This window comes from Malaclemys terrapin, chromosome 7 (genome assembly GCF_027887155.1).
Source record: "Malaclemys terrapin pileata isolate rMalTer1 chromosome 7, rMalTer1.hap1, whole genome shotgun sequence".
NCBI lineage: Eukaryota > Metazoa > Chordata > Testudines > Emydidae > Malaclemys > Malaclemys terrapin.
This window is the reverse complement of record NC_071511.1, coordinates 110,598,070-110,742,248: the sequence shown is the minus strand read 5'-3', so window position 1 is coordinate 110,742,248 and position 144,179 is coordinate 110,598,070. Positions and strand designations below refer to the sequence as shown.

The following is a 144,179-nucleotide window of genomic DNA, read 5'->3' as shown; positions in this document are numbered from 1 at the left end:
CCGGTTCCCCACTCCATACACTGTGATCTGGCACACAGGATCACAGCACCAGCCAGGTTTGGCAGAGGGGTGGCTGGGCCAAACCTGAGGTGTGCTGCGACTCTGTGTGCCAAGTCACATCATCTGAAGTGAGGAGCCGACAACCACCCCATGAGACAGGAGCTCCGGGAGCCACCACTGCTCGGTGAATTTTTCTTTTTTTGTTTTTTTTAAGTACTTTGTCATTTCATTTCACATTTGTGAAAAACAAAAAACAAAACCAGGGTTCTACCAACACCCAACAGCAGGGTTTTCTAAGCCTGGTAGTTTGCAAGATGTCAAACCTAAAATAGTTGTATGCAGTGTTGTTGTAGCCATGTTAGTTCCAGGATATTAAAGAGACAAGATGGATCAGATAATATCTTTTATTGGACCAGCTTCTGCTGGGGACAGAGACATGCTTTCAAGCTACACAGCGCTTTTCCTCAGGTCTGGAAAATGTACTCCGAGTGTCATAGTTAAATACAAGGTCAAACGGATAGCTTAGCATAAGTAGTTAGCACATATTCTAAGGGATGACCTGTTAACACCCCTGTAGTCATAGGACAAAAAAAGGAGGGTTAGTAAGTTACAGATAGTTGTAATAAGCCATAAATCCAGTATATTTATTAAGACCATGATTTTCAGTGCTTTCAAACAACCCCCCAACCTCTCCAAACTCACCATCAGAAGCAAACTCTGCACAGATTAGGACATACCAACTCAAAGAGGCAGCAGACCTTGCCAGAAAAACAGATGCGAAATCTGCAGCCATATTTCTACTGCTACAATGATCAACAGTCCCCAAAATACAACTTTCAAGATGCATAGGTCCTACACATGCCTATCACAACAGGTGGTGTACCTCATCCCATGCACTAAATGCCCTAATAACAACTATGTGGGTGAACTGACATGGGAAAATGATAAAAGACTAAACCACCACATCACCTGTGGGTGAACACTTTTCTCAAAACAATCATTCTATATCTGACCTATCAATCCTCATCCTCAGAGGACACCTGCACAACACTTTCAAAAGATGAGTCTGGGAGCTTAAATTCATAACTTTGCAAAACACTAAAAATCATGTGACATTCCAAGTCTTGAAGAAGAAGTCTATGTAGCTCAAAAGCTTGTCTCTCTCGCCAACTGAAGTTGATCCAATAAAAGAAATTACTCGACTCACCTTGTCTTCCTAAACTTAAAATATTATTCTGATTACACTCTTTGCATTTACTCCCTTAGGTTCAATTCTAAAGTCTAGCGGCCACAGTCTCCCTTCCTGTAGATCAAGAGCCAATGATGTACATCACCTGAGAACTAATAATCACAGCTTTCAAACATTATAATACATTAATCTCTAAGAATATTGGCTGCTAAAAATCTTTCTGGCATTGTGGATGGGAAAGCAATCACAATGACTTGACTTTAAAGAGTGGATGTCATCTAATTTACTCCATTATGTTGCTTCTGAATTTTAATTACATAAAACTTCACAGTACTTAAAAAATAGAGAGAGAAATTATTAGTAGCTGCACCTTAGCCTATATTCTCTCTTTCAGCAAAGTGTGCTTGTGTTCCATCATAAGAATTTCCTACCTTTTTATCTGACAAAAGCTACAACTGCCCAGTGAAATAAAAATCTAAATCCGGATCATATTCAAACAGTGGGCTTGATTCTCAGCTGGTATAAGCTGGCTCAGCTCCATTGAAATCAATGCCAATTTAAACCAGCTGAAGATCTGACATAGTATCTTCTTATCCACCTTTACCAGTAGCTGTTACTACTTTCAGTATATTTGGGCAAAACTCCTGCTTAAATTCTGGAATATATTTATTTGCCAAATTATTTACTTGCTCATGCAAAAACTGTAGGATTATCAGACAATGGTGTAAATTTGTAGTTCTGCACATTGTAAACAACTGTGGATTAAATTGACTAATGAATTTAACTGATGTGGAATAAAAAGCTGCTTTGCATTGTGAGCTGGAACTATACCAACTCATTTACTTAATAAGCAGCCTTCACTTTGACGAAATGCCACAGGTCGTATGAAATTACCAGTAACACACACATAAAATCAGTTGTGTAATCTGTCCCTTCGTCTGCTGTGTTGTTGCATCCTTTAATACAGGCAAGACAAAAGGCAAATCAAAAGAAAGAAAACATTGAGGTTGGCACACTAATGCTAAAGCAAAAATAAGCACCACAATCTTACAAGGATTTCTAGGCTACACTACAGGGAATAACTAAATTATTAAAATTTTCTGGGTATCTATCAAATATATGTCTGAACACCATCTTTATGTACTATGTAGTCTGTGTCTGTTCAGAGAAGGCAAAGCTTATGGGTAAAACAAAACAGTAAATACTGGAAATCCTTGTTATTAATTCAATCCTAATCTTCAGCAGTTTTGTGCTCTGCCTGATCCTGGCCAGCTGTGTGCCAGTCATGTCCTGTAACTCAAGTCAAAACAGCCTAAGGGTTGCAGCATTGGGGTTACACTGGTTGCTAATGGCCCCAAAGGTTCATAGAGCAACTGGAGGTTGCCAGGGTGTAAAGAGGATCTGGTCACACCCCCTTTTTCCAAACCATACCCCATATGCCTTTTGCAAGGAAGGGCTGGCATAGAAACCATAATGCTGGCCTTCTACCGTCAGGGAATTACATTAAACTGGAGTGGTTCTTCCATTGCTGACTTTGCCAGCGCTAGGAGCAATTTGTTTCAGCAGAACAGGACAGGGGAGAATCTGGGCCTTAGTACACAGGAATTCTTGTTTGTATAACTTATTTTATTTCTAAGGTGTCCCCTTCCCACCACCACCTGACAAACCACTGGGAGTGTCAAACAACATCACAAAGGCAAATTAAAATACAGGAAAACACCCTGTATGAGTCAAACAGTTATAACCAAATAAGAGGGACCAATATGGAAAAATGCTGCAAAAAGTTAGCCACAATAAAAAACATTTTGAATTTTAAAGTCTTCAAGTGTTCTTTAAAGGTGGGGAGAGATGGACAGAGATGGAGTTTTGCGGGCTGAAGGGGAAAGAATTCTTACCACAACAAAGGAAAATCACCTGCCGATTTTCTGAGTATTCAAGTTGCATGAATGCTTGGAAATAGCATAAAAAGTGTGAAAACTGGCCTTCACCACAGTAACTTTTTAAAAGAGCCTTCATAGGGTTCTTTACTATGCATAACATGTTATCAGGTACCCTTAATTAATTTCATGAGAAGCCAGCTGACTCCTTCCATCTTCAGACCCAATCTGACTTCTGAGTCATAAATACTGAGAATTCTGAGTGCTTATTTAACCAGAAGGTGCTGAATGAGACATTCAGGGAAACCATAGTATAAAATACTGTATTTTTACTATTTTAAAAAACTTGATTAAGTCCTAACTAAATAACACCAGAACACCACCACCACTCCTCTTGAAAAAATAACACCCTTGTTCTATTATACTGGCTACATAATATGTTTTTAAAATATTGCATTATTATGATGATGATTCTATAAATTGAGTTAGAATCTAGGAGCCCTAGTTGTGCTAGGTGCTGTACAAATACAAAAGAAAAAGGCAGACTCTGCCCCAGAGAGCTTACAATCTAGTACACATATTCAACCAAAGAATCTATTTCATTATCTGAGATGGCTGAATGTTTACAAAGAACCATCCTGGATGTTTGGCAAATAGTAAACATTCTGTCATCTTGAACACATTTTCTTTAATTCATTGCAAATACATTAAACACCTAAAACCCAGGAAATTCAAAGATTTCAGAGCAGGTTTTAAAAAGTTGCTCCCAATTTTGCAGGCACAAATTTTGCACTCATCATTTGTTTTGGGTGAAATATTACTAGTGAGATGCCTGCCTATTCATAGCTAGCTTGCAGCACTAGCTGAAAGGTATCACACAAAAGCATCATAGAATAAGAATGAGAAAGGTTGTGATGCCAAGCTGGTCCTTTGGAAAGAAAACCTTGCAACTGGAGACTGCTCCTAGCTCTACTAAAATCCATCAGAAGCTCTGGTGTGTCAAATCCTGTGCTCCTGTATTGTGTGATCTCGGGCAAGCCACTTCACTAGAGATGGGCCTGAACTGAAACACTAGATCTATATGCAAGTGGGTAATGGATTATTTTTTAGGACATCACAGCAAAAGCAAGCCACGTAAGTCCTGCATAAAAACACAATAGCCAGTCTCACAAATGTTTCATTATTGCACTGGCCAAACCCATGGCTTGCCATTACTTACTGTGCTTTTTGGTTACACAAAGGAGTTTCATATAACTCATGTTTTCCTTGATATCATCACTGAGTTATCTTGTAACCGGCACTATGCTACATCTGGCCCTGTTGTAATACTACAAAACAATCATGAAGATTTAAAAAGTAGAATTTCCCAAAGCATGGGGTGTGACCCCATAGGGGATGTGAAGGAGTAACAGTGGGAGCATAGACAGACCTCTCAATTGTTTTCCAATCTCATCTTTCATTTTAAAAAGTCACTATCTTGCTGTTCTGATTGCAAAGAAAACCTTAGAAATGTGACCCAAGTGGCCCAAGATGCAGCAATGTCTGCACAGAGCCTGCAACAATACTTCTAATATGTGCACTCACTGTCCCATTCGTGTTGCTCATCAAAACGGTTTAGAAAGGAGAGGATGTACCATGTTATGAAGATGTTCACCAGCATTTGCATTTCCCCAAGTATTGGGGGTGCGAAGGTCTAGTCAGGGGAAGGAAGAAGTTGTATAAATTAAGATGTGCCGGTCTTTAACCACACTGAGCAAGTGTGGTTAAAGATCTGAACAACCAAAGTTCTGGGCTACTCAGAATTCAAGACCCAGATAACTTTTATGAATAGCCACTTGCTTTTACAATATGCCAAAACAACATCCCAGATCCAAACTCTTGGGGGTTCAAATTTTGCAACTTGTGTGTATTCCAAGAGGTAGCCATTCCATTTTATTGTTATCTCATGGTAGTAGCATTATTCATTCATCCTCCTTTAATTCCACCTAGTTTTACATTTCGTATTTAGTGCAACTTTGTTCCCTGGAGGCCAACTGTCATTTTTCAACAAATGACCCGAAGAAGAGCTCTGTGAGCTCAAGAGTTTGCCTCTTTCACTAACAGAAGTTGGTCCAATAAAAGATATTACCTCACCTGCCTTGTCTCTCTCATTTTCAACAAAGTGACTTTGCTAATCGAGGGCCAGATTCTGATACCTTCACACGCTTAACAGCATCTTAATGCACTAATAGCTCCATTGAGGTTATGGTGTAAGGTTCAACCAAGAGTAAGGGTATCAGAATTTGGCCTCAAGTGAGATTTCCTTTCACTACCTTGGAAAATTGGTATAGTTTAACTTGGAATTACAACAAGTACCAAGAAGACAAAATGGTTGCATCTTGAGGGACAATAGATAAAGTACAGAAATGCAACAATGGTGAAGTCGTAGAACAAAGTAAAATCTTTTGTGTACCTAGGAAGCTTGATCAGTGCCAATGGCTCCATCAAGGATGAGGTATAAAAAAGATGTGCATTAGCTACAAAGGCTGCAGAGAAGTTGATGAAATTATGGATTGATAAAAACATTACATTTGGCAGCAAAATGAAAATTTATGAAACCTCCTACTAACACTATTATTCTATGGTCTGGAAACAGCTTCATTAAATGAAACAGACATCAGAAGGCTGGAGGCAGTAGAGATGAGAGTTCTTTGGAAGATGGCAGGTGTAAAGTGGAATAATATTAAAGCAAATGAAAAAGCTAGAAGATGAGTAGGATGTGGGTACAGGATTGGCTTCAACTGAAAAGATTGTGACAGTGTAGACACAACAGAAGACAGATGATAGTATGGCAAAGAAAATAATGTGAACATAACCAAGGTCAATCAGACTTAGAGGCCAGCCACTGATTAAATGTCAGGATGTCATATGCAGGGACATGACCGAGCTGGATTTAATGGAAGAACAAGCCATGAACATAAATGAATGGTAGTACTTGTGGCACCTTAGAGACTAACAAATTTATTAGAGCATAAGCTTTCGTGGACTACAGCCCACTTCTTCGGATGCATATAGAATGGAACATATATTGAGGAGATATATATACACACATACAGAGAGCATAAACAGGTGGGAGTTGTCTTACCAACTCTGAGAGGCCAATTAATTAAGAAGAACAGGAGTACTTGTGGCACCTTAGAGACTAACAAATTTATTAGAGCATAAGCTTTCGTGGACTACAGCCCACTTCTTCGGATGCATATAGAATGGAACATATATTGAGTGATATATTTAAATGAATGGTGACTACCTACTGTATTCCATATCTGTAAAGATGCTTTGTGATGAGAAATGATTCCCCTATTACATACAACCCTATGAATACTTTAATATAGTTCACTGTATATTATTGTTACAAAAGCAGATTTAACACAGGTATTTGGGATCTTAACTGGTTTTATGAGCTGTAAGATCACAACAAAGTATGCAGTACATACTGTACTGGAAAACCTGCTGACCCACAAATAACCAACTGGCTCTTAACATGATATATGCTTGCACTATTTAGCTCTAGCAGTTTTGACTGGAGTGTAACTTAAATGCAACTCTTGTAGCCTGAAAATATGTCCATGTCCATCGGGGCAAATGTGGAAATACAGTTGACCTATTTCAAAGCTTTTATTCCAAAGACAGGTGAGAAATGATGAAGTCCACTAAGAACAATGTTACACTCTGCTGGGCTCTGTAATTAAGGGAACTTATAGAGCTTACTTTGTTGATATAGTGGAATGTAGCACTGTTGTATGTATTAGCAAATTCTGTTTGTGTAGGTAGATGAAGTGAGTAACTATACTTACTGCGGTGTAGTTCTAGGCCACAAGATGGCTCCAGGCACATGCATTCAGGGCCTAATAAATTTTCAGCATGTGCACTTGACATAATTTCATTAAATGAGGAGTAGTGAAATACACTGATACTTTAATGTTCAGAATAACTGTCTAATTAGGCATAATCATGAGACAACTTTAGGCAGTAACTAAAGAGAAATGTTAACAATTTTCTTGTATAGAGGTTTAAATATGATATTCATACAAAATAATTACATGATTACATCAAAATGGCTACGCAGGTGGTGTCGGAGAGAAGGCTTTGGATTCTTCGACCATGGGATGGTGTTCCAAGAAGGAGGAGTGCTAGGCAGAGACGGGCTCCACCTAACGAAGAGAGGGAAGAGCATCTTTGCCAGCAGGCTGGCTAACCTAGTGAGGAGGGCTTTAAACTAGGTTCACCGGGGGAAGGAGACCAAAGCCCTGAGGTAAGTGGGGAAATGGGATCCTGGGAGGAAGCACAAGCAGGAGACCGCAAGAGGGGAGGACTCCTGTCTCATGCTGAGAAAGAGGGACAATCAATGAGTTATCTTAAGTGCCTATGCACAAATGCAAGAAGCCTGGGAAACAAGCATGGAGAACTGGAAGTCCTGGCTCAGTCAGGGAACTATGATGCGATTGGAATAACAGAGACTTGGTGGGATAACTCACATGACTGGAGTACTGTCATGGATGGATATAAACTGTTCAGGAAGGACAGGCAGGGCAGAAAAGGTGGGGGAGTTGCGTTGTATGTAAGAGAGGAGTATGACTGCTCAGAGCGCCAGTATGAAACTGCAGAAAAACCTGAGAGTCTCTGGATAAAGTTGAGAAGTGTGAGCAACAAGGGTGATGTCGTGGTTGGAGTCTGCTATAGACCACCAGACCAGGGGGATGAGGTGGACGAGGCTTTCTTCTGGCAACTAGCAGAAGTTGCTAGATCACAGGCCCTGGTTCTCATGGGAGACTTTAATCACCCTGATATCTGCTGGGAGAGCAATACAGCGGTGCACAGACAATCCAGGAAGTTTTTGGAAAGTGTAGGGGACAATTTCCTGGTGCAAGTGCTGGAGGAACCAACTAGGGGCAGAGCTTTTCTTGACCTGCTGCTCACAAACAGGGAAGAATTAGTAGGGGAAGCAAAAGTGGATGGGAACCTGGGAGGCAGTGACCATGAGATGGTCGAGTTCAGGATCCTGACACAAGGAAGAAAGGAGAGCGTCAGAATATGGACCCTGGACTTCAGAAAAGCAGACTTTGACTCCCTCAGGGAACAGATGGGCAGGATCCCCTGGGAGAATAACATGAAGGGCAAAGGGGTCCAGGAGAGCTGGCTGTATTTTAAAGAATCCTTATTGCGGTTGCAGGAACAAACCATCCCGATGTGTAGAAAGAATAGTAAATATGGCAGGCGACCAGCTTGGCTAAACAGTGAAATCCTTGCTGATCTTAAACACAAAAAAGAAGCTTACAAGAAGTGAAAGATTGGACAAATGACCAGGGAGGAGTATAAAAATATTGCTCAGGCATGCAGGAGTGAAATCAGGAAGGCCAAATCACACTTGGAGTTGCAGTTAGCAAGAGATGTTAAGAGTAACAAGAAGGGTTTCTTCAGGTATGTTAGCAACAAGAAGAAAATCAAGGAAAGTGTGGGCCCCTTACTGAATGAGGGAGGCAACCTAGTGACCAAGGATGTGGAAAAAGCTAATGTACTCAATGATTTCTTTGCCTCTATCTTCACGAACAAAGTCAGCTCCCAGATTGCTGCACTGGGCAGTACAGCATGGGGAGAAGGTGACCAGCCCTCTGTGGAGAAAGAAGTGGTTCAGGACTATTTAGAAAAACTGGACATGCACAAGTCCATGGGGCCGGATGCGCTGCATCCGAGGGTGCTAAAGGAGTTGGCGGGTGAGATTGCAGAGCCATTAGCCATTATTTTTGAAAAATAATGGCGATCAGGGGAGGTCCCAGATGACTGGAAAAAGGCTAATGTAGTGCCCATCTTTAAAAAAGGGAAGAAGGAGGATCCGGGGAACTACAGGCCAGTCAGCCTCACCTCAGTCCCTGGAAAAATCATGGAGCAGGTCCTCAAGGAATCAATTATGAAACACTTAGAGGAAAGGAAAGTGATCAGGAACAGTCAGCATGGATTCACAAAGGGGAAGTCATGCCTGACTAACCTAATTGCCTTCTATGATGAGATAACTGGCTCTGTGGATGAGGGGAAAGCAGTGGATGTGTTATTCCTTGACTTTAGCAAAGCTTTTGATACGGTCTTCCACAGTATTCTTGCCCCCAAGTTAAAGAAGTATGGGCTGGATGAATGGACTGTAAGGTGGATAGAAAGCTGGCTAGATCGTCGGGCTCAACGGGTAGTGATCAATGGCTCCATGTCTAGTTGGCAGCCGGTTTCAAGTGGAGTGCCCCAAGGGTCGGTCCTGGGGCTGGTTTTGTTTAATATCTTTATTAATGATCTGGAGGATGGTGTGGACTGCACTCTCAGCAAGTTTGCAGATGACACTAAACTAGGAGGCATGGTAGATACACTAGAGGGTAGGGATCGGATACAGAGGGACCTAGACGAATTAGAGGATTGGGCCAAAAAAAACCTGATGAGGTTCAACAAGGACAAGTGCAGAGTCCTGCACTTAGGACGGAAGAATCCCATGCACTGCTACAGACTAGGGACCAAAAGGCTAGGTAGCAGTTCTGCAGAAAAGGACCTAGGGGTCACAGTGGACGAGAAGCTGGATATGAGTCAACAGTGTGCTCTTGTTGCCAAGAAGGCTAACGGCATTTTGGGCTGTATAAGTAGGGGCATTGCCAGCAGATCGAGGAACGTGATCGTTCCCCTTTATTCGACATTGGTGAGGCCTCATCTGGAATACTGTGTCCAGTTTTGGGCCCCACACTACAAGAAGGATGTGGAAAAATTGGAAAGAGTCAACCGAGGGCAACAAAAATGATTAGGGGTCTGGAGCACATGACTTATGAGGAGAGGCTGAGGGAACTGGGATTGTTTAGTCTCCAGAAGAGAAGAATGAGGGGGGATTTGATAGCAGCCTTCAACTACCTGAAGGGGGGTTCCAAAGAGGATGGAGCTCGGCTGTTCTCAGTGGTGGCAGATGACAGAACAAGGAGCAATGGTCTCAAGTTGCAGTGGGGGAGGTCCAGGTTGGATATTAGGAAAAACTATTTCACTAGGAGGGTGGTGAAACACTGGAATGCGTTACCTAGGGAGGTGGTGGAGTCTCCTTCCTTGGAGGTTTTTAAGGCCCGGCTTGACAAAGCCCTGGCTGGGATGATTTAGTTGGGAATTGGTCCTGCTTTGAGCAGGGGGTTGGACTAGATGACCTCTTGAGGTCCCTTCCAACCCTGATATTCTATGATTCTATGAAAAGACTGTTTGTAATTCTTTTGAGCTGTATTCTTCAAAGTTTCTTTTGCCCATTAGAGCCCTCTTTAAGGTAAGAAACCATCACCAAATGACAGAATAGTAGTTATTTAGACACCAAACCCTCAATAGTTGCACTCAGCATATCCAGACCAAAAGCCAAATTCCAGCTGCCATGTGCATCAAAACATTTTCTACCTTGATTCTGGTTCCCTGTACAAAAGTCCTTCATGGCCAGAGTAACAGAGGAGATGTTTGAAGGTTATGTGTAAGGTTAAGGGTTATGTAGTATATATACCTGTGCCTGTGCAATGCAATGTATACACTCTATGATCCAGTAGTGGCAATTAAGTGTCTTTACCTGCACAGGATATTCTTATTCCTAGCAGGAAAAAAACTCTGTGTGTGTGGTAGTGGTAGATTTACAGCCAGAATAGAGGTGTTTTTTCAGTGATGTGCCCATTTCGAAACCATTTCCAGAAGGAGACAGCTATCCTGAACTATGCAAAAATGTATATACTGCGAGAACATGCAGCCCAAGAAACAGGTTTTGTTGGCAAAAATTTGCATATTTTATGGAAAATTAATTTGATAGATACATAAATAAACTTGTATGCACAGACAAAATCACCTGGTGTCTTAAAAAGTTCTGTCCTGTGAGAATTCTGTAACTATGTAGAAGTCTTTAGCTAATTCAGTAGGATAAATCCCTCAGTAATGTAAACTGTGAAAGTCTAAGGTACAACTTGTTTGCTGCCACTTCTCCTAGAATAGATCCCTAGGGATCCTTCTGTCCTGATTGCCACATATTCAGATTTCATTCCAAACATTTTGCATGGTTTTGACGGCGAATTGATATTCTTGTTTTCTGAGATATTTTTTGCTCAGAAGTATAAAGGTCACTTACAGGTAGCAGCAGGGCTGGCTCTAACTTTTTTGCAGCCCCAGGCAAAAAAGAAGAGCGCCGCCCCAACCCCCGCGAGTGCCGTGCCGCCGCCCCCCCTCCAGCGCCACCAAAATCCCCACCCCCCGAGCACCACGCTGCCCAAAGCCCCGCCCGCTCCAAGCGCCATGCCAAGGCCCCGCCCTCCCCAGCGCCGTGCCAAACCCCTGCCCCCCCGCCCCACGCCAAGCCCCCGTCTGCCTCTGAACGCTGTGCTGCGCCATGGTGCGCCAGCTCCCGCCCCCCCAGCACCATGCCAAGCCCCCGCCCCCTCCGAGCGCCGTGCCACGCCAGCCCCCGACCCCCCTCCAAGCGCCAAGTCTCCGAGCGCCATGCTGTGCCAGCTCCCACCCCCCCAGTGCTGCGCCAAGCCCCCGCCCCTGCCGAGTGCCGTGCGCGCCAGCCCCCGCCCTCCCTCCAAGCGCCGCGCCAAGCCCCCGCCCCCCCGAGTGCCACCTGAAGCCCCCCTCCGAGCGCCGTGCTGCCCAAAGCCCCGCCCCCTCCAAGCGCCGTGCCGCCCGAAGCCACGCCCCCCTGAGCACTGCGCCGAGGAAACAAAAAAAAGCCCGTCCAGCGCTGCCCCGACGAACCAATAAATAAATAAATAAATAAAAAACCCGAGTGCCGCCCCGCCCCAAGCACGGGCTTGGTCGGCTGGTGCCTGGAGCCGGGCCTGGGAAGCAGCAAATAGGGCTGTATGGAAGGCCTTCTCAACAATGGGCCCAATTTTCCCTTTGTGAAAGTAGTTTCCATTGCCTTTAATAACAGTTGCACCAGTGTAAACAAATGTAGAATAAATGCAGCTCTGTTATACCTATATATAACAAGAGCAATTTAAATAAAGTGACTTTCATTTGGTGGCTTCATTCGAGTGAAGTAATTCAATGGAAAGGCTTAGTGAAATTATGCCACATTTACATAAGTGCAAGATACAGCAGAGTATGTCCCATAGGGAGCAAGATTGTCTCAGGTATTCTAGTTGTATTTGCCAAGTCTCTCAATATCTAGGCTTGGCTTTCCACTCTGGAGGACCTCTTTGATATCCCATATGCTCACAACTAAATTATACTTGCAAATATTGTATTGGTCATTTTTTTCTATTAATTAACAGGTGGTGCTGGCTCTGGCCCACTTCCTATGATGAAAATGTGTAACCATATACTTTTTCTCTTCACAACCATCTGAAACCAAAGCTCAGTAAGTATGCTTTCTCTCTATGACCTTATATAAGCAAAAATACAGGTTAGTTCATTCTGGAGTGAATTTTAGTAACTAAAGAATGACTTATATAGGTCTGAAAGTTCTCCATGAGATATTCGTCCATAAACATAAGAATTTAGCCAGAAATAAATGACGTGAAGAAACGTATTCCACATTTTCCATAATTTTCACTGCTTAATAGTTCTAGTTTTGATAAATAACTTGAAATAACAGATGGTGCATTGTGTTAGGCTGTGAGACTTTTCATCTACAAGGCTACGCACAAAGTTCATTCCCAGGCTACGGTGACAAAATTGTTCTAGGATGCACGTGAAATGAGTTGGTGGCGGCATTCCAGTTCCTAATGCCTGGGTATTCACATCACTTAAAATCACCATCTCAGATCCTGATCTTGCACTGAGAAGGTGTGGGTGGATTCCTGTGGCCATACCTTGACTTCAAGGCTCTGGGTGGACACAGGGGTCTGCCTGCATAGCTCTCACTGCAGGGTCAGGGTCTCAATTTGCATGTATTGGTACCCTTGTTGGCAAGCGCACATTAGAGGCCGAGGGCAGGGTTATGAAATCCCTCTTACCCCTCAAGATGGTCCCTTAACTCAAGGTTCAATCACATTAGTAGGGCAGTGTAAGGAAATTTACACTGCTCCTGCCCAAGCGGTACCTGTTCTGTGTATAAACTGGCCTTGAATTTCTAGTGCTATCAATCCCTTTTACCATCATTAAAATCACTAACTGTATAATGGGAGAGGAAAGGACAGAAAGTAGACTGGAAAAATGCTCAACCTTCAGACTACAGAATTTTTCAACAAAAAGTTTTTGTTAAAAAAATGCGGTTCAATTAAAGCAAAACTTGGAATGGTAAAAGGACAGTTTTTGATGATTTTTTTTCTAAAAATGTTGTTGGAAAATTTTGAAGTTGTTAAAATGTAATGTTTTAACGTTTGCAAAAGTGAAAAGTTCAATTTTCTTGGTTCAAAATGACTTTTTGTTTAAAAAATCTAAGTTAATTTACAGTTAAAAAAATTGTGTTTCAAAATAAAAAAAGGTCAACATAAAAATGAAATACTTCAATTGACCCAAACCTATTTGCGTTTTTTGGATATTTTTAGTTTGAGAAAATTTTTGAGATTTTATATTTTTGTTCCAGTTTGTGATAGGATTTTTTTTTTTTTCAAAATCTTGAACATTTTCCCAGAACAGGAAAATAGTTTCCCATCTAGATCTACTTAGGACTCAATTCCTCAGATGAAAAAGTTTTCACAGTTATAACCTCCCACGTTTATAGCCATGCAGTGTGGACAAGGAGATAGTAATTTCTGTTTAGTGGTGGGATATTAGCAGAAACCACAGGGTCAAATACAGGAACAATGCAATTGAAATCAATGAAATCTCCTTACAGCAGGGCTGAATTTGGTATATGAACTTTAATGACAACTTTGCGTTGTTACCCAAAAATCAATGCTAGTGGAATCTGACTCAACAAAACTTTTGACATTATAATGAACAATATCAAGTGTGTTTAAATCCTCATCACATATAACTGCGATACTGTTAAAGAACTTCTGTGCATGGTGGTTTCAATTTAGAAGAAGTCAATTTACTGAGAAAAAACACCTTGTCAGTTGCAGAGACGTGAAGAGAGAGAGAGAAAATGGAAATCAGAGTATTTGCACAGCCCTCAATTGTAAACAAGAGTATTCTTTTCATTTTATTTTATTTATCTGTTTATTGTTATTGTGATTGATTTGACAGTTATTGATTCTGCTCTAAGGCCTGGTCTACACTAGGAGGTTATGTCGAATTTAGCAGCGTTAACTCGAATTAACCCTGCACCCGTCCACACAACGAAGCTATTTATTTCGACATAGAGGTCTCTTTAAATCAATTTCTGTACTCCTCCCCGAAGAGGGGAGTAGCGCTAAATTCAACATGGCCATGTCAAATTAGGGTAGGTGTGGATGGAATTCGACGCTAATAGCTCCGGGAGCTATCCCACAGTGCACCACTCTGTTGACGCTCTGGACAGCAGTCCGAGCTCGGATGCTTTGACCAGCCACACAGGAAAAGCCCCGGGAAAATTTGAATTCCTTTTCCTGTCTGGCCAGTTTGAATCTCATTTCCTGTTTGGACATTGTGGCGAGCTCAGCAGCACTGGCAACGATGCAGAGCTCTCCAGCAGAGATGGCCATGCAATCTCAGAATAGAAAGAGGGCCCCAGCATGGACTGATCGGGAAGTCTAGGATCTGATCGCTGTGTGGGGCGATGAGTCCATGCTTTCGGAGCTGCGATCGAAAAAACGGAATGCGAAGATCTACAAGAAGATCTCAAAAGCCATGTCGGAGAGAGGATACAGCTGGGATGCAACGCAGTGCCGCGTGAAAATCAAGGAGCTGAGACAAGGGTACCAGAAGACCAAAGCGTCAAACGGACGCTCCGGATCCCAGCCCCAGACATGCCATTTCTACGAGGCACTGCATTCCATCCTAGGTGCGGCCGCCACCACTACCCCACCACTGTCCGTGGACTCTGACGATGGGGTATTGTCGACGGCCGCTTCCTTGGAGATGTTCACGGACGGGGAAGATGAGGAAGGAGATGAGGAGGACGAGGCAGTCGACAGCGCTTTCAACGCTGATTTCCCCGACAGCCAGGATCTCTTCATCACCCTCACGGAGATCCCCTACCAACCCTCCCAAGGCGGTAACCCGGACCGTGAATCAGGGGAAGGATCAGTAGGTAAGGGTTTTAAACATTTATTTTGAACAGAATAGGAATGGTATCTTAACAATGGGTTTTTCATGATTAGTTTGCCCTAGGTGCTTTAGTTTTTAGTCCTTGCCAGTGCAGCTACTGGAAAAGTTTGTCAACATGTCCGGTTTTTCATGATCAGTTTGCCCTAGGCGCTTTAGTTTTTAGTCCTTGCCAGTGCAGCGACTGGAAAATTCTGTCAATATGTCCGGGGATAGAGCAGAAATCCTCCTGGGACATCTCCACGAAGCTCTCCTGGAGGTATTGTGAAAGCCTTTCAATCAGTTTCTGGGGAGAGCGGCCTTATTGCATCCTCCATGGTAGGAAACTTTTCCGCGCCAAGCTAGCAGCAAGTACTCCAGGATCATTGCCTCGCAAAGCATGGCGGCATACAGGTCCTGGTGTTTGCTGGCATTCACGCAGCATGCGGTCTTTCTCTGTCTCTGAAATCCTCATCAGAGTGATATCACTCATGGTGACCTGCTTTGAATTAGGGGAATGTTAGTATTGTGACTAGGCACCCTGGTCAGTCTGGGGGTGGTTTTCATGTTCTGTGGGGGGGGGGCTATGTGAGTTTGTGGTGGGGGAGGGTGGTTACAGATCTTATGCAGCGGTCCTTAGCCTGGATGACAGAGCCACGCAGCAGGGGATCTGTAACCGCCCTCCCCCGCCACAAACTCACATAGCCCCCACACACAGAGTCCCGAAAAGGAGGGGTGGCAGGCTCCGTTGAAACAACCAGTCCACCACTGCGGACCACTCTAAGAGCAGGAGCCTGTCATTCCTCGAGTTTAGAAGCGTCCTTTCCATCACTACACCCGCTCCCCACCACAGTCTGTGGCCCAGTTTCAACCCTTTACCACGAATCCTTAATAAAGAAAACGGTGTTAATGAACAAAGTTTCATTTATTTTATTTTTAAAGGTGTGTTGGAAGCGGGGGAAGGGGGTTGGTAACTGGAGAGGATAGTCAACATTAACTGGGTAAAGAAAGGGGGGCAGGTTCAGCTTCTGTTTAAACAAACTTAATAGTCACAGGTTACCCTGCTCACTCAGGAACCTACCTTTCAAAGCTTCCTGGATGCACAGCACGTCCCGCTGGGCTCTTCTAATCACCCGGCTGTCTGGCTGGGTGTAATCAGCAGCCAGGCGATTTGCCTCAATCTCCCACCCCGCCATAAACGTCTCCCCCCTGCTCTCACAGAGATTGTGGAGCACACAGCAAGCTGCTATAACAATGGGGATATTGGTTTTGCTGAGATCAGAGCGAGTCAGTTATCTTTTCCATCTCCCCTTCAGACGGCCAAAAGCACACTCCACCACCATTCTGCACTTGCTCAGCCGGTAGTTGAAGAGTTCTTTTTCACTGTGCAGGGCGCCTGTATAGGGTTTCATGAGCCAGGGCATTAGCGGGTAGGCTGGGTCCCCGAGGATCACTATAGGCATCTCCACATCCCTAACAGTTATTTTGTGGTCCGGGAAGTAAATACCTTCCTGCAGCCGTCTAAACAGACCAGAGTTCCTGAAAATGCGAGCATCATGAACCTTGCCTGGCCATCCGACGTTGATGTTGGTAAAACGTCCCCTATTGTCCACCAGTGCTTGCAGCACCATTGAAAAGTAGCCCTTTTGGTTAATGTACTGGCTGGCCTGGTGATCCGGTCCCAGGATAGGGATGTGAGTTCCATCTATAGCCCCAGCGCAGTTTGGGAATCCCATCGCAGTGAAGCCATCTATGATCACCTGCACATTTCCCAGGGTCACTACCTTTGAGAGCAGTAGCTCAATGATTGCGTTGGCTACTTGCATCACAGCAACCCCCATGGTAGATTTGCCCACTCCAAAGTGATTCGCGACTGACCGGTAGCTGTCTGGCGTTGCAAACTTCCAGAGGGCTATGGTCACTCGTTTCTGGACAGTCAGGGCTGCTTGCATCCAGGTGTCCTTGCGCTTCAGGGCAGGGGACAGCAACTCACAAAGTTACGGGAAAGTTCCCTTACGCATCCTAAAGTTTCGCAGCCACTGAGATTCATCCCAGACCTGCAGCACTATGTGGTCCCACCAGTCCGTGCTTGTTTCCCGGGCCCAGAATCGCTGTTCCACAGCACCAACATGACCCATTGCCACCATGATGTTCACAGCTTGGGGTCCCATGCTTTGTGAGAGGTCTGTACCCCTCTCAGACTTCATGTCCTCACCGCGCTGCCGTAGCCTCCTCGCCCGATTTCTCAGCATCTGCCTCTGAAAAAGGTGGATCATAAGGTGCGAGGTGTTGACAACGGCCGTAACTGCAGCGATGATCGCAGTGGGCTCCATGCTCGCAGTGCTGTGGCGTCCACGCTGTCCATCACCAGAAAAGTGCGTGAACTGATTGCCCACCGGCGCTTTCACGGAGGGAGGGCGGGAGTGAGGGTTGAATGACGACAGTTACCCAAAACCACCACCGACACATTTTTTTCCCCAGCAGGCATTGGGGGCTCGACCCAGAATTCCAATTGGCAGCGGGGACTGCGGGAACTGTGGGATAGCTGCCCACAGTGCACCGCTTCCAATGTCAACGCTTGCCCCGTTAGTGTGGACTCACACAGTCGAATTACTGTCCTTAGTGTGGATACACACGTTCGACTTTGTAATATCGGTTCCACAAATTCGCTTTAAGTAAAATCGAACTACTCTCGTAGTGTAGACATACCTTAAGACTCGGGAAAATAAGACAAATCCTCCCTGAATGAACCCAAATACTGATACCTCAACTCTCCCTCTCCTGTAAATAGATTTGGTGAAACCACAAAGAACTGCTGGGATCACAGCACTGAGGCAACAATTCTAAAGCTGTTTGATTCTGATTCCCTGTGTCACTTACAGCAGTTAGTGTTCCATTGGGGTTGAACTACTTTATTCTTGCTTTCTGCTTTTTTTTAACATCATTATTATTTACTATTTACATTGCAGTCATGGACGGGGGGAGTTGCGGGGGGCGGGGGGGGGAAACAAGCTGTCAGGGACAGTACTTGGTCCTGCTAGTGAAGGCAGGGGACTGGACTCAATGGCCTTTCAAGGTCCCTTCCAGTTCTATGAGATAGGTATATCTCCATATATTCTATATTTATTATTCTATTCTAGGACTGCACTAAGCTAGGTGCACACAGAATAAAAAAAATGGTTCCTGCCCCAAAGAGCTTCGAATCTAAATATAATCAAAATCCACAGAACTGCTTTAAATTATTCAAGCATGAAGAAACAAGTGACCAGAGAGAAATGTTAAAAATCGGGTCAAGGGGTGGGGGGTAATAGGAGCCTATATAAGAAAAAGACTCAAAAATTGGGACTGTCCCTATAAAATCAGGACATCTGGTCACCCTAGTCACATTTCACAGCATAAGATATTTTCACTTAGTTACCACCCATTCCTTTTCCAACCCCATTCTGAAACTACAACATGTGTAATTCCCATGCATTTTATTAGCCATCCTTTGTTTTCAGTACAATAATCATAATAATGAGTCACACTATGGCATAAGTTTTTAAGCAGAAACCTTTGGGCAGGCACAATGACAAGGAAAATACATTACTCAAGATACCTCTGATAACTTGGATGCCTGTTCATTCTACAGCAATGTGTAAGGTCCTGATCCAGAGCCCAGTCAGTGGAAAGAGTCCCATTGACTTCAATGGGCTTTAATTCAGGCTCTCGGGCTTTTACACTTTTGCAATGATGTGGAGATGAGAGTAGTTTTGAAATAATAAACTTAATTCAGAATTCTGGGTGTTCTTATCTATGATTCACCTTGTTACCCTTCTTGCCTCCATAGACAGAAAGATTTGCTTGTGTTTGACTGGATGTCAGCTCCCTGACATCCCAGTCTGTTAGCCATCTCAACAATCTCCTCAGGGCTCTGCCAGCTTTTACTTTGCCTTGCAGGTTAACAGTAGATGAACTTTAGCCCCGAGTCCTTCTGAAAGCAGCCCCTTGTAGTATCCAGCCCCTGTCAACGGACATTCACAGAAATTACCAGGTTTGCTGTCCCCAAGAGAACAGTATATACATAACTTGGGTGGTACAACTCAGGATCGGGTCCTTTAAAACATCATAGCACTGAGATATAGTTATAGTGAAAACAATCATAAGTTTATTATCAAAGGCTAAGATTTAAGAGATAGTAAATGAAGAATAGAATCAGAAATTGTTACATATAAAACAAAAACATAAAATGCAAACCTGAGTCTACGTTTATTATTAGTTATCTTTCCTATATTATAAAGTAGATTTTCCCCCAAGGATTCAGTCTTTCATGGAGCTAGGTGGTTTTCAGTTAGCCAGGATTCATGAATATCAGTGAATGGATAACAAAATGTTTTTTTGCTTCTCCTTTTTGTCCACAGAATCAGCATGGCCTTCCCTCCCTCCCTACTCCATGGTTCCCTTCCTGGTGTGCTGGCTCCAAGTTGCCTTTCACATTTTCATGTTGAGTCCATATGCAAAACAGGGCTTTGATTGTGTTGGCTTACTATGAACCAAGGCAGACAGGTGATTCTACATTCCTTTGTTGGGCAAAACTGCTTGTCCTCCCTGCCTAGGACACAGATTTTTAAAAAATCTTTTCGGTACATATACACAACTCCTTAAATATCATCTGTACATACATCTCAGCAATTGAATTGGTACCTCACATGATATTATTTATAGATAAATACTCGGAAAGTGGTGTGCTAGGTGCAGTGAGTTTGTCAGGCCTGTTAGGAGTTGCTGACACAGAGGTGAACCCTTTACCAGCTGGCACCAATGGGGCTCGGTCTCATAAATTTCTTTGGGAGTTGGGAATTGCCCAACCGTGAGAATGTAGCTTCCAATTCTTCATGGAAGACAAACTCTGATTTTCATCTTTCAAAGAAATATAAAAACGTTTATATTGATTATCCTGCAGACTGGATACTTCTTCTTGCTTCTCGTTAGTTACTGTACATGGCAGTGGTTTAATTCTCCTCTGGCACAGAAAGTTTCAAAATATGTAGGATGGTGATGGTGTGGTCATTAAATAATCCAGGCATGGTAGGTCTGTGGTTTGCTTGTTGACCTACATAACTACCAATGTGTAATTATCTAACTATTGTGATAGACCCAGGCCAGTTGCGTACAGCAGAATAGCAGAAGGCAGATATACTGGCCATTGGATTAACAGTTTTCTGTTCCCTGACTGACCAGAGCAGGGGCTGCTCCAGGCTAATGAGAACACCTGACTCCAATTAACCTGCACAGAGTCAGGTGAGGCCATTAAGCTAATGTGACCATCTGACTCTAATTAAGGTCCCGCTAATACTATAAAAAGGGCTCACTCCAGTCAGGCAGAGGGGAGCCAGAGGAGAGGAAGTGTGGCTGAAGGACTGGTTAATGAAGACACCCTCAAGTTATTGATAAGGGAGCCCTAAGGTAAGGGTGAAGAAGGGAGAAGCAGGAGAGCTGTGGGGAAGTGGCCCAGGGAAATGTAGCAACTCTGGCAGTGAAAGGTTGGCTGCCAACAGCTGCTACCATTAGGGTCCCTGGGTCGGAACCCGGAGTAGAGGGTGGGCCCGGGTTCCCCCCAACCCACCACTCCAGGAACACCTCCTGGGAGGGGAAGTCAGGCCCCTGTCAGGAGAGGAGGCTAAACTGTTCTAAAACAAGCCCTAGGGACAACAGGGACTGTGGGAATTCTCTCACCAACCTCCTTGCTGGCTTATGATGAAAAGGGCTCAGTAGACTGTAACCCTGGCCCTAGAGAGAGAAGGGCTACGTGGAGGGTCACAGAGAGCCACTGAGGCTAGCATAAACCGCCTGGAAGCGCAGGACCCATGGGGACAAGGTCAGAGCTCTGCCACACTATATAAGAGCAGAAAAGTTAGATTTTCTACAACCTTTTTAAAGGATCTCAAATTTCTCTGGGCTCCATTATAAAAGAGAAAACCCTTCTAGCCATCTGTCCATGAAAGCTCTAAAGGATGCAGAGCTACTGCAGGGCCTAGGAATGAGTCAGACTACATTGTATTACTGAGAAACATTTACTTCTTTAGAAGCCCAGGTATGTTGCACCCACTTGTCATGGTCAGCAAAATGTCTCTGTAAAATTAGGATCTAGCTGGGCCATGTTAAGGGCTGAACTGTGCTGGGCCTTGATGCAGGTGCACAGTTGCGAGAAAAGCACCAGGATCCTTCACCTTTGTGACCCCAAGCAGGAGCCATGTACAATTAGAGACGGTGGCCATTCCTGAGCAAAGGGACCAAGTGGGGTGAGCCCCATTAAAAGCACCGGTAACCTGATAGCCACTCTAAAAGACGAAGAGAGAAGTTGGGATCTTGACCTCATTCCTCCACCATACTAGCTAGCTGAACAGGGCAGCCATTGAGAAAAGCACATGCTGCACTCATTTTTAGGGGTAGGGCAATGGCCAAGCTCTCACAGCAAGCTGAGGAGCTCCAACAGGCATAGTGTCTTTCAGAGGCATCATGACTGTAGGAAAATCCTGCTGGTGCAGGGGGGCTTTGCACCACTCCTAATTCCAGGCTGTGGCTTAATGACTCAATGTCGACTTTATTACATTCCCCATCAATTGTCCGTTTTTCTAATTTGCGTGATTGAAAAGTTGAAAAGTCAGAACAATTTATATCCAAATTCTAGCACTGCAAGTTCAACTTGGTATCAGAAAACCAATCTGAGATATTTAGCCGCAAAGATTTTGGAATCAGACCTTAACGAACAGATAACTGCAGTAGGACCACTTTTATTTCATTTTAAAATGGTTATTTGATGTTCAAATAAAGGTTGACTAACCCCAAATGAAGACATATAGATAATATGCTGGTGAATAAAAAGTCCTGTGCTATACACAGAACTCCCCCAGGCAGCAACGAAGGTAAGGACAGGAAGTAGCTGCAGGTGAATGAGATAAATATGTTCAGTTCCAAATATTACAAAGGGGAAAAAAAAGAAGAAAGGAAAGAAGAGGAAAAATAAACTTTTCTTCTGCCCACAAAGCCTATATACTTCGGGCCAGATCCTCAGCTGGTTTAAATTGGTGTGACGCTCCCCAGAAGTACCCAGGGTTGGGAGACACCTCACCCCCACCAGGCCTTAGGGTGAGGAAGTCATGTGCTTGCTGTGGATCAACTTCCAGGCCTGGTTCTCTCTGTACAAGCCGTGATAAGCACACACCAACCCTTGAATCCTCAGAGCATTCCATGCAGTGTCCAGCCCCTTTTCGACTGAACAGTCACAGAATTACAAGCCTGCTGTTACCAAAGGAAAAGTAGTTTGTAAGATTCAACTCACCATTAGCACTACAGCACTTTGACATATTTACAGTGAAAACAAGACCAAGTGTATTATCAAAAACAGAGATTCAAGGGATAGTGAATAAGAATAGTGGAAACAACTGGTTGCACATAAAACAAAATCATAACATGCTTTTTTAGATGCTAAACTAACAGGAGTTACCTTTGTATCTAAAGAAGCTTATCTCACCAATGTTCTCTCCAGCATTTTTAACCAATCCTGGTTGAGTGCCCTGTTTCATGAAGAAAACGTAATATCTGTTCATTCCTAGGTGAAGAATGACAGGGTATCTTCTTTGTGCCCCAGATGTACTAGAGCAAACCTTTGATATGCATCTCAAGATAGGATTCTCTTACCCCCCCACCCCCACCCCACCCACTGTTTGCTTCTTCCTTACTTTTCTCTCTTTGAAGTTTTTCACAATCCTTCATTAGCGTTCAGTTCAGTTCATATGGGTTGGAAGAGAGAGACCCATTGTGAAATAATACAATACTTAACTGACACGTAAACAACCAGATAGATAAACATGTCTTGTCTGACAGAAGACCTTTTTTTCCACTTCTGCTGGTGACCAGTCCCTAACAGAGACTTTAACAAAGATAATGTTCAATGTATATACACGACTCCTTAACCAACATATACACGAGTTTCGCAATGATATTGATGACCAGAGCAACACCAGTTTTTAGTTGAGACCTCACATGACACTCTTTGGTGAACTAGAATGTACATGACAGACTAAGAGATCCCTGTAACTCCTCTGCACTCCCTGGTCAGTTGACATTAAGAGGTTCTTGCATCACAATTAGCTTAGCTTTGTTGACGTCAATGGAGCTGTCCAATTCCCATCACCACAGTTTGTGTGGAATTGTAGCATAGTCAGGAAGTATTACATTACAATCCTGCAGTCTCTTGCTTATCTGAGTAGTCTCATTGGAGTTGATGAAACTATTCACATAAGTAAGGATTAGTATAGTATGGCCATCCAACATCTTGACAGATGAAAGGAAACACGATGAAACCAGTCAGTCAGTGGTGCTTGACAGTAGTGTGGGAGAAGAGCCCAATGCCCGAGCGGCAGACCTTCCCACAGTGGCTACAGGTCCACTCGCCAGATGGAGGTTGGAGCACACTCTGCTTCCTGGCTTGCCTGTGGGCCTCAGCCTGGGCTCTCTGATGGCTCTCCATGGTGACTGCACCAGTCTTAACCCAGCTTCTCTTTTTGAGACCTTGCTTGACGTTGTCACTGTATCGAAGCTTTAGCCTTCCTCTGCGTCATAGGCAGTTCTTGAGTTGGCCACAGAGAACAGCCTCCAGCAGATGAGCTTGAGACATATGCTCCACATGTCCCCATCAGCGAAGCTTGTGAGCATCCAACATAGTCTACATAGACTGTAGGTCGGTTCTCTCAAGGATCTCATTGTTAGTGATCCATTGATTCCAAGTGACTCCAAGGATTTTTCTGAGACAGCGAAGGTGGAAGCTGTTCAATCTCTGCTCCTACTTGGAGTAATGACCCAGCTTTCACAGCCATAAAGGACGATACTGAGGACACAAGTCTGATAAATAGACACCTTTACGTTCAGGGTTAGCAGCTTGTTGCTCCAGATACATGAGGTAAGTTTGCCAAAGGTGACAGCTTTGCCGATTCTCACATCAAGTTCTCTATCAAGGCTAAGAGCTGGTTAAAGTTGAGCCAAGATAGCAGAAGTGATCCACGTTGTCTAGCACTTCATTATTGACATAGTTTTGAGGTGGGATGTTGGTGCCCTGTGACATGACTTCTGTTTTCTTGATACAGATTACCATGCCGAACTTGATACATGCATCAGAGAACTTATTCATCATGATCTGTAATTCATCAGATGAGTTAAGAGGCAAATGCAGCAGCATCTGTGAAGAGCAGATCCCAAACAGTGAGTTGGGTGACAAACCTTTTGATCTGAAATTGTCTGGTGTTGAACAAGCTGACGTTCGTCCTCGATTCAATTAATGCTCCAGATTGAATGTTTCCAAAAGCATACTTAAGAAGAATAGAGAAAAGAATGCCAAAGCCATTAGGCATGAAGTCACAGTCTTGCTTTATGCCAGTATCACTACTAAACTCATTGCAAACAGTGCTAACCATGTTGAAGGCCTTTTGAAGGTCGACAAATGCTACATAGACAAGTGCCTGTTGTTCACGGCTTTTTGCTTGCAACAACTGCATTGTGAAGGACATGTCAGCCATGGAGTGTCCAGCTCTGAACCCGCACTAGCTCTCAGGATAAACTCTCTCAGCAAGGACTTGAAGTATTTTCAGCAGAACCCTTGCAAGCACCTTGCTGACCACGTTGAGCAAAGATATCCCTCGGTAGATGTTTCCCCTTTATTTTTGTATAATTAATTATAAAGCTCTTTCTCCTTTATTTTTGTATAAAGTAATTGTGTTTGCATGTGGCTTTCTTCCCCGAAGGCAAGGCTTGGTACAGGCACCAGCTCAGCAAGCAGGTGTTTGGGGCGGCCAAGGGGAAGGGGCGGCACGTTGGGTTCTTCGACGGCAATTTGGCGGTGGGTCCCTCGGTCCCTCTTGGAGGGAAGGACCTGCCGCCGAAGTGCCGCCAAAGAAGAAAGCAGGCAGTGGAGCTACCGCCGAATTGCTGCCGATCACTATCGCGGCTTTTTTTTTTTTTTTTTCCGCGGCAAAAACCCTGGAGCCGGCCCTGCCAGAAGGTGCAGAGAAGTGCAAGGATGTCACTCACAAGCTTTCTTCCCCCCTGCCTTTAGGAGTTCCAGAGATATCTGACCAGATATGAGTAAGAATTACTCACATGAATAAGGATTATTCATATGTTCCACCAGCAGTGATGCACATACACAACAGGTAGTATGTTATCTACACCAGTCATCTAGGGGCGAGGTTAGAAAAGGCACAAATGTTTGACAATGGAAGACATATCAGTTGAGACTTTTCAATGGAGAGGGAGATGAGCTTTATTTAAAAGGACAATCAGATAAAGAGGCCTCACTTGGGCTACTCGTATACTTATAATTAAGCACGTTTAAATATCTTCCTGAACTAAGGTCATAATTATTCAAAAATACAGGAAATGTGGAATGCAGGCCACTAGATCCTATTTCTCATCTGTGGCCATGCAGGGGACACGTTCTATTCTTAAGGTAGACCACATGCTTCTGAAACTTATTTTATGGCCCTAGTTGCAGCCTCTCTCAAAGAGCTGCACAGCTCACTTGTTTAGGCACAGGTGAGCATATTATTAGTTTGTGCAAGGACCAAAGATAGAAATGTGAGCATAGTGGAAGTCTAACAACATATCTCCACCCAAAGCAACTCTGATTGTTATTGAAAATCAGTGCAAGCCACAAATAGACAATAATAAAACATGAGGTGGATCTTAGCTAAGTAATAGAAATCTCTTTTCAGTGGCTATGCACAAAAGTGATTTCTCCAAATGTGTCCATGTTCCAAATCAGGACTGCCACATGCACTGTGCTTCAACCACTCTTCTTAGAAGAAGTATAGCTGTTGTGCATTTAATCAAGTACATATCAAGTTACTACCTAGAATATGCTGATGTGGCAATTTATGTCTCTCGTAGGCCTGACTCTCCACAACTATAGATCAGTGGGAGTTTGACTATATAGTAGCTCATACATAGAGCAGTCACCCGAAATGTGGAGGCACTAGGAAAAGGGACATATGTATTATACATGGACTTGCTTGGGTAAAGATCAGATATGAATAATCCAGAGCATACAGTTAGTTATCTAAATATGAATATACTGAAGTGAGCTGGTGCCCGCATATTGCAATGATGTTTGCTTTGTAACTGTGTGCAATAATCATAACCATGTACACTTTCCAAAGAACACATTTTTCAAAGGCCACATGAAAGTAGGTTGGGAGTTTATGTAATTAAATGTGAATTACTCTTTTGCATTAACTGTGGTGATCACGAACATTCAGCACAATAAATATGCTAAAAATAATTCAAGTCCCAAGTGCATTCAGGAGAGGGGAACCTAAGTGAGGTTTGTGTTTGCCAGTCTGCACAGAGACTTTGAGCCAAATACGCATGCATAAATCTAATCTCAGATATTAGTTGGACACTGTCCATGAAGAAATGCAATTCTGGGAACACACCTCATCCCCAAAGCTACAAGAGAAGAATTCAGACAAACTCTCTGCCTTGGGTGTACACAGAGATCCATAGGCAATAGGGAAGTTTCCCTTGGATCAATTTACAAGGAGGATTTTCTCAGTGATTAGGGGTCAAAGGAAAACTGCTGGGTCTAGATTATCACAAACTGAGATGTGGAACATTAATTTCATTGCTCAAAACGCAGAACTACTGGTTTGAAAAATGACCACACATTACTAGCTGCTTTATGGAACTGAAATACACACAATACTCTATTAATATCACTGATGTTACAATGGACATAATGAAATACATAGTGGAAACAGTCTCATGTTGCATCTCTTTGTCTGTTCATTGCCTATATGGAGCCAGATTCTGCCATGCTTGCTCTACAAATCCACTGAAGTCAATGGGGCTACTCACTGAGCAAAGGTGACACAATGTAGCACTTAAATTATAAATACTGAAATTGTCTTTTTACATGTCTGTAAAGCATCTAACACAATTTCCAGTGCTATATACATAATAATAATATAATATACATATGATCAGAGATTAAGATGTTACTTGCACTGACAGCAATAAATGCGGTTTAGAAAAGAGATCAGTGCCTCAGCTTGGTAGAAAATCTACTATACATGCAGAATATGGTGAAGAAAGTATCCAGACACTGTTAGGCAAATATTATCCCATAATGCTGCCAAGCACAGTATCAACATGAGTTGTTTGGCCTGTAACTGCCAGCTGCACAAGTTACCAGCAACGGTATCCTTTGCTTTCTCCCCGTCCTCTTTTTTTTTTTTTTTTGGGGGGGGGCGGGGCGGTGCTCCATTTCATACTGCAAACTCCTTCTTTATGAGCCAATTACAAAAAATGAAATTCAACCTGCTGAATCCTGATCTTAAATACTATTTGTTTAAAATACACAGTATCAGAGGGGTATGTCATGTGAGTCACCCTCCTGAAGCCTGTTCCATGAGTAGATTCCCCAAGGATTAAATGGACAATTGTTAATTTCTTTCTCACTGAGGATGCATATTTAAATTGAGACGTCAGAAGTATTGTACCTTCATTCATGTACTTCAGTGCAGCACGACTATGCAGGAACATTCTCTCCAAGCGTTACCCAAATACTCAATACAACTAGGGGCGTCGTTCCATGATTTTGAGCAACCTTCACTAAGCCAGTCACACTCCTAGCAGGGGCGGGGGATTTGTGCTAGCGGCCTCACCGAATATGTATTCATTTTGATTTAGCCCTAACAGGCCAGTGTGGAATCCCGTGCGAACGGGAAAGTCCCTAGGCCCTCCCTTTGCAGAACTGTCCCAATCAACCGAAATGAGCCGCTGCTCCGAAAATCTTTCCTGACCGCAGCGGAGAGTCCTAAGCACAGCGCCTGGTGCATGCACCCAGGTGGGTCCAAATGAAGGACGCTTTGCAGGTGACTGTCTGGGAGCTGAGATCCCCCTTTTCCAAGAAGCGTGGGAATGTCCAACTTCACAGAACCAGCGGGAGCGTCTGAGCGAGCGAATCTAGCCTGTCGGGAACGGTAAAACCCCCCTTGGGGAGGGCGGCTGTCTGGAGAGGCAGCGGGGCGTGGGCTGTGAAATTCCTGCACGTCGGAGACCAGGGGAAACCACCGGCAAGCCTGGGAGCTGCAGTGGACACGGAGCAAATGAGCGGCGAAGCGCTCCGCTAGCTGGAGGCGGCGGGAGTTCCCTGGGGCTGCGGGGCGGAGTTTGGACAGCCAGAGGCAGGCAACAGATAGTTACCGAGTAGGAGGGCAGGGAAGGGGAGTGGAATTCCCCAGGATTCTCCCCCGCCCCAGCCTGGAAGTTAGTCCCGGGAACCCTCCCCCTCTTGGGCACCGGCGGATCAATAGCAGCAGCAGCAGCCGCCCGGGTGGATGTGTCAGTCTGGCGGCGGGGGCTGGCAGTCAGCACAGCCCAGTGCCAGGTGCCTGCAGCCCGGCCCAGTTGCTCCGCGGGAAGAACATTGTCTGCGTCCAACAGCTGCAAGAAGCGTGCCGGTCCTGCTCGGCCGAGCCCCGCTGCCGACCCTCAGCCCGGGCGGGGAGGGAATGGACAGGGAGGGTCTGGGGCTTGCTCGGGGCGGCAGATTTCCCCAGCACGTTGTTCCCGGCGGAGGTGGGGAAGGAGCGGGCTCCTGGCCGATCGGAAGCAGCTGATTCCCCCACCCCGCGCCTCCTGGTTTTGCGGATGGAATTGAAGGCGGGGTGCTGAAGTTGTCGAAGCCTGCCTGGATCCTCCCCTCCGCCCCTCTGACAAACCATGCGGGATCTAGCGATCGAGATCGGGATACGAGTTCTGCTCTTCGGTGTCTTCGTGTAAGTACCCGGCCGAGGGAGAGCTCGTTCCTGGCCCTCCCAGCTGGTGCTTCCGACCGCCCGAACTTTTCTCTGCCCCCCCCTTTGAGTTACCTGGCTCTTGACTTTCTTTGGTATGGCCTCCATTGCTTTGATACATCCCCCCCCCATCCTTTTCTCACTCTCTCTCACACACACATACATCATTTCTAGATATGAAACCAAGTCACTCTCAGTGCCGATGGCAGGTTAATGGCTTAACATGTCTGGGCTGGCGTGTTTCCTGCTAAATTCCCTCTCTGCCCTCGCGCCCGATTTGATTTTTAAAGCACTGACTGTTTAGATCAACTGCGGCAGCTGGGATTGGAATGGCACTAAGGAAACTAGGACTTGAGGAGCGGGGACTGCAGGAGTTGGACTGGGCTTGTACATGCATGCCAAGCGTCTGTCAGTTCCCCGGTCCGTCTGTCCTTCCTCTTATCTTTGTCCACCTTCTTTCTTCATTCTGGCTTTAGCTGAATGTCGAAGGTGGGAGCGAGGGAGGGGGAGAACTGCAAAAAGAAGAGTTAATCACCCCTGTCAAAATTGATGCATGCTCCTAACAACTGTTTCCTCACAGTCTTATTAGCTTGTGACTGAGATCTGTAGTTTTGTGCTTGTAATGGGGAAGCATTCCGTCTATCTGTGCACAATCGTTTCCAGCAATGTTTTCTGTTTCAGTGGCACACACCGTAGCTTTAAGCAAATTGATAACTGTTGCTATTCGCCGAGCTAAGAAAATAGGAACGCAGGATAGTAGGGACCGATGGTTCGTACCCCTTTCTTGTCACAGACGTTTTTGAAGGCACCAAAGCTACTGCAGTGAATTTCATTTTGTTCCGAGGATAATCTTTTATAAAGAACATGAATAATGCCCAATCTATGCTGGGACAACAATGATGTGTCAAGGACCTTAAGACGATTGCTGTAAAAAAATTCCGTGTGTGTGTGTGTGTGTGTGTAATTCCAGCAGGTATAATCTTCTTTTGGAGCAGTGTTATTTTTAATTGCATAACTAATGTATCACAGCCTTGAAACAACTAGCTGGGTGTTAGAATGTAATGTTTCTTTCAGAATCTTCAGTGTGTGCTCAACATTCCAAGGAGAGGCATTCATGAGTAAACAGCAATATAATGTCATGATTCCTAAGAAAGACATGAATATCAAAATACTGTAGTTTAGATTGTGAATCATGTGTGTGTGTATATGTGTGTATATATATATATAAAGAAAGCTAAGGAGTTGGAAAACTGACTTCTAAAGATTCTGAAAGAAGTACAAGTATTTCTATACCTACACTATTTCTTTAATTCTTACTCCTTGTCAAATAGTGCTACTCTAGTAGAAACAGTCATACAGTAATTTTCTCTGTTTACGTAAATATCAACTCAATAAAATTTAATCCTTTTTTTCCTTTATGGTAGAATCCTTCAATCTTTAGACATTTGAACAATGAAAAACTTCAGTATTTTAAATGAGTTCGTTTTAGCTGCTAAATGTTTACAGATTTTTATTCTCAAACTTTGTGATCTCTCTATGCTGCATTAGAAACTGCAGCAGTTTCTTTGATCAAATAAAGGTTACAGCCACAGGATGGAATTTTTAAAAGTCCTGTTTACTTCTTACCTCCTTAACTATGGATCTAGTTTGACACAAACACATACAGAAATAGTACAGGGTATCCATTAAGCCATGACACTGCCTTACAGCTAGTAATATTTGAATCCTTTGATTTTATTTCTATCTGGGCCTGTCATTGCTAATGAGTCATTTGCCTAATATACTTTTCGCTGACATATTCTTCAAAGCTCTTCTTTTTTATTTTTTAAATATTACGGCAGATCTTTTATTAGAAATGCAGCGTGTTTGATAAATGTGACATCTTCATTTTGATCTAAATTCTGATACTTTTCATAGACTCATAGAAGTGTAGGGCTGGAAGGCACCTTGAAAGGTCATCAAGTCCAGACCCCTGCACTGAGGCAGGGCCAAGTAGACCTAGACCATCCCAGGGCAAATGTTTGTCCAACCTATTATTACCAACCTTCAGTGATGGAGATTCCACAACCACCTTTGGAATCCTAGTGCAGAGCTTAAACTACCTTTATAGTTAGAAAGTTTTTCCTGCTATGTAACCTATCTCCCTTGTTGCAGATTAAGACCATTACTTCTTGTCCTACTTTCAGCTGACATGGAGAGCAATTGATCACCGTCCTCTTTATAACAGTCCTTAACATATTTGAAGACTATCAGCCACCCTCCCCATGAGTCTTCTTTTCTCAAGACTAAAAATTGCCTGTTTTTTTTTTTTTTTAAATCTTTCCCCATAGGTCAAGTTGTCTAAACCTTTGATCATTTTTGTTTGTTCTCCTCTGGACTCTCTCTAATATTTTCATATCTTTTCTAAAGTGTGGTGCCCAGAATTGGACAGAGTACCCCAGATAAGGCCTCCCCATGCTGAATATGGTGTGACAATTACCTCCTGTGTCTTATATATGACCTGTTAATACACCCCAGAATATTAGCTTTTTTCATAACTGCATTACATTGTTGACCCATATTTCATTTGTGATCCATTATAACCCTGAGATCCTCTTCAGCAGTACTATCACCTAGCCAGTTACTCCCCCTTCATAGTTGTGATTTTGATTTTTCCTTCCTAAGTGAAGTACTTTTCACTTGTCTACTGAATTTCATCTTGTTGACTTCAGACCAATTCTCTAATTGATCAAGGTCATTTTGAATTCTAATCTTGTCCTCTAACATGCTTGTAACACCTCCCAGCTTGCTATCATTTGCAAATGTTATAAGCATACTTTCCACTCCATTATCCATGACATTAATGAAAATACTGAATAGTACTGGACCCAGGACTGACACCTGTTGAACTCATTGGATATGTCCTCTCAGTTTAACATCAAATCATTAATAACTACTCTGAGTACAGTCTTTCAATCAGTTGTATATCCACCTTGTCGTAATTTTATCTAGACCACATTTCCCTAGTTTGCTGATGAGAATATCATGTGGGACTGTCAAAGCCTTACTAAGATCAAGATATATCACATATACTGCTTCCCCCCATCCACTAGGCCAGTAACCCTGTTAAAGATATAAATGATTTGTTTTTGACAAATCCATGCTGGCTATTCCTTAAAATCCGCTATTAGCCTCTAGGTGCTTACAAATGTATTGTTTATTAATTTATTTGTCTCTTTTGGGTTATTGAAGATACGCTAACTGTTCTATAATTCCCCAGGTCCTCTTTTTAAAGATAGGCATTGTGTTTGCCCTTCTCCAGTCCTCTGGGACCTCACCCATCCTCGGTGAGTTCTGAAAGATAATTGCAAACGGTTCCGAGACTGCATCAGCTAGTTCCTATTATGAATTTCATCTGGCTCTGCCAACTTGGATACATCTAATTTAGCGAAATAGTCTTTAACTTGTACTTTCCCTAGTTTGGCTTGCGTTCCTTTTCTCTTGTTATTAATTGTGTTGAGAGTCTGGTCACCATTTACTTTTCTAGTGAAGACTGAAGCAAAATTGGAGTTAAACACCTCAGTCTTCTTGATGTCATCAGTTCTTGGCTCTCCTTTCTTGCTAAATAGACAACCTACACTCTCCTTCCTCTTTCTCTTGCTCCTAATATATTTAAAGCCTTATAGCCTTTTATGTTCTGTGCATTTTGTGCTTTAGCCTTTAAGATTTTATCTTTACATGCTTATGTTACACTTTTATACTCCTCCTTAGCAATTCATCCATGTTTCCACTTTTTGGAGGATTTCTGTTTGATTTTCAGATCTTTAAAGAAGTCCTGATGGAGCCATATTGGCCTCTTCTTATTCTTCCTATCTTTCTGTCACAACTGAATAGTTGGCAGTTGTACACTTTTTACTATCTGCTTGAAAATCTGCCAGCGGTCCTGAACTCATCCCTTAACATTTTCTTCCCACAGAACACGGCACCTTACCTACCTATTCTGAGTTTGTTAAAGTCTGCTTTTTCAAAGCCCATTCTCCTTACTCGGCTGCTCTCACTTCTTCGTTTCCTTAGAATCATGACATTTATCATTTCATGATCACTACCAGCCAAATTGCCTTCCATCACCTTAAGATTTGCTATCCTGTTGGTCAGAATCACATCTAAAATGGCTGTCCCGTGGTTCCTTCCTCCACTTTCTGAAATGAAAAGTGTCCTCAGTACATTCCAAGAACATGCTGGACATTTTTTGTTTTGTTTTTTGCCATATTACTTTTCCAGCTGATGTCTGGGTAGTTAAAGTCCCCCATTGCTACCAGGTCTTGTGTCTGGATATTTCTGTTATTTGTTCTAGAAATGCCTCTTCCACTCTCCTCTTTCTGGTTTGGAGGTCTATAATAGACTCCTACCATGACATCACCCCATTCCTCCCACTTTTATCTTTTACCCAGTGACTTTCAACTAGTCTGCCTCTCACTTGCTTCTGGACCTCAGAACAAGTATATATATTCTTGATGTATAATGCAATACCTCCTCCCTTTTTCCTTGCCTGTCCTTTCTGAACAAGCTGTACCCCTCTATACCATTATTCCAGTCATGAGATTTATCCAACCAAGTCTCTGTAATGTCAGTTAAGTAACAATTTAGCTTATGTGTTAATGTTAATACTTACAGTTCTTCCTGTTTATTCCCCATTGTCCTTGCATTTGGGTATAGACATCTAAGATCTTGAGCAGATTTTCCTCTGATTTCTTCTTCCAGCTCCTATGACTCTATTGTAATTTTCCATGTCCCTCCTCTGCCCCCCAACATTTTGCTTTCTGTCAAGGTCCCTTTTTTAATGCTTATCTGTGACTTTCATCACCTGCCCCCTTTGATGAGTCATTGCATGAAGGTGTCCTTCCCCTTCTTGGTTCGGTGGACCTCATCTCTTCCCAGCAGATCTCCTTCCCACAACAGCATCCCATGAACTTCTTGATTCAATAGCTCACAGCTTTCAAGAAAGAAATGCTTTATGTAAAGTCACCAAAACTCCAAATGCATAATAACTTATCAAACGAGGCTAGCCCTTTCATACAGCTAGTCTTCCACTCTTGCCTTCTGGAAGTTCTGGAGATATATACATTATGAAAGTTTAGTAGGTAATTTTCAGCATCCGTTTGGCAAAGAAGAGATCATGACTTCTAAAAGTACTGAAGATTTATTTGCGATTCACATCTGGGTAGATATTTTGTTTTATGAAAGCTCGTACTTTAGATCGTAATAGTTATAAGGATACAATCCCTGGGTAGAATGAGAATATACTGACTTTGTATTCTGGTAATCGAAGCCTCAAGCAGCTCTTTGCTGCTATGATGATATACAGTATTTTCCAATCTCTGTTTTTCCTTTCTAAGTTTTATTTTTTTGCAGCGAGAGGAGAAGGGGGAATTCGGCTTTTGAAACTTCTTTGGTTCATATAGCTTTATTTTTTTTTTATGTTACACCTTGTTTTGTAACACAATCAATGGAATTATTGTGGGGAGGAGAGACATTTCATATATATATATATATATATATATATATATTTTAAAACAATAATTATTATTCTGTCAGTGTTAGTGAAAACGGGCAAAATGACCGTCCCTGGAATCTGAAGCCCTCTGTCTATCAGACAGCAGCAATACAAATGATCCTGTGCTGTACCACAATCCTGGCATGGAATAACCATCTGGGATTGAGAACCTCTAGGATTGAGAGGGCTGTGTGGTCTCCATCCTTCATTAGGGCAAGACTCCCATATGCAGTCCATTTACGAAGATGCTGTTGATTTTGGGTCACTACCAATTTGCACAGAATTAGAATGTTGACATTAGGAGAATGGTACCAAGCTATGGAACCAATCTTCTGAGAGCTGTTTGTTCCCCCCAGGTGGCTTTTTAGCTTCAACCTTCTGACTGACTCAAAATAATATACTGGAGCATTTTTCACTATGAGACACAAAAGAGAAAGATGCACTTTCTGTACCATAACATTGGCTGGTGATGAATGTCACATTTCATAAAGTGCTGAAATATGTATAAGTGGAATATTTAATACAGTTCAGGTAACTTGCTGACAGTTTTTGAAATCCACTATATTTCCAGTTTGAAAATACACTGCAACAACTGTCTCTCCTGTATTTAAAAGACTCTGGGCAACTTTTTCTTTTTGCAGCGGTGGTAATCACCATCTTAGACGCTTCTGATGATGGCAAAAAGTTGTACTCTTGAAGGTTGTGAAAGCTCTTTTTGATCAAATGAATACCATAAACTACCATAATTTATGCACCTTGTTGAAAGTTATGTATTAGCATGGAATAGGAATAATTCTCAAGTCCAGACTAAAAAAATAATAATGATGAGGCAGTCTGAGAAATCATTTAAGTTGGTATCTTTATCTATGCTTGATAAATAATTAAGGAACATCTTAGGTATAAAAATCCGAGTAACAAACTCCTGTGCCTTTATAAGGACCATGCGCTGACGGTTCTTTTACTCCTCAGGGTTCATTGCTACTGAAGGAGAGATGAGTTCAATAATATTTATTTGAAGATCTCTGCCTGCCTACAGTTCTGAACGACAACTTGCTAAATTGTTTAAAAGGAAAAATGTAGGATGATGCACGCTTTCCTGGAAGCAAGGAAAGATTTTCTTTGAGTTCATTCAGTGAAACAGTCCTTGAGCCATAACTGCAAACAGAAGTGTAGTGTTGTTTTGTATTCCATATAGTTTTTCCTGGTTCTCATCTGATTAACTAAATCGCTTTCCTTTTAGAAAAATATTCAGCATCATAAAATGGGCTGTCTGAACCCATCCTTCTGTGAATGAACGTGATGACTTGTAGGCAAAGAAATGCTTTTAACTGTAGGAGTTCATCAGCTTTATAACTTAAGTGTAGGCAAATTTTATATATGGTTCTACAAAATCAAATACCTTTTTAAAATCAGTTCAACCCATTTAATAATTAATTTGAACTTCATGATGCTTTTTTAAGTTACTCTGCATTAAAAATAAATACCATAGTGTGTTTACTAGGCAAGATTTTTAGGGTAGTGGTAGGACCATTGTTTGATAACAACCGTAAGAGTTTAATCTCTTATTCTTTCAAGAATTAAAAAAATAGTTTGGACAGATCCATGATCTGAACATATTTTTGTGCCTCTTGCATTTTGTAGTTATTCCTATGACTCAGAGTATTTTTGATAGTGCCTGATTGATGCTAAAGCATGTTAAATTTAACCTTTCAACCACTACACAGTGACTGTGACTTTTGCCAGTCATTAGAGATTTGATCAGGCAGACCTGACTGACTTGACAATTAGAGGAAACTACAGAAACATCTCAGGGCATATTTGGTCTTTTACATAAAAAAGGAAGTGGTACTGGCAATGAAATATGCATGGAGTGTGGCTATTATACTCTAAGAATGATTGCAGATAGGAGTTGCCTAGTAAGCTAGTTGACAAGATCAATCTTCAGACTAAGCTATATCTTGAAAGGGGGTCCTTTTCAACCATTTCTTGGACATATCAGAACATCACAACATTGGCTTAGAGTGAGGATATGAGTACCGGTCTCCATTGTTGAAGGTTTAGCATGGTGACTTTTAATATCAACAACATATCTCCAATGATTCTAGAGCTGCTTCTAACTGATTAAAAAGAAAGTTTTCAAGACTGCTTCATCAAACCTTGAACTCTTCAATGAATGTGATGTAATTACAATATAAATGCCGCTCAGGATAATTGGATATCTTTCCAACAGCACAGTCTTGTTAATAACATCCCTTGAAGATAAATGTTTACACAAATGCTTCACAAACTATTGGTTGTGATCCACTTATGAGTCATAAAGGTTTACAGTGGAAAGTGTCAGTGTATTCTACATAATGTTAGAGCAACTGCTTCAAAAATTATCTGAATGCCATTGTCTTCACTGGAGCAGACAAAGTGACCAAGTCTTTTGTGGCACTTGTAATGTATTTTCAATAGGTTTTCAGGATTTTTATATTCATGTTTTGGGTTTTTGTGCACTCTAAATAGCATATCAGTAACAAAAGCACTAGGTATGCAGCCTTCTTTTTTTGACTCATTCCTGTGCAGGAGATTTTACAGATGATCTGGACAATATTTCTAATGTCTCTAAATAAATAGGATGTTTTCTGGTTGTGAATCAGACTGTAACATTTATTATGTATATTGTATTTTACTGTCTGTGATGGGTTGGACCCTCCTGTCCGGGATGCCACCTGATGTGCTGGGGTCCCACTGGTTCTGCCCGTTCTACTACCCTGGGTTTCCTCACCCTATCTTAGCTGTGCCAGGTCCTCGAGCCTTCTCCGGCACACACACAAGTAGGGACACACCCAGCTGCAAATGGACAGAGGGATCAGCTCTGTGATTCACCCAGCACACACTTGCACACCTCATTTGGGGTATAAATCCAAAATAATATTGCCTTGCATTGTAGAGAAATCTATACAATGTAAGCTCATAAATTCACCCCCTCCCTCAGTGTGGAGAGAGATATGCATAACTTCTTCCCCCTCCTCCCCCCCCAGTTATACATTGCACAAACTGGGTTTTATAATAAACAATAACAAGTTTATTAACTACAAAAGGCAGATTTTAAGTGATTATAAGGGATAGCAAACAGAACATAGCAGATTACTAAGCAAATAAAACAAAACTCACATACTAAGCTTAAGACCTTAAAGAGACTGGTTACAAGAAGTAATTTCTCACCCTAAATGTTGCAGAAATTCTTGAAGGTTAGGTACCCTGCTTGCAGCTTAAGTCTTCAGACACCATATTCACAGACCAGATCCCCTTTCCAGACTGGGCTTAACTCTTCCCCAACTGGGTCTTTGTTTCTCAGATCTTTCCAGCTGTCATCCTGGGTGGGGATTCAGTGAAGAGTGAACCTAGACCAACATACTCCCTAGCCTTAAATATAATTTACATAAGATGGGAACCTTTTGTTTCCCAGTCTTGACCTCCCCCTCCTTTTAGTGGAAAATCACTAGAAATCCAAGATGACATGACCACCTGACCTTGTAGTGTCAAAGCAACATCCCAGGATGCTTCTCAGGAAGGAGAGAGATTAATATCTTCAAAGTCTTATTGTTTCTTCCTAATGGCCCATCAAGGCTGATGGCCAGCTGTCAGGTGGGTGTTTCCCAAGTACACACACAGTTGTAATTATTATATAGTCAATATTCCTAACTATAGATACAGCAATGATACATGCATACACATTGGATAATCACATTCAGTAAATAATAACCTTTCCAATAAAAAGCAACAGAGGGTCCTGTGGCATAGCAGAGAGGCATTGCTGGCACATGATGGCATATATAACATTGGTGGACGTGCAGGTGAATGAGCTGGTGATGTTGCAGCTGATCTGGTTAGGTCCTGTGATGGTGTTGCTAGTGTAGATATGTGGGCAGAGTTGGCATCGAGGTTTGTTGCATGGGTTGGTTCCTGAGGTAGAGTTGTTATGGTGTGGTGCGTGGTTGCTGGTGAGAATATGCTTAAGGTTGGCAGGTTGTCTGTGGGCGAGGACTGGCCTGCCTCCCAAGGTCTGTGAAAGTGAGGGATCATTGTCCAGGATGGGTTGTAGATCACTGATGATGCGTTGGAGAGATTTAAGCTGAGGACTGTAGGTGATGGCCAGTGGAGTTCTGTTGGTTTCTTTTTTGGGTCTGTCTTGTAGCAGGTGGCTTCTGGGTACACGTCTGGCTCTGTTGATTTGTTTCTTTATTTCCTTGTGTGGGTATCATAGTTTTGAGAATGCTTGGTGAAAATCTTGTAGGTGTCGGTCTCTGTCTGAGGGGTTGGAGCAGATGCGGTTGTACCTCAGCGCTTGGCTGTAGACGATGGATCGTGTGGTGTGTCCGGGGTGGAAGCTGGAGGCATGAAGGTAGGCGTAGCGGTCGGTGGGTTTTCGGTATAGGGTGGTGTTAACGTGGCCGTCACTTATTTGTACTGTGGTGTCTAGGAAGTGGACCTCCCGTGTAGATTGGTCCAGGCTGTACTGTGGAGTCCACCATGATTTCAACAGCTTCCACCCCACCATCAACCTCAGCCTGGTTGTACATTGGCCAAACCAGACAGTCACTACGCAAGAGGATAAATGGACACAAGTCAGATATCAGGAATGGCAATATACAAAAACCGGTAGGAGAACACTTCAACCTCCCTGGCCACACAATAGCAGATGTAAAGGTAGCCATCTTACAGCAAAAAAACTTCAGGACCAGACTCCAAAGCAAAACTGCTGAGCTCCAGTTCATTTGCAAATTTGACACCATCAGATCAGGATTAAACAAAGACTGTGAATGGCTATCCAACTACAGAAGCAGTTTCTCCTCCCTTGGTGTTCACACCTCAACTGCTAGCAGAGCACCTTACCCTCCCTGATTGAACTAACCTCGTTATCTCCATACTGATTTATACCTGCCTCTGGAAATTTCCATTACTTGCATCTGAAGAAGTGAGGTTCTTACCCACAAAAGCTTATGCTCCCAATACTTCTGTTAGTCTTAAAGGTGCCACAGGACCCTCTTTGCTTTTTACAGATTCAGACTAACACGGCTACCCCTCTGATACTCAACCTTTCCAGTGATATCTTGCATGACCCATCTTGCCCAAAACATATTTTAGCTATGCCATATTCATATCCTAACAATATTTCTATAAGGAATATGGAGTGTAAGGTCACACTGTCCATTTTCGTTGCATAACTGTAAGCTTCAACTGCCCAGGTGGTTAAATATTTATGTTTGTTAAAATATTATTTGTTCATTGACTTTTGATTATAATGAAATGGGAGACAAAGAAATCAGAGTAACTGAATTGCATATGCTAGGGGTTAGGGCAGGGGTAGGCAGCCTATGGCATGCGTGCCAAAGGCAGCATGCGAGCTGATTTTCAGTGGCACTCACATTGCTCGGGTCCTGGTCACCGATCTGGGGGGCTCTGCATTTTAATTTAAATTTTAAATTAAGCTTCTTAAACATTTTAAAAACCTTATTTACTTATATAACTAAACTATTGTTGTTTGTAATTATAGACTTATAGAAAGAGACCTTCTAAAAACATTAAAATGTATTAATGGCATGCAAAATCTTAAATCAGAGTGAATAAATGAAGACTCGGCACACCACTTCTGAAAGGTTGCCAACCCCTGGGTTAGGGTAACAGTATTTACAAGCTGTGTTGTTGCTTACATTAAGATTGCTCATGCAGTGAAATGAATCAAGTGGTAATACAGCTATGAATCAGAAGTGCACCCCTAATAATAAATCCTCAGCTAGGGTAAATCAACTTCAGTGGAGCTACTGTGATTTACCCTAGCTGAGAACTGACACAATATGTATAATCCTTCAAAAAACCTAAAATTAACTAACAGCAACTTCTTGTAAAAGAAATGTTATTCACATAGATGGGTAGTGGAAGGCAAGGGCAGTAGTAATACACACCCTCCTTGAGTGGATGCTGAGCAGGTTCAGGAATGGAGCATGAACTCACAAGCGAGCCTGTATAGATATGAGAAAATCACTGCAGTCAGAGATCATCATTTAAATATCCTGTATCTGGAAGTTAGTGTGGGACTTGGCTAAACCTCTATCTTATCCTTTAACCTTGCAGTCGAATACTTTAACAATATTTTGAATGAACAAGAGTTTTGCTGTTGTCCTTGAAATTTATAGCAAAGCGGTAGCTGTCAGCTAAACAATATTTCTTCTTTGGATTTGAGAATGCTTATGGGATTCTGCTAGGTGTGTTTGGGATAGGACATTTTCTCTAGAAACGATGGGCTAGATCCTCACTCGGAGTAAGTTGGCATATCCCCATTGACTTCCAGTTTATCTGGCTTAATATCTTCATAGCCCATATTGGGAATTATTATTAATACACCTCTACCCTGATATAACGCTGTCCTCGGGAGCCAAAAAATCTTACCGCGTTATAGGTGAAACTGCGTTATATCAAACTTGCTTTGATCCGCCGGAGTGTGCAGCTCCACCCCCCCGGAGCACTGCTTTACTGCGTTGTATCCGAATTCGTGTTATATCGGGTCGCGTTATATCGGGGTAGAGGTGTAATACATTTTATTCCTGTAGTACCCAAAGCACTTTGTCAGGGTGGGTAAGTACTGCTAGTAGAGATCGTTGAATAGCGCAGAAACTGAATTCTGAAAGACAGAGCCATCTTGCCCACGTTCAGACTCCTTTTCATTCACTATTAACGAGCCTCTTTGTTCACACTGATGTCTGCAGAATGGCTAGTCTTGGTATACCTGGATTTGCCTGTGAACAAGTCTTTTGTTAGTGAACAAGTCTATTTGTTCTTCATTAGTTTACTCTTTCTATTGTCCTATGAGGGAGCAGAAATAATACCATGTGATTAAGGTGACTGATTACACATCATGAATAATGAGGCATGAACACTCCAAAATGAAAATGTCATGAGTGACTCCTAGGTTGAAAATTGTTGGCCAGGTCTAGGAAACAGATGGACATAGCTACTTTTATGTTAATTTCTCCTTAGCTGAGCTTGAAGTCCTTATCATGTGGGACTTTGAAGAGGGGAAGCAAAGGGGGCAAATGATGGAATGTCGTCCCCAGTATGTAGAAAATGTAATTGTTAAAGCAGATGATGCCCCAGGACAAGCTGTCAGAACTACACAGCTCCTTCTAGCTTGTTAGGATTGGGTGAATGGAAGCCTATTGCTTGAGTAGGCAGAGTTCTGCTAACACAGGAATGACTCTTGAGGAGTTCCCTTTTTTGCTGAAAGGTTGTAATTGATTCTATCTAACCTATCTATCCATCCATACCCTGCAATCTGTTTTCATGCATTCAGAGGATTCCCTAAACTTTATCAGTATCTTATTTGTTAAAGTTCACATGATGTTTCTTACAAGGCTCGTTCTGCTGGGCTTAGTATGACACAATTGTTCATTGCTCCTTGACATGGCATGGAGTCTACCTGCCTCTTCCTATTAAACAGAAAAGCACACTTCTGATCTCCATCTTTTGTGTAGCAGAAGAGTGGAAGCTGAAGATGTAATGACATAACTAAGCCTTTTCATTCACCCTCATAGTTATGGCTGGGTTTCAGTGAAAGCTACAAAAAGAAAATGTTTTGATAGACCAAAAAAAGAAAAACATAAAATAACACACTCAAAAGGCTTAACGTGCATCAACAAACTGTACAAAGCTCAGCTGTTTCCCTGCACAGGGACCTATGTAAAAATGCAGATCCATCCTTCAGTTTTGATATCTGCATGTTGACCCCACCTGAGTTTTGAAACTCACTCAACATTTTGTCCTTTCACTTCACATCAAAACAAAAGGAAACCATAAGCCATAAACTGAAAAGCCCCAAGCCTCAACCAATGGCTCAAACGTGGCATGCAACAGAAACAGATCAGCAATGGGACCCAACACACTTGCTGCTACAGCATCAGTGCCCAGCTACTGGGTTTTAAAGAACTGACACAAGAAGGGGGGCGGTGTATATCAGCTTAAAGATTAGCATGGAGATGACAGTGAAATACAAAGGGACCTTTAGCAGGGAGGTATTGAGAGAATGAAAGGAAGGGAGAAGGAAAAGTTATGGTCACCAACAGAAACCAAATATCGTTGTTTATCTCCCCCCTATTGTTTCAGTTTCTCATTTTATAGCCAACAAGATGACAATATACAAGTAAAGTTGGAGTGTGCGCTGTTTTATCAAACGATTTGTGAACATTAAGCAAATGTTCTAGGGAATTCTGAGAGTAATTTGGTTGAAAACAAGGACCTCTTTGAGGTATAAGAAAAAACAAACATTAAGAAGTCGCAACAATAAAACTTTTTGGCTGTTTGCAATATATTTTGATTATTAGTGTACTTGTGTGATTAAGTCTTTAATATGAATTATGTTTTTCAGATAGTTCTGAAGAATAGAAAACTGCCTGCTATGAATTAATCCACTGGTAGAACAATGTCTTATGAAATCTTCTACTGCTATGTCAGCATTTTAACTGCTTAGGGTTGTGTTTATTCTTCACAGAGATTAAAGGGACACTGTTAAGCAGCTTAGCCCCAAATTAAGTTTTGTCCATAAAAAGAGTGCGTGGGCAACAGTACTTAACATAAATCAAGAATTGATGCATAGAATGAAAAATAATTCAATACAAATATTAGCTGGTAGGATGAGGAATAAGGTTTCATTTTCTTGGTATCTGTGCCTACCATTATTATTAGTTATTTCTGTTACACCAGTGCAGAGATGATACATTGGGCTAGGTGCTGTACATACACATGGTAAGAGAGAGTGCCTGCCTCAAAGGGCTTGCAATTAAACAAGACAGAGGGGCAGAGGAGGAAGTATGATCCTCATGTTGACTGAACTAAAGCACAGAGAGATTAAGTTATTGCATAGAGTCAGTCAGGAAGTCCATGGCACAGCTAAGAATTGACCCAATATCTCCCTGAGTTCCATGGCAGTGCCTTACCCACAAGGCCATTCTTCCTCTCTATTAGCATGTCAGTCATGCACAGAATCTTGTAGGAAGAAAACAGTAAACAAGACCTAAATTAAAAAAGAAAAGAAAAGCCTTTGAGGTCTTCTTTCTATATCATAAAAACAAGCAAACAAATAAACAAGAAGGCACAAACCCATTCTCCCTCACCCACTTTCCAGGTCATGTGCACAACTATGGCCTTGGCTACACTCAGGACTTCCCAGCGCTGCCGTGGGAGCGCTGTGAAGCACAAGTGTAGTCGCGCCGCTCTCTTGCAGCGCTGTAAGTACTCCATCTCTCCGAGGGGAGTAGCTGGCAGCGCTGCGAGCGAGTGTGCAGCGCTGCAGGCTCTGATTACACTCGCGCTTTACAGCGCTGTACTCGCTGTGCCCGGGGAGGGGGCGTTTTCACACCCCTGAGCGCAGCAAGTTGCAGTGCTGTACAGCACCAGTGTAGCCAAGGCCTATATCTTGATGAAGGCCCAGAATTAGGGATACATGAGTTAGTTTGGGTAAAATAAGAAATAACCAGAACTTTTACCCTAAATTTTACCATTTGCTTGTTTTAATCTTTGCCCCCACCCCCATTTGTTTTCACTTTTTTTTGCACCTCTGCTTTCCCAGGCTCTCACCAGGTCTGGAAGCAGAAATGTCAGGAGTAGTCTTAGAAGATTTCCAGCCTGATCTTGTTGACTTCAGATGTGATGAGAATCGAGATATGCATCTGAACTTCCAGATGCTATACCAAACCAAACCTCTGAACTCTTCCCTCATCGGGAGCTCACACCCCTCTCAAGGCATACATGCTGCTTATGGCTTATTGGCAATTCAGTGGGTACAGATATATATCCCTATTCAGTAGAGAGCTTTAATGTTCCAGACTCAGAAGTACTTGAAGGATGAGGTTTATTTTGTTACTTGCAGTGCAGTACATATTTGCTGGAGGAAGAGCTAAAACCCCTTTATGAGATTTCAGCCCATTATCCTGTTCCTTCCAAGTTTTAGACTATAGCCCAACATAGACCGCCTGTTACAGAAAGGAAATGAGATAGCTGTGGGCTATTTATTTATTGCTGTCGATTTTTCTCAGTGGATCAGTCTATCGTGATTAATCTCAGATAATTCTGACACTTGGAAAACATCAGATGTTTGACAGACTTTAGAGATACACTGTCCCCTGTCATGTGTTTTGATGTTAGGACTCTGGGTTGTAAAACACAACAGTCGATGATTTACTAAGCATTTACCTCATATCATCCCCATAATGTCTGTGCTATTAAGCCCATTATTAGGCAGCCACAAGCACATGAAATTATATTATGTATCACCTGATCAAAATTAATTGTAATTATAATTATTATTATAAAAGGGGAGCGATGACTGTTCAGAGTCCATAATACATTAACTCATCCCAAGTACAATTCAGTTAACAATTTTTGCAGACATTTAAGGTCTGTAGTGGCTCTCAACCTTCCCAGACTACTGTTCCCCTTTCAGGAGTCTGATTAGTCTTGTGAACCCCCAAGTTTCACCTCACTGAAAAACTACCTGCTTACAAAATCAGATATAAAAATACAAAAGTGTCAGAGCGCACTATCACTGAAAAATTTCTTACTTTCTCATTTTTACAATATAATTATAAATCAGTTGGAATACAAATACTGCACTTACATTTCAGTGTATGGAGCAGTATAAACAAGTCATTGTCTGTATGAAATTTTAGTTTGTACTGACTTCGCTAGTACTTTTTATGGAGCCTGTTGTAAAACTAGGCAAATATCTAGATGAGTTGATGTATCCCTGGAGGAGCTGAATGCCAACATGGGGATGTTTTTATTTTAAAATGATTCTTACATATTGAGATGAACAGGAAGCAAATGATGCAAAGACAGAATTAAATAGGTTAAAAGAAATGACATTATAATAAAAGAAGCAAAGAGAACCAAAAATATGAGAATTGGACCCGTTCTGCAGTATTTTTTCCTATTTCTTCATAATCACCCTGTCATCTGCTACCTTGTTCAGTGTAGCATTATCCAAGTTGCCCCTGCTTCTTCCTTGTCACTTTGATCATTATCCGCTATAAGGGTGAAACAGTTATGAAAAGGTCCGAGTAAAAGTTCTCTAACTCCCACCCAGAAATCTCTTTTGCTTTTCATTGAATAGAGGTTTTCTTGGTCCAGTTGTTTCCCTTTGTACACACTGGGAATAATGATACTTAAAAAGATACAGTGCTATTCTTGTTCCATATGCTTACGAAACATTAGCTAATTAATAGGAAGAGCTTCTAGGCTTTAGGAATTCTTTTGGCACATGTTAAGAAATGTTAGATCCATGTCAGTGAAATTATCCTGCTGTGTTTATCAAGTGTACTTGTGTGGTTAATGCATGTTCATTTAACCATTGCCTTTTCCTAACATAAGAATATTCCTCTTAGGCATGATAGGACTGTATGAGTGCAATCATGTAGTCAGATTGGAATCATATTGTAGGGCTTGAGAAAGCAGTGGACTTGTAACTTGGTGTTGAGAAACCTCACACTGAATTATTAAACTTCCGTCTGACATTCTTTCATAAAGATTTCGGACAGAAATAAAACTCAGCCATTGAGTTTTAGAACTTTAGAACCTTATTTGAACTGAACTTTGTCAAAAAACAACAACATAGAATGCCCCTTGAAACTTTCCAACTCCCATTCCTTCTGTGTTTGTGTAGGCGTGGCAGGGTGTGTGTGTGGGGGGGTGTCTGTACTGTACTTCTATCAATGTACTGCTTGTGTCACTTGTGTTCTCATATGGAGCTCTACTTCTCCCTGCTGCAAGTTCCCGCCCAATGGAGCTATCCTGCAGGACCTAGGTTCCCCAGGGCGGGGTTCTTCCAGCCCCAGAATCAGAGTAACATGCAGGCATGCGCACACACACACACACACGTGTGTCTGGGAGGATTGATTTAATCAGCACTCCCAAGCTGACCCCTTATATGTCCCTGGACTCAGTAAACTGGGTTGAGCAGCGCTTTCAAGCTGTCACCCTATAGGCCCTTAGACTCAGCAGGCTGGATCGAACAGCACCTCCAAGCTGCCATCCTTATATGTCCCTGGTGCAGCACGTCTCTATCCCCACTTTCATGTTACAATTGTTTTGGTAGTAATGCACTTGATGAGCAAACCCCACAGGATTTTTGGGCTCTGCAGGGATCTTGTAGCTTAGGTACGAGGAGTGTTGCTGCAGAGCGAATGAGGAAACCAAAAAACACCCACGGGGAAGGGGGGAGAGAGAGAAGCAACCAGCTTAATCATGAAAGTTATTTATTGCCAGGTAATAACCATAGGGGAGCCAAACAAACAAAACAGTTATAATATTAAATCTAACTTAAATTTGATTATAAAAGTCAGGTTTAGAAAATTATAACTGATCACACAAGTTAGGGTCAGAAGGCTATACCTAGAGAGAAAGACAGAAAAGAGAGAGAGAGAAAGAGGGAGCTGGGTTCTCACCACTCCATGAAGCTTGAATCGATTGGGAGTCCCAGGTAGTGGTGGTAGCTGAGGGTCCGGAGTACTGGAGACAGGCAGAGCCCCCAGCATGATCAGTCAGGAGAAGATGAAGTCCCAGGGGAACTGATGCAGATTTTGGATCCAGGCATCAGAACACTTACTTGAGCATGGGTAGGAGTTTTTGTAGAGAAACAACAATGGTTCAAGGGAGAACACTAGATTTGTTTATATGTAAACAAGGGAGTATACCAAAGTTGTTTTGTTCAGGCTAGACCATGGAAGCTGATTATTCCTGGCTTTCTGCGGTGTTCCTTGGAGGGAGCTCACAATGCAATTAGGGAGCTTCACTATTTTGGATACCAATAAAGGATTTATTACTAGAATTGGTCTGAAAACTACTGAGTTGGGAGTGTGCAGGAGTGGGTTCATTGATATCTGGAGCAGAGATCATGCAGTGCTTTCCTGCTTTTCTGGTCCCAGAGTTCCATGCAGTTCTTGCCTTGGAATCTCTGTTCTCCATTCTGTATGCTAATGGTGATGCCTCCTTGTCCCATCTTTGATGCAAATGAGGCTAGGGGAGTTTCCTTAATTCTGTCATCCTTATCCCAAGAGTTTAGGTGTGTCTCCCACTGCCTTTTCATTGCTTTTTGTAAGCCTTTCTTCTGATGCAGATTTGGTTCAAGCAGAGGCTGGGTTGTGTGTGTGTGGGGTGTCTTTCGTGAGTCAGACAGGCTGGGTACTGGGCCCTGCTTCCCCAAGAACACATAGCTGCTAGGTAACATCCCTTTTTAATGGCTGTGTGGTTTAAAACTCATGTTACAACTAATTTTAAATAGAATTTTAATCAAAATGAGGTTCCATAAATGTCAAGGTCTAGTGGTGTACTGGTGTATGCACTGATTAAATTTAGCACGACCGCCTCTGATTTAAAGCATTGAAAAGTCTTTGGCATCAACTGCAACCTATTTATCCTAGCCAGATCTATGCCTTGAAAACCAGCATTCTGATTTTCAGTGGCATTAAATAAAAATATTCCTAGCAACTCTCTTACCTTTCCATTTCTTGATTAGCATAGGAACAAATTGCTTGTATAATCCTTCACCCCCAGTCCCCAATTCACTTCTCTTTTTGTTCATAATTATTTGATGCTTTCCCTATTGATTTCCTTCAAACATCTCCTGGGCAAAAACATGCTGAATTTTTGATGTTTTAAATGGAGCAAAGTTTGGTGCTACAGAGGAAACATTGTTAAATTTTGTATAAACACTGTAAGGTCACTGCAGCTTATTTATTCAGGATCCCCAGGAGAGTGTGAGGATTGCAAATTATTGGGAGGCTGAGTAAACACAATTTCTCAGTAATAAAAGATCATCTGATCACTAGTCCAGGGCCACATCTTAGAAAAGTTTACTGGCCTTGAAAACATCTGTACCAGTCTGTTAGCTATATTCCTGTCACAAGGCGTCAGTGAGCAGTGCAGCCTAGCCTGTTGTCGTGGTCTCTCCAATTAAGCCTAAATCCTTCTCTGTGCTGCAGCAACGTCAGTGGTGCAGTGCCTGTGCAATTTTCTTTCCCACGCGGTTTTAGCAGCTAATTGTTATTATTTATTATAGAGGTTGTAAGCTTTTGCGCTTACACAGAGCTCTTCTTCAGGTCTTGGAAACTTACTCTGACTCTCCGACCGCACAACCCTAGTTGTCACCTACTGCCCCTCATTGGAACCCATACAGGGTATCGTCAAACAATTACAACCTATACTCATTGGGGACCCCATCCTGAAAGAAATTTTCCCAAACCCCTCTTCTGGCCTTCAAACAACCTCTCCAAGCTCATCATCAGAAGCAAGCTCCCCACATACTAGGACACAACAACTTAAAGTGGCACCAGACCCTGCCAGAACAACAGATGCAAAACCTGCAGACACATCTCCACTGCTACAATGATCAATACCCCTCAAAACATATCTTTGAAGATCCATAGATCCTACACATGTCCATCACAATGTGTAGTGTACCTCATCCAGTGCACTAAATGCCCCAATAACAACTATATGTATGAAATCAGACAATCACTATGCTCTCAACTGAACTCCCAAAGGAAAATTATAAAAGACAAAAACATCGTATCACCTGTGGGTGAACACTTTTCACAAAGCAATCACTCTATATCTGACCGATCAATCCTCAAAGTGCACAACACTTTCAGAAGATGAGCCTGGGAGCCTAAAGTCATAACTTTGTTTGACACTAAAATTCATTGACTGAATAGAGACACTGGACTTATGGCTTATTACAACAATCTATAACCCATTAACAATCCCTCCTAGCTCCTCCCCACCTCCACTTTCCTCCTTATGTCTGGAGGGTTGTTAACTCACCATTTTATCTTGACTGGTCCCTTGAAACATGTGTTAACTACTTATGCTAAACAATCTGTTCCATCTTGTGTTTAGCTGTGACGCTCTGAGTAAGTTTCCCAGACCTGAAGAAGAGCTCTCTGTAAGCTCAAAAGCGTGTCTCTCTTGCCAATGGAAGTTGGTGCAATAATAGATCTAAAATTTTTATTAAAGCTGATGTTAAAAAAATTATATAATACATAGGCTGAGAAAAGGGTGTCTGCCTATCTGGGTATAGTGCTTAGATTATCCACATATTACCTCACCCACCCATTCAGTGGTAGACAATTGAGATAAACGACTAGATGACCTAGCCAAGTGATTCCTTGTTGGTATCACAAAAAGAGTGAATGCTTGGGAATGCTTTAAAGGGCTCAATCCTGCAAGATACATTCTGGCCCTGATACATCAAAGCACTTAAGCATGTGCTTAACTTTAAGCTTGCACATCATTTTGTTGGACTCAATGAAACTACTCACATGCTTAAGTGCTTTGCTGAATCGGAGCCAGAATTCTCAACATGTTTAGGGGTCAAGCCCTAAATAGGGAAAAGGACTTTGTGGACCAGCTCAGGAAAGGCATTATGGTTTTGATACAACTCCCATTGACTTCAATGAAAGTTGGATCAGGCCCTATATCAGTGTTTCTCAACTGGTGGGTCACAATCCCTTGGCAGGTCACAAAAGGCAATGAGGGTAGCCACAAGGCATTGCACATGTTGTTCTAATCCGAAGCAAAGAAAATCATACTGCCCCACTCTACACACAACCTTACCCTTCAAGATCAAATATTCTCTGTCAACCTCTTGAAACACATACAGAAATAAGTGAAGTAAGGGGTTGCCAACCTGAACAGGTTGGGAAACACTGCCCTGCAGGTATAGGTAGAAGCATGGAATTGTGGGAGAATCAGAACCGCTAAAGTTAAAGATAAAAGGAAATGGCATAAAGCAAGCATTTTGAGCTCTGTCTGCTCACAAGATATAGGACCTTAAAAATACAATCTGCCCACACTGATTCTTCAGTCTCATGCTGCCCGATTGGCCATTGATCCAAGATTGGTTATAAGAAGTCCTGTACTTTGCAGCAGTGTGATTTCCGGTCTCTGCTTTTCTGTTGCTATCCCTATCAGTCATAATAAATACCAGCCCATAATCACAGGGTCACCATGAATAAAGTGAGGTACCAGGCTTTTCATTTCTGGAACAATACAAACAATTTCTGAATCATCTTCATACAGTGTTTCTGATTAATATTAAATAGCCATGTCCCTCAGGACAAGCAAAGCCAGTAAAGTTTCACATCAGGATTATAGACTGATAATCAAAAGTGAGAGTAAACATTGCATATCACTGTGTTTGGAAGTATATAATGCAGCATTTTAGCTATTAAAATGAAGGAGACAAAACTCCCTTTGAATCAATATAGCTGTTTCTTTATCTCCTTTCAGTGCAAGTGGAAATTTTGATATTTATTTAACCTATTTGTTTCAATGCAGCTAGAATGTGTTATAACAACAACCTTCTATCAAATAATCAAACAATACTTTACAAACATTAATAACTGAATCCTCAGAACATCCTTGTTAAGGGTTAGATATAATAATGCCCCATTTTATAGATAAAGGAACGGAGACACTGAGAAGTTAAGGCCAACATTTTCATACTGTGATACCAGTCAGTTGTGGATACTCCACAGCTGTGAAAATTAGACCCCTAAGGTGTGAAAAAACACCCCCCTGAGCGCTGCAAGTTTCAGCACTGTAAAGTGGCAGTATAGACAGTGCACCATCGCTGGGAGCCAGGCTCTCTCCTAGCGCGGGTGCCATGACTACACAGCCAGTCTTCATGCTAGTGAAGACATACCTTCATTGAGGTGCCCAAATACAGACTTAGGTGCTTAGCTTTATGCACCAAACTTTTGGCCTAAGGGACTTGAGCAAGGTCTCATTGCAAGTCAGTGGCACAAAGGGAAAGGATCTCCTGATGCCCAGTCCTGTGCTTTAATCACTAGACCAAGCACCCTTTTTCAAACTAAATAAAAGTTTAATTGATTTAAGATTTATCAATGGTGTCAGGTTTCTTTTAATGAGATTACAGATCATCAATAATAATAAGACCTTAGTCTTTTCATTGTACTTCTAACACATAGTTCTCTTTTCATTTGCTTCTAGCTAAGGAATTCTTAGTATCCCAAATGACTGCATAAAAATCTAATTAGAGTCAGAGCTTCCTCCTGAGACTAACCTTTATGCTAATATAAAGTCAGGTTATCTCCCCAACGGTGACAACTGTTCAGCAGCATTTTAGTAGCTTTGATAGAATTCTTCCAGCTTCCAGGTGGCAAGCAGAATAGCAGTGATAAACTACAGTCATCACTTCTTATCTTGCCCTGCCACTGCCCCAACTATCTACTTCTGCTCTGTTAACTCCCCTTTACATCACAGCCACAGTCCATCTCAGGCTTTTAATATTTGCTCTTTATTTGCAGAAGTCCACAAAGTGACCAACCCTCCTTCCAAATAAATCCCCAAATCCCTGTTTCCTTGAGTAATATTAAATGCACAGAATGCAGTGGAGGGGATGATTTAGTAATCCAAGCCTCACATTCAAATCCTGGCAACTCATTCCGTACAATGGAAAATAGAGTTCATTACAATTTAACAGCATTGGCCTGCTAAACCCAGGGTTGTGAGTTCAATCCTTGAGGGGGCCACTTAGGGAGCTGGGGCAAAAATCTGTCTGGGGATTGGTCCTGCCTTGAGCAGGGGGTTGGACTAGATGACCTCCTGAGGTCCCTTCCAACCCTGATACTCTATGATTATATAAGGTTCCATCTGCTCTGCAGATATTAAAGATCCCAAGGCATTTTTTCTAAGAGTAAACATTTGCCCAGTGGTCTTTGGCCAGCATTTTCCTCTCTCCCCACCTGTTGCCCATTGTGCATGTGTAAAAACACACATGTATCCTGTAATCAAATAAACCCATACAAAACCTCCTTGACTTCAGGGGGTTCCCCCCACATGGATCCAATTGCAGGATAAGGGTCACAGTTTGCAAAACAGTTTGAGATTAAAGATGTGCTCTAGATGCTTTTATTATTACATTCAACTACTGAAATGCACAGTGGTTGTGAAAATATTCAGGCAGAGAGGTGTCCATATAATTCCTAATTCACTGAAAAGGTAATGAGTCCAATACATTGCTAGTCTTTGCCAGTAAGGTAAATATTGATATGTTAACTCATCCTGAGAGTTATGAAGAATATTAGATAGCCAACTCATTTTCAAAGAGTGAATATTTATCTTTATTTTAACTGACATTACTAATTTCCATTCTTTTATTTTAAACAGCCTTCTTATGTTTTATGTGAGAGATTCATTGACCTTTGTAATTTTGCTGTTACCTCTCTGGAATTTAGAAGGGCATATAGGGAACTATATTCAAAGCAGTTGCAGGCTTAGATCCACTTGCCTACAGGTATTGCTTAGAAGAAAGGAGATCTAGTCTCTTGGTATTTGAGGATAAAAGATTAATCAGCAACAAAGACCTACCACAAACCCCCCCCCCCCCCACACACACACACAAAGGGAATTTCTTTCCTATTTTATTTTTACATTACTCTATTTCTAATGTTCTTTCTTCCTTTCTCACATATTTAGTATCTGGCTGGACTTCCTTTTGTTTCTCAGCTATTGTAACAGGTGGGGAGAGACAGGGAGAAAGAGGGGGCACCAGCTTGCACCAGGGGAGGGAAAACAGGAATATGAACACTCCATTTCAGTCACAAAATAAAGGCTTCAAAGTAGAGACAAAAAGTCTTGTGCTGCCTGTGGCTCACAGTCAGTAAAGGGGAAGCTTCCCAGGCCTTGAAGTACATGAGTGGCATCTATGAGTAGTAGACCCATACAGCCTCCTCAAATTCTCAGGAGCAAGCCCTTCAGTCTCCTTCCTGCTGGGTTTATATCCTCTGGGAACAGCGCTACCTATTGACAATTACCCTTTATAACTCCATCAGGAACTTAGCAACCTAATTGGTGGGAGCTGTGGGAGCAGGGCCGGCTCTAAGCACCAGTAAAGCAAGCAGGTGCTTGGGGCGGCAAATTTGCAGGGGCGCAAGAATCCAGCATGAGAGCTGAGAACCAACAGGGAGCCCTGGGAGCTGTAGTTCCTTGGTTAGCTCCCTGCCTATAGAGCCAGCCCTGGAGCAGGGAAAGTACTACATTTCCCAGCATTCCCTCAGCCGCAGTTAACAGGAAAGGGAGGGGAAAGGAGTGTAGAACTGAAATCTCATGCTACAGCTTGCTGTAAATGAGTGAGTGTCTGGAGAGCTAGGTTCAATTCCTGACTTTGCCACAGGCTTCCTGTGTGCTGTTGAGTGACTCAGATAGGGCTTGATCCTTCACAAAGTCAAGCGCCTCAGTTCCCATAGAAATTCATTACCTTTTGAGTTCTGATCTAAATTCACAAACATTTAGGGGATGGAGGTTTCATTTCCAAGAATGTTTGTAAAAAAGTTTAAATCATGCAAATAGTAGCAGGAGGAAATATATGCAAATGTTCTCAGACTGGAAGAGTTACCTCTGGCCAGCTTGCATAGTTCTTTTTATTCCCACAAAGATTTGGACAAGTACTTTTGATTTACTAATTTTGTGGTTCATTAGCTTTGGGTCTGTGGGTAAGGCAGCACAGCTAATGTTTCTAGGGTGTGTATTTTACTGGAGCACGGGCATTTTAAAAATTGGATGTATGTATTGATTATAATAAATAAATACAGAAATAAATATGAATAGTGGACAAATTCCTCAAACTCCTGACAAGTTTACAGGTAATTTTCAAATGGCAATGGTTGCCTCTTGTTTATAAAGTTTAGGTTATTGAGTCAAGGAACAGAAAAAATAACATGGAGAAACTTTAAAAAGCATTTAAGTGACTTAGGAACCTGACTTTCAATGAGGCTTAGACTGCTAAACCATTTATAAACTTTTGAAAAATTTTACCTCATGTGACTCATCATGTGGCAGGAAATGCAAATATCAAGTACAGTTACTAATTTATGAATAAGCCATAGTGCATGTGAGTAGACCATGTGGTGTCTTATGGAAGTCAATGATTCCCTGCACTACACATTTCCACCAGTTATTAGGTGAACAACTGCAAATTGCAACCAGTTCTTGGACTATTTGTGAACAGAAAAAATAAAGATCTAAATTCATCAGAAGAATTATTCGCAAGAAATAATCTGATGAGCTCTAGTCATAGATTCCAAAACAAGAAGGGACCATTGTGACCATCTAGTCTGACCTCCTGTATAACACAGGCCATAGAACGTCCCCAAAATCATTCTTAGATCATATCTTTTAGAAAAACATCCAATCTTGATTTTAAAATGGTCAGTGATCCATGATGACCCATGGTAAATTGTTCCAATTGTTAAAAACCTATGCCTTATTTCCAGTCTGAGTATGTGTAGCTGCAAGTTCCATGCACTAGGTCATATTATACCTTTTTCTGTTAAACTGAAGAGTCCAAGTTCCGCATGTAGATACTTACTCCCCAATCTAGTCACCCCTTAAGTTCCCTCTGTTAAGTTAAATAGATAAACTCAAGGAGTTTAATCACTATGAGGCATGTTTTCTAATCCTCTAATCATTCTCCTGGCCCTTCTTTGAACCCTTTCCAATTTATCAACATCCTTTTTGAATTGTGGACACCAGAACTGGGCACAGTATTCCAGCGGCAGTCACACCAGTGCCAAATTCAGAAGTAAAATAACCTTTCTACTCCTACTTGAGATTCCCCTGTTGATGTATCCAAGGTATCGCATCAACTCTTTTGGCCACCGTGTCATACTGGGTGTTTATGTTCAGCTGATTATCCACCACGACCCTCAAATCTTTTTCAGGGTCGCTACTTCCCAGGATAGAGTCCCCCATATGCTAAATATGGCTTACATTCTTTGTTCTTCAATGTATACATTTACATTTAGCCATCCTAAAACATACAGTCTCTGTCCCTAGGTGACACAGTTAATATTTGGGTAGCAGAAGCCACACATTACAAGTTCAGTAGACTTTGGGCTCTTTTTGATCTCTCTCTGCCTTTGCACTCACCGTCACTCTCCTGAGATGTTTTCCTGCTTGCTTGTTCTACTTTTATCAACACTCTTTCTGATCCCAGAAACTTTTTGATGTCCCTGGTTCCTTATGACTTCACACCGCTGAATGCCAACACATATAAAACTTAGACCTGCCTTGAGTGCAGGGGACTAGACTAGATGACCTCTCGAGGTACCTTCCAGTTCTATGATTCTATGATTGCAGATACCCCATGCAGTCAATTTGAAAGAATAAAAGGTTATGATTCAAAGAGCAGCCCTAGTCCTTATTTGTGGTTTTTAATGCCAGTGGCAGTGGTTACAGTGGAGGCACAATTCCCAGATTCCTTGTGGATATTTTTGTGATGCCCATAGGAAGTTTGGTTAATTCTGTATCCCAGGATGGTTTTTATTGACGACATTATTTAGGACAAACATTTTAAACCCTAATATCTAGCTTTAGGCTCTTAAATCCATAATTAGGCACCTACATACAAGTGGTTTCAGTTTTAGAAGTCCCGCACACCTTAAATCAAATTGAAGTCAATAGGGACTGTTGGTGCTCAGTGCCTTTGAAAATCAGACCACTTTTATTTAGGTGCTTAAATGCCAATTTAGGAGCGGATTGGTTAGACCATAAAGCTGGGACTTTCCAAGAAGCCTAAGTGAACTTGGCACCCAATTTCAGTTGAATTTTAATGAGATTAGGGTGTCAAACTCCTTTAGGCTTCTTCAAATATCCCAAGGGCTTGATCCAAGCCAGTGGGAGTCTTTCCATTCACTTAAGGCTTTGACTCAGGCTGTTATGTTTTAACATTTTGTCTTTTTGTCTGTTAGACTATTACTAACAAATGTTATACATTTTCCCAAACCTATAAAAGTACGGAAAGGGAGGGAAAGAGGAAAGCAAAGTAAATCCTATATTCGCTCATAAGAATAAAGTGTAAACTTTCTAAGTTACAACCCAGGAAACATGAGATTTTCTTTATTCAAGGATGGATGTGGCTATGTTTTGATTTATGATACAAAGTATCCTTTTTTCTTTGTGTAAGACCTGGCAAAAAAGATTATAGCCATCTATTACTAATATACATACACATCCAAACTTGTGGTAGCTTATGAATAGTAATAGACTGCACTATCAAACCGGACCAAGGAACATAAATCATTCATTATCAGGAAACTTAGGAAACCAGTGTATCCACATGATTGTTTAATAGGACATATGCATTCAAAGTTAGTGAATTCTTAGATCCTGTTGCCCACCGGTGATGTGAACAAGTATGAAAAATAATTGGTCTTTCTATACAAAAATGTGATTTTTTTTTTCTGGTACAGTCTCTTTTTTTTCATTCCCTCTCATTCTATTGTTTCTTTCTTTATTGCTCACACAACAACATCCACTTCTGCTTCCTTTTGTTCAGTTATGATTTTTTTAATTGATTCTTGTTCAATTTCAGCAAATTGCTTTCCTTTTTGTTCATTATGTTCCAATGCAGTACTTGACCATATTTCATAGAAACAATTGAAGGGAAGCAAGATATTCATAAACAAATTTAATAAGCTATGTGGACACAGCATTGTTATTATGAAATATATCATTATAATTGTTGGTTAAGTGCTGAGACAAAATTAAATCTGTCCTTAGAAGATTACAAAGATTTTGGAAGCTTAATAATTAGAAAATTCAGTTATGATTCCGACTAGAGCCAAAATATGCTAACATTATTTATTATAATTTGTTCTCCTTTGCATATGTAGTACTTTGCATTGTTTTTAAGGGGGTTAATTTTTATGCCTTAATATGTATTTGCAGTGTGGTTGGGTGTTGATTCCCATGAGAACTATACATTTGTTTTTCTTTACATTTGTTTAACTTCTCAAACAAATGTTTAATGAATACTTTTTGGTTTTAAGAGGAAAAAAGGAGACAGAAGACAAAGAAGCAGAAAGCCCCCAAACCTTTAATTGTGCTGTCGTTTGTTCATATACCCAAATGTGTGTTTATATAAATGTGTGGTCTAATGTGACCCATTTCAAGAAGTGCACTAATGCTCATACAACTAGATGCACTGCCTTGAAGCATCATTGCACATGTATCCATTGGTCTTCGTATGGAAATGCATCAAGGCCTAGAGTAGACATATCAAAGAGTGTGTCTATGCTTCAAGGCGTTCCTTGGCGTGTCTGTCTTTTCCAATGCCTTGAAACACATCCTTGAGTCAGTGAGACCACTAGATACACTGGGGAAGGTGTAATTGAAGATGTGACATTACAATAACTGCATTTGCTGAAATTCTAGCAGTAGCTTTTGTTTCATTGTTTGGCTAGCCAGACACATGTGATTGTCTATATATGTATGTCTGGATAAGCACTCTCAAGAGCAATCCTTGCCCTCCCCATGCCACTCCACTTTTACAACCAGGGGTGTGAAGTGCATTAGATATAGTAGAACTGTGATTCTTGGTGGCCTTCAACTTTCCCAGAATGACTCGCATGACCATACTGGTATCCTTTCCAAACCGTATAGAACGCCCTCAGCTGAGAATGCTTTACCTCCAACTCTCATGCATTTTGTCTTTGACTCTGCCTAGTATAGAGAAGTTTACTTCTCCAGATTGGCCACTGCTGGAGACATAATCCCTGATATACTCATAGCAGCCTGCTGAGGAGGCAGGCAGCCACAGTCTGCACACAAGCTGGCACCTTTGCATATTTTCAACATTCAGGCTCAGATGCGGTGAGTTACAGTAATCCAGCGTGGGCATGACTTGCATATGCATCACTGTGGCCAGATCCGCAGTCCAGTGGGAGGGTGGCATTTCCTACAGAGCTGTGGGTGTGGAAAGGTTTTTTTCACCACTGAGAGGAGGTCTTCATTGGAGCTGAGAGGTGCGAGTCCTGTTTTGCATAGATGTACCTATGATAGCTCTGCGTGAGCTAGCCCTTAAAAATAGCTGCAACTATGGCGGCATGTGCAGCCACTTGGGCTAGCTGCCCCCAAAACAATCCAGTCCTAAACCCCTGGCTACGTTCTCAGGCGGCTAGCCCAAGTCGCTGGCTGTGCTGCTGTGATCACACTACCATTTTTAGGTACTATATTGAGCAAAGCTAGCATGGGTATGTCTACACGAGCTGGAAATCACACCTTCCAGCTCAAATGTAGACATACCCTGAATCTACCTGATAGTTGGCTTAACAATGTGTCAAACTGAACCCCAAAGCTTCGTTCCGCTTTGATGAATGGTCTGTGTGTGCGCGCGTACGCATGTATGTTTTCAACAGACAGGAGGACAGGGGCCTGGCTAGTTATCTGAATTTCTTTCACAACCACTAAGCAGCAGCGTTGTATCACAATTAGAGCTTCTTAACTGATCTTTTTCAACAGTAGCACAGCTAGGGTTACCATACGTCCGGATTTCCTCGAACATGTCCGGCTTTTTGGTACTCGAATCCCCATCCGGGGGGAATTGCCAAAAAGCCGACCATGTCCGGGGAAATAGGGAGGCAGCATAAGCCAGGGTCTGCCCGGCCCCAGCACAACCCGTCGGGTCCGCAGCGCAGCCCAGCCGCCCGGCTACATTGTAGTGAGCTCGGGCGGGGGAAGGGGGTCGCAGCCGCAGAAGGCGGCGAAGGGGCCGCTGCTGCCCCCGGAGGCCGGGCGGACCGCACGCCCCAGCTGAGCCCGCAGGACCATGGGGATGCCGGGCCCAGCCAGTGGCTCGGGCTTCCCTCGCGGGCGGGGACTCCCTGGCCACTGGGGAACCCTTCCTGCGGCCCCGCCACCCCGCGCGGCAGGAAGGAGGCTGTGGCGCGGGGCAGGAGTGCGGTGTGTGCCGGGGCTGCAGGGACCCGCGCTGCCCCGGTCGCCGCTGAGCATCCGAAGCCCCCGCCAGGCAGTGGCTGCTGGGTAAGCCGAGGAGCAGGGCAGACGGGGGCACAGAGGCTGCAGGGGCGGGGGGGGGGTGCAGGGGCTGCAGGGCGAGTGGGGAGCAGGGGGCACAGAGGCTGCAGGGGCGTGCAGAGGCTGCAGGGCGAGGAGGGGCAGGGGGGTGCAGGGGCAGGGGGATGCAGGGGCAGGGCAGGCGGGGGGCGCAGAGGCTGCAGGGGTGGGGGTGCAGGGGCTGCAGGGCTAGTGGGGAGCAGGGGGCACAGAGGCTGCAGGGGCAGGCGGGGGTGCAGGGGCTGCAGGGCGCGTGGGGAGCAGGGAAGCACTTAGCAACCCCCAACCAAGATCAGAGCGGGAGGGATGAGGGGGAATGCGGGGTGCTCAGAGGAGGGGGCAGAGTTGGGGCCAGGACTTTGGGGAAGGGGTTGGAATGGGGGCGGAGAAGGTATGGGGTTGGGGTGGGGCCGGGGAAGGGGCGGAGCCGGGGACGGGGACCCCGTGGAGTGTCCTCTTTTTTAAATGTTTGAATATGGTAACCCTAGCAAAGCGCGTATTTCTCAAAGAGGACTGCACACGTGTGTAGCACATGAGGAGTCAGAAGTTCTCAAACATAGCCAGACTTGAGTTATCTGAACACAGAAAAATCATCTGTAAAATATTTTTACAACAAAAATCTTCTTCTTAATCTGTTTAGCTCAAACAGTGAAATGGTATCTTAACAGACTTGATTAGGCCCTACCTAACCAACAAGAAAATTATTGTATGGAAAGTGTGTGTGGTGTTTATTTTAACCGTAGGGTGTCATTTGTCCCTTTGAAAATCTCCCACTGAATCTATATAAAATCTTTGTCTTAACAGAGAACTTTTAAAATCTGACTTGAAGCAATTTTTTATACAGCTGATAAATTCAAAAGAAAATAAAATTTGCTGGAAACAATTATTTAACCCCTTTCTTTAAAGCAAAAAAGCATTTTTTTAGAATGTCCTTTATTTGCCAGTTATCCTACAGGGGGGAAAAAAAAATCACCAGGCGCATGAGAAAGTGTGTTGCTTTTTCTAGACCCAGCAGATTTCCTTTTTTTAGGAAGTAACCTAAAGGGAGAAGTTTTAGTATTTCTAGCCTTTTTAATGTTCTTGGGTTTATTGAACTTGATAATAGAACTAGCAGAATCCTAAAATCATTGCTATGATTCATTTAAATGGCATAGTGTTCGCAGCCCTTTGAGAGAGTTTCTGGTTTTCTAAAGTATCAGCATTATTTCATTTAGTTTTTGGCCCAGACTCGTAAATGGGGCTCAATCTATTCTGTGCCACAAATTTGTAAATATTCTAGATTTCTAGTCGAGCTTTTAAAAGAATTTGTGTGGTAGTGGGGAAGAAAACAAGAAAAGAGGATTCAGCCAACAAATTAAGGTGTTTTTTTTTTCTTTTTGCATATATTATTTGGCAGCCTTTATTGTATCGGGCTTTCTTGTAGCCTTAGTCATGATATTGACAAGAAGTTTCAGGTGGATTTCTGAAGGAGCTCTGAGACCTGGATGAGATTTTCTGTTTCAGAAGACTTGTGTTCCTATGGCCCAGATTTACAAAGGTATGCAGATAGATGCCCGATTGGACTTACAAAAGTGACTAAGCAAGGTAGGTGCCTAACTTCCATTGACTTCAATTGGAGTTAGGCGCTTAAGCACTTTTGTACATCCCACTAGGCATGTAAATACTTCTATAAATGTGGCCCTACATTATTTTAGACTATCCCATTTCCTTCCAAATCCTGCTTTTCTTAGTTGGTTCACATCCCCACCTCCACCTGCATTCCCCAATTGTAAGATAAACATCCTCTCTTCCTCTTGAATTTTCCCATCTTTCTAGCATCTCACTTTTGCCTTAAGATGAAGAGGTCAGAGGACATGGAGGAATGATATTAGACTGACATTTTGCAAGAGCTACAAATACATCTAGACCTCCAGGTTGTCCCCAAAGTTCCGGAGGACGTTTCTACCCAATTAAAGTATTCAGACTCTAAAAGACAACCAATCAAAGTTATCTGAACAAGAGAGAAGGGACTTACTAGCTTGACTTCAGTAATAGCTCTTTCCATTTTCAAAGGATGGACACTGTCACTTGTCCATATTCCAAATCTAAAGAGCTCGCCAGCTGGGTCTTTTTTAGGGGACAAGTGTCTTTTGGAAAAGATGTTTTGTAAAGATTATCCTCTTTTTTCTGTCAATGGGAGAAATTCTCTTCATTGTATCTTTCTATCTGCCTAATGACTATAGGACTACTAGTTTTTGAACCCCAAACTTTGTATCCCGAGACTTGAAATTTGGATGCTATGACTTTTATCAATTAGTGTTTTTCTTTTTCTGTACATGGCACCTTCTTCCCATGGTATCTTGTTCTAGTGTTGTACCTGGAGCAGAAAATAATGGTAATTTATCCCCTTGAGTGCAGTTTAAGATACTCTTTAAAAAGGTGCAGTTCATGCAATTTTCAGAAACATTTTGCTGAGTGTATATGTGTGAAGGTTATATAACTATAACAGTGGTGTAGGGTGGCAATATGTGTGGATGATTAATGGCTGTAGTGTCCTAATTAGTTTGGGGGAGGGGGTTCGGCAAGGCTATTATTTCAATATCCATAATCTTTTTGAACTGGAAAAAATATCTTTTATTGTTATGTTTAGTTTTACAGAGTTTTTGGATCCATTCCAGAGAGTTATCCAGCCAGAAGAAATCTGGCTTTATAAAAATCCTTTGGTACAATCAGACAACATACCTACACGCCTCATGTTTGTAAGTACCAGAGATTTAATGGATCATTTGACAGCTTTATGAACTGTAAACTAAACACACTTTCATTTGATAACAGGAAAACTTGTGTAACTATAGCCTGTTCTTTAGGTTCTGGTTATGATAAGATTCAAAACTATGTAAGCCTGAACTTATTTATAATATGAGAAATGTTACAGAGCATGCTTAGAAAAAACAAAACAAGCCGTGCAGGAGGAGCAGAAGCACCGTATTCTGAATTCTATATTGATGGTGCAGTTTCAGATTTAAGCAAGAGTTCATTAATGGATGTGAGGAATGATAGGCTCCTAAATTAGGTGTCTGGGCATTTTTGAAAATCCCACTAGGCATCTATCTGCATCTTTAGGCACCTAACTACCTTTCTTAGTGCCTGTAGGCACCTTTGAAAATGTTACCCCAAATCTCTACATTGTGATTTGCTCATGTTCACAGCCCCTTTGTGCTAGTTTTCCGTGAACAGTCAAGGGGTCAATGGGAGATGAAGGTTCCCAGTATATCACAGAATCAGGCTCTAAAGCATCCTAGCACTAACCTGACATGACAGTGCTATTGTTCACCCTGTCAAGCCCAGCAGAGTTCATATGCACATGCAGGAATGGTTTTAAGCTAGTGGGAGCAACTAATATCAAGGTACCTTTACAATACTAGTTCTCAGCACTATTATGGAGAGATACTGCACTTATTTAAATAAGGCCCTGGCACTGAGTACCCTCATCATACCAGTTACCTCCACATACAGAGCATATATTTTTAGAAGTTAGTGGATATAATTCTATGAGTGGAGGGGCTAGATGGTGACTGGCAGTACCAAAGACTGAGGTGAGGTGGGACTTGGGGGTTGGGGGTTCCCTGGGGAGGGGAGACCCAGCGAGACTGCGGGGTACTGCAGGGGGCAGAACCCCAAGAGAAGGGGCACCGGAGTCCGGGAGGGACACCGGGGCCAGCGGCTAGGCGAGACACAAGCCTGCAGAGGGCCCTCTGGAGGCTGGCGAGCTAATTCCCTGGATGACCAGCAGGAGGTGCCGCAGGGTGAGTCATCGCCCCGCTACAGGTTGGTAAATAGCAGGGATGTAAGGGAGGTATATTTGATCCTTATCTTTCACCTACCCCAAATGCCAGTTTTTGGCATACTGTATGGCAGCTGAAAGCTCCAATGCAGCTGTGAGTCAGTAACCTGACCATGAGTCAGTAACCGTGTGCTCGGATTGGCTTAGACTATTCCACTCAGTAAAAGGCAGCTCCCCTGTGAGTGACTCCTTGAATTAAGAAACTATAGATAATTTCTAATTGGCTTGGTCTTATTTCTTTAATTAAAACAAAAAACACACACGCACATCTGTTATTTGCTTTCATAATTTAAGGTGCTTCCTGTTACCAGCACCATAAACCAATTTTTAAACAAATTTCCAAACAAAGAATTGTTTAGCATTTGTTACAAAGTCCTACGTTTAGAACACCGGGAGATTTTAAAGTCAAGAGGAAAGTCATGAATAGTCTAGCTCCAGACTCAAATTAGGCTAAATCTTCATGTTGGCAAAGGGGAAGAACTGGAAGGGACTTCTTCACTGTTCTGTTTCTTCATAGACAGGCATGCCTGGTACTATTCATGGCTGACCCTGCAAAGTGCTGAATACCCTCAGCTCCCACTGAAGGTTGATGGAGTGCCCCTCCCAGGAACTGCTCAGCACAGCATCATGTGGCTTAAGGCATTTACACAGTCCATCACATCTGCTAACAGTTTAATAAGACAATTGTGTTCTTTACTCAGTACCAGGTGTTTGCTTAGGTGGATTTCACTCTAGTTTCTATACTATAGAAAAATATACCTTCCCCCTTCCTCAATCAATGGTTCTCAACCTGCAGCCCCTGGGCCATTTGTGGCCCAATCAGCACAAAGCTGCAGCCCATGTGACATCCTCAGGGCCATACAGGTAGCGTTGGATGTGGCCCACATAATGCATTGTGGGCCACATATGCAGCCCACAATGGTAAATGGGTTGAGAACCACTGGATCATAGCCTGACCAACACATGTGGATGCTTCCCTGCTTGAGCTCCTGAACCTTGGTCCCAGCCGCTAAACATGCTAGCCAGTGGGGCTAAGCTGGTGTGGTGCAGGAGAGGTAGTATTCTGGTATGGGTAAGAAGCAGATTATTACCCCCCTGGAATAAGGGGAGAGTGTGACTCCTTCTCCACGCTGCTTCCAGGACTGCACAGCTATACTGCCCTTTACACAGGGCCGAGAGTGAACATACAATCTAGCCCTAAATCATTAAAAAATGCTGTCAAGCAATAAAACAGCACGCAAGTGAAAAATCTGTATTTTTCAGCATGCAAATTAAATCTTGTGTGCCAGTGGATTTTATTGAAGTAATCAGAGACAACAACAAGTGCTTTTCTGGGGGATTTGTGCAACTAGCATTTATCTTTAGGCTGACAAGATGAATAATGAATGTGCTAGACTTTTACTGGTCTCACCCATCAAAGCAATATTAGAAGATTTCACTGTAGGAAAAGAAAATGATACTGAATCATGAGGGGGATGTTATTATCTAGACCCTTGCAACATATATTATATATTATAGACGTGAGCCCTGCATGGGTCTATTGTGGAAGAAAAAGGGAATCTCTTGTAGGTCAGGCTTAGCTTATACATATATTACACTGATGAGTAAATTGACCTCCTAACATAAGAACGGCCATACTGGGGCAGACCAGTTGTTCATCTAGCCTATTATCCGTTCTTCCAACAGTGGCTGGTACCAGATGCTTGAGAGGGAATGAACGGAACAGGGAAATTATCATATGATCCATCCCCTGACGCCAGGCCCAGTTTATGGCAGTCAGACATTTCGGGACAGCCAGAGCATGGGGTTATCAATTGATGTTTTCAAATGAGCAATAACAGCCCACACAATGAGTTGCAAATGTGAACAGTTCTGAATCTCCATCACAAATCCATCAGTTTGTTAAAAATATATGAAAATCTGCACTGTTACCAGATGGATTGTACAACATTTTGGATTTAGTTTCTGTTTTACTTCTATCCTTTGTTGATATCTTCTGCTGCTCCTGCCTGTTCAAAAGATTTCTAACTCCCTTGTTGCAGCTGTATAAGCTATAACTCTGTCAATGAGGCTATAGTTTGACATGTTCTTCAAGAACGGAAGATAGATTTTTTGGGGGTGGGCGTGGGGGTGGGGGTGGGGGAGGAAATCCTTCCTTTTAAAAATAATAATAATTCTAGATTTTACCCTACCCATTTTTTTCACTGTCTCTGATAACAGGGTTTAATTTCCATTTTCAGAGAGAGAGAGAGGGAGATATTTGCAATCCTAGGGTACAAGAAATAAAGTCCATTCTTAGCACTGTATTCCGCCACCAATCCACACAGGAGATTGAACTGGAACGAAAAATGTTCTGCACAAAAATTGATGGCAAGCTTAATAAAATGTAAAAATAGGGAGCCATCCCCTGCCCTCAATTTCACCCTTATTATTCACTCAAGTCAACGGGGTTGCATGGATGCAAGAGAGTGGAATCTGGACCAGGATATATTATAACAGCAGTAAATCCTTTGCACTTTTATATAGCTCACTACCTCTTATGATTTAAAAGAGCTTAATATTGGCTCTGAGCATTGGGTATTATTTCCGTTTTTCAGAAGGGTGAACTAGGATACAGAATCCTCTTTGTCCTGGTTCCCCAAATCTCCATCAATTTCTCCATCTTTTATTTAAATGGGACTACTCGAGGAATAAGCTACTACTCGGTGTAAATAAAGGTAGCACAATCTGGCCCAGGTTAAATGGCTTGCCCAAGCTAGCATGGCAGATAAATCAGTATCATAATGTATAGTTTAATTTTCAGGTTCTCTAAAACATCCCAGGCAGCTTATTTTCACTTTTCTCTGCTATACAATATAATTAACTCCCTGCAGTAGCAGAGCTGGATGAGTAGCATCCCTGCTGAAGGACATTCCTCACAAGAATCTAGACTGCGGCTTTACAATCAAGCATTTATTGCAACGTGATCCATCAGCCAAAGGCCAAATTATTTCTTTAATGGGAGTGTCATTAAGGTTCATGGGAGTCATGCACATGCATCCAAGGTAGATTTTGACTGGAAGTTCCTTTGCCAGACAAGAATGGCACAAAATATGCTATTGCTGTACCTTGCTCCCCTAGAGTTTAGTTGTGGATGTTTGGGAGCTGTTTCCCCCCCCATCCCCCCATTTTTGCCCAAGATTAAGCAACCTGCCATTGGCTCCACTCCAGTACACTTGTTCCGTACATGAAAGAATCATAAGACTCAGGTCCCCTAATGCTTCAGTAAAGTCAGCTCAATGCTCTTTTGCAGATTTTGGAAAAAATATTAAGAAAAGATTTAAGCACCCCCAAGCTTTGAAAAAGTTTGTGCTGGATTCTCCTACCTGTATTCACACTGAGTAGTAGCTTACTCCACAAGTGGTCCTATTGAAGTGAATGGGTTTCCGTATGAAGAAAAAGCACTATTCAACACAAGAACATCAAGGACTGAATATGAGGTCTTTTTTAACCTGAGGTAGTAGTAAAGTATGGCAGCCAAATTCCAACATGAATGGATTTTGTGAGATTTGTGATAAGTATGGTGGGATATGTGTCGGACTATGTGTTTCACAGCAGTGAGCCCATGCATTTCCAAGTATTTAATCCCTAGATTGTAAAGTGACCCATAGTCCTGTTTATGGAAGCCAGGAAAAGGACATTTTTGGATATATGAAGCAAGTTAGCACAGTGAGTTCAGTTAGAAGTATTTTTCTGTTAGGAATCTGTACAGAGGAAAACATTGGATCAGCAAAATAGTAACTTGGCCATTTGCTTTTGTGCACCGCCAGTTACATATGCTAAATAGTTCATTCTTTTCAAACTACAGTATATTTCTGGTGAGTTGTTTACCAAGGATTTTAACTGTGACCAGCCTGCATGAAAAACAGCACAAATAATGCATCTGTCTGACATGCTTTGTCACTTCCTTTGTCAATAGCCCCACTGATGAAATTGGGTTCAATGGGATTACCAACGTACTGAGATTCTTCTTAATACAAGGGTGGGGGAATCAGGTCCAATACTATTTTCTAGTGTCTAATTTGCAAATTCTAGTCCAGACCCTACAGGCACTTAAGCACATGAGCAACTTTACTCAATAAAATTACCTACTTGCTTCTTTGTTTGCAGGCTTAGGGTCTACAACCTGACATGTTTTACTCTATTAAACATTACATTGTTGTGCATGATATATGTGTTTCTTAATAGATCAGAAAGGTGAAGAACTTGCTTATCCATTTCTAGAAAACAAACATAAAGAGATGTAGTTGTTGGCAATACTAAGTCATGATCTTTATGCACTGTTCTTTTTCATTTACAAAACTGACACTTTAAATGTAGCTCCAAGTAATTACAAATCAATTATAACCCACAATTAGGTTACAATTTTTAAGTATATTCATTGCCCTCTAGTGACAGATATAAATCGTCCCACTTTGCTCAAGGTCAGGAGTTCGATAAAGATTATTCAGCCATCCAGTCTAAATGGCACTAACTGGAACTAATTATTAATCCGTGGGGATAACAGGGAGTTGATGCTCTCATACGTGATTATTTGTTATCTCTCCCAGGCAATTTCATTCCTCACGCCACTGGCTGTCATTTTTGTGGTGAAAATAATCCGGCGGACAGACAAGACTGAAATTAAAGAAGCCTTCCTAGGTAAAGTAGATTGATTTTTAAGATGACAAGTGCATAAGAGTTCCTACTGGTGATTGTTCTAATTAGTATTCCAAGCCCTGAAAAATTTGTGGGTGAAATGCTGGTTCCACTGAAGTCAAGGAAATCTTTAAAAAAAAAATCTCTCTTTTACATACATTCCTAAGCCTATGAGTTCCATGCTTTGTTTCTACATTCTACTGATCAAATCAGATTGTGGTCCTTGCTGGGTAATGAAACTCAGCTGAGATCTTTCTAATGTTGATTGGCTATAATCTGTGGCAGTCACTCCTTTCTCTCTATGCCACAGTGAATTCCTGTTTATTTCCAGGTGCAATTTAAGGCAGTGGTGTTAATTTTTAAAGCTCTCTGTGGTCCCCTATTGACTACAATAAGGGACCTTCAAATTGTCTCTGTACGCTTCACCCCTACAAAAGTCTGAGATCAGCCAAAGAACTTTTGCCAACAGACTATGGTTTCAAACATTTGGAGCTTAGTGGCAGGGTATTTGTAGTGAAGAGTCCATGACTGGAATTCTTTCCCTTTTTGTTGGTGAAGCAGAGCTTGAGTTTGTTGATTTTCAGCTCATAGGCTAAGACCCATATATTTGCCCAGACTTTTGCCTGTGCTAGACTGGATATAGAGGGTATTAATGCTAAAATCAATTTTTGGAAGAGTGGAATTCTCTTTGAGTTTGTTCATCTATTCTGGTGTTATATCAGCTTGAGAAAAGATCTTAGAGATTGTTTTTTGATGCTGCCAGTACTTGACAGTTTGTTGTTAAATTTATCATAAGCGATGTTTTATTGATGGAAAATGTATTTAAGTAGGCGGGGGGACATGCATTTATACATATAAAAACATATAGTCATGGTGCTGGTTTTCATTCTGTCTCTCTCATTTCAAAAGCAAAGGAGCTCTGTCTCTGTCTCCATGGTTTGTTCTCCCTCCATGGCTCAGGGATACTTTAGATTAGTATTCTCTATTTCTCTTCCCTTCCCCCCCCATTTCGGACTGCCATTACCATTAGTCCTACAATGCCCAGATAATAATAATAATAAAAAAAATCCTCAAAACCCAATCACACGAGACACCACAATTTTAATGTTTTACAAAATAGCTCAATGTCCAATATTTGCATAAATTCGGACCTTTTGTGGACCGGTCATATTGAACGAGATAAATCAGACTCAAAATGGACATGATCTTCAGCTGGTGTAGATCCACTGACTTCGATGATGCTATGCTGATTTACACCAGATGAGGATCTGGCCCATTGCATTCTGCCCACAAAAAATAAGGAATTCTTATTCTATAGCTGTTATTTTCTTTTGGAACTCTTTGATTCTGCATGGAAAAATGTTTGAATGTAGAGGACGGAAATGCTGGTTTTGATTCTCCACTGCTTTGCCCCTTGTGTTGCCATTAACATACATGTTAACTGAATGCAGGTCTTAGTTCTCGACCCACTTACACCAATGGTAGCATTTTATAGCCAGATTCCACTCACTTTGCATAGACGTAAATGGCAACACAAGATGGAAGGCTGTGTGGATAATTTCATGGAGGTTAAGTCCATTAATAGGCTACTAGCCAGGATGGGTAAGGAATGGTGTTCCTAGCCTCTGTTTGTCAGAAGGTGGAGATGGATGACAGGAGAGAGATCACTTGATCATTACCTGTTAGGTTCATTCCCTCTGGGGCACCTGGCATTGGCCACTGTCGGTAGACAGGATACTGAGCTAGATGGACCTTTGGTCTGACCCAGTACGGCCATTCTTATGTTCTTATGTGTGGATAATCATAAGAACATAAGAATGGCCGTAGGGTAATCAAACTTAAAGAGCTCAGAGGAACCCCCTCTAGCCTTAGGTTCAAAGTTACAGCAAACAGAGGTAAACACCCTAGTAAAAGGTACATTTACAAGTTGAGAAAACAAAGATAAAACTAACACGCCTTGCCTGGCTGTTTATTTATAAGTTTGAAATATGAGACACTTGTTCAGAAAGATTTGGAGAGTATGGATTGATGTCTGGTCCCTCTCAGTCCCAAGAGCGAACAACCACCAAAACAAAGAGCACAAAGAAAAACCTTCCCCCCCACCAAGATTTGAAAGTATCTTGTCCCCTTATTGGTCCTTTGGGTCAGGTGTCAGCCAGGTTACCTGAGCTTCTTAATCCTTTACAGGTAAAAGGATTTTGGAGTCTCTGGCCAGGAGGGATTTTATAGTATTGTACACAGGAGGGCTGTTACCCTTCCCTTTATAGTTATAACAACATTTAATTAGAAAGTTCCTCATTTATTATTAATTATTATTATTTATGTCAGCACTATAGCTGGTTGGAAAACAGGAATATTTTTCATTATTCTTTTGCAAAACGTATTGTTCCTTTTTTTCCTTTGGCACAACAGAATCAGACCAGGATTATTACCCTGTTCTGCAGTTTACTCTCAGCCAAAACAAGAAAAGAAACAATGGGGTTATTAAAATCTTTCAGCTATACTGAAGAATCCAATTTCAATCTGTGAAAAGTTTCAGTTCATAAATCAAACGCTGTAATACTTGAATTTATAACTTGTTACTTACGTTGTTGTTCTTTGTTCATTTTGTTTTTTAGCTGTTTCCTTGGCTCTCGCTCTGAATGGAGTCTGCACAAATACTATTAAATTAATAGTGGGGAGGTAAGTCTTGTCATGTTCTAAGTGATGGCTTAAACTGTCAAATTAAGATTGTCTGTCTATAATCCATTTTAATATAAAGACTAAGCAAGGCTCCAGAACACATTGGATTTGCAGAGATTCCTGTTACCCTGTCCTCACCCCTGGAAAGTATGGTGCATATCTTCATTATGACAGGTTTCAGAGTAGCAGCCGTGGTAGTCTGTATCCGCAAAAAGAAGAGGAGTACTTGTGGCACCTTAGAGACTAAGAAATTTATTTGAGCATAAGCTTTCATGGGCTACAGCCCACCGAAGAAGTGGGCTGTAGCCCACGAAAGCTTATGCTCAAATAAATTTGTTAGACTCCAAGGTGCCACAAGTACTCCTGTTCTATCTTCATTATGTGACATCTGACTGTTGCAGGATTCTTTGCTGTCAACTTTTGGAGTTTGTGTGGCAGATGGGCTTGTTTGAAGATCCAGACAAGCAAGACAAGGTGTAAATTGTAATCTATACATTTCACTGGTGATACATAAGGGGAACAGTCACAGTGTTCAGGGGGTTAGCTGCCAACTCACTTGTACAACTAAATTGAAATCAATTCATGGTGCTGCATTTTATGTAAAGCATGCTACTGTCCATGAGATCTTCCATCAATAGCAGCATCCATCAGGATTACCAAGCCCAGGAGTACAGTAACCAATGGACTCTTGGAAGGGCCGTCTCTTACTATTTCAGGAATGCTGCATGCAAAGTATCTGTGCTTATATTTTGGCACACACCCTGCTCCCACCCCAACACTGCTCTCCTGGCAGTCATAATACTTAGCACTTTTCACTTTAAAAGTGTTTTTACAAACTGTGACAAAGTTCCTCCTCTATCTTGGTGGATCCTGCGCTTACTGGCGGATTTTCTTGCCTCAGAGATTCACCATGTGGGTTGGGGAACAGCCCAGAGACCTTCCCCTCTGGAAGAACTCACAGTCCAGGTCAATTGGGAGGTTTGGGGGGAAACTGGGCCCACCCTCTACTCCAGGTTCCAGCCCAGGGCCCTGTGGACTGCAGCTGTCTATAGTGCCTCCTGAAACAGCTACAACTCCCTTGGCTACTTCCCCATGGCTTTCTCCAAACACCTTCCTTATTCTCACCACAGGACCTTCCTCCTGGTGTCTGATAACGCTTGTGCTCCTCAGTCCTCCAGCAGCACACCCTCTCACTCTCAGCTCCTTGCACCTCTTGTTCCCAGCTCCTCACACTCCCACCACAAACTGAAGTGAGCTCCTTTTAAAACCCAGGTGCCCTGATTAGCCTGCCTTAATTGACTCTAGCAGCTTCTTCTTAATTGACTCCAGGTGTCCTAATTAGCCAACCTGCCTTAACTGGTTCTAGCAGGTTCCCGATTACTCTAGTGCAGCCCCTGCTCTGGTCACTCAGGGAACAGAAAACTACTCATCCAGTGACCAGTATATTTGCCCTCTACCAGACTCCTGTACCCCACTGGTCTGGGTCTGTCACAAAACGTAATTAACTGATCCTCGCAAGAGCCCTGGGAGGTGCGTAAGTATCACTAGTTCCATTCTACACATAGGGAAATGGAAGCAGAGAAGTTAATTGCTTGTCCCAGGAGTCAAGCCCAGATCCTCCTAGGTATTTAGGTGCCTGACTCCCGTTGAAGTCACTGGGAGTTAGGTGCCTAAATGCCATTGAGGATCTGGACCTCAGCATCAGGGTTGGGATTAGAACTCTGTAGTTCTTTGATCCCAGTTCTTTAGTCTAACCAGCAGGCCATGCCTCCCTCTTATAGTAACAGGTAGGGGTGCTACTGAGTAGAGTCAACAAGCCCTGTGCAACCCTGTGGAACATGTGTGGTACTTATTGCTCTATTGGATAGCCTGCTTGGTCACTGAGCATGCTGTGCAGGTTGGCTGAGTTATGGGATATGCAATGAGTAGCCCTGCATATTCCCTTTCAGGATCGAGCCTATATATGTCCATCAGGAATGAGCCTGTCCGAATGCAGAGATGCCACCATCCAACTGCTGCTAGCACACTCTGCTGGAAGTTTTCCTACAGACAGCATGTGTGCAAAAGTTTGGCAGGAAGGAAGGAATAAAGAACATATCTATTGCTACCACATGCAGAATAAAAAGAAGGAAGTGAACTCTCTCTATGTGATAGTAAATTTAATAATCACTTTGAGGTTCATTTATAACTACAGCTCTTATATTTCAAATGTCCATGGTGTTTTTTGTAGACCTCGTCCCGATTTCTTTTACCGCTGCTTTCCAGATGGAGTAATGAACTCTGAAATGCACTGCACAGGTGATCCAGATCTGGTGTCCGAAGGCAGAAAGAGTTTTCCCAGTATCCACTCTTCCTGTAAGTTCGTTCAAATACCACTCATCTTTGGCAAAGTTATCCTCATCTATGTGTTAGCATTGCTATTTCTGATGGATCATGCACCCGGTTTTAGCTGGAGGGAATAGCACTTTTGTAGAAAACACCTGGCTTGAACTTTTTGATGTCATCCCTTTTAAACACTAAGGCTCTGATTCTGTGACCCTTTCTTACCTTGAGCACTGCCTCACTCCACAGGCAGTCCCACTCACTCTACAGTTAGTCCGGATGAATTAAGGGACTGCTCAAGGTGGGAGAGGATGACAGAATTGAGAACTGTATGTAAAATTTGTGTCACAGGTTTCCAGCATTATGGGACCCCAGCCTCTGACTGGGGTGGGGGAAGGTGTCTGCAAATATTAAATCATGTTTTATTTCATTAGTTATAGTCAAATGAAATACGCTTGAATTGAGCAAGAGTTGATTAATTTATTTATTGAGTTTTGAAAAAATTGCAAATAATGCATAGTCAGTACTTTTGTAGCACTACTTCATGAACACAAAGTGAGTCATCTGTACAGGTTGACATTTATCCATATCTTTACAGTTTCACAGTGATGTTTCCTTACAGTATATTCCATATCCTGGAGTTTTTACTTTTGTTTCAGTGTTATGGGCTGGACTGTGAGGGGACAGGGGACTGTAAAAGGGAATAAGACTGCTCCCCACCCTTACATTCCGGTCTAGTGTCAATGGCTCTGAGCACGCACAGGGATAAATGAGAGCTGTGTGCTCATTCCAAAGAGGTAGATGGGGCAGCTTTGACTCCACCCTTAATGTGCTAGCACAGATGATTCATCACACAATGGGAGGCAGTAGCTCAGTAGAAATTACTATCTGCCGGAGTATAGTGGGAATTGAGGCACAGTTCTTTCCATTGGCTGCTCCTAGAACAGTGTAGCTTCTCACCACCCCATAAATAGGGCTTGTGGCAGGCCCACAGTCTAGCTCATATATGGTGAGCAGCGCAGGCATATAGTACATGATATGTCACAGTCAAGTAACTTGTAGTGTTTGCAATATATCCCCAGATGCTGGTTCCTTACATCTGGTTGCAATCAGCTTGGTTCGGCATAGTGAAAAATTACACCTATACAGATTTAGATAACTGCATGCTTACTTCAAATCCTGTAAATATACAGAGATGTACTAATAAGGGACCCGTGCTGAGAGCATATTAAAAATATAGTACCACGTCTACAGCATAATGTTCAACACTAACGTTATGTGAATTGCAGTGTGACTTCCCCATGCTGGAACATATTATGTTATAAATTGGGGGCTGCAAAGCTTAGGTACTAGAGGACATTCAGTGTACTTTTCCCCAGATGCTAAGAACATCATGGCTGTAATGTGCTCCAGTCTGTATTGTCGCACAGCCCAGGAGCCGACCACTGTTCCCATACCGAGATTCCCTGTACATTATTGTGCCCGTGGACCACAGTATGTTTGGGATCGATTTTTTTTTTTTTTTTAAATTAGATTGGATTTACTGAGTTGTAAATTGACTTTATGCCACACATAGACCAAAGTTATGAGAGAACCTTTTCCCTTCACTCGTTAACTTTATTATACAGTTTAGATTATTATATTTCCAACCACGAAGACTTTTACTAGCAAGTGATACGACTGAGGGGATATTATATACACAGCAGTTTTTATCTGTTGATAATCCTATGCTAAAGTGCAGCAGTTCGGAAACAGCTACAAATCCTTAGTTGTTTCTAATTTGATGCCATTATGTCCGTGTTGTATGCTCTGAAGACTCAGAAAGCAGTTTATAATAAATATTTTATTTCCATACAGGAAAAAGAAACTATTCTAAGATTACATTTTTACAGCGGTACCCACCAAACTTTCTATATAGCAAAGGGGTATCCAGATTATAGGATTAACAAGAGTTTATAAAATTAAATTAAAAAAATCATCATAATTGTAAATTAATTTCCTTGCTGCCACTTCAACCTTAACTTACTCCACTGGGTTTAAGGCCTGGTCTATACTGGGGTGGTGGTGGTGGTGGGGTGTCGATGTAAGATATGCAACTTCAGCTACGGGAATAGTGTAGCTGAAGTCGACATATCTTATTTCGACTTACTTTGGGTCCTCACGGTGTGGGATCAACGGCTGCGGCTCCCCCGTCGACTCCGCCAGCGCCGCTCGCCCTAGTGGAGTTCCGGAGTCGACGGGAGCGCGTTTGGGGATCGATATATCGCATCTAGATGAGACGCAATATATCAATCCCCGATAGATAGATCGCTATCCGCTGGACGTACCATAAGTGTGGCAAGCAGCAAACATCATGTAAAATGCAGCATCACACCATGTTCTTGGTGTGATTTAAGCACTGGGACAGGTTACTTAGGAAGATTGTGGAATCTCCATCATTGGAGGGTTTTAAGAACAGGTTAGACAAACATCTGTTAGGGATGGTCATGTATATTTAAGACTGCCTCAGTGCAGGAGGAAGGATTAGATTAACTCTTTATGTCCCAACAAGCTCTACATTTCTATGATTCTATGAGTTGTTCTCTTTAGAGCTGTTACTACAGCTGTACATTTCCTGGCTTTCTTCAGCATCACACAGTGAACTCCCCACACAACTCCTAAAAAAACCACATGCTCATCCTAGAGTCAAAATGCTAACCCTCCTGTGTGCTGGTGTTATTAATATAAAGTTATTTCCAAAATTACCAAACAAGAGCCAAGCTTAAGACTTCTCCCTAGGCTTGGCTATGTTTCTTCCCTTGGGATCTCTCTTGGTCAGAGGACTACTCCCACTTCCCTTTCTATAGAGGGTGGAATCTAATCAGCCACACCAACCCAATGAGTTACTAGTAATTAACCAGCAGCTCCCTGCCTGGGCCCAAGACCTTCCAGCAGGATAGGACAACAGGAGAATCCAGCCAACCTATTTCAGACCTGTAAATCTAGCTCTTATGGCCAAATTCTAGTCTCACTTATACCAGTGTAAATCCAGAGAAACTCCTCTGACATTAGTGGAATTGCACCATATTTACAAAGGGATAAGTGGAAATAAGATTTAATGTTGCATTAGCCCCTTCAATGTTATGTTCCCTTGCAGCTTCTGTGCTGTAGAGTGGATGGAGCAATACTGGAGGTGATTTTTACCCCATGTCCCTTTCCATTTAGGCTGCATCAAAGAAGCTTATAGTTTTTCCTATGGTTTCATGTTTTTCTGGTAGTAAAAATAAATAACTCACCCTGGGAGGAATGAGAGTTGACATAATAAACCATAGCATCTCTCTTGGAATCATAGTTAAAAGTAGCCCGCTGCAGTTTGGCATTTCCTCTTTCATTTGGACATATGAAGGAAATAAATCACAAGCAAAAGTAACATGCTGCCCAGCAGCTGGTAAAGAGAGATTAAAAGCTTCAGTCAAAAGCTATTTTCATCTTCAAACCAGCATTCTTTCCAGTATTCCTTGGCCAGGCTGTCAATCAAAAGCCTTGTTGTACAAGAATCTGATACCGAATCTATGCAGACAAGACTTTTGACAGGAAGATTTGTTTGTTGTGGCTGTGGTGCTACATAGATGCATAGCAAGGTCGGTCTCACTGACAGATCATCAATGGAGGAACCTGACACTACATGTGCAGTAACATCATGTTGAATGCCACCCTACTTGCACTCTGAGGTTAACTGGTGGCTCTTGTGTGGCTTGCTCCTGCACTTGTAGAGTTGAACAAGTTTTATGATGCTTAAGCTGCCTGGCTATAAGTGTGAATCCCATAAAAACCTGATTCTCCCTGGCAGAGGTGCAAACTGCTAGGAAGCTGTAATTTGCTTATGTCAAGTCAGAAAATGGTGCCACTTACAGAAAGCCCTTTCCAGAGTCATATCACTGCAGAGTACAACTGACGAGAGACAATCATATGACTTCACTAGAGGAAGCACCGTTTTCAGGTCTGATATTTCCTGGAATAACGTGATTAAGAATACCCAGGATAAAAACTGGGCTCATGTTACTTTGTTATAAGGGGTAGATAAGTCACATATGGTGATAACCCTGCTCAGGGGGTTTAGAAGATGAGCAATAAAAATTGTACATAGGGTACAGTGAGACGGTTGGGGAAGAGCATTGTGTTGGATTCTGCTGCTGGTTTGGTCTTTCTTGCTGATTAAGGTCAGGAAGGAAATGGGCACCAGAGAATTCATGCAGTCACATGAATTATGTTGGTCATCTGTGATTCCAGTGAGATGGTACATGGAGTAAGTTACTTCTCCAAGTGTGTAAGGGTGTCAGACTGATGCCCTACTTTGGAGGTACCTTTGTCATACAGGAGGGTGTTTAAATAGGGTAAAGGATTTGACTACTATATTTAGCAGTTGAACTCAAAAGCAGGTGACAGCAAGAACTAGAAGCACGTAGAGTCTTTTTTCATTGTAAAATATGTTTCACCGCTTCTTGCAAGCAGTGCAGAATTATTTTTAATTGAATCTGGAAGGTTTATGCAGCTTGGATACTTTTTTTTTTTAATCTCCCCCAATTTAACTTTCCAGGTTGAGTGGCTCTTTCTTCTTGGGTACAGGAAATAGTCTAAAATGACAATAATAGTCACCTTCTTTTGAGCAGCTTGGTGGTGCTTAATGGGAATGTCAAGAAGCTAAGCATCTTTGTGGTAACGATTTTGGAGGCCAGTAGTAGGGTTGTTTACAATTTCAGAATTTAATATCACCACTCTGTGGTTAGCGTATTAATTTATGAAGAAATGGAATAATATACAAAATCATCACAAGCTGTTTTTGTGCTGCAGTTGTTTGGTAGGCCCAATCTTGAGTAAGAGTGGAGAGATTATATTTGATCTCTGTATTTGGAACTGTAGAGATCACTACAGGAGTACTGTATCCAGTCCTGGTGTCCACAGTTCAAGAAGGATGTTGGTAAATTGGAGAGGGGTCATAAAAGCCACAAGAATGATTAAAGAATTGGAAAACACGTCCTACAGAGAAAGATTCCGAGCGCAAACTGTTTATCGTTACAAATAAAAGGTTAAGGGGTGATTTGACCTTTACTAATATCTACATAGAGAACAGAAATTTGATAGTTAGCTCTTCAATCTAGCAGAGAAAGGTAGAATATGATCCAATGGCTGAAAATTGAAGTCAGGCAAATTCAGAATGAAAATTAGGTGCACATTTTTTAACAGTGAGCGTAATAAACCATTGGAATGCCTTACTAAAGGCGGAATTGTTGGAGTTTTCTATCACAACCTATTTTTAAATCAAGACTGGATTCTCAAAGGTATGTTCTAGTTCTAGGAATTAATTCAGTGAAGTCCTAGGGCCTGTGTTTTACAGGAAGTCAGACGAACTGATCACAATGATTCTTCTGTCCTTATAATCTATGAATAGTCACCAGCAGAGGCAAAAGACACTGTGACTGTCATAGGGGAAAGACACTAAATTGAATTTACCCATAAACATAATAAAATTCTCCTGATTCATTGCCAGAAAAAAAAAAAAGCTGCAATATTGTTAAAGCTCCAGAGATTGGATTAGGACTAACCCCAAGTGCTGAGGTGGTTTCCAATGGGCGTGTGGGCAATATTCTGTCCATCCATTCCGGTAAGCAGGCAAGGCACTGAAATACACAGGTGGCAGGAATCTTGTACAGTTAACACCCTTGAGTTCTCACAAGGATGGAAGTATGGTGAGCACAAAGCAACATGTACCAGTCCTGAGAATGACCCTTTATGTATTTGGAAATCTTGGTGCCTGCCAACATTTGGGAAACCATAGGAGGTTATTCTCTTTTATTCAAGAGCAAACACAACCACTCTGACACCAAGTAAGGTAAAATTGGATGAATTTCTTCACAAACAAATATTACATTTCTTAGATTAGTAAATTCTACAATAAATCATCACACTGGCATTGACTCAGGGCAGCTATACGGCAGACTAATTATATGCCAATGTTAGAATATTTACAGCTTTGAAGTAGCACATACCTGTTAACAGCTGGCTACTGCTGAAAACTGCTGTCCTTCCCTCTCTGATGGAGGAATAGGTACTGGGAAGTGCATCTGTTGTATGAACAGTCTGTGTCCTCCAATGGTTTCCTTTTTCTAAACTCTTTATTGAGGCTTTTGTAAGTGATGGACCACTTACTGCAGACAATGGACTTCAATGGAAACTGCTGGATTAGATCCTTTGGACTAACCCCATGGCTAAAATGATGAACAAAAGCTGATACAACCATATCATGAATGATGAAAGAGGATGGTTCCTATTGTGCATTTAAACACCAATTTTATGGTATTTTAGGTGAGTTGGCTGGTTGCAGATCAAAATACAACCTATAACTCACAAAAGGTCTGGGGGAAAGTTCCAGCAACACAATCCTTTGCAAACAGCTGGTCAGATTCACTAGTAGTGGAACAGGGAGGTGTAAATTATGGCTGCTTGAACCAATAAGGCTATTTGTGCCCAGAGTGGGAGGAGTGGGTTGACTCAAAAGTAGACAATGATACTGCTACCTTCTCCTCTGAATGGGGAAGCTTTGATTTATGGTTAGAGCCTCACCTGTGAAAGATGCTGAGACAATGCTTGGAATCAGCACAATCCCAAGAAGCCCTAATCCCCACCCCTCTCCCATGCTATGCCTGGTGTAGGACAACTGAGATTGTGGATTCTTTATAGAATCCCTGGAGAACTTTTCATCTGGGGTTCCTGCTCTGGAGTTTACCACCAGCATCGACCCTGCACTGAACTTGAGCAGAATCCTTCTGAAATGCAAGGCTACTCTTTGAATTTAACATTCCAATGCTGCTATATTTTATTGGCTATTTTTTTTACTCTGTTGGAGAAAAACACAGTTCTCATTCTTCTGTTGGGTGCAGCAAACCTGTCAGGCCTTGCTCTACTTCCACACACTCTTCCAAATTACTATCCCCAAAAGATATGTCAAAGCACACGGGAACAGAAGATGTTATAGTACACTTGGAGGTAGCTGAGTTGGAGGAAATCAGCCATGCCACTAGAGATGGCTGTCAGTAATGTGCCTTTCAAAGGCATAATTCCTGCTGAGTGATGGGTGGAGAGTCCTGGGAAATACCCTTTATCACACCTGTGTAACAGATCTAGCTAACATTCCCCCTCATCCCCAGTGCAGCCACCCCAGTGTAACAGGGGGAGGAGAATCTGTGTCCCTTCTGGGGTCACTCCTCCCAGTGCTAGGAGGCAGATTATTCCTCCTTGTGAACAGGTGAACTAAGAAGGCAAAAATGCTCCTTTTGCTATTTTCTCTCTCTCCTAGTATTAGGCACGATTCAGCTCTGTAATGTAGCAAAATGAAAGCCGAACAGAATAAAGGACAGAATGCACAGACATGCAGACTTGATGCTCTGGTACGTTTAGCACAACAAACAGCATGAATTGGGCAGAACTCAGTAAAAGCTCTTATAGTCAGAATAAATTGGATTTAATGATACCTATAGCAGAATGATTATCCAGCATATTGAATGGGGGAAAATACAATGTATAAATAAAGTCTGCTTAATTGATTAAGCCATGCACACAGTAGTTGATGATTGAAAAGCACAGTGAACTTGCAAGCGTACAGCATACTGACGGGGTGGACAGAAAGCCTCCTATAATTGATTTCTTGCCCTTTATCATGTGGCTGATGCCATTTTGATGTCTGTGTCAGGTCCACAAGATCCTTCCATAAGCAAAGTGTGAGCCTGGAGTTCTGTCATGTAATTTATTGAACAATCAGTAATGTCTGACGCTTTGAATCTCTGTTGTTAAAAAGTTACCATCTCACAAAAGCTCCTTGTTAAGTTTCATTATTGCCCTAGACAATGGAGTGCACAGGAAATAAACCCTTCTAATGCCAGTTGTACATGCAGTAAAGCAATTCTAAGCAGACCAGATGGCCAGTGATAAAGACTGGAAATGTGATCAGAAAGGTTCTTTTCAATATCTGTCAACTCTTTGTTACTGTAAGTAGCTTTGTGTGTCTACCAATTCAAGAGAGATTTCTCAGAGCATCAGTTTTGTGTACTATGCTTGCAGTGAATATTGGATATTAAGCTTCAGCAGGTACTTGGGGGGAAGAAGGGGAATCTGAGTTTACTTGGGTTACAAAATTTGGAAGAGAAGAGCAGAATACAGTTTTTCAATAATTTCAGTGACCCCAATTTCCAGTTTTATAAATGAGTGGCCACAGATATTTATGACTAACTAAAATAAGTATGCTTTAGTAGGAGGACATCCTAAAATATCTTTACTGCATTATTTTATCGCTTACGATCACCATGGGACTATGAAGAATGAAGTCAATTGTCCAGCTCCCTGTTTCCTCTTCAATGCAAATAAACTGAATAGCTTGCAAAAAAATAACTCTCCATGTTTGCCATTGCTCTACTCTAGAAGTGAATTCCCTCATTTAGGGAATATTTCTGAAGTCCTTGTACACTCAAAACGCCTGTTGAATTCAGTGAGAATGTTGGATCTGCAAGGCATGCAGGATTGGGCTCTTTGTCTTTCCTCCCCGTATTAGTGAGCTTCAGTAGTATGACAAATTTTCACTTACCGGAGGGTCCGGCGGCAGGCAATCGATGTTCTGGGATCGATCCCGGAAGTGCTCGCCGTCGACGCCGGTACTCCAGCTCGCCGAGAGGAGTACGCGGCATCGACGGGGGAGCCTTCCTGCCGCGTCTGGACCCGCGGTAAGTTCGGACTAAGGTACTTCGAATTCAGCTATGTTATTAACGTAGCTGAATTTGCGTACCTTAGTCCGAAGTGGGGGCTTAGTGGGGACCAGGCCATAGTGTCTGACTTTCTGCCTGATGGAAAGGTGAGTGGCCATATCTCAAGCGCCTGGTGAACCAATGTAACAAGAATCCAGAACAGGTTCTCCACCATGAGGCCTCATGTTTCTGTAAAGGAGATGCAGGTCACAAGTGAAACTCAACAGAGGGTCCTGTGGCACCTTTGGTCCCAATACTTCTGTTAGTCTCAAAGGTGCCACAGGACCCTCTGTTGCTTTTTACAGATTCAGACTAACACGGCTACCCCTCTGATACTTGACAAGTGAAACTGCAGCTCACCTTTCATACAGAAGGCAAAAGAGAAGATTAACCTGACTTCATGATAGAAAGCTTCAGGGGGTTCTTAGGGACAGAGACTCTCAAAGAGAACTGGAGAGTTGCAAACACCGAAGGTAACTATTCCTGCTAAATTAACATAAAGTATTGTAAGACATACTTACAAGCTTTGTTTTAGATTGCATCCAAATTCTAATTCACTTCCTTCCTTGGGCTTGGTAAATCTTTAAAAATGGGTGCAGTCATCCATGGGGGCTGCTCCTCCTTTATACTGGGGGCTGAACCTCTAGTGACAGGGTACCTCACTTCTCAAGAAGAGGAGACATCAGAAAGCCTAACTATTATTTCTCCTCTGGACTCTACCTCCAAGTCAGTCAAGCATTAGTAGTGGCTGTAATGTTGTGTCTTGGTGTCTGCTTGACCTTCAATGGTATTCCAAAGGGAAAGGTGGAGTGGACTACCTTGGTCACAGGCCAGAAAGCTATGCTCAAAACATAGGCCACTTCAACCATTTCTGTATTATAGAGTAGGGCATATGATCTGCATTTGTATTTGTCTAAAACTTCCATCCTCAAACCAGCAATTTCAGTTTGCAACATAGCTTTGCTGCAATTAAATTGGAGGAAGAGCTTATTTCAACCGACAGGATTGCAGTATGCAAGTGAATTGAAGATCGTGACAGTATGTGAGAAAGAGTAAAGGGGGAAAAAAGAGTAGGAGAGCTAATCTAGTTCTGATGTCATAATGCCACAGTCAGCAGGCCATAATTCAGTGAGGGCAGGGAGAAAATGGAAGGGGAAATTCTGTCTTGATTTAACAATCCCACCAACATATCTCAGGTACAAACTAGTTCTAATATAATTGATCAGCATTACTAGTAATGGGCCTAGCAAATCAATGGGTATTTAACACTCCAGAACTTTGAGGAATTTGGATTTAGAGTTTTAATCTGAACTTTACTGTTGACCCTTTTCCTGGTAGGATGCTATATCCAAATAACCCTCTTCCCTGGAAACTTCCAGAAATTTTGGATCCAGAACCAAACTTTCCAGCTCTGGTTCATCCTGAATCTAGATATATTGAAGCTGGAGATGGAAAAGCCTTATCAAATTATTTACAGTAGATTAGCCCCTTGCTAGTGGAGGATTGTTCCCCCCCAAAATATATTTTTTGAGCTTTTCCCAGCCTAATTGTATGTATTTTAACTGATAGGGTTTCCAGCAATTCCCTAGGAATATTTTTACACAGTTTACGAGTTCAATATAGGGCATATATTTCTCTCTGATCTGGTCTTGAGCCATATAATTGGATATTTCTCTTTTGGACTTGATGCGTCATTTCAGAATGCTCTGAATTCATTTCAGTATGTTCTCCTCTATTAAGCTATGCTATGTTAGATGCCAGTTTACTAAATGCTCCAATTATTTGTTACAGAGACTGCTTTTTGCTCTTGTGGAAGTACAGCAGATGCAGTTACCACAGATATCCTTTGTAGCATGTCATATGTTCTTGTCGCCTGAACAAATAGTAGTTCAAGAACTAAAAGTTACAAACACTGCTCGACTGATCTATTCAGGTATCAAGCTCAATGGGAAAAATCCTGCCCTGACCCAAGAGAGCCCGATGAGGATTGGTGCAGGGAGTAGAGCTGGCTACCAACCAGTGCAAGAACCATCCTGCAGGTTCTGGGCAGAATGGCTCAGAGAGGGGCACTGAAATATATAGTCAGAAGCTGTTTATAACTCCAAATATACTTCCTAGACCCCTTTAGACTATTATGGAGACCTGTCTTGTTGCTTACATAGAAAATAATTCTCCCTCTAATCATCTCCCACCAGGGCAGCACAAGAAAGGATTTAGGGATAGATTTTCAAAAGTATTTAGGACTTAAAAATGAAGATAGGCATCTAGGGGGAATTTTGAAATTTCCTTGGGCCCAGATCCTCAAAAGTATTTAAATGCCTAACTCCCACTGATTTCAATTCAGGCTGGGCCTAAGTGAAAATCCCATTAGGAATGTATCTGCATCTTTAAGCACCTAAATATCTTTAAAAATCTGGCCAATGTTTCCTATTGTGATTTTATTCTTGTAGCTTCTTTCAGGAAGAGCAAAATGTCACCCCAGAAAAATTGCAATTGAAACTGTTGTGGAGCTATTTTATGCAACGTAATTGAAAACATATTTTATAAGACTAGGTAAAGTTTTGCAAATAATTGATACTTGAATCTCTTGAACAACAGAGTAAGATGTTTCAAGAAGAATTTTTTCCCTGAAACCTGCCAGCTAGAATTACAAAGGATATTTTTAATATTCATTTCTGTGAACTTAGCTAGAGAGGGGCCTGATGTCTGAAGCCTCTATCCAGATCCAGTGTTTTCCCAAGTTTGTGATGTTCAGTTTTGGGACTGGAGGTCTCAGCCAAATGATGAAAGGCCTGACCTCTGAAGTTTAGACCAAGCTCTGTGTGTGCACTTTCCCAAAAATGCAGATTCACCGTTTTGATTTAGGCTAATCTCTTGTAAAACATTTCCATGTTAACTTTTAATTGAGTCTGTACCTAGTTAGTGTCATGGTTTATGTCCCCACACACAACATGGGTAATACACAATTAGTAACCATAACAGCTAACAGCATGTTACCCTGGCTAGAAGCTTAGGCTAGCTCATGAAAGTCTTTCTGTAACACTGTTACCTTGCTGTGTAGACAGGATTTCTCAGCAGTGTCTCTATAGCCAGTTCAAGCTCTTTTCTTTCCTCCCAGCTCTCTGGGTGGTACAACATCCCTGAGGGCTTTGCCCCATGCAAAGCTGGTCCTGCTCTGTGTATGTGTCATAAGGGCACTCTATCCCCCACTGAAGCACTATGAGATAGCTGCTTAGATTTTCTCAGAACGCACTGATACAAACATGGTTGGGCAGTATGGTAGGTGTGGACACAAACATAGTTGTGTTTTGAAAAAAGTGTGTGCTGTGTTTGTTTTAACCACATCAGATAAGAGCAGCATGATGTGTTCCCCAAAGTTGGATGCACTTGCAGTCTAGATATAGCCTTAACAAACAAGTGCTCAGATTCATATAGACCAATCAAGATAAAACAAAAAAAATCAGGACCACTTAAGCAGGCTGCCAGCACCATTGTGTCTCTAATCTTCCCACTGAGTAGCTTTGCTGTCTTGGTTCTGGCTCTGAACTTCATGAATTATAGCTACAGGGAAAGCTAAGGGAAACATGCGATTCTGTTTCTCAGACTGTGGGACTGCTGCCTTCTTCACATGGTTTAACTGTTCACTGGGTAGTTATAAAAGCCGAAGAAAAGATTTTTCAGACTAGCTTTTCATACTAAGATAATTTACCCAGACAAATGCTACAAAGAGTGTATGCAGGTCTATAGACTAATCTACAAGGGCCTGGCCCTCTCAGCTTAATAACCAAAAGGACATTTTGAGTTAGTTCTAGCTTTGTAGTATCAGCAAGAAACATCTTCATAAACATATATCAGTTCTTTCCTTGCACGTTGACATACTTAACACATGGAGTACTGCTAGGAACAGTAGCTAATAAAAGCCTTTTAGGGCGGTGCAAATAAATACTAATGCAAAATTATTGCAACTGCTGTTTTACTATGGAGGCAACTATTAGAGCTGGTTAGACAATTAGATATCAGTGTCTGGCAAGCAGGCCAGGCAACAGCAATTCCCAGGCCCGAGGGCCAGGGCTGTCCCTAGGGGAAGCTGGGCCCAAGGCGGAAGTGACGAATCCGTTACTTCCAGGACCGACTGCACTGGCCAATTGTGCTGGCCCATGGGGCCCCCCAAAGCGCTACACCTGGAGCGGTTGCGCGTGCCTAGGAGCCCTGCGGCCCACCCAGGTGATTTAGGGCTCCCGGCTGGTGCCGCCGCTACCAGGCCCTTTTAAATCGCTCGGGCCCTATGACAGTTGCCCCCTTTGATCCCGCCCCTGTCAGCAGGCCTGCTGGCAAGTCTGTCTTCTCCAGTGGTTTCCTTTTTCTAAACTTTTGAAGGAGGAATTTGTAGGTGATGATCCAGATCCGGAGCCCACTGAAGACAATAGACTTTGTTGGAAGCTGCTGGATCAGATCCTGAAAATCTTCATAGGAGTACATAATCGCACTGATACAGAACCTTTTATTCCACAGGCACCAAAAATGCTTTGCAGATAACATGTCAAATTCTAGCCCTATTTGCTTACTCAGTAGAAATGAATGACTAATTTGTGATTAATAATTTATTTCTCTTTTTAGCCTCTTTTTCCTGCTCAGAAATAGCTGTGAGTAGATTGCGGTTGTTTCAGAATTTATTAATTATTCTAATTCATTTACTGAATGTTTTTAAATGTTTCACTTATGGATTGATCAACAAGATTCAACCTTTGAGCTGTGTTTCTTATGTAAGAGATCTTTCTCATACAGTATGTGATATTGTTTCTGCTCCCTGTTTGATGAGCACAGAAGTACTTTTTGTGTGAATACATAAACGTGCACATTTAAAAGACTTGGGGCCTGACTCTTCATTCTGTTACATCTGTTCTCTACTGGTTTTATTCTGTAACTCCATTGAAATCATGTTTTGTGGGTGCAATTCTGGTATAACAAGTGGAGAATCAGGCCCTGGATTTTCATGAATACTCATATGTGTAACTTTGAAATTTGCTAACTTCATTCATTTTTACCAGTAACATTCAATGATGAAAGGGACTTCGTGTGTGAGTGCGGCTCTCACCAGTCTGAGTTTTACTGACTGGGTCTGATCCAAAAGCGATTGATCCTAATGGAAAGACTTCAGTTGACTTCTGTGGGCTTTGAATCAGGCCTTAAATGAAAAACAGAACTGATACAAATAAAAGTTGTTAGAGAGAAACATAAAGTTACAGGCAGGTGATGTTTAGTTTATTTATAGTGATACTAAATTTAATAGAAAACATATTGTTTTGTATGAAACAGTCCCACATTGGCAGGAACATGAATGAAAATGTCCTAATGGGTCTTTTGCATATGCCACTTTTGTGATTCTATTATTTTAGCTTGAATTCAGTAACCTAAATGAATTTGAGATGTTGACCTTAGGCCATATAGCCCATGCAATCCTCATTTATTTCAAAGGCTCCTTGTTTCCAGAGTAGGTTTTAGTAGCGTCTCAGTTCAACTTGATCTGCTTCCAGCATGAACCTTAAACTCCCGCTGTACATGAAACCATCTCTTTTTTTTTCTGTTTATTTTCTTCTATCCCTGGATTGTATTATACTGGCTGAAAAATAGTTGTAGCAATTACTGTTGAATACAGCTGAAGGATTCAGAGAATTTAATTAGAAATCTGAGATGAAGCATGTAATCAGCGTGCTTGGCTGTAAGTGCAACAACAGTGGCTTTTGTGTCATATGTTTTTTGAATTAGTTACTCCCTAATGAATGGAGGGCTCGTGATATGTCTGAAACAATTATGACCCTCTGGAAGTGGAAAAGAAATGATCTTCTCTCTTTTCCAAAGTCAGGTATACATTCACCTCATCATCACAACAGCAAACAATTGGAAAAAAGTTCATTGATATATATATAATCCTAGCTTGAGCCTTTCTTCTGCAGGAAATCAATGCTTTTAAAAGTAAGTCTTAGAATTGTATGAATGAAAGTTAAACAGTCCCATTCAGGGACTACTTTTAATAACCTGAAGTGGCATTTTTTCATGCAAAAAATTCTACCTGATAACACATCCCCCAGGATGTTTTTAATTTGTTTTTGATCATTTCTGCTGAGACTTCAAAATTTGGATGGGATAATATTGGGGTGATTTGGGTTTTGCATCACCTCATCATTCATGATTACATTTTGCAAAATTAAATTTAAACCCAACTGGGGTCTGAGTCCAGTCCCCTCTTGGAGGGTGATCTTGCTCCAACTGAAGTCAATGGCAAAACTGAATTGCTGAGTTTAATATGAAAATAACAAGTATTAACTACTGCTAATGGTTCAAAAAGGAATCAGTAATTGAAGTCAGTGGCAAGTAATAACAGAAGAATCAGACCCTTTAAAACATGCTTAAAGCACTTCAAAGAACCACTGGATTCCATGAAAGTTCTGTGCAGTTACTGAATTGGGCCCTTGCATGTTCTAGATTACTTTTGCATTATGTGTCTGAGCTGCACAGTGGATGCTACTGGGCATTAAAACATCTTTGCTCAGACTTGGGAGAAATAATAGAATATCCAAGAGGGATGAAGACAGTAATTGAAAAGAATCCATGTTACTTTTACTGCTGGAAAATTAAATGAGATAACATCTCAAGATCACAGTTTTGAATAGTAATTCCCTACTTAACATATCCATATTCTGTGCAACTACAGTTGCTTACTTCAGCTATTGTAACAACCTTAAATATATTTAAGTAAAATTCTTCTTTGGAGATCCCTTCCTCCCCTCCATTGGAAACTCCATAGAAGGGGAACGTGGCAGAAGAAAACTCCACTAGGCTCCTCCCTCAGGATTTTCCTCAGGTCCTCTTTGTAAAGTACCTCCCTGCAGAAAATACAGGGGTTCACCACCAAGACCCGCAGATCTTAGGGGAATACACATTGCATCCACATAAACACCAAGGGCCTCTGGCTTCTAGACAGCACAGCTCTATTCCCTCACCAGTGACTGCCTCCCTTTAGAGGGATGCTCCCCAGCATGTAGGGGGGCTATGATGAACAACTAATGCATCTTTATTCTCCTTTTACTTTTTGGTGTATTTCCGCATAGAATGGTGGTGGAGGTGGTGGTGGTGGTGGGGACCATGTGCATTCAGCACTGACCCCACCTCAATTCTTCCCTTTCCCCCTTTCTACAGAGGGCTGCCCATTGGGTACAGGAATGGAAGGATGCTGACACAGGTGCACTGTAGAAAGTGTAGCTCTGCTCTGCAGAAGGGGGTAGACTTCACAGAGAAGGTCCCATTTGTGGGGATCCTGTGGGTATGATCCCCTGGTGACTGGTCACAAAAAAATAAACTTGTACTGCTCCATGTTACTATTCAGCACCCGCCTGCAAACAAATGACAGTTAATTTCCATGGGCTGTTAAGTTCTTGAGTGCACTGGACCAGTGCCAACCAACAGCTTATTAAGTGGACATAATATGTATTACAGTGGTAAATAATGTGTGCAGTGTAGTTGTAGCCATGTCGGTCCCAGGATATTAGAGAGACGAGGTAGGTGAGGTAATATTTCACTTTCCTGTTTGGTTTGCCGTTAACTATTCTCCTCAAAATGGTCACATTTTCCACTGTATAGTTCATTATCATCGTATTACCCCTGGAGTAGTCTACCCCTATTATGATATCAAAGCCAATTATGCTTGCACCATGTTTGTCTTGTGAACCATTAATCATAGAGTTTGTTGCATGTCTTGCTGTGCCACTGAAAAGAAAGGAAATGGATGACTGAAAAATATAGCACAGCAGAGGTAAAAGGACTACAAGATCCTTGTTCCTTTTTGTAAAGTAAGTGGAACGGTACTGAATTGTAGACAAGACAATATATTTAAATTTTAAAACAAATTGATTAGTTTTAAAATTTTAAAAAAGTGGCATGCTGTAGAGGAGAAAAAATATTTAATTTTAATAGGATTGGTTGCTGTACTCAGAGAATTTGTATCAACTATTACTCCAGCTCATGTAATTATAGTTGGATATCTGAATTTGAGCTGTTAATTATCTTTCCTTAGTAATTTCATGGAGGATAAGCATATTACCTTCTGCAAGGAAAGTTCACTTTAAGTAATAGTTTAGCTACAAGCTCCAGGTTCTTCGCTGTAATTACTGCAACTTCCATATTTTCAAGATAAATCTGTTAATTAACAACTATAAAGCAATGTCTGTCTGAAATATTTCGTCCTCTTAAAGAAGAGTCCAGGAAAATAAGGAAAGGATTTCTCAGATATGCAGAAAGAAATCTCCTTTAGAGCCTATCAGCTTGTTAATTTGACCCTAGGAATATGCAGAAATTTTCCTGTTGTACCCATATTTGCCACTGAAATATGCAACAACTTAGGGCTGTTTGAACTCGAGGGGCTTGTAAGTTAACACTATAAAGTTTAGTTCGCAGGGACTAGCAACGAACCAACTCCAACAGATCTATATGAAGATGTAAAACTTCCGGAGGAACCCACTCCTCTCTCTGCACACAGATGCCTTGCCTCCACTAGGGAAAATGTGTGCTTTTAACAGCGCTTAATTTGCGCCAGGGCTGAACCCCAGCACTTCTAGGCTTGGCAGTTCATAGCCCTGGCCCTTGTGGGCTTGCTGCAGAAGTTACTTAGCTTGAGCCCCTGCACCTCTTACATGTTAAAAGCCAGTGCCTAATTTGTAATGAGTTAGCTGCTTAAAGTAAAACCTAGGGTCACTAGAGATTACCTTGACCAGCTAATGTGTTAAAATTACACATTGCCTTGTCTACACTGGAATATTAAGACATGTGAAGTAATGTGTTGCAGATACACCTTTTCTCGAGTGTAGACATGGCCAGAGAGACTCTACCTACTTCCAAACCTACTGTTCACATTTTTTTTTGTTTGCCTCCTTCTATGGGTCTGATGTGCATTTCCAGATCTTGTTCCCTCACCAAAACCTTAGGGAACTAGTCCACTTCAAATGTTGTTGTGTTTTTTTGTTTTGTTTTGTGTTTTAAGAGAATGGAGTAGACTTTATCTTTTTCCACCTTCTAGTGCATCAGGAGTTGGTAAGACACTCTTTCTTGTGCTGCAGTGCCTCACTGAATTGTCTTTGTGACAGGTTGGGACTCACCACCTGGCACCTCCTGCTGGTTGTCTCCGGGAATTAGCTCAGTCCAGGAGCGCCCTCTCCTGGTGGTGTCCCGCCCATTGTCTTGCCCTTGGTTGACATCTGAGCCCATGTCACTCTCCAGCTCGCGGCGTCCTCTTCGAGCCACTGCCCTCCGGCAGTGCCCTTAGTCCATCCTCGCCCCCTTCTGGGGTGGGGGGGGGAAATCAATCAGCTGCCACTCTGCGCCCCAGCCAAGGTGGCCAACTGCACCCCCAAAGTCGCACCCCTCTTGGCAGGAGGTTGGTGCAGCTCTAGACGGCTGCTCCTGTCGGCCGGGTGTAAGGCAAGGGGGGGGGGGAGCCAAGCCCACCCACTACTCTGGGTCCCAACCCAGGGACCCTCCAGTGGCAGCCATCCTGCCCTCCTTCTCTCCCTCCGTCTGTCCACATCCCTGGGCCGCTTCCCTTTCGGCCCCTCGCACCGGCTATGCCCTTCCCCTCAGGGCCTGCAGCCTGGCAGACACCGGGCTGGAGCTCCCTTCTGCTCCCCCAGGCCTGCCCAGCACTGCGCTGTCCCAGGTGCTAGTCTCCTAGCTCTGGAGACAGACCTTCCCCTCTTTTTTGAAGGCCTGGGACAGACTGCCCGTGCCCTTCCTGAGCAGCCTTTTTATAGGGCTGAGCCGGGCTCTGATTGGCTCCCACTAAGCCCTTCTCTGATTGGCTGCCCATCTGCGCAGGTCTACTGGTCTGCTGCAGCCTAAATTCTCCAGGAGTGGGGCAGCCACTCCTTCCACATAATTCTTACTGCAATAGCTAAGAGCTTCTACATAATTCTTACTGCAATAGCTAAGAGCCCTGTGGAGTTCCCCTAGCTTCTGGGATCATGTACAAACTGCATCAGCACTGATATCCCAAAAGCACTTCTATGCTTTCTCCCATTCTATGTCTGGTATAATCACCGTGGCCCCATCCCATGCAAAATTCCCATCTTCTGCCTCACTCTTCAGAATGCACTTTTGATTATCTTTCCAATACTAATCCACATTTCTGCCCCAATTCAACACAAATAAATTTTAAATAAAAAACCCAACAGCATTAAAGCGCACACAGCAATGAACTAGCATGAAGAATACAGTGCAAGTAACTGAAAGAAAAATGCAATCCATCATTGCTGGTTACTAATGTGGAACATTTATTGTCTTACCAGGCAGCAAAAGTTCCAGGCTGTTCCAAGGTTTGAAATTTAGTATATTCAGTTCTGGAGCAGAAAAATGCTGCTTGACAATGGTTGTTTGAAGTCCAATACCTCACATTATCCTAATGCTAGTAACTAATGCTATATTCATTTGGAAATCTGGTAACCTAAGCTTTTCACTGATGTACAACGTTTGTGTCAAGGGCCAGCAGCACTTTAAAGACATTCTGATTACAAGTTTTCTTTCCTCTTTAATTCAGTTCCAGCATTTACATGGCAATCAGCATTTTGAGAATCAATAGACAAATCAGGGCTAGAAACATTATGTTAAGCAAATAAAATACAGTCATGACCAACAAACTTTTCTATGCATTGATCTTGGAACTGGGATCAGAAAGGAAAAATTAAATCTCTGGTTATCATCTCATTTGACAATAAGATGTCTGCCATTTTCTCCCTATCTTAATTAGCATTGTAAAACTTGATTTCAACTTCGGCAAGTCTGATAAGAAACCAGAGACAGATCTCCGGGCTATACATTATAACTGGAGATAGATAGATACACAGATCTGTACAATAAAAATATGCTGCCAGTGCTTGGTATCTTAGATGCCTGCAGAGAACATAATTCATTATTGAGGCATTGCACCTGATTCTTCTCAGCCTTACCAGGTATAATGAAGGACTGATTGTATTCCCATCTCATCCTGTCTTAGGTTGTTCCTATTAGAATCTGATATTGGTCAGTTGGAGGGATTCTGGCCTAATTTCAGCCACCCTTTATGACTGGTGTAATGGTGAAGCACCAATATCTAGGAGGGTGAAAAAGATGCTGTCTGAAAACCCAGTAATTCTATTAAGCAATTTAAGAAGATATTTTGAAATTAATTAAAAATGCAGAAACTCCAAATATCATTGTCTGGGAAGCCTATGAAGCAGTCATAAAAGGAAAATTCATGAATATTGCTTCTAGGGAAAAAGCGAGGGAAATTGAAAGAAGAGAGATTTTTACAATGAAATTGAACCATTAGAAATAATACAAGGAAAAAACCCCAAATCCCCATAATCCAAAAGAATCTTAGGATGCTTGTGATCTCCAGAAGCCAAATTCAATATCTTTCTATAAGTCAAGATAGAGATATTCCATTGCTAGCTAAAGGAATGTTATAATGTGGTAATAGAACCCACATTTCCTTTGCTTATAAACTCAGACAGGAAAAAGGACAAAAGATCAATATCAGTTGTCAGCTACAAGGCAGGCTCGATAAAATATAAATTCAAAGAGATTTGTTAGCATTTTCTAATTTGACTCTCCCCACTATTCTAGTGAAAGTCGATTTCTGAAAAGAACATAAAATAACACATTAACTGAACAAATCTACCTAGTCACTCAAAAGGTCTGAGGACTAAACTGGAAAGTGCCATTGAAAATGAAGAGGTAGCTCATCCTGTTTTAGTGCCCTTCAAACAAATGGACCGGCTTCTCAAAATCTTTTGAGACAGTGAGTGACTCCCTTCTGCTATGAGGGAAGCAAATATTTTGTCATTCTGGACCAAGGATATGGTGTAGAATGTTTCCCTTAAGTTTCAGCTTAAGATTTTTGCCACTATTATGAGATGGAAAAGAGGAACCAGATTGGCATGTCCAAAGGCCTCAGACAGTTTGGAGTAACCCATTTGGCTCAGTCATAATTCATTCCTAAAGTAGATGTATACAAGTCTTTTGATAGTGTTGAGTGGAGCTATTCACCGGGGGTTTTAGGGTGGTTTCATTGGAGGTAAAGATAAATGGATTGTTCAAAACTCTGGTCACATTTTTGTATTGGCATCTCATATTTCTTTTTTGAAATCACTGGTCCAGTTTCTCTGGTCTAGCCAAGTTATGCTCAGTGCAAGACTGGGGTTGGGGGTAAACATGATTTTAAGATACATTTATCTTGGGCTAGTTGGGGGCTTGGACTGTCTCTTTCTTATGCCTGGCTTTCTCACCTTTCTCCCCTCCCCCAACCATGACTTCAGCATCTGGGAATGACTAGAGCATAGTGGATCCAGGCTTGCATCCTTAACCTCTGGGGCTTTTTGTGAAAGGGGACTATCAAGTGAAAAGTTTTAAGTTTGTTTCTCAATGTTGGTAGCAGTGAGATGTTCCTTAGTCATATACTAGGGGAAAAAAATCCTTCAGACATGATGACTTTTCTTAAAAGGACTGGAACATGTTTCTGAAATAAAAAGTTACAGATTTAAAAAATAAAAACAGTGAAAATGATCTTAGTGATCTCAGTATAACTTGGTTCTGTTTTGTTAGCAGTTGAACAAAACAACCCCGAAGAAACAAACCAGGGACTAGACAACTCTAACATCTATCTTTTATGATTATATAGGTACATCATTTTCCCAATATACCTCTGTCTCAGATATCTTCCCCCCTTTAGTTTTTTATATATTTGCACATATAATACCAACAAACCCAAGTCATCAGCAGGCAGGATCAAACCTGGGATCTCTGGAGCTAAATGCATGAGCCTCTACTGCATGAGCTAAAAGCCACATTGCTTTTAGCTAAATCTGTGGCGGACTCATCAATCTCTAGGCAGTCTAGGTGCACCACACCAAGCAGGCATGGGTTACACATACATGTGTTATATTGGTATGCTTACTCTTTAACATCTCTGCCATGTTGTCTCTGCTATATTGTCTTTCTTTGTTACTTCTGAAAACAAATAAAATTAAACAAAAAAGAAAGATGGTTGACTATCCTGCTTATTAAAAAAAGCGTTAATGCCTATGACACAGAGCTCAAAATGTTCTCATGAAAATTTACTTCTGTCAAATTGTCTTTGCACTGAGTTTCAGCATTAAAATTTACACTACCATCTGGTACCATACATTTTACTTCAGGAAAGATAAATAATCATTCTTTGAACAGTGTGAAACTGAAAACATACACCAGTTGCCCCAGCTAAAATTGCAGCAGGCTGCTGTGCAATTCCAGTGATGAATGGTATCTGTTTGTATTTGGAAAATATACAGTAATCATTGCAAGTATAAAGTGTTACAAACAAAGAGACGGATCATTTTCTCTGATTGTTATATAGGCAGTTTTGTAAATTGTTGTTTTGCAATTTCATAATTTGTTGCTATTTAGGTATGTTGAGAGTTTTTCTTCAGTACAAAAGCAGCTTTGAGAAAGGAGACATATATAATGCCACATTTAGTAAAGCGGGCATTGAAACTTCATAAGATTAGGATTCTGGATGGGGTAGTTTACGTCTCAGCAAACGCCAACAAAATAATTTTTTTCTCAGGAAACTTCCATATAATATTAACTTAATACTTGTACAGTGCTTTCCTTTATAATTATACAGATACATACCAATGAACTAAATCTACCAAACTCATGGGTGATAGGTTATCATCCCCAAGCAGGGATAACTGAGATTTGAAGTTAAGTGACTTCCTCAAGACAATACAGCACATTAATGGTAGAAGGAGGGTTAGAACCGAGCTGGGACCCGATCCAATACCAACGGAAGTAAGTGGAAAACATCCCATTTATTTTAATGGGCTTTAGATCTAGTTTCATGGGTCTTAATCCTGCATTAGGATCTGTGCAGCTGGATCTTTGCACTCATGCAGAGCCACACTGGCTTCATGGATCCAATTGCAAGACGGGGCACATGGTTTCTCCACTAGAGCAAACTGCCTCTAGATCCTACTTTTCCTCTCTAATGACCGTTTGGGGACGGTGGAGGGAGGAAATTACTGGAAACAAAACAAAAGAAGAACAAACAATACTGTGGTGTATTGTTTACTGTGTTCAAATTACAAGCTGTCATTTTAAATGTAAGGGGTTTCCTGATCCTTGGGGGTCCTGTAAGGGAGCATGCCATCAGAGTCAGTCTACAGAAAGCCAGCCTATAGTAAGGGGGTGGTGAGTGTGCATGTCTTGGAGCAGCCTGCTTTGTGTTTCACTGTTTTTAGGTTCTCTTTCGTTAGGGTTCTGAATTCTAAGAAAGAATTAGTGTTACATTGCAACTTTCCAACAAGCTCATTTTTATTTTTTTTTTAAATCTAACTTCTTTGCATATATCCGTGAACACAACACACACAAAAGGCTGACTCTAGAAAGATTTTATTTACGTAATTCAAATGTCAAAAAAGAGCTCCTAGCCATACATTCCAAGGCTGCTCGAGATCTGGAATTCCCATTGCATGGGATGTTCCAAAATTTTAAAACACAATTTCATTCAGTATTAGAAACCCCTGTGAAATTATGCAGTTTCCCATTGAATTTTGAAATTTTATTTTCAGCAAACCGAAACATTTCATTTAGACTTTTTGAAACAAAATTGATGAGGTTTTCAGAGCTGCCCAGAGACCTTTCTACATCCTGCTTCCATGCTCCCTTCTATGCAGCAGGGAGCTTAGAATCCCTGAGAACCCAGCTCCAGCCAGGGCTTCCAGGCTCCTGGTGCCATGGTGGCCTGTCAGGCTGGCTGGCTGCTGAAGAGGCAGGTGAGGTTTCCATGAGAAACTTTCCTGGTTTCTGTTGGAAGATTTGATGAAGTTGACTTGTTCCTGTGGAATGTATCAATTTAATTGAACTGGTATTTTCCCAGTTCTGATAGGCACCCATGGGATAGCTTAAAATACATCCTCCATTCAGCAGTGTTAGATAGCCCACCACAAATCTTTAAACAACAGAGGGAGAGAGCTGTTTAGGGCTTCAAAGGCCAAATCGGGACTTTTAACCTCACTCAGAAATCCTCTGGCAGCCAGTGTAGCTCATGGAGATGTGAAATCATCATTCAGTTACTTGGTTCTACTTAAACTGCATCTCCCATTATATGTTTATCATTTAGACCAGGGGTGGGCAAACCTCGGCGATTAAAATAAGATATTCCTAAATAAATGATTGATTGTTTAAGCACTCTATCTTAAATAACAATATGTTCTGCAGGTCCAAATGTCTCAATCTGGATTGACACGTCATTGCATGAGTGGGATCAATCAAATCACCATAAAGATTTTGGCACTCTTATTCCCGCCTTGTCTCTTGTTTTCACCTGGCTACCCAAAGAGCCGATTGCAGCAATTCGCAAATACTCCCATGTACACTCATGGAAAGGAAATATGTGAGCTCCAGAATGTCAACATCATCAAGCTGAAATTCGCTCCCTGGGTTGTGCTGCTTTGTAGCAGCCACCTTAGCTGCATTTTAGTGATTTATGACCTCAGCAAAGCCCCCATGTGAATAACAGCCTGGTGCTCGTTCACATCTATTATGCCCCTTTACTGAGTCACAAGTTAAAAGTACAGAAATACATCAGGTCTGTAAAACATAATGATGTAAGGTATGAATAGCATATCTGATCATTGAAATGGAAAGGAAAATACACACTGTAATTTGCTAGGTAAAGAGGGTCAAGGTGAACATTCTGAAATTTCTTAGATGGCCAAAGGACTGGAGATTTGGTTTTAGATATTCTTCCAGTGTCTCAGTATCATGTCAGAGGATATGTTTCTGAAGGGACCAGGATGTTCACTTTACACCAGTAATACATTCAGCTTGCACTTAAAATAAAAGGAGAGGTTTTTCCTTTTTAACAGGTACCTAAGAGGGCCCTCAGAGGGTACCAGCTGGGCCCTTGTTGCAGAATTAGGCCCTAATTAGCAAGGCACTTAAGCATACATGTAAGGACGCATGTGAGTAGTCCTGTTGAGGTTGTGCATGTACCTCATTACTGTGAAGTAAGACAACATGTATTGATATGTTGTACGAAGGATTTAAGGGATCATTCTCTAGTTCGTTGCTGAAGCACCTGGAGTGTGTCTGTTCTTTCTTAATGGTCCTATACTAAGTACTTTGCTGAATCGGGGTCTTAGATAATAAACAGAAAGGTCCCAGAGTGGCCCTGATTTAATCTTCTTTTTGGTCAAACCAAGACCAAGTCATGTGTGGTTTGCTTCTGACTGAGTCCTGCTGCATCTTCACCTTAGATGTTCAGGAGGAAGGAGTTAGATAAAAAATTTCTCTTTCATCCCATCTCTAGTACTAATCACATTACTATAATATTATTAGCATCAGAACAGCAAGTTGGTAGCAAATCAGGAATGCAAGCAAAAAATGAGCCAGCTTCATTGAGCTAGCTGACTCATAAAGTCTATGAATATAAGAGGTTGTGTTTTGATCAAAGGAGACTCTTTTACAGATTCAGGACGTTTGTGGATGTGTTAGTTCTGAGTAAATACCTGTTCCCTCAAATTGATATTCCTAGGACTTGCTCATTTGCTGATAAGGAGCACAGAATCAAAGTGTTCATCTCAGTATCAGTGTTTGGAGAGCAGGATGGGGATGTGGTTGTGAGAAAAGGAGTGATAAAATGTACATAAAGCATCATATAATTTGCGGATCATTTCACACAGCAACTGTGCTGACATACCCAATCAGACAGAAACATACTAAAGTAAAAACAAAAGACAAAGAGGAAGCTTTACTGGGAATTTTATAAAGGGCCCTGTTCCGCTAATGAGATTGCTCAGAACACTGCCTATGTAAATCACAGGGGGCTGTGTAATCTCAGTGTGCACTGGTCCAATCTAATCCAGTGACAGGTTGGTCCAGTGTGTACTGGTACTCAAAAGAGACTTGTTCTGTGCATAAGAATAGGGAATTCCTATGATGAGCAGAGAGATGAGTGGTCAAGATTCCTTTGTAACATCACTTAGGTGTGGATTGTTTGATGGAATACATTGTACAGTGAGTAAATGAATAGGTTTGCAACCATACTCAAAGCAAAATCAGTTAGACACCTGTAATGATCTTGGGGTTCATTAAATAACAAACAAATGAATGAGAAAGGAATAAAACTTAATAAAACAAACTGGAGAGCTGTAGTGAGTTGCTGCATACAGCCATGCGGTGGTCCCAACCCCTGCCTCCAGGGCACATCTCCAAATTCCTATATTCATAATACTGGCCCTTATGAGAGCGTGTCTCTAAATTATAATCTTCTACAAACGTATCTCTACAACACTTCTGACTGCATAACCAATAAGGTTTGTAGTAGCAAAAATAAAACAAGCAAAGTATGTATAGAAAAGAATGCTAAGGGATTTAATTCATTATCCGGAGAAGCCTAAATGGGCACTGAGAATATTATCTTAAGAGCAATATTTGATAATGAACGTTCATTGATAGTGGTGGTTTTGAAGAAAATCCTTTTAAATATGGAAAACAAATTTAGAAATGGGAACTGTAGTGAGGCGGTGGGATACCCCACAGCCCCGCTGAAGGACAAGCCTCCCCTAGCACCAATGTGGGCGGAGCCAGTGGATCCTGCGCCTGCCCCCCAGAGGTCACGGCGCAGGACAGGAAGTAGAAAAGCCCAACTGCAGAGCTCACTTGAAAGCCAGCCGCTGGAGAGGTCAGATGCCTGTGGCCTAGCTCCAGGTTGGGAAACGCCAGCAGGCTGCGGCCGACCCAAGGACTGGCCGGACCAGCCAAGCCTACCCCTGGCCAGCTACCCCGAGGAGCAGCCAAGCCTACCCCTCGCCAGCTACCCGGAGGAACTGATGGTGCTAGAGACCTCTGAGGACACCGCCCTAACCCAGGTACCTTACGAGGGGGAGTCCGGAAGTAGCCCGGGGGCAGCCGACCCTGGTCTGGCCGCAGCACTGCCAGAACCAATGTCAGTGTGTTGTGGTCAGGATCCCCACTGACACAGCAGCGGGTCTTCTGCCGCTGCTAGGGCCCTGGGCTGGGACGCAGTGGAGTGGGTGGGCCTGCGTCCCTCCTGCCAACCCACTCACGGGTGGCAGTCTCCCCCTCGCTCCAGATGCTCAGAACCCGAGCTCCTGACTGTGTATTTGCTATCCTGCCCTGACCCAGGGCCTGGGCTTCTACTGAACTATTTGCTCAGCCCCTGCCTAAGGGCCTGAGCTCCTGACTGTGTGTTTACTGGCCCACCCTGACCCAGGACCTGGGCCCATAGCAAACTATTGCGAGGCAGTGGGATACCCCACAGCCCTGCGGAGGGCCGAGCCCTTCTACATGAACTATCAGGGTTTACTTTTTTTAAAAAGTGTTTGGCAGGCACCACACATCCCAGGATTGCTTCAGCTTCTATTCCGAATGGTACAAAAGTTTGCAAATACAGAATCTTTATTGGAGCTAATGCAGCCCCGCAGTCCCCAATGCATTTCTCTAATGCTATCAGCAGAGCTAGAAAATGTAAGCTTACCATAATTGGAGGAATAGTCTTGCTAAATCTTTTTTCCTCATCACTTTTGGGTCTGTTGTTCTCTGGATGTCAGCATATAGCAACCATTAACAGTAAGAACTAAATCCTCCTTCCTAATTCCAATACTCCCTTCACCCCTGGAATATTTTATGACTAATCCCACCCGTTTAGAGAGAGCTCTTTTATGAATACTATTCAAATGCAAAATGAAGCTGTTTGAATGTTGTGAGGCAGCATGATTCAGTGGTCAAAGCACTGGCCTGGGTCTCAGGAGACTTTAGTTCTGGCTCTGCTGCTATTTCTGGTTTTGGGGGTGTGTGTGACCTTGGACAAGTCACTTCTCTTCTCTGTGCAGCTCTGGTTCTCCCACCCTTTGTCTGTTTAGACTGTAAACTCTGTGGGACGGTACCTTAGCATGTGTTTGTACAAAGTCTAGCACAAATAGGGACCTAATGCTGCATTACAAATAATAATGGCACACTACACATTTTAACCAGTCTGTTTTCTTCATCCAACATGTGCCAAGTTCCATACTGTTTTGCAACTTGGGGACCAACCCAGTAAGATGTTGTTTGCCCCCTTTGAGGTGTTGAGTGGGGGTTGAGAGTGCAGCACCATGCAGGATAAGGTGCTTGAGTTGTATCAGCAATACCAGAATGAACAAAGAGCAGAGAATTGTCACATGTTCCTGTGATGTGCATTTGGATCATTCCTTTTCTCCCTCTCATTCCTTCCATAATTTTAAAGCCAGTTAAATATTTATATTGAGACTTTACAACCACATCAACCTTAGTTTTAGTTACACTGTTTTAAGCTGAATCAAACTGACTTCTTCATTTTTGTTGGTGCTCTGTTTCCCAGAAGGGCTTGCTGGGATTTTATGTCACTCCTTGTCTTCATTATGCAAGTGGTCCAGGATATGAATTACTCAGGTGCAAGGGATCAAAGCAGCTCATAATGAAGCAAAAATATAAATATAGGTCAGTGGCAATGGTTCTATTGATTGTTTGAAATCTGTCTTCTGATGCAGAATCATAAGAACTATTTAATGTGACACCGGACGGTTTTATTTCCGTGTGCATGACATGTCTTTGTGTGTGTGTCTGCCTATTCTGTATGGTACAAATAAGCTGTTGACTTTTCCTGGAGCCGAAAAAAAATACGCACTGAAATATATGCAATTGGTTGACTGGTTCTTGAATGTGAATCACACGTATTCCCACACTGATTTCCCTTTTTACAGAGTGAATTGCCCATATTAATGTTGTTGATTGACCACGTCTTCAAAATATAGTTAGCAAGCAAAGTAGCAGCCTACACAGAGTGCACATCAATCCAATGATGTCAGAGTCTACTCTTACTTCTCTATTTGATGTTCCTCCATCTGAGAGCTGTTAGCTGCTGAGTCCATGTTCTCCTCTGCTGCTGACAGTACACACCGAGGCCATGGGGAAAGCAGCTGGGTTCTGGATGAACACATTCCAGGTTTCAGAAAATCAGTCTCACAACACTGTAATGTAAAGCTTGGCTGGAGAATTTGTGCCTTGAGTTCAGAGTTACAAGCTAACAGCCTAAGGCAAAATTTGTCTCTTCACCTATACTGCAAACAGATTCAATTGTGTATTGAGCATGCTTTTATGATAGGATCTTCCACTGACCTCAATGGAAATTTTACATGCTCTGAACAAATACAGAGCATGGGAAAGGAACCAGTAATGCCATGAGCATTTTTTTTTTTTTTTTTGTACCAGGCTCTTTGATTGGACTTGCTCCAGGCCTCATCAAAATAAATCTACCACTGGATTCCACCACACTTTTAAAGGGATGATCTTTTATGTTATTCTATGCTGCCACCAATCTTCAGAAAAATATAGCCCATCAATACAGTTCTGGACATTGCACTGTGGATTAGATTGAATAGAACAGAATACAAGGCAGATGTGGAAGCTCCTTAATAAAAGTAGGGTTGGCTTTGCCTATATTCCTTGTAGTCAGATACAGTTTGCTGTGACTTGGCCTCTTCGCCTCCGCTTTTAATTGCCTTCTTGCCTTCAGAATTAAAGGCATGTAATTTATAACACCGTCAGACACCCATATCTTTATTTATATGGAGTACATTTAGCTACAGCTCTGTCTTCTTTTCATTTATTTATGTATGACCATGAAGGGAATTCTACAGAAGAATCCAAGCTCACAAAGTGGAAATTCAAAACGGAAAAGATTTTACATATGGGAAGGTTTTTAATGATCTCCCTAAAGACTTCACAGTGCAGCCAGAGATTGTGTAAAGTATAAAAATGTACCTGGATCCTTTGACTAAGGGGCACCTGCATGATGATACTGTGTTTCTTCAAGTTAGAGCTGGGCAGAATTTTTCATCCAGACCTTTTGGGGGTGGGGGTGGGGGAGGGGCTGAAAAATGTAGATTTGAGACAATTGAAACATTTCACAAATTCATGTCAGTGATATTGGGAAAAAACGGGGGGTGAGGGGGTTTCAGAAATGTCAGAATCATAGAATCATGACTGGAAGGGACCTCGAGAGGTCATCTAGTCCAGTTCCCTGCACTCATGGCAGGACTAAGTATTATCTAGACCAGTGGTCACCAACCAGTTGATCATGATTGACTGGTCAATCCTAGAGGATCGCCAGTCGATTGCAATCTCTGGTGGCACAGTGTGGCTGCTGCTAAGGCAGACTCTCTGCCTACCCTGGCCCCATGCTGCTCCCAGAAGCGGCCAGCGTGGCCCCAGGGATGGAGGGGGGGGGGGGGACAGGGGTCTCCCTCCGCACGCTGCTCCTGCCTACAAGCACCGCCCTCACAGCTCTCATTGGCTGGGAGAGCTGTGGGGGTGGTGCTTGCAGGCAGGAGCAGCACACGGAGCCATATGCCCCCTGCCCTCCCCAGGGGCCGCAGAGGTGCGTTGGCCCCTTCCAGGAGCGGTGTGGGGCCAGGGTAGGCAGGGAGCCTGCCTTAGCCTTGCTGCGCCCGCTGCCAACCGGGAGCTGCCGGAGGTAAGTGCTGCCTGGTGAGAGGCCGTGCCCCAACTCCAGCCCTGAGCCCCCTCCCGGAGCCAGCACCCCATACTCCCTCCTGCACCCCAAGGCCCACCCTGGGTCCCCTCCCAGAGCCAGCACCCCAAACCCCCTCCTGCACTCCAACCTCCAGCCCTGACCCCTCTCTCAGAGCCAGTACCCTGTACCCCCTCCTGCACCCGAACACTGCCCCATGCCCCGGAGCCCCCTCCCAGAACCAGCACTCTGTACCTCCTCCTGCACCCCAAGCTCCTGCCCCAGGCTCAGCCCAGAGCCCCCTCGCACACTGCAAACCCTTTGGGCCCCAGCCCAGAGCCAGCATCCCCTCCCAAACTGCAACCCCCTACCCCAGCCCGGTGAAAGTGAGTGAGGGTGGGGGAGAGCGAGCGATGGAGAAGGGGGGATGGAGTGAGTGAGGCGGGGCCTTGGGGAAGGGAAGATCCTGGGTTGCCCTTAGATTCAAAAAGTGATCTTGGGCTTAAAAAAGTTGGAAACCACTGATCTAGACCATCCCTGACAGGTGTTTGTCCAACCTGTTCTTAAAAATCCCCAATGATGGAGATTCTACAACCTCCCTAGGTAATTTATTTCAGTGCTTAATTACCCTGACAGTTAGGAAGTTTTTCCTAATGCCCAACCGGAATAGCCCTTGCTGCAATTTAAGCCCATTGCTTCTTGTCCTATCCTCAGAGGTTAAGGAGAACAAATTTTCTCCCTCCTCCATGTACTTAAAAACTGTTATCACTGTTTTCTCCCTCCTTGTATGTACTTGAAAACTGTTATCACATCCCCACTCAGTCTTCTCTTCTCCAGACTAAACAAACCCAATTTTTCAGTCTTCCCTCGTAGGTCATGTTTTCTAGACCTTTAATCATTTTTGTTGCTTTGTCTGCACTTTCTCCCATTTGTCCATATCTTTCCTGAAATGTGGCACCCAAAACTGGACACAATACTCTAGCTGATGCCTAATTAGCACAGAGTAGAGAGGAAAAAATACTTCTCATGTCTTGCTTATAAACTCCTGCTAATATATCCCAGAATTATGTCTTCTTTTTTGCAACAGCGTTACACTGTTGACTCATATTTAGCTTGTGATCCACTATGACCCCCAGATTCCTTTCCACAGTACTGCTTCCTAGATAGTCATTTCCTATTTTGTATGTGTGCAAGTGATTGCTCTTTCCTAAGCGGAATACAGTACAGACCTATTTACGCACGGATGTCAGGAGTCAAGCCGTCACAACCACGTGTTAACAGACTGCGGGTTAAGAGGGCCATGCTGAAAAAAGTGGCTATGTTTCACTTAGAAAAAAACGCTGTTATTTTTTGCTCTTTCGGGCTTGCATTTTTTTTTCTTTCTTATGAAGTCTGTCATTCGCCGCAGATGAATCATTTCGATATTTTCCGCATTTTGCTCCTCCATAAATCTTACCACAATTTCTACAGCACTAATGGCTTCTGTGGGCAAAATTTTGACCTTTTCAACGACATCCTCGTTGTCGTCATCATTGTCATTTAGACCTGCGTTATTAGAATTCTCGCCATCACTTTCGCGGTCCAACGTAGCCTCACAGCCCATTAATATTTTTTCCTCGGACAGAAATTCTGAAGTCGGGCAATCTTCATCCATCTCCAGCCACTCAGTAATGATTTCCGATGGCGTATCCAAACTAAAGTCTTTTATCATTTGAAAGAGAAGTTTACCTTTATCCTCTTTTGTCTGCGTGCGTGTTTGTAGGACGTCTTCTTCTGAAAATCATTCAAAGTGTGGCTCTGTATCAGTGCCACTGCTGGAGTTTTCTGAGTCTGAGCTGTCTTTTGACAGAAAAGGCATCACCGAGAGCCTTCATCCAGCAGTTTTCAATGGACTTTTTTAACTAAATAAATAATTTCCTTCATGTTTAACTGTTTCAGAAATTCGGAAATGCCTGAAGACGTGCATGACACAATCGCCAAAATCAGCTCCCAACGATAAATGTTTTTAAAATTCTGAATAATGCCCTGGTCTAAAGGTTGAATTTTTTGATGTTGTGTTGAATGGTAGGTATAGCACTCAAATTTGTCCATCGCTTGATACCAGTGATTCGGCTGGAGGATGGGCTGGACAATTGTCAAGTAGCAAAAGTGCTTTGGCTTAGAGTTTCTTCGACCACAGATGCTTACGAACAGCTGGAACAAAGCTGTTGTGGAACCAGTCGTCGAAAATGTGTCTTGTCATCCAAGCATTTTTGCTGTTAGCGAATATTACTGGCGGTGTGGCTCTACTGAGGTGATTAAAGCAGTGAGGGTTATGAAAGTGGCCAACAAGAAGAGGGGCAAGCTTATGGCTGCCCATCTTATTACTACAAAAAAGAAGAGTCACACGATCTTTTATCTTTTTAAATCCAGCTGTTTTCTGTGTCTCGTAATTAAAGGCTAAAGTCTTAACAGGTAGCAGTTTTGCAAATAAAGCTGTTTCATCACAATTATAAAGTTGTTCTTCATTTTATAAAATAGATTTTAACTCGGCGGAAAACGCGTTCGTGGCCGATTCATCGGCTGATCGGCTTTCTCCAGAAATCGATACCTGCGCTATGCCATGACACTTTTTAAAATGACTTATAAACCCCTTGCTGGCTTGGAATGATTCATCCCCCGTTAAATTTCCAACTTTTGTCGCTTGGGCTTGAAGAATTGGCCCACTTAGCGGCATTCCTTCAGCCTTTCCTGAGCAAACTACGTGCGCATGGCTTTGTCTATTGTGGATTTTGCTGAATAGCGCATACGTTTTCGCTTAGGCCCCGTGGCAGAATCAATATTTTGTACAAAGTCATTCAGTTTACATTAGTTTTTTAGCCATCCTCGGAGAGTAGATTCGGCAATCCTAATATCTTTTGAAACTTTGGCCTGGGTTTCTCGATCTATTTACTCGATCTATTGCATCTAGCTTTTCTTCTATAGTGTAGGAACACTGATGCTTGCCGTCAGCCATTATATTAGGCCTACAGTTAAAATTTTCTAATGTAGTATATATATTCCTATATAACTACTCTATATTATATATTTCTCTAGCGTGACAATGACTACGCGTGCGTGATAGAATATCGGTAAAGATGTACAACACATTTCCACTCTGCACTTCCTGTCGATTTCTGTGTCAGTGAGTTAGTGAGCAAATCTGTAGCACTACATAGCAAGTTCCTGTACCGTGTGTTAATAAGTCTCGCGTGTTAAATAGGTAGCACTGGGAGGCATGGCACTACCGCGCTTTAAGCGGATTCGCGTGTAAACGGGTCTGTACTGTACTTTGCATTTGTCCTTATTGAATTTCATGCTATTTACTTCAGACCATTTCTGCAATTTTAATCCTATCCTCCACAGCGCTGGTAACCCCTCCCAGGTTGGTATCATCCACAGATGTTATAAGTGTACTCTCTATGCCATTATCTAAATCATTGATGAAGATATTGAACAGAACCAGAACCAGAACTGGTGCCTGTGGGACACACTTGATATGACCTTCCAGCTTGACTATGAATCACTGATAACTACTCTCTGGGAATGGTTTTCCAATGAGTTATGCACCCACCTTATAGTAGCTCCATCTAGGTTGTATTTTCCTAGTTTGTTTATGAGAAGGTCATGTGAGACAGTATCAAAAGCCTTACTAAAGTCAAGATACACCACATCTACCACTTCTATTGTTCATTTCAACATTTTCAAGTGAAACATTTAGATTTTCCAGCCTAGATTCAGAAGGGGTGCTGTTCACAGTATTGAGGAAAAGGAGGGTCCCCCTCTGTTTATATCAAATAGACTAGTGCACTCACCTGGGATATAGGAGAAGTGGGTTCAGATCTCTCCTCTAGGGTAGTGGCTATTCTAGGATGGGTCTTAATCTCTCCTATTGAAGCTGTTCCACTTTGTATAAATAATTAAATATTCACTGGAGCAGGGACTGAAACCCAGGTGAGTGTGTGGACCACCAAGCTACAGAATCATTCTCACTCTCTGGCCCACTTTCATATAAAGTGTGGAGATTTGAATCCGGGTTTTCTACATCCCAGGTGAGTGAGGAAATGGGGGGCAGGGGGGTTTTGGGAATGGTGCCTAAGTCCCCTTGTGAATCTAGCCCTAATAAAAGCAAGTTTCCTTTGCTTTTAACAACAAAAATGCCCCAAATTGAAACAGTCTTTCATTTTCAAGGAAGCATTTCATTCAACCCCAAATGATTTTTTTCTAACTTTTTGACTCGCTGAAAATTCAGAAAAATGTTGTTGTTTTTATAAATTTTCAAAAAAATTGGAACTGCTAGCAAACTTAAAAATCAGTTCTTGACATAGTGTAATATGCATTGCAACAGCCTGAATGTTTATAATATGCATGGCCTGCCATGACTGAACTGTTCAAATCAGCATCAAATTTCTCTGATGCTAAGTGCGTCACATTGCCCATTTAATCCAGCAATATGTCATTTCAGTCCAATTAGAATCACTGTCAGTATTTCAGAATTACATTTTCTCTTCACAAAAGAGAAACTTTGAAGGAGTTCCATATTAAGAAGGTTTTGAACCCCAGTTGATGAGTTGTTTCCCTTTGTTTTACTTTGTAATGTATTTTAAGCTAGGGGCAAGTCTACACTACAGCGTTAGTTACAACGGCGCAGCTGCAGCACATCTGGTCCAGACACACTATGCCAACGGGAGAGTGCTCTCCTGTCGGCTAATTACTCCAGAGGTGGAAGCTATGTCAGCTAGAGAGCATCTCCCGCTGATGTAACTCTAGTGTGGAAAGCGCAGAACTTGCATCGCTCAGGTGGTGGGGAGGAGCTTTTTCACTCCCCTGAGAGACATAAATAATTTGACTTAGCCTGTAGTGTAGATCTGCCCAAAGACTCTCCAAATTTTGATACCCCTCTGTCACTAAGTTCTCTGAGAATCCCCCTGAGATGATACAGCCTGTGCAAATGCTAAATATCAAGGCAGTTCTGTACTTACCATTCCCTTTTTGAAACTAATCATGATCTTATCTAAAAAAACCTTTGTTAGGTCCTTTGTCTTTAGGGGCTAATTAAGTTAATTGAAATGCAATGCGGTGCATTTTTTTTTTTTTTTTTTTTTTGGTGGGTACTGCTGTGCTATGATTAATATTTGTCTCACTGACTTTGCAAAAATCTATGGCCCTGGAGCATCTTAATAGAATCCAATGTTTCTTGCACTATGAATGTGAAAATTACATGCCTGAAAATAAAAAGGTTTAGATTAAGGAAGAAACTCCCATTTTTTTTTAATTGCATGATGTATGGATAGAAGACTGTTCCTGCATCCCCTTATAATGTGCAGATATTGAGACAGGCACCCAGAAATCTGTTTTTCTGAATATGGGTGAATTTTATATTCTCATTGCATTAATAAAATATAGGGGTTGACATTAACATATGAACATATTTAAATTGCTGTTTTTCTTCCCTTCAATGTTGGTCATGATCCTAAGAGATGCTAAACAACACCTAGCTGGAGTTTTTACTGTGGGGAAAATACGTTGCTCCCCAGAATAAAATGTGAATTGTGTTTGCTGCTTTTTTCTGCATTGGAATTGTCTTTCAAACCACAGCAGTTCTGAATATGAGGAGGGGTGACCTGAAGACCTACATTGCAAAGAGCGATTGCTGCTGCACAACTTCTCCACTGTTCAGAGGCTAGGTTTAGAAAATCAGTACAAAATTCAGATGTTTATCCAAACTCTCTGAACTGCTAGGGGCTGCAAATCTCACAAGTGAAGGCTCACTGGTGAAATGTATTACATTTTGTGCTTCCAGATGGATTGAAGGAAATATCATTGTCAACATATTTCAGCTTTCCCTTTTGCAGTCATGGAAAGAACCAGGAGGTGCAAAGGCACACAGAAATTGGAGGGTGAAGGGGAGAAGGAGAGACATGAAAAAAAGTAAACCTACTTTTTTATTATCAGAGGGGTAGCTGTGTTAGTCTGAATCTGTAAAAAGCAACAGAGGGTCCTGTGGCACCTTTGAGACTAACAGAAGTCTTGGGAGCATAAGCATTCGGGGGTAAGAACCTCACTTCTTCAGACGCAAGTAATGGAAATCTCCAGAGGCAGAGATTTCCATTACTTGCATCTGAAGAAGTGAGGTTCTTACCCCCGAATGCTTATGCTCCCAATACTTCTGTTAGTCTCAAAGGTGCCACAGGACCCTCTGTTGCTTTTTACTTTTTTATTATTATTTCAAAAAAGGAACCTGATTACATTTGAGTGGTGGTGAACATCTGGGTCAGATTCTGTTTCATACCCTGCTAGTCCATACCTATTATTACACATCTCACTTAGCTCATCAAGTAAAGAAGATAAAAAGCATGCACCAAGTTAAGACTTGCTTTGAACATGGGAGGAAACCACCACAACACCTCCTCTAGAGCAGGAGTTCTCAAACTTCATTGCACCGCGATCCCCTTCTGACAACAAAAATTACTCATGACCTCAGGAGGGGGGAACTGAAACTTGAGCCCGCCCAAGCCCCATTGTCCTGGGTGCGGGGGCCAAAGCCCAAGCCCCACTGCTCCAGCCAAAGCTGAAGCTCAAGGGCTTCAGCCCCAGGTAGGGGGCCTGCAACCTGAGTCCTGCCCCCCAGGGCTGAAGCCCTTGGGCTTTGGCTTCGGCCCTGGGTAGTGAGGCTCGGGCTTCAGCCCTGGGCTCCAGCAAGTGTAAGCCAGCCCTGGAGACCCCATTCAAAGGGGGTCCCAACCCACAGTTTCAGAGATAGAAAGAATGTTTTACTATCCATTGGTTTGGGCACTTTCAGGCTATACCCACATCCTTATAGCTTTTTTAAAATAATAATAAACAAAAGTAGGTTTAGGAGACCTTTCATTGAGCTGAAGTGCATTTCAGAGTCCACTTCCCACCTTCGTCAGCCAGGAAGAATGTAGTGAAATCACCATAGGCTGAAGGGGGCTATCCGAAAACTAAGTGTTTGGTGCCCAAGTTTGATGCTTAGTATGCATCCCATCTCTATCTGCTACTTCTGTTCAAAAGAGACAATTCATTTGTGGGTTTAAAGGTGAAAAACAAGTCTTCAGTAATTACATTCAATTGTCTGCATGGTTGAAATTTATGAAAATGCTCCACTGTGGTATCAACTAAAATTGACTATTCCATAGATTCGTCTGCAGAATGCAAAGGTCATTACTTTGTTTCATTTAGCGATGGAAAGTATGTGCAGAAGGACATTTTGAAAGGCCTAAGCATAAGTTTAGAAAACAAATCTGGGTTTGATCCAAGATCAATGGGAGTTTTGCCTCTGATTTCAACAAGAGCAGGATCAGTGGCTTTTATCATATGAACATGACCTATTACCTTATGTTCATGTGTCAATAAATGAGTAATGTCTAGTTCTTACAGTGACAAACGCATAACAGATGTCATGGGGAGGTACACAGGTAGTTTTTTACAATTATTTTTATTAGATATGCCATGAATATTCAGGACTCCATTTACTTACATAATGGCAGCGTGTTAGACTGCTTTTCACTAGACACATGCATAAATAGAATTAGAATCATAACCTCAAATCAGAGTGAAACCAATATATTAAAGTTATGTGGAATTATCAATGAATTAGTTGCAACTTCCTTCATCATCTTAGGCCTGGTCTACACTGGGGGGGCGGAGGGGCGGGATCAATCTAAGTTATGCAACTTCAGCTATGGGAATAACATAGCTGAAGTCAACGTACTTAGATCTACTTACCACGCTGTCTTCACTGCGGTAAGTCGACTGCTGACGCTCCCCCGTCGACTCCGCCTGTGCCTCTCGCTACGGTGGAGTACCGGCATCGACGGGAGAACGCTCAGCGGTCAATTTATCACTCCGGAGGTAAGTGTAGACATGCCCTTATAGAAGGTACTCAGCAATTCACAGGATTGGGAAATGAATACAAGGATCTGATCCGACACTCACTGGAGTCAATGGAAAGACTCTCATTCATGTCAATGGGCTTTGGATCAGATGTCTAGAGAGTGAACTCTGCTCTCATTCCTGCAGTTGGTCCTTCCAGACCATGGTTAAGGCTTATAGGTGAGCCTCTCTGTACCCTTTTTGTGGATCAATAAAATAATCTGTTTTCCAGTGCTGTCTGTTCCATACCTTTCATCAGCAGTACATTTACTACAACAACAAACATTTAAAATGTATAAGATACATATTTTTAATTAAAAAGTAATTTTTTTTTTTTTTTTTTTTTTGGTTAAATCGCTGCCCCAGATCCATCACCAACTATCTGGAATTTGAACAGCAATCCGTATAAAAACATTCAGTATATAGAAACTTGGCATTTGGATTCTGTCATAACTGCTAGCTAAGAATGTGATACAGAAGCAAGTAAATGGAACCCAATAATATCTTTTAAATATATCAAAAGATCTTTATATGAGTGAATCCTTTTACACCATCAATCATGAACTGGGATCTATGCTGGAAAGTTCATCAGAACTCTTAACCTTGTGCCTAAAGTTAAGCATATGCTTAAGTGCTTATTGGAATGGATGCCATAAAGCAAAAGATAAATATGTAATACTGGATAGGAGATCTGGTTTTTCCAGAGGAAAAGAGTTCACTGTTAAAGAAAGCTTTACTGAAATTTTTTTTAAAAATGAGATATCACAGTATTCTGGGATTTGGTGGGCTATGTGCGAATTGCACATCTTTAAAATGCAGGTGGATTTATTCTGAAATATTTACTCAACCTCATTACCTTGTATTCCTGTATAGATGTATATCACATATATGGAAAGCCTGTATTAATAATAGGCCCAATCTTGCATGGGACTGAATACCCACAGCTTAGCACTTGTAGGCTTGAGCCTAAGATTTGTAATGTCACTATTGCCTTTTAACAAAAAAACATTTAAAAATCAGCTGTTTAGGAAGGTTAATATTTTATAACTAAAATAGCCAAGATATATCAATACTGTTAAGATGAAGGCTGGGGTTATTACCATGCCTAAAGAGCGCTGGGTGCCTCCCACCAGGTACTGTGCACCCGTGGCTCCTCCATATGGTCATTAGAGTTTATCTGGGTTCAGGATGCATGGTCTGTGCTTTTTGTATCCTTCTGGTTCTAGTGGCCTCTAACCTAAAAGGTGCTGCTGAGCACCTACTAGGACCAAGACCTCCTTGCAGTAGAAAGATGCATGTTATAAAGTCATAGAGTTTAAGGCCAGAAGGCACCACCCGCTCATCTAGTCTGACTCCTGTATATCACAGGCCTCTCACTTCTCTGTTAAACCTCCCAGGATCACACTCTTACTCTAGTTGCTAATGACATGATTCTGTAACTTTGTTTTTCTTCGGCAGTTGCATTTTCAGGCCTTGGCTTTACGACCTTCTACTTAGCTGGAAAGTTGCACTGCTTCACTGAAAATGGCCGAGGGAAAAGCTGGCGGCTTTGTGCAGCAATTCTGCCTCTGTATTGTGCCATGATGATTGCCCTGTCACGCATGTGTGATTACAAGCATCATTGGCAAGGTGAGTCATGGTGATGCCTTTCCTTTTTATTGTCCTTCTATTTCTGCAGTGAGAGCTCCAGGGATGGAGTGATTATAACTTGTTTGACTGGCAGCTAGTTCTAAGCGTCATTTTAGTTCCGACAGCGTGTGTGAATATGACAGGGGCTCAGTATATCTGTGTGTTTTTATATATGATTGAATGCATATAAACATGTTTTGGCCCATTACTGTAGAACAGAAAACTACAGAACTTTTTTGTAAATGCTGCTAGGTGGATTGTGGCCTCTTAAGATATATAGTATAGAATACAGATGGTGACAATTTTTGCCCGAGCTCAAAGCTTTGCTGCAAAGCTTCATGTCTTCTAGCCCATTAAATTTTTTTTAGTAAAACAGATGTTTGGGTAAACGGCTATGGTCATAATGGCTTTGGAGGAATGAGAACCTCTGTTTCCAAATTAATCACCTAATTTAGTAAGGAAACTATATCATATTCACATCATGTCCAATAAAAAATAAAATTGATTTTCCATAGATTCTGGCAGATATTTTTGATTCCAGTATTTTACTTCAGAATGGACTAATTCTCAGATGTTAGCTGGGTAGATTTAATATATACAATGTACGTTGTACCAGTGTATGTTCACTAAGTTGCAACTGCTAATTAAAATATTCATAATTTATTGTATCATGACATGTTCTTTATTGCAGGAACATGCAATGCTTTCCTGATTCTGCAATCAGATCTCAGAATCAGAAGATCTTATCACTGTCATATTAATTTACATGGAATAAATGGGTCAAAGGTCTTAACATAAGCCAGTCACTGTCCAACATTAAACAGTCTTAAACAGATTTTGCTATACAGAAATCTGAGCCTGTTTAGTACCATGGCAAACACACCATTCAAAATCCTTTTAACCTTTTATTAAAGATAAAGAAAAGTAGGAAAAACAGTTAAAGCATTTGAAATGTAGAGTATTAAGTAAGGCTTTCATTTTAACAACATCCCTTCACTTTCCCTTTAGCTAAAGAGAGTTATTAGAAGGGGGGGGGAAACCCTTGTTTGACCATCTTTTAGATGGTATTAAATAGGGTGACCAGATAGCAGCTGTGAAAAAATGGGACAGGGGGTGGGGGATAATAGGCACCTATATAAGAAAAAGTCCCCCCAAGCAGGACTGTCCCTTTAAAAACGGGACATCTGGTCACCCTAGTATTAAAGATAGTTAATAACGGTCCTTTGGGGTAAAAGAGAAGAAGTTAGCTGAGATGAGCTGGAGCTGGTGTTGCTAAAGTCCTATTTAGCTTAATCTTAGAGGTGTTTAGGATTTAGCTCAAGCAAGTAGGGATAGCAATGTCATCTGAATCCCTCTCTCTGGCCCAATCTGGTCAGCACATCCCTCGGGATAAGGACAAAGGCGGCTTGGAGTCCCAGGAAACAATGGGGATGGCAGCCATGATGTTGCAGCTCGCTCCAGTAGCTTTGTCTGTGCTTTCTAATTTTACCCCAAAAAGTCTTTCTTTAAGGTTCCCTCTCCCCCCCCCCCAAAAAAAAAGGGAGTGATGGGTGGAATAGCCCATCCCCTCATTATTTTGTTCACCAGTTAGACCTAATGTCCAGCAAACCAATTGCAGTTCATTATAATCCAGTTACATATCTTTTGTCTTTACCAAGCATGATTTTGTCATAGTCCTTGAATTATATCAGTAGACTTTTCTGTTTTGACTAATTCTGGGGTTATTTTTATCAGGTTTTTTTTGCACCTGTTCCCATTAACATTTGCTATTATAGGTTATAGTGACATTTTATGAACTTTCACATCCTTTACAGTTGAGCTCACAATTAGAATAAATTTGTAAGACCAATTATCATAATATAATCCCTCTTTTTTATGAACAAATTCCGCCTAGGATCAGACATTTGTTCATAAAATCACAGTTACTAAGAAAAACTTTATTTTATCTCACGCATATAGGGAGGAAAAAGGAAAAGAAAAAGGTACTTGATTATAGTGTAGGGTTTGGAAATTTCTTATTCCAAAACTGGGATTTACAAATGTTACTTGATGAAATGTTACCAAAATTGCAGTTAAATTTTCCAGATGTTAACTACACTAAGAACTTAGAACTCACTTAATTTGTAGCTAAAACTGCTGCTGTTATAGGTTTGTAAGATGCTGAAGAACAAACCAGTTCTTATCACTTCTTTGTCTGTATGCCCAGGATGGGTAAAGATGGGTGTGTATGTGAAATCCTCTCTCTTGCCACTTACACAGTTAAAGCTGTACATTTACACAAACCATGAACATTTTATGCACTAGTGGTTAAGCTTGGACACGTGGAAAAAAATCTTTAGCCCTGATGGTGTTCTTACCCAAGTTTGTTGTCTCCTTTTAAAAGAAGCAACAAATTGTTGTTCTTTTGGAACTACATTTGCATTTCTGAGCCCTTTGCAACCCCCAAAGAGGGCAAAAACAAAACATTTTGAAAACAAAACAATCAGAGAAATCACCAAAAAGTTTGGTGTTTCAAGAGCCCTTCATTCTGGTGGCTTGATATTCAATTCACCGTCAGTGCAGTAGCAGCCCTGAATTAAGCTGGTGTTTTGTTAACAAAGAGGGATTACCCAAGAAGTTATTTCAGAAAAAAAAAAAAAAATCTGCGCTTTAGCAACTTAACTGTCAACAGTTTAAAATACTTCAATTTTGCCATTTTTGCTTTTTCTTAAAAATACCCTTTTGTTAAACTTGCAAAATTATTACCAATTATTGATACTACAGATCTCAAAATAATAATTTACAAAAAAATGAAACAAAGTGTTTGTTAAAGAAATTGAAAAAATTGAAAACTTTAAAAACAATTGTTTACCTCTTTTTAAACAAAAACATTAATGGTTTGCTTTGCATGCTTATCTCAAACAACCTCAACACATTTAAGAATTTAAAAACAAAATGTGGAAAAGTGGGTTTTTCCTATTCAAAACAAATTTTTTCATTGTACTTTTTCTGATTAGAAAATTTTAAATATCTAGTCAAAATCAACATTTTCCTACAGAAAATTTTGATTTAGATGAAACTACATTTCTGACAGAAAAAAAATTTGGTCAAACAACGTTGACCAGCTGTACAATAAGCAAGAAAGTATAGTAAAACAACAACAATTTCAAGTGTAGACAGTCATTTTATTGCAATTTATAAGACATAATAAGGATGGTGGAACATTCCAAATCAATGAAAAAATATAGAAATTAAATTTTAAAAAAATCAGATAACCACTTGAAAGTGCAGACTAATTATTTCTGCAGATTCATGTGCATAGAGATAGATATGCTGTGGAATGTAGTATTAAAACTGTGCGGGTCTGTCTGTGAGAAAAGATTCAGTAGTTATTCTCTAGCTTGGTCTATGCATGTTTGCAGTGTGTTTTATCCTGCCAAGAGCAAGAATTATTTATGGACTAAAATGTGTGCTGTGAGGCAGATAATTATGGTGTGTTTTATATGTTGTGGAAATAGTTTACACCCAAGGGGTTACCACCATGTCCATTACAGCTGCATATGTTTGTCTTTGAAGTATAAGTAGATGATGCTGAAAACTCTGCTGGCTGTTAACAAACCAGGGATTATTCCGGCAGCCCTGTTATCCTGCAAGTGACCGTAGCGCTTACCTGAGAAAACTGCACTCTCTAGGGAGGGACTAAGTCACTCTGTAAAATTTAGCATTGTAGCTCAGCTCCTGTCTTTTGTGCTCAGCGGAGGCAGCCAATTGTGTTAAATTACTTATGGTGGCTTTGTGATACAGCCTTAATTGCCCAGTGGGGAATGAGCAAGGACTATCAATATACTGTACAGGACTCAGTGAACTGTAGATGAAAGAGGAAATAGTGTAACCTTACATTAAAAAGCCATAGAATGGGATCTCAGAATTAATATTATGAGCATTCTCTGAGCCTCCTTCAGTTCTGATATAAAATATAGAGTTCATAATTTTTGTGTTGGCATTAGTGAACTATAACAGATTAGCATATTCCATATTGAATCCCAAATACATTGACTATTTTAAGACCCTAACTCAACACATGGCTTTCTCTAATCTGAAAAGATTCCAATGAATTTATTAACTAGATAAATGGAAATAAATAGAACCAGGGGTAAACAAGGAATCTGGAACAATGTTCCCTTTCTAGTGTTGGTAAATAAATTAAAAATAACATTTTGCAAGGCTGTCTCTCCTAGGATCTCAAACTAAACACAGGCATCTTCTTGGAGAAAACCAGAGTGAAAATGCTTATTCTAATTTTGCGGACTACATAGGGCAAGATCAGCAACCCACAGATCTAAAGCACTGCAGTCATGTGGTTACTTTGTATTATGGTAGTTTCCACAGGCCTCGGTTAGGATCAGGGTCCCACTGTGGTGGATCTGTACAGACATACAATAAAAGCAGTCCCTACCCCAAAGAGTGTATGAATGGCTAGATTATGAAACACTTGGTCATACTGGTGAGCATTTGCTCACACAAGAATTTACTCACACAAGCAATCTTTTTGACTTCAGTGGGGCTCTACATGTCAACTTGTGCTCACCAATGTAATGGTTTATACAATCTAGCTCTAATTAAGGTGATATAACAGGTGGGAGTAGTGTACGGTATATAGTAGTAGGATCACATGATTGTGTGTACTCAGTACATATAGCAACTTGCTCATGTGAGTAGTAACAGTGAAGTCCATCAGAATACTCATGAGTAAGGTGCTACTTACTACATGTAAGTCTGGCAGAACTGAGGCCTGAGTTATCCATCATGCCAGATCAATAACCTAAAGAAAAGTTACTAATCTTCATAATTCAGAAGCCTCCAGGAAGGGTGAGCTCTTTTTTAAAGGACACAGAAAGGACCAACACACAAGGTTTCCCAGGTGCTCTTGTTTGAAGAACCTGAGAGAAAGTAAAAATAATCATGCCTGATCTGTAAAGTCTAATGCTGTCAGGAGAAGTTTGAGTCAAAAGGAGTTCATTATGCTGAAGCTAACTGTATTGATCACAGTGGAAAGGACATAGCATGGTTAACAGTGTGCTTGCAGCTCTGGATACTCTGGGAGTCCTAGTATCCTCTCTAAATGAGAAGGGTGCTGTTCTCTCATCTTCATCAATATAATGAGAGTTGCCATTATATTAACACTTTCCAGCAGGAGTTCCAACGTGATGCTGTCGATTAGGACAGAGGGAATGGAGATCACTGTGATAGAGGTTTATAAAATCATGAATGGAATGGAGGAAGTGAATATGGAACTGTTGTTTACCACTTCACATAACAGAAAAACCCAGGGTCACCCAATGAAATTAATTGGCAGGAGGCTTAACACAAACATAAGGAAGTACTTCACACAGTGAACAGTCAACATTTGGAACTGTTTGCCAGGGGATGTTGTGAAGGCTAAAAGTATAACTGGGTTCCAAAAAGAATTGGATAAGTTCCTGGAGGGTAGGTCCATCAATGGTCAGGGTCGCAAACCCATGCTCTGGGTTTCCCTAAATCTCCAACTGCCAGAAGCTCGGACTGGATGACTGGGATGGATCACTCGAAATTGCCCTGTTCTGTTCATTCCCTCTGAAGCCTCTGGCGCTAGATCAACCATTGGTCTGACCCAGGATGGCCATTCTGATATTCTTACTAAGGCCCCAATCCAATGTCATTTACACTCACTGGGAGTCTTTCCATTGAGGCCTAAGAACACTATCCAAACTCAATCGTTCTTTGACTTTAATGTGATTTATATGAGGCACCAGCTGACAAAAGTAGCCTTTCATGTAGCTGCAGAGTAAATTATTTTATTCTGAACAATATTTGTTAAATTTAACCAACTTTGAAAGCCTGTGTAATAGCACATATTGGAGTCAGTGGCTAGTGACTTCTGCCATGTGACAGGGGTATTGTTAATTTTTTTTGTAACCATGACCCCTGGTATGGGACTTAAGCCAGGAAATAAAGCTCAAAGGTGGGATTTTCAGGTGACTTTCAATGGGATATACGCTACTAAGTCACTGCGCCACTGTCAGCTTTCTAGTATAGCTGTTCTAAGCTGACAGGAGAAACTCTCCCACCAACATAGCGCTGTCTACACCGGTGTTTAAGTTGAGTGACATAACTTATGTCGACTTTGGCTGTAGCTCTAATCTACACCAGACTGACAGAACTAGAGCTTGAATTCTAAATTTCTCTTTACTTAAATTTATTTTAGCGATTTGCTCTTCTTTGTAATTAGATACGATAATTTCACGATTTTTTATGACACTGTCATTTCCGTTAAGAAAGTGAAAAAGAAATCAGAAAGATAAGTGGATACTTTTGACCCTTTTTTGATCAGCGCTAAAGCTCCTGAACAAAATTAAACTCCTCATGCCGTTTAATAGTTAGTGTCTTTCACTATTGTTTACATTTGAATCTCCAGGGCCTTTCCGAGCCAATGCGTATTTTCAGGGATTTTTTTTTTCCTCACTTGAAAATAAAGAATTTCCTAAAGAAGATAAAGAAAATTGAATATTAAGGGACAAGGGGTGACTTGACAAACAGTGCAAATCTCTTGCACTTGACAGACTGTTGTTCTCTCAGACAGAGAATAACAGTCCTACAAAAATACCTTAGGAAGCAAATCCCTTTGTGTTGCAAAGAAGTTTGTTATCTTGTTTGTTGTAGTGATGGCACCTAGGGAGAGGAGAACTACAGGCAGAAATGTAATGACCATGCTCCCTTTAAACCAATGCATGCTGTGAGTGAGTCATATCCCAGTATCTGCAGGCAGGGCCGGTGCTTCCATTTAGGTGTCCTAGGCAGTCGCCTAGGGTGCCAGGATTTGGGGGGGTGGCATTTTGCTGCCCTCGGCGGCAATTTGGCGGCGGGGGGTCCTTCCGCGCTCCGGGTCTTCGGCGGCAATTCTGCGGCGGGCCCTTCACTCGCTCTGGGACCCGCCGCAGAATTGCCGACAACGACCAGGAGCGCGGAAGGACCCCCGCCTAGGGCACCAAAAACCCTGGCGCCGTTCCTGTCTGCAGGTGTCTGCAGGACTTCAGAGAGTTTTTGTCCCCAAGCATCAGTGCAGGCCTGGAGCGGGAGGTGATGTCAGAAAGCAGCAGGAAGACAAGACCAAAAAGCCAAACTGTTTAATTAGGGTTTGTCTTTTCAGAGACTTGTGTTAGTTTTCAGGTTAACTGATTTTTAAAAAAAATATAAAAATGCAACTGGAGTCACTATAATAAAACCTATTTTGTGGATAGAGTATCCATGTAGCTTAGCAGTTTTGAGAATATCTACCCTGGATTTAGAAGGCAATGGTTAAAAGATATTAAAGGTGCAAAATATTGTTAGGGCCCAATAGTGCAAGGTGCTGAGTGGTTCTTGGATGCAGGGGCTCTATGCAAGCCCCAAATACATTGGTTAGAACGTAGTTATAGCTAGCAGGCTGGGGGTCAAAGAGGGACTCTTAAAGCCAGATGGATTTGGCAGCTCAAAACTCTTGTAGGGAATGCAAAGGGGCAAAACAGAATTCCATCCATCTCACACCACCCACGGCCTTCATGATGTTCCCTGCACAAAGGGAATGTTTTGTAAAGACTTCCTCAGAGGGACTCCACCCACCTGCCCCTGGACAAGGGTGCCATCTCCTGGGCAAGAGTACTTGTGGCACCTTAGAGACTAACAAATTTATTAGAGCATAAGCTTTCGTGGGCTACAACCACGTGGGTTGTAGCCCACGAAAGCTTATGCTCTAATAAATTTGTTAGTCTCTAAGGTGCCACAAGTACTCCTGTTCTTTTTGAGGATACAGAATAACACGGCTGCTACCCTGAAACCTGTCATCTCCTGGGCAGCAACCCATCGGGTTTATTGTGGGTCTCCCTTGTGAGTGCGCTGCATGAGGATAAATCCAGGAGCAGATTAAAGGATGCAGGGTGCTTCCACCCAGGGGAACATTCTGCACCTCTTGGATGCAGACTTTAATTCCCCCCCACCCGCCCCCATCAATATTGGCTGCTATTTCAACACTAACATGCTTGATTTTTTTGTTGCTTTTCCTACCTAGATGCTTTTGTCGGAGGAATCATTGGCCTAATTTTCGCTTATATTTGCTACAGACAGCACTACCCACCTTTGGGTAACATGGCTTGCCATAAACCTTACGTCAGCCTCCTAGTTCAGACCTCAACGAAGAAAGAAGAGAGACCTACAGCAGATAATGCTACCGGCCTGCCTCTAGAGGGAATAACTGAAGGACCAGTATGACTAATAAATGTGAACAATGAACTTTTAGCCCTTCTCACATTCCTCCAAACTGGTCTCTTAACATGATGTTTCCTACAGTACATTTGGGCAGTGATTTTTTTTTTTTAAGATATTTGTTTTCATACAGTAACATCCTCTTACTTTTAAAGTTCAGTTTTCAATACATACTGTTTTGTCCAGCTGTCTGTTTTCAGTCCGTTGCCAGAGCAAAAAAAAATCCAGAGAGAAAAAAAGTGTCAATAGAGAGAGCACATGCCAAATCCAAGCTAGTTAACTGAATAGTTTTGAAAGAGAGGTATTTGAATATACAGTCAATCTGAAAACAGTGGCTGTTGTGTGATGCTGAGCGCCTCCTAGGAAATAGATTGTCCTCAACCATCGGTGACTTCAGGAGGTGTTGAGTGCGGTCATCACTTTCAGGAGGTTTTCAGCAACTGCCATAATCAGCCCTTGGTCTGTTTCTTTATATAATTTGATGTGTAAGGGGCAACCTCCTTATGTTTATGTTGTGGTCTTCTAACATAATAAATCTTCCACATGATGTGAATGCTTTGTGCTTGTTGTCAAGTTTTGGCAGGGTTATTCTGAGCTGGTAATTAAACAGTTGCTGAAATGTATGAAGAGCAAGAGTCTGAAAAGAGCCAAGTCTATTCACATCAAGGCTTTTGGAGGACGAAGCTGACAGCAGAGTGAGCCAAATCTGTGGAAATTGTCAGCTTGCAATAACATATGTTCATAGGCTGGATTAGAAACTGGGTATTAAAATATTAGCATTTTTTTCTGAGAGCTCGGACAGTAATTATTTTCAAAATTGAATGAAACTGCAGCAACTCCCACGACATACAACAAGCTGCAATCTTAAAAACAAACAAACAAGCAAAAATCCTAAAACTGCGCAGTTGAAGAAACACCATCTTTTCTGTGAATCTCAATGTGCCACAGCTGTCCTGGTAGAACTGTCTTTAATGAGACACTCCAGCATTGGTTGTGATCTTAAGGAATGTAAGGACTTTGGTTCATGAGCATTGGTTTCACATGTATGAATCAACAGAGGGTCCTGTGGCACCTTTAAGACTACCAGAAGTACTGGTCTTGCGTCTGATGAAATGGGCATTCACCCACGAAAGCTTATGCTCCAATACTTCTGTTAGTCTTAAAGGTGCCACAGGACCCTCTGTTGCTTTTTACAGATTCAGACTAACACGGCTACCCCTCTGATACTTGACATGTCTGAATGCTTCCGTCAGTTTCCAGCACTGTAATATGCCTGGCTGAATTCTGAGAAAAATATTCTATTTGCTCATTTCCCCATTTTCAATTCATCATATTCCTAAGCCTAGCATTTGTAAGGGTCATCTTGCCACCTGATCCAAAGCCCATTAAGTCAATGGGAATCATTTCATAATATTCCAGTAGGCTTTTGATGAGGTGCAGAGGAGGTAACCATGTGTATGACCAACCTATGTTAGTTCATTTTTTTTAGATTTCCATTCATTATTCATGCACTATGCCATATTAAAAACATATCACCCTCCAGTGAAATGATGTACCTTTGAATGGCAAAGTGTCATCTTCCAGCATTTCCTTTAATAGATGGATTATAAAAGAGCAGGTAAAATGTTCAAAAAATCACATCCTGACAGTTGAACATTCCTTGGCTAGATTAGCTCGTTAAGGTGATCATAACTGCTTTGATCAACAATATCCATTATGGTGCTTTAGACTGGAGGAGACCAGTGCCATAGCTACCTTATAACTAATGTGTTCCTGTTGGAATATGTATTGGCCTTGTAGGCGTTTTGTGATTCAAAAAAGCTGTGTGTCTCAGTGTAAAGGCTTGTCATTTATTTTTGTCAAAGGTACACTTTGTAAATTTTTTGAGAAGAGCTATTCCCTGATTGGCAACACTTGAATTTTTATAGAAGAAAAACAAGTTATGAACCCTTTTTCTAAGTAAAAAAATGCACGCAAAAGAATGCTGCCAAACTCATTTAATGAAAACATATACAAAATTGTGAAATATACATTAATAGGAAATGACCTTATGGAAAAGTCATAGAAAATGTAATAGGGATGAGACCAATAGGGGTTCTATAGAAATTAGGCCTGGTCTATACTGGTGCTATAGGCCCTAGTGTAGATACAATTATACCAGCATAACTGTTTTTATATGCCACTATAGCTTATGTCAGTTCCTCAAACTGACATAAATTAAACCAATATAAGCATAGTTGTGCCGGTTTAACTGCATCCTCACTAGGTGGGTTTTCCCAGTATATCTTTACCAACAAAACCCAGCTATAGTAGACCAGTCATTACTCTAGAAACCTAGGCAAATGTAATAAAGAATTATCTCCTTGCTAGAGAGTTTTTACACCGTTCTATAGAATTCTATATCAAGGATATAATTTTATATAGGATGATTAAAAAAACTAGCAAAGTTATCGTTTCTATAAATTCTGAAGGATTTTTCCATTGGCTTTGTCTTTTAGTGGAAAAACTTGGCTTCTGGCATGTATGCAAATATTTAAAAAATTCTTAAACTCAAATTGAAAGTGTATTATTGAGGTATAGTGCATTTTACACATTTTTATATAAATTTGGTGTATGCTTAAAAAATGAGTAGGGCCTCCTAAATGGGCTGTAAAAATTCCCACTATTTTAATGGACTTTGATACAAGTTAGCTATATTCCCCTTGTTAGTTGGGATAGGAAAGGCTGACACAGCACTTAGAAGAAACGCAACTGTGAAAATGTTGGAATATGAAATGTTGTGCACCATAAATACTTATATTGAAAGATAAATGGGTGAAAAGGACTTTGCAATGCAGCAAAGAAAGTATTTTTAATGGGTGTAATTAAATTGAAAGTAATAAAACAGCCCATGTAAAAGCTTTGATTAAGGTGTAATTAAAATTATGAAAAATGTAATAAAATGAAACTTACAGAAAGGTTCATCGGAGCTATAATTACCAGCACGTCAGCGTAAGGAAAGCATTTTTGTGGATCGGTGTATTTTAATTTCATGCTCTCTTAATGTGAAGGAAATGTAATGTAATGCACCAATAAAACTGCACATGAATGTGGGGTTTTGTACATCTGCGTGTTATCATTTTTTTGGTAAGGAGAAAGGTCACCAATTTGGTTTCATTAGTAAACCATAACGAGTGTTGCAAACCACCAGCCCTAAAATCACTTAGGAGCAAGGAACAGTTCCAAGAGTTAGTTACTGTTGCTACAAGAAAGGATCTGTCCCAGCATTCAGCTAGTACACATTATCCAATTTCTATGCAGGAAAAAAAAACACAGTTTAGATCTTAGAATCTGAAGTTCATCTCGGAACATCCAACCAGCTGAACTACGACATGCCTCTCTGTGAAGTTTAGAGAATTACATACTTCATAAAACATCTGATTAGTATAAGAGGAATAATAAGCTGCTATGGAAAACTATGGAGCAATACTGAAACCAAGAGCAGCTAAGAGTCCGGTTGAGAGTCAGATGAACTTGGAAAACGTCTGCTGGGGTGGATGCATGTCTCAGACTAGAAACCAATAGAAGGGTGTTTAAGTCATTTTTTTCACATATCCTTGACTGCAGATTCAGGTAGCTTCAGGATCTCTGCTTTTTCTAAAGCAGTACAATAAGCCCTTGGTTTCTAACATGGTGAGAATGTTTGTAATTTGTTAGGAGGTAGAAAATACTGTGTCAAAGATACAAGATAGAAATTAGGTGCCTGGTTCTGGTTTGACACTGGTATAATTCCACTGACTCAGATTTCTACTGATACCAACAAGACCAGAGTCAAATTCCTAATCCAACTTTTGACCACATATTTTACAAATGGTTTTGTGGGTAAGGGTGAATCTAATTAGATTTGGCTGCAGTTTTGGATTCTTGGGACTACTTAGAGCTGGTCTAAGAGCAGCCCTGCTCTGACCTGGTGAAAGGGGAATAGCCTTGAACAGAGCAGAAGCAGGAACAGGGGAGTGGTAAGATCAACTTTGCTCTGCACAGATCAACCCAGAAAGTCTGCTGTTCAGAACAAATATGGCATGATCCCTGCACTGAAGAATTTACTCTCCTGTGCTCATACTAATTCACAGAGAAAGAGCCAAATTCTGCTCTTAATTAAATCTGTGTAAATACTCCAGAATTACACCATTTTAATACAGCCCTAAGGCTTCAGGCACCATGAAAGTGCTGACACAGTCATTTTGTGAAGCAAAGTTATAGCATACATACAGAGCAATGTATGAGAAGACCTGAGAGAGAGAGTAGGAACTCAGGAAAGGCACATCTTCCAGTGTTAACAAGCATGCATGGGGCTTATGCCTACTGCTACCTCCCTGAGAGGGTGGATGCATCCAGCCAACCCCCTTTGGGGTGGCTAGAGTCTACAGGGGAACTTGGAGAGGTAGCCATTGTGTCTTATCACTGTAGAGGAGATGCAAGTGATGCAACGGCTTCACGCATCCTTTGCACACTTGCACTGTAACTGGGTACCATCTAGCTCTCAATAATTGACTGAGAGTGTTCCATAGACCTGGGAGGGGGGAGAAGTGCCTTGCTATCAAATGGGCATTAGGCTTTGGCTGTGGAACCTCTTGGTCTAATGTAACTGTACAGTAAATACAGTGCTATGAGTATACAGTATACAGTGCAGGTGTTCTGTTTTATTAATGCACCATAGGTGTGCATGGCTCTTTAAAAAATGGCCCCAATACTGCTTCCAGGGAAATCAGTGGCAAAACTTCCATTGACTTCTATGGGAGCAGGAGCAGGCCCACGGTCCTTTCCCATGGTGCGTGTGTTTGTTTGTTGCAGTGCAATAATAAACAATAATAAAAAATGGAAGTCTTTATTACTTAGCGCTGGCATTTGGTTTCATACACGGTCAAATCCTGAACTACTTTAACCCTGGTACAACTCCATTAAATTCAGTGGGTTGAAGGGGGTTTACATCAGTGCAGAACTTGGCCTGTTCATTTTTAAAAAGACAATTTATTCTTATATCGCTTAAGACCTAATCGTAAAATTAAACAATGGATGTTACAATATAACTCAATATATCATCTTTCATCAGGGAATGGGTGCCTTTAACCGGGTTTTAATATAATCAGATAGCTGCCAACGACAGCCACGTGGAGGGGGATGGTAGAAAGGAAAACTCAAGGAGGAAAAGTAGATCAAATGGAATTTGAGAGGGCAGCAAAAGAAAGAAGCTCCCTGTAAGCCAGAGAATAAAAAGGAAGAGACTCAGAAGCAATGTGAGTATTGGCAGCAGATGCAATAACAGCTTCAATTTCAATAGAAGCCATTGCCTAAGTGGGGAGGGAGAGGAGGAACTGCCAGAAGAAATGTAAGAAAAGAACTAATAGACGGAAGAGGAAATAAAGAAGAGGTCTGTGACCCAGTTAGTGCTCACTTGTAAGATGTCAGCATGGCATTAGGCCTGAAGAATACATGCACACAAATAGCTGTGAATAAAAGTGAGAGGAAGGGAAGGTGATTTTTTTTCCCCTCTGAACTGGACCATGATCATAGACCCCCCTAGGAAGGAAGAAAGCCTTAAGTACTGCAAGTTCAGTTCCTTTCTCGCTGTTCAATGTACAGCATCACCTCTGTCTGATAAAAGCCATAGGGCCAAATTCATCCTCGGCCTGATGCCAAGGACTTACACTAGATTGAACTAAGCCCATAGAAACTAGAAAATTAAGGGCTGGCTCATTCTCTCTCAGAGAATCCCACTGGAGGGCTACTAGAGAATGGGGAATAAAGGGGCTAGGAAGCAGCTTCTGATTGTGCTCTCAGAGTTTCCCAGTAGGGAAGAGGCTTTGTGGAGAGCACAGTGTGCAGTTGGTACAGCCTGCAGGCTCTGTCAGTGCTGATGAGAGAGGATGAAAGTGAGGACAATTCTACCAGCGCCTCTCCCATAGGTCTGCATGTCTGTATAGATAAAGTGAAATGGGGAGGGGGCAGTGAATGTTAATGTACCCGGGCCCCAAATTTCGCCTGTAGCTCTTCATATACAGTTGGCTAGATACAGAAACATCTGTGTGGAGGGTTGCTTAGCCCATTTCCTCACTGATAGCTAGGCTTCCTATCAGCAAGGCTCCTGTGGTAGCAACTACAAACAGGACTCCAATAAGAGTTAATGCAGCTGCGAGAAACATCAGTTCCTAAAAGCATATTCACTTTGATATCTGTAGACTCGGCCAGCAATGAGCTTTATTTCTCTACCCCCAGCATTGCCCCCAAATTTATGCACAGGAAACCAGGAGTGGAACTTTTGCAGGATCCCAAGACAGGGATCAATGCCAGAAAGATGTGACGTCCTTGTTCTCTAGCTCCAGAAGCGGGAAAAGACAATCCAGCCCATAGCTATTACACCGAATACATTTCATGAGCTTCAAACTAACATACAAAAGTTCTGTAGCTTCACATTCAGGGTCCATCTGTACAACAGAGAACAACTACTTCAGAGAGGTAAAACCTCCATGAACATCTGTTCCCACTCCTGTACCTTTTTCTAATGGAGAAAAAATTAGCTTATAAGAGAAAGTAGCACTAAAGTTTGGATATTTTTTTTTCCAAAAATTGCCACCAGTCCTGGAATCCAAACAAATATTTTCCCCTCCAGATGTTTCAGTGATTTCTTTTTAAATTCTTTTAAGGTCTTCTCAGAAAGTCATCCATATGTTCAGGGATCTCCATTTATTTAGTACATGCAGATTATATAAATATATGATACACAAAAATTTAAAATAACCATTTAAATCAAAGTTGCTAAAAATGGTTTTAGACAGATATAACACAATTTCATGTTAATAAAAATGTTCATTAAAACCATCTGTTATGCATAATAGTGTAGTTGCTACATCTGGTAATCCTTAGCAAATATTTTAATAATAATTTAAAACAGTGCTAATATACCATAACTCCAGAAGGCCCAAACAAAACTAGTTAAATGGGTGATAGGATCTCAGCTGAAATAGACAAAATGGAAAGACCAATTTGAAATACTCATCCTATGTGCTAATCAGTTCTGAATCAGTTGGTTTAGATTTAATTTGCTAATTACTGCATGTTATTTAAATACACAATGAAAACAGAGATTTTTCGCAGTTATCTAACAGTTGCTAAGCATCACTATATTTTTGAATAATCAAGAATATTATCAGTATTAACATGCTGATGTATTATCCTCATTATTCTACCTTTTCATGATCTGCCTTCTTGTCTGCCTTCATGTACATTCTGTGTGAGGTGATCGGAATGACTCCTACATCCTTCTTCCAAAAGGTTAGAACTAAATTAGATATATCCAATATGTGAGAGCCCTTTACAAAAAAATACTGTCATACATTTTCTTCTCCATGGAAAGTAAATCATTTTCCGTTCCACCACAGGAAAATACCCAGAGGAGTAGAAACCCCATGAGTTCCATCCTAACTGATCTTTTCGTCAAGAGGTAGAAGTTTGCTCCATCCCATTGAATGGACGGGGCCATTGTCCCAAAAGCCCAAGTTATATATGGGAAAGTGCAGGAACAGAAAGCAGAGCACTAGATTGTGCTGTCTATAGTTCTGATCATTTCTGAAGCAACAGACTGGGATTTCATCAAATGTCAGCAGACTACAAATATTAAATGTATAAAATTGCAATGACAAGGCTGTGTGGAGATTCTGTGATATACTAAAAAGAAATGAGAATCCTTCCCCTTGTGCCTAGATTTCCCAACAGCTGCCTAAATGCTATGGGATTTGGGATTAAAGTCTCAGAGACAACAAGAAAGTCCTCAAACCACCATGCACACCAGGGGCCAGATTGTCATCGGGTGTAAATTCAGTATAATGGTATTGAAGTCACTTGAGTTATTCTGGATTTACACTAGACCAACTGAAGTCAGAATTTGGCCCTTGCTTTATGCAGCCAGCTGCTGAGAAAACCAAAAAGAACAAAAAAGTATAGCCAGGTAATATATGGTAACATCAGTTTCTGAAATCCAAATTTTGAATGAGGCATGAAATGGAAAATCCCTGTCTGGTGCAGTGAATGAATACAAACAATTATGTGCTGAACTGAACTGGTTTGTGTGTATTACTGGGTGTCAAGCACAAATTACAATAAAAAAAAAAAAACAACCTCCTAACCTCAAAGCACTTAGGATGCTGTTTTCCTATTAGCTGCGATTTTCAAAGCCTCAATGGGATTTAGAAGCACAACTCCTATTAATTTCAATGAGAACAGTAGGTCTAAAACACTATGGCATCTTTGAAAATCTTATCCATTATGTGTTAGGCTCACTACAAATTTATTATACTCATCCTGATTGGAATGAAACAAAGTTTATTGTCAAAGCTTTTTTTAAAACCCACTTTAAATATTTTTGATCTAGCAGTCACAGATATAAAAGCCAACTTTAACCTCTCACTGCTCCTTTGGGTCCCTCTCCACTTAGTCTCCAGATCCTTCTTTCTGATGCTGAAGGAAGGAAAAAGAGAAAAGTTCTTTGAAGCCTGAGAATAAACTCTTTCCTTTCTTGGTATTGCTCAGAGGATTTTAAAGAGCTCTTTTTTGCTGTAGTTCAATCCATGCTCTCATTCCCTTGTCATCTCTGTTTTGCTGGTACCGGTGCTTTGGCTGGCCTGATCCACATTCAAAAATACCTCTCTTTTAGAAGGAAAACCCCATGTAGTGACTACTTGAACGTTATGGCCTAGCTTCAGCAGCTCCATTAGCTTCCACACTTGGTGAAGTCCATCGGTACTGAATTTAAAGTAGGCTTTTAAAAAAACAAAAAACAAAAACAAAAAGTCACTCTCTTTTTCTCAGATAATCACCACTGAACCTGTCTGCTCATGTTTGACTGGTGAATAAGCTTACAGCAGTGCAAATATAACTCATAGGCAAATCCTGCCATGCTCTTCATTGATGCTTCTGACCCAATAGGTAGTGGAACTGGTGCAGGTCTGCTGTGCAGCAAATCTGCACAGGGAGTCCTTGCCCCTTAAGCATCATAGAGCACTGTTCTGTGGGGCTTTGCTCCACATTAGCAGTGGGGGAGTGAAACAGGGTGCTGGCTAGGAAAAACAAGCCAAGCCCCTGTTAGCACTGTTCCAGAGGAAGAAGGGTATTCATTGGGCTGGCTGAGGGGCCACGCCCTAATTACCAGAGTGGATCCACCTGCAGGCCTGGGTCGGCAGCCTGCCCTATAAAGCTGGCTAAGAGACAGGAAGCAGAGGGAGACAGGAAAGGGAGGAGTGGGGGCTCTAGATCCCTGCTGGCTGGGAAGTTAGTAGTCTCCAAGAGTGCTGGTCTCTGTAAATACTTGTAAATAGTAGGTGGTGGGAACAGACACAAACAATAAAAGGACATGGGTGCTGCACTTCAGTTGGTCTCTGACTGCATTTGTGGAGGGGCTGGAAACAGGGGCTGCTATAGGGAGTATGGCTGGTATATCTGAGATTACCAGTGTTCACGAGCCAAACCCTTTGAATGGAGTCGCCAGTGAGGCTGCAGTTGTGGCCACAGAGCCACTTTCTGGCTACTTTACAGCTGGGGAAAGCAGGTTTTCCATTCCCTCCTAGTCCCCAAGCATTCCCCTATGCACAGCCCATGTACCAAAGCTGTGCACAGGGACCAGGGTTTGCAGCTCAAGAATTGGAAAATCTGGAACAAATGCAGACAGTAAAAATAATATACTTTGAAATCATAACATTTAGGTGATGTTGGCTGTATAGGAAATAATTATGAATAAATAATGGGAAGTCATAATGAGAAAAATGTCAAGAACATTTAGGTTTAAATACATAAATATATTTATAAACCATTTCCCTGGCTGTGTCGCTGATCCCGGAGACAGTGATGCCATGTGTGTGTGCGGTTTTCATTTTCAATATTCTGTACAGACAACTTTAGTGTTTACAAGGGATAAACTACAATTAATGCAATTATTATACATTCTAAACTACAATTTGCCTCCAGCTATAATTGTAGCTCATGAAAGTCCAGGTATCCCTCTAAAAACCATTAAAAACCCAACTCCTTATAAAAAGAAAGTCTTTACACACCCCAGAAGACAACTCATCTTACCCCTAAGTCCCTGAAATAGTCTGCATCTGGTTCTTCAGCAATGTATTGGAAAGAGGCAGGTTCACTTGTATACTTCTTTAAACCTCAGTAAGAACTGCTGATGAGCAAGGACAGGTGCCTAAATGTGGCCCTGTTTTGCTCTCAAAGTCCAAGGGAGTTTTACCACTGACTTCAACGGGAGCAGGAGCAGGTTCTTGTTCTTCACATTTATGATCCATATTCTGCCACCAGGCAGAGCAGAACACCTCTGATCTACCAGACATATTGGATGATCTATAACATGAATTTCAGGGCCTTTATGGATAGGAGTATCTCAGTTTGGAGACAATTCTCCAAATCCTTCCTTAAGACTCACTTCTGCCACAATGCCTACAAAATCCAGCCTGCTGATTATGTAAAATCAGGATCACCTCAAGCCCATAATGGACTAAGACATTAATACCAACCCCTCCCTGACACAGGTATATATATTCTCGTTACATTTCCTCACTCTTAACCAACTGGGCTGATTCTCATCTCTTAAGGTACCTAACTGTAGAAGGGATAGAAAATGTACAATAACGCTGATCTCTCTTGGCACATTGCTTGCCATACTAAAATTATATTTCTAGCATTATTGCATGAAATACAGAAGTTTAGTAAAATAATTAGTGTGCGATTCCAATGGCTGCTGCCAGCTCTAAATTTCCACCACTTGAAGTTACTGCAATTAAATTTTACCTGGCTCTAGCTTCTCACTCTGTGATGCCTGTGGAGGGTGGAACCAATTCTGTGGGGGGAAAAGGGAGATTCTGTGACCTTTTCCCATTGGAATCCTTTTGCATAAGAACCATTCTGTGCACTATGGTATGAAATCTGCCACCCTTATGTTGAGTAGTACCTTACTCTGCAAGTAGCCCCACAAAAACTAGTCAGAAGCAATGGTGCTGTATTTAGGTTGCTATTACTACTTCAAGACACGGGGTCTGGCAGAATCCCCAGCACCACTGGTTCCAGCACCTATGGTCAGAAGGGAGGGGACAAGAGGTCCCAATGTTGAGAAACACAGTGCATGACCCCTGTGTACATCCAAAAATGTGTGTTTGGTACCTCAGTCAACGAATCAGTCCATGTTTCTTTCCATGCACACACAATGCACTGGTGACTAGCAGTGATGTTTTCTCACACAGAGGAGCTCTGCAGTCTTCCTGCTGTCTCAACTCTCCTCAGTTCTTGTACTCAGTAACATGTACCAGGGACATCAGATCAAAGCAAACCCCGCTTTATTCCTGGCACCATTCTCATTTGTAAATCAAGTAACATATATTATTCTCAAAAAGAAGAACAGGAGTACTTGTGGCACCTTAGAGACTAACAAATTTATTAGAGCATAAGCTTTCGTGGACTACAGCCCACTTCTTCGGATGCATATATATATGCATCCGAAGAAGTGGGCTGTAGTCCACGAAAGCTTATGCTCTAATAAATTTGTTAGTCTCTAAGGTGCCACAAGTACTCCTGTTCTTCTTTTTGCGGATACAGACTAACACGGCTGTTACTCTGAAACATATATTATTCTGCATTTGATGTTTTTTAAATAGCTATTTAAATGTTACATGGAACAGATTAAATGGAAGATGTGATAATATTAATCTGAATTTGGTATTGTAGTGAGGCGGACAGGCCTCCCTCCTCCGGGGTGAGTGAGGGAGTGTTACACGCCCCTTAGAAGGCAGAGCCTAGGCCACCCCACCCCCCTCGCCGGAAGGACAGGGGAGTGGCCGGCAGTATAAAAGACCAGACCCGCAGCCCATTCAGGGGGAAGCCTGCAGAGGGGAAGGATGTCCCGCCTGTTCTGGAGCAGCACGGCTAGCTCGACCCACGCCCCGGAGGCGGACGACAACTGGCCCGGAGTGCCTGCCACTGCTTACCCAGAGGAACCGGACGACGACTGGACGTCAGAGGTACCCACCCCAGGGGAGGCAGGAAGTGGCCCAGGGGCAGCCGCCATAGGGCTGACTGCAAACCCCAGAGCCCCAGCATCAGCGTGCTGCGGCTGGATCCCCGCCGACCCTGGGGCAGCTGATTCTGCCCCTGCCAGGGCCCTGGGCTGGGACGTGGTGAAACAGGGAAGGCCCGCGTCCCCTTGACCCCCGCCACCCCCCGAGGTGGCTGACCCTTGTTCCTCTGCAAGGGACTCTCGCTCTGAAGAGAAGTGGCCCCAGCCCTGTAAGACTGTTGTTTGCTGGCTGCCTGAGCCCTGCAAGCTCAGGCCCCAGCCTACTTTTGAGACTGTAGTGTTTGCTAGCTGCCTGAGCCCCGCCCAGGCTATAGCCAGCCCTTTAAGAGTATTGTTCGCTGGCTGCCTGAGCCCAGGCAAGCCCCGTCCCTGGTAAACTGAGATGAGCTTGGCAGCGGGCTACCACCAACCATTCAGTGACCTCCCTCCTCTGGGGTGAGTGAGGGAGTGTTACACGTGGTACCAGAAGTGGGGATTCCATCCCCTCACCTGAGATAAGGGGATGCCCCAACAGCCAAGTGGTTTAGAAGCCTCTCCCCTTCCAAGATACGCAGAAGATGAAGGTTGAAAGACTGATTAAATGGCTCACCGAAAGCCAATAGCAGCAGCAACAACAGCTGCTGCAACAACTCGGCAGCCAACAGCAGCAGCTGGTTCGGGAGCTGGGGGCCCAGAACCACGAGCAGCAGCAGCAATGTCTGCAACAACTTGCGGCCCTGTAGTCGGCCCCAGGGCCTCCCAATCCCAGTGCGGCTCCGGGATCCCCAGGCCCCGTCGTACCTATGTGCCTGACCAAGATGGGGCCTGAAGATGACCCCGAGACCTTCCTAGTCACCTTTGAGAGGGTTACCTCCGCCGCTTAATGGCCGACGGCCCAATGGACTACGTTACTAGCACCGTACCTAACCGGCCCGGCCCAGGCCGCCTATAGGGCGCTTCCTGTGGTCGAGGCTCATGACTACGAGCAGCTGAAGGCCGCAATACTCGACGCCCTGGAAATTACCCCTGAGACCTTCCAGCGACGACTCCGCGAGAAGACCTACCCTCCCAGAGCTCATCTCCAAGTGATAGCCCAGCAGGTGAAAGAGGCCTGCTAGCGATGGCTACAACCAGAACAGCATACGGGGGTTGAGGTAGCGGAACAAGTGGCGCTGGAGCATTTTTTGCACATCCTGCCAGCTTGTGGAAGGACTTGGGTCATGCGCCATCTGCCGGCGACGCTGACCCAGGCCATAGCCCTGATGGAAGACTTCCTAGTGGCAGAGACCCCCATCGGACCGGGGCCCCAGCCTCCAACAGCCATACCCACCCGGCCCCAGGGGGAGAAGGCTCAAGGCCAGAGGAGTGAGCCCCGACTGGAGCTACGACCCTCCGACGGATGGGACGTCGGCAAAGCCCGGTGGGTAGTCTGGAGGGAACGGGGGCCACCGGGGGGGCGACTCCAGACCATGGAGACATCCACCGTGAAACCTATGGCATCGGACCAGCTCCGACGCCCGGAGCTGGGCCTGTGTTTCACCTGCGGCCACTTCGGACACCTCCGCCGGGAGTGCCCCATGATGGACTGCAGTTTCAGGGAGGTCTGCTCAGGAGAGATCTGCACCAGTAAGCAGGCCGCGGGAAAACTGACTATCCCCATTATGCTGAATGGAGCCCCCATATCAGCACTTGTGGATTCGGGGTGTGGTCAAATGCTTGTCTGCCAGGGCCTGGTCCCACTCCCCACCCCACCACTGGGGGTCGTTCAGCTCCGGTGCATACATGGGGATGTGTGGCCTTACCCCAAGGCCACTGTGACCCTGACCGTGAAGGGAAAGACCTGGACCCTGATGGTTGGGCTGGCCCCGAGGTTGGCGTATCTGGTCATCCTGGGACCAGACTGGAGGTGCTTTGCGGAGATCCTGTGGGCCTTGCAAGGTGGGGCCCAACTGGGAAGGAGGGCCCTCAAGGGGAAAGCCATAACAGAAGCCGACATGGCCCCAGCAGACCCCAACCGGGAGGATCCTGGGGCCGGCGGCCTGAACCCCGACGCCCTGGAAGAAGAGGGGGAACCCGAACAGCTCAACCACGAGGGGCCACCCCTGGTGGGGATGGACTTCAGTCACGACCAACGGGAGGATCCGACCCTTAGTCGGGCCTTCGAACAGTTAGTAAGGGTTAATGGGACCCTGACGGTGCCCCATCAGGCCACCATCCACCCCCATTTTGAGTTGATGGGGGACTGCCTATATCGGATCACCCGAGAATGCCAGATGAATGAGACTCGAGCGCAGCTTGTGGTCCCCCGCTGCCATCGCCGAGCGATTCTACAGCTGGCTCACGATGTCCCTGCAGTGGGGCACGAGAAAACCTTGGCCCGGATCTGGGGCTGATTCTACTGGCCTGGGGTACATAGGGAAGTCTGAGACTTCTGTGACTTGTGCCCCGACTGCCAACGAGCAGCCCTGAAGGGAATACCAAAGGCACCTCTCGTCCCGCTGCCCGTCCTGAGCACTCCGTTTGAGAGGATCACTATGGACATCATGGGGCCCTTGCCTAAGAGTGTTGCAGGGTTCCAGTACATCCTGGTGGTCCTGGACTATGCCACCTGGATCCCGGAGGCCATTCCACTTCAGAGTATCACTGCCCGGACAATTGCCGCCAAACTCCTGAAAATCTTCGCTCGGGTCGGCCTCCCACGAGAAATCCTGATGGACCAAGGCACGAACTTTACATCCAAGCTCCTCCATCAGGTCTGGGGATAAAAAGTTACAGCCCTCCATCTACCACCCCCAGACCGATGGGCTGGTGGAGCACTTTAATCAGACATTGAAAGACATGCTGCGGAAGTTCCCCCTGAAAGACATGCGCCAGTGGGACCAGCTGATTTCCCCTACCCCCAACCCCCCTGTTACTAGACCTCCGGGAAGTACCATAGTCCTCCACCAAGTTCTCCCCCTTTGAACTGCTGTATGGTTGGCAGTCCAAAGGGCTACTGGACTTCATGCGGGAGAACTGGGAGCAAACGCTGTCTCCCACGCACAACCTCCTCCAGTATGTCCTTCAACTCCAGGGATGACTGACCTGGGTGAGGAACCTGGCCAGGGGAAACTTACAGAAGGCACAAGAAGCTCAGGAGCGGACCTACAATAAGGAGTCCCGGGGGAGGACCTTTGCGCCAGGCGACAGGGTCTTGCTCCTCCTCCCGTCGGAGGAATCGAAGCTGCTAGCACGTTGGCAGGGACCATACGAAATTCTTCGCCAGGTCGGGCCCGTCATGTATGAAGTATCCCAACCCGAACGGAAAAAGAAAAAACAGATATACCACGTCAATCTGTTAAAGGCCTGGCGGGAGCACGAAGGGCTCTTGATCACCTCGTACCCCCGAGACCTCGAGTTGGGACCGGAAACACCAGGTCCCACCGACTCAGAAGAGCCACAGTTGGGGGATATCCTGACCGAGGAACAACTGAAACAGGCCAGGGCCCTATTAAAGTCCTTCCTGAAAACTTTCACCGCAAAGCCGGGTCAAACCACCTTGGTGCAACATGAGATACAGACTACTCCAGGGGAAGTTATACACGAGACCACTAGGCCGTTGCTATGCCGAATGCGGGACCTAGTTGAACAGGAGGTACAAACCATGCTCAAGCTGGGGGTAGTGGGAAAAATCACAAAGTGACTGGCACAGTCCCATCATCCTGGTCCCAAAACTGGATGGGACAGTCCGGTCCTGTATCGATTTTAGAAGGGTCAACAACATTTCAAAGTTAGACGCCTACCCAATGCCGTGGGTCGATGAGCTCCTAGATAGTCTTGGAGATGCCCAGTACATCAGCACGCTGGACCTCACAAAGGGGTACTAGCAAATCCCTCTGAGTTCGAGTGCCCAAGAGAAAACGACCTTCGCAACCTCAACCGGACTGTATCAATTTACCCGAATGCCTTCGGCCTTCATGGCGCCCCAGCCACCTTCCAGAGGCTGATGGACTGGATCCTCCGGCCGCACCAAGCCTATGCGGCTGCCTATCTCAATGACGTGATGATTTACAGCCGCAACTGGGGGGGTCACCTTAACCAAGTTGCCGCCGTCTTACGAGCCTTGCGGGATGTTGGGCTGACGGCCAATCCTAAGAAATGTAAGATTGGCTGGAGGGAGACCACCTATATGGGGTACACCCTCGGGCAAGGCCAAGTACGACCATTAGTAGGGAAAGTCCAGACACTACAGGTCTATACCGCCCCCACAATGAAGAGGCAGGTGAGGCAATTCCTGGGGTTAGCAGGCGACTATCGCCGCTTTGTCCCTGGGTTTGCCTCCATCGCCGCTCCACTAACAGAACCAACGAATGTCAACAGACCTTCCAAACCCTTAAAGACTGGTTGTGCCAAGCCCCGGTGCTCTTCATTCCCTATTTTGACTGGGAGTTCCTCCTACAAACTGACGGCTCAGGAATAGGCCTGGGGGAGGTCCTTTCGCAGGAGGTAAATGGGGAGGAACACCCCATATTGTATATCAGACGGAAACTGTTTCCCCGAGAGCGACACTACACCGTGATCGAGAAGGAAGCTCTGGCCGTAAAACGGGCAGTGGACGCCCTACGTTACTATCTCCTAGGCGGCCCCTTCGTGCTGATCACGGACCACGCACCTCTTCGGTGGCTATACAAGGCCAAGGAAACAAACCAACGGATTATGCGTTGGTATCTAACACTGCAGCCTTATGCCTTTACTATTCGGCATCGGGCCGGTAGGCACCACCCTAACGCAGACTTTTTCTCCCCGTTAAGGGATGAGGAAGGGGCCATCTCCGGTTTCCCGGAGACGGACTTAAGTGTGTGTGTGTATGTAGTCAGATGGACAGGCCTTTCTCCTCCGGGGTGAGTGAGGGAGTGTTACGCACCCCTTGGAGGGCAGAGCCTAGGCTGCCCCGCCCCTCTCTCTGGAAGGACAGGGGAGTGGCCGGCAGTATAAAAGATCAGACCTGCAGCCCATTCAGGGGGAAGCCTGCAGAGGGGAAGGACATCCCGCCTGTTCCAGAACAGCATGGAGCGGATCCCCAGCCTGGCTCAACCCACGCCCCGGACACGGACGACAACTGGCCCGGAGTGCCCACCGCCGCTTACCCGGAGGACCCGGACGCCAATTGGATGTCAGAGGTACCCACCCCAGGGGAGGCAGGAAGTGGCCCAGCGGCAACCGCCGTAGGGCTGGCTGCAAACCCCAGAGCCCCAGCATCAGCGTGCTGCGGCTGGATCCCTGCCGACCTTGGGGAAGCTGATTCTGCCCCTGCCAGGGCCCTGGGCTGGGACATGGTGCAGTAGGGAGGGTCCGCGTCCCCCTGACCCTCCCCCCCCCAGGTGGCTGACCCTCGTTCCTCTGCAAGGGGCTCTTGCTCTGAAGAAGAGTGGCCTCAGCCCTGTAAGACTGTTGTTTGCTGGCTGCCTGAGCCCTGCAAGCTCAGGCCCCAGCCTTCCTTTGAGACTGTAGTGTTTGCTAGCAGCCTGAGCCCCAGCCAGGCTATAGCCAGCCCCTTAAGAGTATTGTTCGCCGGCTGCCCCGGCCCCAGTTAAACTGAGATGAGCTTGGCGGCAGGCTACCACCAACCCTTCAGTGACCTCCCTCCTCTGGGGTGAGTGAGGGAGTGTTACAGTATCTATTTTTTTTATCAGCATTATGGCACCACCCTGTTGAACTGCATCTTCAATTTCAGGATCATGTTTCAAAGCCACAACAGCGGATTAAGATTGTAATCCCTTAATGAAGCCCTTTGCAAAGCTGCAAAAGAGAAGGGGAAAAAGAATAATATGGCAATATAATTCTTTAAACGAACACTCTTGGTATGAATCAATCTATGGAGCAAACATGCTGGAATTCATATCTGTAGCATTCTCCAAACAAGCAAGGATAAAGCATTTTAATACATTCTCAGTGCCACAGTGAATATAAAAGAGGCTAAACACTCTGTGTGTGTGTGTGTGTGTAATAGTTTCATAAAGCAAAGAGCTAAAATGTGTTCACTTAAGGGGCAATTAAATATTAGAGTCCCTTGAATGCATGTTTATAGAACTCCAATTACTGTTATTGGGAGCTTACCAAAATATATAACATTACAGTAAGAAATTATGCAAAACTATTAGGGATGTGAATACAGGTTTCTGTAAACCATGAACATTTCTTAGCAATTCACTAAAAATACAGAGGAAAGTGTGTGCAAACCATGCCCCTCCTGAAAAATTATAATCATGTCATGGCTGTTCACTAAGTTACAGCAAAATCCTGTGCGGCATTTTGCAGTTGGGGGCTGAAATATTTATTACCCAGTAAACTCTTTTATGCAAAGAAAATCATGGAAACACTGCCTCGTTATTTTGTGATAATGCAGTAAATAACTGGAGTCACTGCTGTAATTAGTATTAATGTTTAGCCATGTGCATAACTTACATGCAGTAGTCCCAGAACCTTGTGAGGTGTATCAAACATTAAGCACTATAATCCTGATTTTCATTGTGCTAAATCTTTGCTGGCAAAAGTTCTGCCATCCACTGAGGAACTTGTTTAAATATCAGAATTAACAGGCATAACACAATCTGAAAAAATCCTGTGAGCTGAATTTCAATGGGCTTTGCCAGAAGACACCAGGGCAAAAATGCATCTTGCTGTCAGTTGGACACAGATAAAAGCTTTTATATCATGTCCTTATTGGGTGGAATTTTCATTTTGCTCCAAGAGATGGTGGCAACTATAATGTACTCTTCCAAAGTTTGTTGAGGGAGTTTGTTGAGATGGAGGGGGGTGGGGCTCACAAACTGTTTAGAGGAGCAGAGAAAAATTATTAACAGTGAGGAATAAAGATACAACCCAGCACCCAGAAAACACCAAATGTTACCTGCAATGCTGTCCAGTGAGGCTCTTTTATTTAGCAGTTTAAGTGTGCATATACCTTTTCCAGACAAAATTGTATTTTTATATCTTGGGGTCATTTCAAAATGCGGATACTAAAAATCTCAGCAACTTCCACCAGTTGCTAAAATTCGTATTCATGAAAAAAGAGCTGAAAAGGGGATTTCACTTAGATCAGGGGTTCTCAGACTTATGTACTGGTGACCCCTTTCACACAGCAAGCCTCTGAGTGCGACCCCCCCTTATACATTAAAAACACCTTTTTATATATTTAACACCATTATAAATGCTGGAGGCAAAGTGGGGTTTGGGGTGGAGGCTGACAGCTCGCGACCCCCCATGTAATAACCTCATGACCCCTTGAGGGGGTCTCAATCCCCATTTTATGAACCCCTGACTTAGATTAAGGTTTGTTTTCATTGCTACAATGTTTATATTTTTGTGCAATGATTGTTCACCATTATTAAGCACACATCCCCAAAGGCCCAACTCATCCTTCTTCTGCATAGCACAGGCTTTACCACCTAAGTGCAACAAGAACTTATTTTAGCTATCAGCTGTACAGGGCGTGTGACTTCTACTAATGATCAGACAACAATGTCAACCTCTATTCATCTACTTTGTGATTTCTCGCATGCTGCCCCTCATGCCTGGGAGAAGCTCTATGTAAATATCTGCAAAACTAACTCATTGTCCTTCTTAAAACTATCCTTTGCTGCGTGGCTTACAAATAACTGGACAACAGCTAGGCTGTTGTTGTGCTGAGACCCTAGCCTATCACGCAGACTAGTATTGTCTCATTATTTCCTTGTATTCCACTATTGATATATCTGTGTCCATCTGTTGTCTCTTTTCTTATACTTAGATTGTAAGCTCTTTGGGGCAGGGACCATCTTTTTGTTCTGTGTTCTTTGTACAGCACCTAGCACAATGGGGTTTTGTAAGCATTATGAGAACACAAATAAATAAAAAAATCATTAGTCGTTATATGTCTTATAGGGATAATAGTTTCATTGTTCTTCACTAAATGAGTTCATTATTAATAAATGAAAAATACAGATATAAAACAAACTATGGGCCATATTCAGAACTGCCTTTGACCCACTGTGGAAATCCCATTGACTGAGAATGTGGTTATATACAACATATTTAAATAGTAATAGAATTATATACAGAAAAGGAAGTCGTTTTTCTCTTAAACTGTGTCCCCTGGTAATGAGAGGTGGAACATAAGAACATAACACAAGAACGGTCATACTGGGTTAGACCACTTAAAGGTCTTTGCACTTAAAGATCAAACCACCGCTTGATTAAAAACAAAGCACCAACAAGGGAACAAGCTTCAGGACTAAAAAGGGAATGCAGGCAGAAGTCCAGCAACAGAGTGGGAGTTACCCAGTTTATTGCACCCAATGCAGCATGTATGATTACCTGCCCTATGGGCTGGTGGCATATGTATGCATTCGGTGCCAGTAGCTCCTGGCCCTCAGAGACCGTGTACGGACTTTGGAGACCAGAGTGGCTGAGCTGGAGGAGCTAAGGGAGACAGAGAGGTACATAGATGAGACTTTCTGGGACACAGTAGAATGGTCCCACCCCCCGTCTGACTGTCTCTGTGCTGTTGAGGTGGATGAAAGCCTCAGGGAAGGAGAACATCCAACTGGAGCAGAGGGAAATGATCCCAGAGTTGAGACCCTTCTCCCAGATGATGTTGTGGTATCCTCTCGCACTGAGAATACTTCTCCAGGGGAGGGAACTCCAGTTATTAGAAAGATACAGGTATTAGATCATTAGAAACTGGGTTTGCGATGATCAGGAGAACCTCATGGTGATTTGCCTGCCTAGTGCGAAGGTTGTGGATCTCTTGAGACATCTAGATAGCTTATGTGTAGTGCTGGGGAGGAGCCGGTGGTCATGGTACAGGTAGGTACCAATGACATGAGAAAGGATAGGAGAGAGGTCCTGGAGGCCAAATTTAGGCTGCTAGGTAAGAGATTGAAGTCCAGGACTTCCATGGTAGCATTCTCTGAAACGCTTCCAGTTCCACGCGCAGGTCCAGTTAGACAGGCAGAACTGCAGGGTCTCAATGCGTGGATAAGATGATGGTGTAGGGAGGAGGGGTTTAGATTTATTAGGAATTGTGGAAGCTTTTGGGAGAGGCAGAGCCTATACAGGAAGGATGGGCTCCACCTAAACCAAAATGGAACCAGATTGCTGGTGCTTAAAATTAAAAAGGTCGTCGAACAGTTTTTAAACTGATGGCTGGGGGAAAGCTGACAGGTGCGGAGGACCATGTGGTTTGGACATCCCTTAGGGGAAGATCTATAAATGGAGATTCCCTATGTCCTAATAAGGAGGAGAGGATGGAAAATGATAAAATACAGGGAAGATCTGATGAGAAACAGCCAAATGAAAACAAGTCCCATTCAATTACGTCATGCAATAGGGGACAGCCAAAAAATGACAAGTTTTTAAAATGCTTATATACCAATGCTAGAAGTCTAAATAATAAGATGGGTGAACTACAGTGCATAGTATTAAATGGAGATATTGATATAATAGGCATAACAGAAACCTGGTGGAATGAGGATAATCAATGGGACACAACATAGGGTCCTGTGGCACCTTTAAGACTAACAGAAGTATTGGGACATAAGCTTTCGTGGGTAAGAACCTCACTTCTTCAGATGCAAGAGGGACACAGTATGCAATGCAATGGGACTCAGTAACACCAAGGTACAAAATATATTGGAAGGACAGAACAGGTCGTGCTGGTGGGGGAGTGGCACTATATGTGAAAGAAAGCATAGAATCAAATGAAGTAAAAATCTTAAATTAACAAAATTGTACTATAGAATCTCTATGGATAGTAATTCCATGCTTGAAAAATAAGAATATAGCAGTAGGGCTATATTACAGAACACCTGACCAGGATGGTGTTAGTTATTCTGAAATGCTCAGACAGATTAGAGAGGCTAATAAAAAAACTCAATAATAATAATGGGGGATTTCAACTATCCCCATATTGACTGGGTACATGTCACCTCAGGACGGGATGCTGAGATAAAGTTCCTTGACACCTTAAATGACTGCTTCTTGGAGAAGCTAGTCCTGGAACCCACAAGAGGGCAGGCAATTCTTAATTTAGTCCTAAGTGGAGCACAGGATCAGGTCCAAGAGGTGAATATAGCTGGACCGCTTGGTAATAGTGACCATAATATAATTAAATTTAACATCCCTGTGGTGGGGAAAACTCCACAGCAGCCCAACACTGTAGCATTTAATTTCAGAAAGGGGAACTACATAAAAATGAGGAAGTTAGTGAAACAGAAATTAAAAGGTACAGTGCCAAAAGTAAAATCCCTGCAAGCTGCATGGAAACTTTTTAAAGACATCATAATTGAGGCTCAACTTAAATGTATACCCCAATTTAAAAAACATAGTAAGAGAACCGAAAAAGAGCCACTGTGGTTAAACAACAAAGTAAAAGAAGCAGTGAGAGGCAAAAAGGAATCCTTTAAAAAGCATTAATTTTGGCAAATGAAGTATAAAAATATAAGTAGACCAAAAAAGAATTTGAAGACAGCTAGCCAAAGACTCCAAAAGTAATAGCAAATTTTTAAAATACATCAGAAGCAGAAAGCCTGCTAAACAACCAGTGGGGCCACTGGACGATCGAGATGCTAAAGGAGCACTCAAAGACAATAAGGCCATTGCAGAGAAACTAAATGAATTATTTGCATCAGTCTTCATTGTTGAGGATGTGAGGGAGATTCCCAAACCTGAGCCATTCTTTTTGGGTGACAGATCTGAGGAACTGTCCCAAATTCAGATGTCATTAGAGGCGGCTTTGGAACAAATGATAAACTAAACAATAATAAGTCTTCAGGACCAGATGGTATTCGCACAAGAGTTCTGAAGGAACTCAAATATGAAATTGCAGGACCACTAACTGTCATCTGTAACCTATCATTTAAATCAGCTTCTGTACCAAATGACTGGAGAATAGCTAATGCAATGCCAATTTTTAAAAAGGGCTCTAGACGTGACCCTGGCAACTACAGGCTA

At 42.4% G+C, this 144,179-nt stretch overlaps 1 protein-coding gene across 3 annotated transcripts; it reads left to right on the top strand.

Annotated features, from left to right (window-relative positions):
- Positions 1–28,443: 28,443 nt before the first annotated feature.
- Positions 28,444–124,230, top strand: PLPP4 (phospholipid phosphatase 4). 3 transcript variants are annotated; one of them, XR_008445576.1, is made up of 8 exons: positions 28,444–29,012; positions 62,105–62,213; positions 67,888–67,978; positions 70,594–70,657; positions 72,888–73,012; positions 112,700–112,870; positions 120,933–122,169; positions 122,301–124,230. XR_008445576.1 is itself a non-coding variant. In XM_054033299.1 (7 exons), exons 1-7 carry the CDS (start codon positions 28,957–28,959, stop codon positions 121,130–121,132), a joined length of 816 nt encoding a protein of 271 aa, XP_053889274.1. In that variant the 5' UTR covers positions 28,444–28,956; the 3' UTR covers positions 121,133–124,230. The 3 variants fall into 3 exon arrangements, 2 of the variants coding, with proteins under 2 accessions (XP_053889274.1, XP_053889275.1); XM_054033299.1 differs by having other exon boundaries at positions 120,933–124,230; XM_054033300.1 differs by lacking the exons at positions 28,444–29,012; positions 62,105–62,213 and having other exon boundaries at positions 67,955–67,978; positions 72,923–73,012; positions 120,933–124,230.
- Positions 124,231–144,179: the final 19,949 nt, after the last annotated feature.

What these genes read in the sequence shown, in the direction of transcription:
- PLPP4 (XM_054033299.1), top strand. Translation starts at nt 28,957, where the DNA reads ATGCGGGATCTAGCGATCGAGATCGGGATACGAGTTCTGCTCTTCGGT. An exon ending in AATTAAAGAAGCCTTCCTAG is followed by an intron (nt 67,979 to 70,593) that starts GTAAAGTAGATT and finishes TTTGTTTTTTAG; the next exon opens with CTGTTTCCTTGGCTCTCGCT. An exon ending in TTACAAGCATCATTGGCAAG is followed by an intron (nt 112,871 to 120,932) that starts GTGAGTCATGGT and finishes TTTCCTACCTAG; the next exon opens with ATGCTTTTGTCGGAGGAATC.